Genomic DNA, 144,179 nt, shown 5'->3' with positions numbered 1-144,179 from the left:
TGAACAAGCTCTGTGTTCTGTTCTATGGGCAAAACTTGCGTATGATGGGAAACAAACTTGACTACAACTTAGCATCTCAGTACCTTACAGAGTTTTGGGTGTGCTGTATGTGTGCCAAACCTGGCTAGTGACAGCTCACACGTCTTAGCCCCATTGCTGAGTTATATGATATGCTCTGTCTTGTGCCAATTTCTATCCAAATGAACATCAAGGATGCTTTGTTTTTTAGGAATAACAACCAGTGAAGCCAATGTTGCTTTACCTTCAGAAATCTCAATTGTGCTAAACTCCTTCTCATATACACTTCATATTGTTTTTCTGGAAATAATAAAATTGCTTAAATGTAATGAATGTTTTTCATTTGTTTGTTTCAAAACAGCAGAATCTTACAATTATGAATCAGAATAACTTCTGAATGAGCTTTCCAAATGTGCTAAGAGAGGGGAGTACTGTGACCACTACTGAATGTAGAAGGGCAGACTGTAAAAAAAAACTGAATTTGCATAAGGCGATGTTTTTTAAAAATACCATTCTGACTACTGAAATTCAAAACACTATAAGATGAGATGCTCTGAAAGACTCAATATATGCAATGACAAAAATTAGTATCATGTCTTTCCTAAAGTGTTGTGAGCTATCTCCTAGCACTGGTCCCTTTATAAAATCCCTTTTGACAGAAAAGTCAGACAAAATGAACAGTTAACTGATTTTTAACTTTTTTTTTTTTTTTTAAAGAAACTGGACTACTGTAGCTGGCTGGTTTGAAAAGATCTAGATTCCAAAATAGGCTTGCCCTTCTGCAGCTGGACAGTTTGCATAGCCAGCTGGAACTCTCTCCAGTGAGCTTCAGGCTTGGAGAGTCTGGAGCTCAGCCAGTTTCCTCCATCAGTGCTGGCCACCCTTAGGCAAACCAGCTGTAATCTTCTTCTTCCGGAAAAGTCCCAGGCAAGACTGCCAGCAGCTCTTTGCTGTGCTTTGATTTTGGGGAGCACAAAAAAGTATGAAGAGTGTGATCACTGTCACTACAAAAAAAAAGCCAGTACTTAAAAACAATTACTAGAGTGCCATGGAATGCTGCTGGGTTGTCTGCTTGGCACGTGAGCTAATTGCTGTTGTGGTACATAGGATTTTTTATGCAATGACTCCTATTGTCTGATGCTACTTTTGTCTGTCTAGAACTAATCTGAGGGCCATTTAGAAGTGCTTGGTCAGTGCAATGTTTGGTTCTATTAATTAATGTACGTTACTGATATATTAAAAACAAATATGAAAAGCCAATGAATTTTCATTTCTTGTGTATTCACTTCTCTATAAAATATGTTCTAGACATATTAAGCGTAGTTTCGCTCTGCATTTGCTACCTTTAGAAAAAAAAGAGGTAATCTCATGTACCCAATAAAATGAACATCCAGTCCTAGAACTATCTCCCTTTGTAGACAGAAAACTTCCTTTGCCAATCAGACCAATCTCCTCAATGTTCTTTTAGGAGTTGTAGTTCCTTCATATTGCACAGGTATGTTGAATAAGATAACAGAGCAACTCTTCACATTACTAGTCTCCACTCACATTAATATCATAACTGCTTGCTTTGTGTATGCATCAGATTGTTAGAGAGAGAAACTAAACACACATGAATGTAAAGACCTGTCTCACATAAGTTTGGGTCTGTCCCATTCAGAAAATATTCCACAAGAACTGCAAGCATAAACGAGACTCCTCGTGGACTTACTGATGTTTTCATTGCTCAACATCAGTGTTTCTCAAAATGGGGGTGTAACCTGTCTAGCAGTCGCTGGAATGTTTAGAGTGGGTTGCAAAATGTTGGAAAAAGCAGTGCTACCTGACAGTACCTTAGCCCTAGGACTGTGACATGAGAGCAGACTAGACATACTGGCCATGAATGATAATACCTGTAAGAAACCTGCTAGTTGCCGTCAGAAATTTGTTTTCCCCAGGACAGAGACTAATTTGTACACCTACTGCTTGCAATTACCATCAGTTCCTGCTCCCCTACCGTGAAGAACCAATGCCATTGCCAATTTCAGTCTTAAAAGACATAGACAAATCATAGAAGTCACAACAAGTCTAAGAAACACCTTTCTAAATAATAAAACATTCCAGAAGGGGTGGGAAGAACACATTTCAGAAAAGAATTCACATGGCTGAACAAAAAGCAGTCAAGTTAAGGTACAAAACATCCACATCTCATTTGTATTACAACCATCAAAGTTGTGGGTCTTAAAAAAAAAAAAAAATAGTCAAATGTTCTTACACCTTAAAACTGTGTTCACAAAAGGGTGGTAAAATTCTATTTATTTCATTTGTAATTTAGTTATTTAACAGCCAAAAAACATAAGGTTCAAAAGACTAAGGCTCAAATGTTTCAAACTCTGCTAATTTTAAAATAAAGTACAATAAACATTCTCTCCCTGCACACCCTAGAAGCTATTTCTTTGGTATAGCATACAAATTTAAGAATAGATAGATCCCTGCAAGGTGTTACATTGTTATACGTGCATCTCTGAATCTTGATAATATATATTTTTACCAATTTGATATACTTTTTGTAACCTGACAGTTTGATTTTGAAACCAAAGTCGAGTACTTTAATCATACATATACAGAAACTACAGACAAAGGAATTCTTACATCTTTGCTTAGAAGGATGTTAATGCCTCTATAAACTTAGTGCCTTGGTAAAAATTCTAAATGAGTTTTAACTGTACACACACACACACACCAGCAGGATATATTCATCACCCTCTCAATGACTAAATGGCTGTACCGTTGCCGTATTGGTAACACCTCTGCAATTAATGAATCTAACCATGTAATACTCCAATATACAATAATGACACATTCCAGTAAATAAAATATGGCACTGTTTCTAAACAAAACATACTGCTGCAGTACAGCTGTTCTACACAATTTTGTTATTATGTATAGGAGAGTTAAAAATTAAGTAACTGATTTTAATGCAGACTAATCTAAACAAAGCAACATATCCAATAACGTACTAAACATTTTACTCTTGCCTGTAAGTTTTGAAAAGTTTTCCATTCTACATCATTAATTAATTCACAATCCACTGTGATCACACAACAACCATATTTCAGAAAAAAAGGCCAAGAGTATACAAAGCATTACTTAAAAATTTAAGATATGTTTATAAAATTATCTAAATTAAGGGTTTGTCGCAAAGTTTGACCATGTATGTAAAGATCCATAAAATGAGGTGCTACTGCACAGTACAGAACATGATAAAAAAGAAAGCATTTCCCAAACAAGCTGGGGAAAAACAAACAAACAAACAAACAAAAAAAAACATTAAAAATTGCTATTCAGTCTGTTAAGAAATTCTCTTTCATACTATGGTACCTACCAGTTGAGAACTCTGATTTGACTGTACCACCTTAACCTGAGGAGGCTGCACTGTATTTGATACAGAGACTGTGCAAATGTTGTTTGGTTGCCTTATTCCTATTGTCTGCGTTGTGACAACAGAGGAAATACTTCCAGAGGCAGATTGAGGTATAACTTGTGATAGCTTGGTTTGTTGAAGTGACTGCTGAGACGGCTGTCCTTGCAAAACTGAATGTTGACTATTCAGTAAAGATTGTCTCAATGCAGGTAGACTTTTCTAAAAACAGAAGAAAGGTGATGAAATATCACGTTTACCGGGTTGACAAAAAAAAATCTTCTGTAATTTGCTGTAAACATAATTAAAAGAATGCAGTTTTCTGTCCAATTGTACAATCTGCCTAGTCATCAACAAGAAACAATACTGAACACATTTTATAAGAGCGCAAGTTCAGTTTCCATTTTTAGTAAGCTTTCAATTTGAATTTAGCAACCCTGCAGACTTTGACATGCCTTAATAACATGGTAATGGTAAAATATGTAACACTTCCATCCTCAAGTCTATCTAGAACTTGTAGCTTAGGTATTTGGAAGGGGGAAAGAAAGGGGAGGAAAGATAAGACAGAACAGTAGGAAAAGCCCACTGCCTACTAGAAGAAATAAGCTGCACCAATTTGCTTCTCTTGACATGCCTCCAGTACCTAGAACAAGATGATTTAACTGTCGATGCCCTACAGCGATAGTTGTTTACTGTATTATTACCGATCTAATGTATTCTGACTGCATTAGAAAAGTGTACTATTGTATGCTTCATGTTCAGACCAGTTCAACCAAAAAAATACAGTTCTAAAAGACTATACCGTACCTTCTGAATAAACTTTTTACTTTTTAAGTGGTAGCAGAGTTCTTTTGAAGTGCTCCCCCCCAGGCAGCTATAGAATGTAACAACGTTTAACTCAAGCTACAGTCTTTCTAAATTTCTAATATTTATTTAAAAAGTAATGTCTGTTGCCAAAAAAAGGACTTCAAAGCAAGGAAACAAGTTAAAACTTATCCTCATGCTAAAGCTAAGAGCAGGAATAAGCACAAATAAGGGTTAATGGTAACTTGAAAAAAAAAAAAAAAAAAAAAAAAAAAAAAAAACAGAAGCAAGGGGAGAAAGTTCAGAAGAGTTGAACAGAGAGAAGAAAGAGAGGGAATTTGCCCTAAACTGAGAATTCTTGGACTAGAAGAAAAATGCTTTTAAAACAATAGCTGTGGTTTTGTTGGGGCATAATTAAACATGCTTTATATATATGCATATAATCTTGCATATGGAAACTGTTTTAGGTAAAGTAGAAAAAACAGAACTTATTTTACCCCTACATTTTCTACTTTAGGACCCAACAATCAATAAATCCATTTGGAATCCCTCTTCTATATGAGGAGAGTTCCAGATTACAGGCAGGATCAGCTCACCAATTATTTCAACAGCATTATCTGGTTCCATTTTTCATAATCACCATTACACATGCACTGGAAGTTATCAATGATTCAAATATAAATTACAATAAATATGGAAAAAAGCCTATTTAATTAACTGAAGCGTTCTATAGAACACATAACTTTTCTAAAAGAGTGTTGTACTTTACAAAAAACGGAACACAGAGAAGTAAATGCATTGTAACAGTAAAGTACAATTTTTACTGTACAATTTTTGAAGTTGTGCAGACTTCAGTAGAAACTGGTACCACAAAGTAAAAATTGAATAGTCTCACTTTAGATGGGTGAAGCTAATTCCACTTAAAAAGTGTATTTTAAAACTTGAAATATTGACATTTGCATTGAAATAAACTAATTTGAACAATATTCACATTACCTTAAGGAAAGGTACAAGATATGGCTGGGGAGATGATTTCAGTTCTGATTGCAGGCGGCCTGTAAATTCTTCTGGATCAATCTTCGCATCCTTGGAGGAAAAAGAACAAACCATCAGTAATTCAGTTCAGTTGTTTGTTTGTTTTTCCAGATAATAATGAGAACAAGAGCTCACACGTAAATATGGATGTACATATATACACATGTATTCACACACAAATAAACGTATATATTTATACTGTATATAGGTGTGTGTAGGCTGTTTCAGAAAAGACCATGGTTTGGAGGAAAAGAAACTCAATGTATCCTCAAGTAAAAATCCCATATTTTATTGTATTTTTCAAAACATGAGCACAGTATTATCCATCAAAAAGAGAGTGTTTTTGATGAATGCACACTAAATACTTTGTTGCATTTCCCCTTTCAGAAACTGAGACAACCTACATTAACAGTGTTTTTGAAAATATGTAACAAACAGGATATTTGCATTTTGATGCAGCTCAACTTCTTTCCCTATCATTATACAGAAAATAAAAGCTAAGATCAAAACAATAGATTTCAGCAAATATAAATAACAAGTTTAAAGATAACTGACATTAGTGTGAGGTATTTACCAACAAATCCTGAACCAGAGCTTTCACATTACGGGACGTTTCTGGAGAAGGTGAATTATGAGAAGCAAGTTTTATAAGAGTAGCTAAAAAGTTTTTGCATTTTTTCACATTTTCTTGCATTTCCTAAAAAATAAAAAAAAGAAAACAGATCATACCCATGCTATTTTCCAATTATGATAGGTATATGTTTTAATCACTATAAATAGAGAAAATTATTAAATTTTTCTAATTCAGGCAGGAGATATTTCACATACATCTGCAGCTATTTTGCTACTGCTAGTTACCTGACATTTTCTTCACTTCTGTATGTAACTGAACATCATACCTCATAATGACTAACAAAAGTCAATTAAAAAAATATATTTAATATCTTACAATCTGATTTGATAGAAACAACCATAAACGAGAGAACATAATGTAACAATTTGTTGGAGATGTATTCTCCTTTGAGATACAATGTAGTGTCCCCCAAGCCACTTAATTTGTTTAATTATTGATTCAATATGCCTTTGCACAAAGCAGCTACAGCAGTAAAATCAAATTAGAAATAGTTTTCAAACATTATCATATCTAATGTTTTTGCATCAGCATAACAGCAGATGCTCTTCTTTTTCAAGCTATTATTTTTATGTGCTGTAATTTGCTCTGAGAACCAGAAATGTAACATTTCAATGTAACCACAGTTTTGAGGCCCAGCAATATTATAATAATGATGTCCATAGGCTAAAGGCCTGATTGTTCTGTTTACAGAAATGGAATAGGTCTTTCACTATTGAAACATATGTGGTCAATTTTCCCCATCCTGCCATAAGTGTTCTCTCCTTTCAGAATCTGTATTCCATTTAGTTGAAATGGTTTCTTCTTTGTAAAGTATTTGTTCCATCACAGGGCACTCCCTGTGCACATGCAGGGCACTTGCGTGAATGTTCCATTTCTGAATAGATCTAAGAAGTTCATAAAATATTAATAAAATCAAGTATCTAGTCTTTTAATACTCACCTGTGATACAACTGTAGTTCCAGGTACAGGAGAGCTTGGTATTACTTGGGGCTGTGCTGGTACTTGTGCTGTTGTATGAGGTGGAAGTGGCAGCCGAGGCTGACCCTGCGTCTGTGCTGAAGCTTGAGTTTGTCCACCAGTAATTACTGCAGGTTGTTGAGATGCTGATGTTCCAGTTGCTACCGTGGTCTTGAATACATTTTGAGCACTTGTTGAAACTACTGATACCTATTAATATTTTATATTAAAAAACAGATCATTCTCTAAAGTATTAAACTCAACCATAAAATTCTTAAAAACTTGACCAAAATATCATTTCTTTCACATATGCATGTACTAACAAAATAAAACCATTAACTTTACTAATTAGAACTCCTTTATACCCTTTAACCATACTGAATAGAAGTCATCCTCATTTAAAGTTTGTTTTATTACAAAAATAAATGTACCACTAAAATGAGTTGCAATTATCCAGTTCTTTAAAGTGACCGTGCTGACATGACATCTGGAACTCAACTTTCTGCAAACTCGTGTCTTGATATAAACAAGATAATTGCTGAGGATCTGTTGTCATGTCATCGGGTTTACAATTACCTATACCCCGGTTACAACTCAGATCCAGATTATACTAACACACCAACACAGTTTCCCAACCTAATTTGAGCTCAGCAGCTGTATATATGCTTTCGCACAGTGCAAAGCCCTAGCAAACACAACTGTCTTCGATGTAGCTGGACCAAATGTAAAAACCCTGCTGCACACTTCTCAGCCTAAAGGCTAGAAAGGTTAGAAAGCTCAGGCTGAACAGAGCACCACATACACAATCCAGTTCAGCTCTGACACTTGACTTGACTAAATATGCTACCCTTCCAAGTACCAAGAAGTCTCAAACAGACATGCCAAATGAGACTGCAGAAAGTAGAGAGCTCAGCGAAGCAGCACAACTTGCTGAGCAGAAGCTATCAGGACCTCCTGATCCAACCCACCTACCTGCAGAGCTTTGCTCTGACTTCGGAACAGACACAGAACAAGCTGAGCCAGGTACCTGTACTGTGATGGGTGACACTGTGGATCCTGTGGCACTAGTGACCATGCAGAAGGAAATACTAGAGCTCTTGGCAGGAGACAAACCCAGTCCAGCATGTCCACCACTAAAGCGAGGCTTACAAGCCCAGCTGACTGTTGTTTTTAAAGAAAAATATTATAACTATACTACTAATTTTTGTCTGTTATCTAGAAAAAAACAGAAAATACAATCTAGGCTATCATTCAACACCTGCATAATACAGATGGACTATCCATTCATTATTTACTTCTATGTTTGTGATAAAAGCAAACATAGTAACATTTCTCATTAAAATTCACATTAGGAAAACCATACAACTATAAACATACTCCCCCCTATCTTCTGCTTTTTATATTCTTAGTACTTACTGTGGTATGTGAAAGAATAGAGCCTCCTGGCAGAGTTGCAGCAGACGTAGCACTAACAGGTGTCGCAGTTGATTGAACAACTTTGGCTTGCACGGGAAGTCCTAGGCGGACAGTAGATGTGGCTACAGAAGTTGGTTGCTAATAAAGGAAAAGTAAGAATTTTATTTTTTCCCCTCATTAGTAACTTGAGCTGCAAAGCTTTTTAATAATAGTGACTGCAAGAAGAATCAGTATTTCTTTGTGAATTGTCGGCACGGAATGCACGCTGTAATCAGAAAGCAACTGGAATGTTAAAGGCAGCCGAAGGAAAATAATTGGATTACAGCCTTTTACTCAGTAGCACACTGCAAGTCAAGAACACTACATTTGTTTTAAGCAGCAAACATATGGACTGTCTTTGTAATTTACCATAACTGGTGAGATTAGTATAGAGATTGCTCACCATTATATAGAAGGACTAATTCGACAAGATTTGGGAAGAAAAAATGTCTTCAGAAAAGTTGTAATTTAACTAATACATCACACAGTAAAGTAATTCCAACAAAAGGGATCTGCTTGTTATTAAAACTGCAGACCCCATTGGTCTCAATTCTTATATTCTCTTATAACTGGCATTTACTGAGATTTGCATTGAAATAAATATTTAGAAAAGACAAATTTTCTACGTGTTTAAAGAGATCATAACCAATCTTGTTTCTCGTTAGATAGCAAAATGTGAATAAAGAAAAATTATAAGTTATATGTCACTGTAGTTAGTACTTTTATAAAGAACAGCTTATTTAAAATTCTTACACTATTAAACCTACATAAAATACTTCTTCAAAGAATATCGAGTATACTTATGAGATCTCCAGAAGGAACAGAGGCCCAGGCAGGTATTTAAAGCCCCAAGCACTCCCTATCAATCAGGCCAGCAACATAATCTACTGGATAATAATCTTTTGTATTTGGGGGAAATAAATAAATAAACAAATCTACCTGACATCTGAACAAAGCCTTTTTTTTTTTTTTTTTTTGTCTGGACAGCTTACAAGATTTTTTTTTTTTTTTTTATCTTGAGTTGAGGAGGTAGCCTAGAGGCAATATACAGCATCACTGTGAATAGGCAGAATTGTCTCTCTTTTTGGAAGAACTACTATAAACGCTTTTTCTGTTTTTAAATACCACAATTGCGTCTTCTGTACAATTTCTCAATTATACAGAAGACCAATAGCCTCAATTTCCCTTAAACACTGGTCAAATGAAACTATATGTACCTGATTTGTGCCTACATTTAAAAATATGAATACTGTATATCTTGTTCATTTGCTTATAATCAGTATTTCCAACCTACGAATACAGCATGCCTGTGCTGTCAAGCCTTCTTGTCAATAACTGCTTCCAGAGTTAAGGATGTACAAAGAAGGCAGACAACCAGGCAACCTACAATCAGGCAGCTACTCAGTTCCACAAAAGATGTGTAAATACATACATAGCTCAGGCTGCTAGCTAGGGAATTTGTCTCAACTAATAAATGCCCACAATTCTTCATAGAAATATGCTTGGAAAAAAAAAAAGAACTGCATATAAATAAAATATAAAATGTCAGTATCATAACAGTGTAGAACCCAGCTAAGTATGCAACACCTTCCATACAAAGTATTCCACTGTGACAGACCACAGAAGCAAGCTGTGAAACATGAAGACTAAATTGACCCTGTTTTAAAAGTCACTAGTGACAAATGCTGTTGATACAACTCATTAATAGATTTTGCTGCCATATTGTACATTAAGAAAAAACCTTACTAACACATAACTACAAACAAAATAATGCAATGGTTTATTTATGTCATTCCAAAACTCAACAATGTTTAAAAGGTAAGAATGAAATGAGTGGATGAGAAACAGAAAAATTTTTTGAGGTTAGTTTCTTGTTAAGTATCATGGAAATGATCTTCAAATGACAACTGCAAGTTACCAGAAGACATTATAAAGATTCACAACACAAACACATCAACAAGAACTAGTAGAAAACCATGACTTAGAAGCTAACAGCTGTATTTTCTATGAAGAGAAAGCTGTAAATAGATCTCAAAAGAAATTTATCAAAAAGAAAACAAAAGTGATCAATGTCATAAAAAAAAATTGTAACCCAATGTATCAAGCTCCTTCAGGAACAGTATAAAAGCTTTTATGATATTATTTGAAGAACAACAGCTACAGTTTAGTATGTTAGAGATTAGATTCCAAAATTACTAACCAAAGCTTAGAAAGAAATGTATTTTCCAAATGTAGCTGTATCATTTTTGATTAGATGCATTGCATGTTTTTATGTTTCGTAAAGATATGAAAGTAACATTTAAGGGGCTTTTCCAGGTTACTTGGAACTTAGCAGGCAGGAAACCAGGCCTGAATACTGTACTGAATACAGTACATACTCCACTACAAATCTCCACAGGGACATCTGAGAGCACTTAAGATAGCCTTCTGTATACAAGCTTAAGTTGGGTCTGTCCACACAAAGAGCTTAGATATTCTAAGCAGGGGACAGCACGGTGTTAATGTTGAAATAAAGATTTCAAAACGGTCCAGCTTATGAGCAGCTTGGAGGGTAGATTCCCAAGAATTCATTCTGTTGGCACAAGTCATGCAGAGTGCAAGTTACTCTGGTTTCAGGGTGCAGTAAGTCCCTTCCACAAAGGCAGTCAGTGCACACTATAATCATTCACAGAAGGAGCCAATGTGGAATTACTCTGTGTACTGTAAATTCACTCCTTAAATAGCTCTATCTTAACCTTCCTATTTGGACCTTCTCCCCAGAGCTCTGGAGACATGGGTAGAAAGGCAAAGCTCAAGGCATAAACAGGAGCAAATCGCTTTGTACCTGCTGAGCACAAACCAGGTGCCACTATATTCAAAGTAATATATACAAGGCTGCATTTGAAAAAGCAGGCCACCTGAATATGGAATAAATACACCAAATCATCTGGGATTACTTACCACTGCCAAGGCAGGACTACACAATTGCATTGTGTATTCAGGTTTTTAAAATCAAGAGAACTTAAACAGCCGTTGGTTAGTACTCTGATGTAAGTCAATCCTTAGACACAAGTTAGGTGTATTTTGTACCACAGTACCACCTACTGATGAACACTCAGGGTGCCACTCCATTAAGGAACAAGATCTCTGCATTACAAAGCAAGACATCTTACTTTTGATGTTAAATATATTCTTCATGATCAACCTCATCAATAAACTTGTCCACTACCAACCATGAAAGGAAGCCAAAAAACACACCGGTATGTGCTATGCAAAACTCAATGTTAGTACAACTCAGGCCTTAAGATCAGATTGATTTGCAAAACCTGAAATAAACGTGTCTTTTTGGTGGTGTTGTTTTTTTTTTTTTTTTTAATTGTCAGTCCAAAAGATTCCTTACAAACAAAACAAGCCATGCTGACACTCAAGGTCCTGATGCCTCAAACAATAAAAGATAGTGTTTTAACAAAGAAAAAGTGAAGGAAGGATTGCAGATGCTGGCAGAAACACAGGGTAAAGATCAAATGTGGTAGTTTAGAATAATTTATACAGCTTTTCTTATAGGTATGCCTGGTAGCCCTATTTCTTATTAAGCATCATAACATTCCCCATTACCAAACTCTGTTTTCCTATACTTAAAATTATGTTGAATTTCTCAAGTGTTTGTGAAGAAGCTTTATATGCTTACTGACTGCCTCAGATTGAATTCTTTTGGTTATGGCTCATCTGAAAAATGCACTCAAGCTTTGGATGCAGAGCAATTTGTATGTTAGGGATTTGATTTTTTTTTTTTTTTTTTTTTTTTTTTTTTTACTCTTGTAAAAATATAGCCAAACTGTGCCAAAGGACCCCTGCTTTTAAAACATTTGCACAACACTGCAGCAAATGACTAGCAAGTCAGTCAACATAGGCAGAACCTTCATTACCACCAAAATTCTTAGATGCCACAGCACTGCTGGAGTGAAGCACCAGAATCCAAAGCAGGGAGATGCTGCCGTGTTCCTCATATCTGAGATGTCACTTTTGGGTTCACAAAGTAGGAGAACAGGAAGAAGATTCAGGACATGCAAAACCATGCTAAACACAGGACACAGACCTCATTTGACACTATTGCTGGAATGTATTTAAAGAGAAAAAAAAAAAAAAAAGAAAACACAAGAAAAATGTTGGCAGTGGGGCATGGAGAAAGGGACAGCAAACCAAAGAATACAGTCCTTAAAAAGTAGGTGAATTTGGGCCCTAAAATTAAATTCCACCCCTGCCTCAATAGCATAGTGCTCATTCTACTGCACAAATATTCTACTGCATGCAAATACAGATGATCTACTATAATTAATACTATTATGCCATGTATTTATGAGGGCACAACTTGAAAAGTGGGGTTTGTGTCCAGGATTGGTCATAGTTGCAAGTGAAAACAATGAAATCACACTGAACACAAAAAAAATAACAGTATTTTTAATTGATCACCTAATGTCCCTATTTTCTACTTATAAAAAGAAGCTAATAATCCCCTTGACTGCATTGTTGAGAGAATTATTATATGGATAAGCTTCGCCAAAAAAAAAAAAAAAAAAAAAAAAAACTTCCTTGGTAATTAATTCCCACTTCAGAAAGGGGCTTAGATATGCAGCAAATAAGCCTGAAGCAACCCACTGAATAGAGGAGAAAAAAATATTACTTAAATCTTCATCAGGCTGTTGAACCTACACATTGTAGAACTTAAGAATAATAATAGTGTGAGATCTTGTAGTGTAAAGCCACTACAGGAGAGCCACTATTAGTTTGCTCACGAACCTTCCTTATAGCATTTCCTAATCTTTGCATTCTTAATTTTACAGCCTTACTAATGTTTGGAAGTTTTCTATGGATGATATTCTAAGAAGGTTTAAAAATATATGTTAACACAATTAAAATGTAAATAGTAGAATTTATAAGAAGAACTTAGTACCCACTTACACAGAAAAGATTCAGCCACCACGAGAGAAAGGAAGGAAGGAAAATGGTTTTGTGGTTAAAGCACAGCCAAGACCACACACCTTTTAACTTTTCTGGCCGTTCAATCTACCTGCTCTGCTAACACGAATGTCTTCTCCAGAATACTGCACAAGAGAAACAAGTTGTCTATACAAAAAAAATACTATGGAATAGCTTGTTTGATAATAATGGCAATACAACTAAGGCAAAAACAAAGAGTTCTCAATTTGCTTAAAATTTCTAAGAAATGTAAAATGAGCATTTCTCAGGAAAGCAGGAAGAATGTGAAAAACTGTAAAAAAAAATCAATAAACAAGAAAAAAGATCAAGATTAGAAGAAGACAAAAATGCAAACACAGGCATAGCATATTATCAAAACTATGTCAGATTTGAAAGGCTCAGCTTTAGAAAGAACAGCTTCTGAAATATCAGACAAGTTTAGAACTGCTCTAAACATCACACCTGATGGCAAAGACTAAGCTGCTGTTGCCTGCATCAGACATGCTCCATAGCAAAAAAAAAAAAATAGCCATATCCAGAGCAGGTGATTCAGCACTTTTCACAAATACAATCTCATTTAACAGAACATATGTTAAGGCAAAACTCTATAAAGTGAATGTCAAAATACAGAAAACAAATCAGTAAAATTTATATCTTGATCTTGAAATTCTGAAGAGCAGGAAGTTAGAATAATGCCTAATTAAAGAAAAAATAAAGCTAGAACTATCATTTTCTTAGCAATAAATAAATCAGTATTGGTTCATTGTACTATTTATGCAATGGAAAGAAAATTCAAATGACTGGTAATCTTATTTGTAGCACAAGAATTGTTAAGTAGTCCATTTATATGCCTAAATATTTGTACTGAACTATTAAACATTACACAACTTTACAATACCATTTCTGATTGCTAACATTATATAAAGCAACTTATTACTGGAAAACACATTTTTAATCAAACCTGAAACAAAAACATTAACAAGCTCTACGATTGAATTTATTTCAGTTAAATAATCCAATAAGCAATCTCAGAAGCAAATAAAAATTATTTCACCTGATTTGCAAGTTTCATTAACACGTACTCCAGAATAAAACACTGTAGGCCAGGATTAATATAACATTGGCCTTTTCCATATGCTACTCACTTATATTTTCCTGCTGTCCAGCAGCACCTTAATTTCGTAATCACTGACAAATAATTTCAGTTGAAACTAATTTATAATAAGGAGCTTACTTTTTTCTTTTTGGTTATGAATATAAAACTAACTGGGTATTACAATAGTGAAACCCTTAAAAAAACCTCTAGATCAAAAGCATGAAAAGACGAACTGTACAAATGAAAAATTTAGATAAACAAAAGAAACTCACCAAAGAAAAACTAGATGGCAGCACCTACCTATTTTTCATAATTTCACAAGTACAGACTCCAAAACAAGATATGGAGGCAAAAATAGGCAAAAATTTAATACAGTCTAAATAATAAGTAATTCCAACAGTCTCTAAATCTCATCATCTCTGAAGAATGTAGTTATCCAAGTAAACCCATGCTTATTTGACCTGCTCTTAGAAGAAGAGTCCAGAACAAATTTTTTCTAAGAGTAACTGAAGTTCCATCAAATTATAGCTTGTTCCCTAAAAATCCTGTCCTAAAAATCCTTATCCTATAGCAGGTAAAATTTTGCCAAAGCTGATGACGTTTTAATATTCATATGAAAATAATTTTTATCAAAAAGTAGAAGGAAGCTAAAATAAATATGTAGAAAGGAAATTTTCAATTAAAATTATGCACTGTTAATTCAAACCAATGTTTCCTATAAACATCTTTTATATCTTTATATCTTAGATGTTTAGCTTCGTAGATGCTTATACTATAGCATCTGAAGTTACATATCTTAATATTTCTGAACTTTTACGTTTGACACTGCAATCACAGTACAACACTGAAAACAATTATTTAGCTGAGTAACTTGTGATAATTGACATTGGCCAGAAATTAGGACAACATGGAAGAAAAGCAATCATACCACCTATGAAGGTGGTATTCTCATGTATTCTTTGCAGTATGATACGATCTTCTAGAACGCTCAAAGCAGACTGCAAATTTTCTGTCCATGTAGAAAGTCTGTGCTACCACAGACAAAGCTTTATAGTTCTCTTGGAGCAAAACATAAACTCAGTGAGAAAGTACATCACTAATTTCTACATATGTAAAGCACCCTGCACTTTAAACCAAATCAAGTTATTTTAAAAGAACGGATAAAATGCATAGTAAGAAATTTGATGAGCTCTATGTGTAAAATAACAATCTTTCCATTAACATAATGGAAAGTCACATTTGATGTTCTAGAGTTAAAACTACGTAGCCTGCAATATTTGTCAATCTTGCATAATATCTCACAACTGAAGTAGCAAATGTTTATATTGCCTGTTCTGAGCTAATAGTACACACAGTTTTTCTCTGCTTGAGTTGGTCCAGACTAGGACTCCTGACCACTATACCTTTTAGACATAAAAAAGTATTTTTCACACTTCTAAAATTTCTACTGAAACTTTTAATTGACAGAATTTAGCTTTCTGACACATCATAATTTGATTCTGAAGGAGAAAACAGTTTAATTATCAGCTCACTGGAAGAATTATTTTTCAATACATACAATCTCTGTATTTTAAAACTTCGTCCCTTTTTCTCGGATATTCATAATGACCACTGAAATAACTGACATTGCCAAAAACTTAGCATAATATTTATCACTGGAGTTTTCTTCCAGAAAACTAATGAATAGCCTCTGCTTATAAAACTTCCACTTAACCAAATGGAAGTCTAATATCTAGTTTTGATATGATAAAACCTTTAAAAATAAACTTTTATAATGTGTCTTTAAAATGTTTTCAAGCATTATTTTTAAATTACATTTTAAGTTCAATTATATTCAAAATATGAGCACCGTAAAAGTGAAAGAAGAGTCTACACACTACATGCAGGGTCATGAAGTTCAATGTACGTTTTTGAGGGACATTACTGACCATTTCTTATCTTAATAACAACAAATAAAGAAATGATGCAGTGCAGTTTGGGCAGCTACCACAAATCTCTCTCAAAGCAGATGAATCCTGATTAGCTGCAATATCATTATTCCAATCCTGCCACCCTAAAATATTCAAAATATTGCATCCTGTAACACATTTACCATTCATAAGGCCTTGCTGGTTACCTCTATTCTTAAGCAGTTTATTCGCAAAGTTTAAAGAAATATTTATAATGCTGTGCAGCAGGGTATCCAGCTGGTCAGAATCCTGCAGAAAAACAATAACATCACTCTACTACTACAAGTAGCTCCTTCAGATTTTGAGCATCTCTATAACCACATGAATGTGCAGTATCCTCAGAGATTAATTTCTATAAAGATCCCCTAAGTCATATTACGCTCTTTCCACAATTTTAACTGCTTCATATAAATTGAGAACACCTGCCTAAGGCCAGCATGATCAATTACCAACACCTGTTGTGCACAGATCTCAAGTTGACTTTGGGATAGAAATTCCAATTTTCTAAAAACAGAACACACGTCGCCAAGCGGTCCATCTACATTTTTGTCCTAAGATCCTAGGCTCAATAAAGATGTACTCCTCAAATGTTTTCAAACTACAGACAATTTGTTAATATTTAGTTTGCTATGAATGTTTCCACTTTGAATTTTAATTCTGAATGCTGGACACAGCAACCAAAGTTATGTGAAAACTAACAGTATGAAACAAAACCAATTAAAGCTAACTTATTTTAACAGACTGATGTCATATTCTTGGTACAACCCCACCCTGTGATCTGTTATGCATTTATACTATACTCTCGTCTTGGGATCTGTTTCTAGAACATGTGCTATGTGCTATTTTTTTATTGTAGTCAATAGTATAGAAGTGACGTATTTACAAAAAAAAAAAAAGCAACCAATGACAGACACACAAACTAAATAGAGAAACTTCTCTGGATTTTTGTTGTTGGCAAGCTAGTTAGAAAATCTGGGAATTAGGGTAGGCTTATCTTTGTATTTGTTTTTCCTGAGATACATTTATATTTGAAGGATTTTTACAGGTTTCCTACCCTTCCAGATATCCCAAATTTAAATATTAACCAGCTGCTTTTTCTGCTAAGAGTTCTTTTGCGTATTCTATCCACTACTGCACTTACCTTTTCCCTGAGAGCATTAAGTTCTTTAAGTGCCTCCAGGGTTTTCTTTGTGCTCTTCCTGAGATACATTCCACTGAGTTACATGAGTTACATTCATGATTAAAACTTACATTCTAGTTGGCTACTCTGTGCTTTAGATTACCTCATGTTATTAATTCATTTTCAATTCTCCAATTATATTTTGGCTTCCTTCTCTTCTGATACAGTCGTCATTTCTTTCAGTTTTTACTTGAACAAACTTTGAGACTATAAATACGGTGCAATGCACAAAGCATGTAAGGCGACAGCAATCAAATACTAACCATGAGGAAATACACAATCAGGTAATTTCAAGCAAGCTACAAAAGCTATTCAAAAATTCTAAAGGCATATTCTTCATCTCATTTCATTCAGGATTATTTAGCATTTCTACAAATAAAAAAACTACTGGCAAAACTACCTTTAACTCTGTGTATTATTATTATCATGGCATAGCTGTGCTATACATCCAAATATGTTTGCCCCTACATTTTAAGAGGATAATTCAGCACTAGCCCTAAACTGCATGAAGTTGAACAACATCCCTACAGAATCTTAAACTAAAGCATTTTACAAGGTAATTTACCCTGTTAACTCATACAAAACAAGGAAATTTAGTCAAAACTCAGACAAAACTTGAAGTGTAGACTGATCACACCCAGAGGTGAATCAAATCTTTCTTTTGAATTAAGTATACTATAGAAGTTAACTATTTTAAATTCTTGTATTGAATGTGCTTTGTTTTTTTTTCATTTCTAATTTCTAGTGAAATCTGGCTACCGTGTACATCCATTCACCATGTTGGGATATCACAACAATTCTGATTCAGAAGACACAACAGTCATTTACTAAACTAGCTGTATAAATTCCAAACTAAACTCTGTCTAAGACTGAGCCTTCTAACCCCCAGTGAACTCAGTCTGAACAGGCTCTTGAGAAAACCTATAAAGTAGATTCTTCGAGGAAAAAAAAATCCCAAACCCCAGAAAAAAAACTGCATTTGAATAAGTATTTTCTATTTTCAATACCAAAAAGAAGTGTGTGTTGGGGGGAGAACATTTGTAAAAATCTAAGAACTAATAATGTACAAAACAGAAGAGAACACAATGCACAAAAACAAAGTGAAATCAAGCCAGACATACCTGAGCTGTTGACAGGCGAAAAACTGGGCCACTTGTGGGCACTGAAAGTCTAGGTGAAATGCTGGTAGGACCCTGTCCCTGCGTTTGTACTTGAGCCTGCATTTGAGCCTGTGCTAGAGCCTGCTGAGGCACCATTACAAGTTGTCCAGCATCCGTGCGCACCAAGACCATACCTAATGAGAATAAAGTAACAGTAACTACAGAATAAAGAAAAATTTGATGAATTATAAAGAAGCATCTAACTATGAAACATAGAAAGATACAGGATAAAGAAAAATGTACAGTACTATACGTTATTTAAATTCTTTTTACTCTGGTGTAACATGAGATTTAATTCAAAGAAGAGGAGGAGCCCCGGTTAGCAGACAAAAACTACCCAATTTAGTTTGAAATTCAAACAACTTGTATTATGGTACCAGTGACAAAATAAAAATGATAACTTGAGCATATAGGCATGCAGTAACTTTTAGAGGTGTAGCTACAGTCAGGAGAATAAAATTAGGAAGAAATATTAATTAAAAGTAAGCTATAGCAACAGTCCGTAGCTGAGAACTCAATTCAGTTTAAATACATGTGTATCAGGGACAACTACATGAGAGCTTCACTAAAACAACTGCTTTAGGAAATGTGTGCATGCAAACATTAGGCCAAACACATTTCTAAGTATACAATATTTAAGATTTAGTTAACGTTTTGAGCATTAACACATGAATTTACTTGGCATCCACCATCGCTGTACTGGGAGGCACTACATATGGCTTAGATACCAAGAAAAAACACTGTTATACCCAGAGGACCAACATAATCAGTCTTCAACAGAAAAGAATCAAAGCACAGGTATTTTAGGAAAACACCAAAGGCACTTTTTTTTTTTAAACGAACAGAGTACTTTGACAAACAAATGTTTTCCAACACTTTCTGGGTGTAAACGGGAATGCAATACTTTCAGATTATTTTCTGGTAATGCATTTCAGAAATAGACGTCTTCTACGCAATGCACAGTCAGTGCCATCCAGTCTTGCCCTTAGTGCTACTGTCCCAAAACTTCCACAATCCATGGGTCAGAAAAGGGGACATAATGGCTACCCTGGCCCCTAGATCATCTGGACCCTTACACTTATGCAAGATCACTGCAAATCATATAATGCGCTTCCTCCAGCTCAGTGAGAACTAAGAAGCGATTCTGCAGCCAGATCATTTAAAAAAGAATTTCCAAGTTAGTCCCAGAACACATTCTAATGATCTAACCTAGATGTAAGTAGGATACAATGTAGTATCAAAGAGGAATGGGTCTATAAAAAATAAGGATCTAGAAAATCACTTTTACTCTTGGTAACAGACAGTAGACTGTTTCTGCAACTTATCTCTGCACACAAATTTCTTCATATACATACTTTAAAAAAAAAAAAAACTTTTCAAGGGAAAATAAAGATGGTACAAGCATATTCTTACTTCTCAGGATTAGCTTCAAAATCAGGACATAATTCTATAATAAACACACAAGTGAACTGCAGCATCAATAAAAGCCCTCACTCACCAAGTCTTAGATGCTCCCAGCCAACCTTCACTACTAAAATCACCAACAAAAGACAAATTTCTGCCACTATGAACCAGAGTTGGGGAAATCAAGCTTTAAGGTAAAAGCCCTACAGATCTACGTCAAGGATCATATCCAAAAGACATGATCATAACTCTCTTTCAAAGCCCAAAGAGTAATTTGTAAAATAAGAGTTTAAAATAATAATAATAAAAAAATCTTACAAAAGTAATTTTCTAGGTCCATTAGCCCTTCAAGCACCAAACCTCAGGGGTTATCTTTGTAAAAAAAAAAATCCATAAGCAGAGTATGTATTTGATATATGCCATACTTAAAGCATCTGGCTACACAAATATTAAAACAAATATTAATACATTGCCCAAACTGGCCAGACAGATAACCGTTCTTTGAGTATGCTGTGAACGTTATATAAAAATCCTCGCTGGATTATGCCTACCATGCATTAAAAAATACATATTGTTTGCATCACATTGATTCACAGGTGTTTTGTTAATCATTTTTTCAACTTTGTAAAACCCAATTTGAATTAAAAAATGTAATGGAATAGACAAATTAACTGCAACACATTTAATAGATTTCAAACTATCTGATAATAAAATCAAATTCAAATAACTTTCTACACTATTATTTCCAGAACATTTTTTAAATCTTTGACAATATTGCTTTCAAGGGCTTTGTTTTCCTCTTCCATTTAAAAATCAAGTAGCAGAAGAAAGTTTTCAGGCAATGAACTTTATAAACAGTATGCAAAGTTATGATACACGTTATCTTCAGTATTAACAAAGGGAAATCCCAGATTAACAATGGCAAATCAAAGGCTAACGTCCCTAATACAATCTGAAGAGCAACAATTTCATTTTTTTTAAAAACTAAGCTCTTATCTGCTTCAAGTTAGGTCTTCATGGAACCACTAAGCTTTATCTAGTTGGAGCATTTGAATTTGGAGCTGGAGTTTCATACACTGTGGTCAAACAGACCACTACTAAAAGTCTACTTGAAAGCAAGTTTCTATGCTATCACATTTTTACTCTATTTACCTTGGTTAACAAATATCAACTATTTTAAGAAATGTGGAGAAAGAAATATGTTATTTCAGATATCGGTATCTCCAGGTGTTATCACACTGCTGATATCAATAGCCCAAAAAAAAAGTACTTTAAATGTTAATCCACCTAAAAGAAGATGTAACAAACTTGCCAACTTTTTGCAATGTGAAAATCTAAGTAGAGGAGCACAGACTGCGACCCTTCAAAATTCCACATAAGCAAAACACAGTCAAGAAGGAATCACCATGATGAAGAGATGCTGTGGTGGTTTGTTAGCAACCTGCTGAACTTACATTTTCAATAAAGAAAAATCAAGAAACTAAAAGGTGGACAAACAGAACGTTAAGGGTTACTTCAGAGGTAGAAAGAAAATCCAGTGATGTACAGACTGCCCGTATGCGGCAAGGAATGACGCGATCACACATGCTGAAATGAAAAGTTTTAGATTAGATAATTTAGCCTGTGTTTGGTCACCTGGTTCACATCTGAAGACGCTTCTTGAAAATAGGAAAGAGTTTTCTCACAGAACACAGACATAAAATTATTCCTAGTTAACACATTCCAGACTTTTGTGGTGCACAGCTGGTTATCACAGCATTACTCAGTAACTTACCGTGTCCGTCACTCTCCCTAATAGAAGGAAAGGAGTAACTCACCCAACAGCAGCCACAACTACTCATGACAGGAGCGGCACGTCCCATACCCATCACATCCTCCTTAAGGCCAGCCGCTTGGGTAGGACTTGCCTTCAGACTTGCCTCTTCTCGTGTTCCCGGCACCCCGGGCAGCGGGAAATCGGCAACTTGGAAAAACCTCGGCCAAGAACACGGGTCAGCCAAGAGCCGCGAGCCCGCCGCCGCCCTGCCACTTACCCGGCGGTATCGTGAAGCCCGGCGGCAGCTGGATGGTGGTCTGCTGCGGCGGCCTGACGATCAGCTGGGGGGCCACGATCCTGGGGGCAGCGCCCAGCGCCGGCCTGGGGGACAGCGCCTGGGGGGCGGCGGGGAGCGCAGCGCCCGCCTTGGCGACGCCCGCGGGCTTGGGGCCGCCGCCGGGCGCCACCGCGGCGGAGGGCGGCGGGGCGCAGTTGGCGACCGAGCCTTGTCCCGGCGGGGTGGCAGCGCCGGCGGCGGGCGCGGGGCTGGCGGAGTTGCCGAGTGCGTTTAGTGCGGGGAGCGGGCCGTGTGGGGGCTTGGGCTGCGCCGGGGAGGCGTCGGCGCTGCCGCGGCTCTGATGGTTGCTGACTGGGGGCACCGCCGCCGGCCGGGCACCGCCGCCTTCCCCGTTGGGCGCCGCCTCGCCAGGGAGCACCGAGGAGGGCGTCGAGGAGGCAGCGGCGGCGGTGCCCTCCTCGCTCTCCTCCTCCTCGGCTCCCTGCCGCCCGCCGCCCCCCGCCCCGCTCCCCCCCGCGGCCTCGGCTCCGGCTCGCAGCGGCGGCGGGCAGTCGGCGGCGGGCGGGCTGCCGCCGGGGCCGGGGCTGGCCGCGTCCCGGGCAGCCGCGTGGGGGTGGGTGGTGGTGGTGGTGGTGACAGGCTGGGCAGGGGGGCCGGCGGGCTGCGGCGGGGCAGGGGCGGCGGGGCTGCTGCTGCTGCCGCCGCTGAGGAGAGCGGCTCCATGTGATTGCTGCACACTACTACTGTTTACACTCACTCCCCGCCCTGCCGCCGCCGCCGCCGCCGCCGACACCGCCGCTGCCGCCGGGGGGGACGGGGTCGGGAGCGGCCCCTGGGCAGGGGCTCGGCTCTCCGCGGCTCCGGGGCGCCCCGCCGCCTCCTCTGCCGCCGGGGCCGGGGGAGGAGCGGGGTGCCCTTGCTGCTGCCGGACGGGGCTGCTGCCCCCCGCTAGGCTCCCCTGCTGCTGCTGCTGCTGCTGCTGCGGCTGCTGCTGCTGGGACGGGGCGGAGGTCCTGGGCTGGGGCGCCTCGGCGGAGCCCCGGCCGCCGGCCAGCTGCGATTCCAAGGAGCCCACCAGGTCGCTGACCGCCTTCTCGTCCACCTCCTCGGAGAAGAGCAGCATCTCTTCCAGGGGGTCCGAGGCGCCCGCCGCCATCTTGCGCTGAGCTGGGAGCCGGCGGCGCAGCACGCAGGCGCGCCCGGCCTCTGCCGCGCGCGGGGCAGGCTGGGAGGGGCCGCCCACCCCCGCCGCCGGGGGAGGGGGCGCGGGGGCCCCACGGGCTGACAGGAGGCTGAGGGGGGGGATCCCGCCCGGCCCGGCCCCGCCGCGGCCCTTCCCTTCGGGGCTCGGGGGCTCCCGGTGAGATCCGCAGCCTCCCCGCGGCCCCCTGCCGGCAGGGTGTGGGGAAGGGGCCGGCGGCTCGCCCGGTCTGGGCGGGGCTGTGCGTTTGGCGGGGCTGTGTGAGGGAGCGGCCGCGGGAAGCGTCCCTGGGCAGGTGCTGAGGGGCTGCTGGGGCTCGGGGTGCTGAGCTCGCCCTCTGCAGCGTCCCGCTGCCCCGTTACCTTGTGAGCAGGGCTGCTGTAATACCCTGACAGTAATTCCAGCCTGCACAGGATTTTCCACACGCTTAGGGAGAAACGAGAGCCCGCGCAGGCTGTGAGTGGCTCAGCTGCCTCATACGCTGACTTCTTCAAAGACAGCTTCAAGTGCTACCGGAGCTGTTTGAAGTGCTAAGATACGGGCAGGATACCTGCACCCTGCACTGCAGTGTCTGCTTTAGGTTTAGACACTTATGTCCAAACTACTGCTTTACCACAACTGGAATGGTGACAGTAATACCATTCCTAATGTGGACACTTAACAGAAGACTCGTGAACCAAAACCAACTTCTTTGTATCATCGCAGCAGCTGCCTTGCCACAGCGTTCCTTCACTATCCCCACTGAACATTTGAGGTAGTTTATTCTGTTAATAACACCTTTGCCATTGGTCTTCTATACACTCTTTTCCCCATCAGTGCTTGCCTCATGCATTTAGAAATGCCACATAAAAAGAAAAGTGGCCTTAACCCATGATTTCTTTGGCAAATGACAGGGCAGTTTCTCTGATGGGACCTTCAGAATAAATGGTTTTGCTAGTGTGAGTAACCACTGTTCACAGTTCATCCAAGCTGTTCTTGCACACAATTGGTTAAAAAAACATATATATTTTTGGAGCTGCCAGCAGAAAACAGCTTAGATTCTGCTAGCCTTCAAAAGCATAGATGTCAAACTTGGATGTATTTGAGCTGCTACTCTGTGGCCTAAAATAGTGACTTCTTAGTGATTTCTTCATTTTCCACAAAACAGAAGAACGTGCGTTGGTGAATGACCTACCTTCAGTGCACAATGCACTAATAGAAAAGAGTGAAGAGCTCACAGCACACCCACGCACACAACTGTTCTCCATTCCCAGGCTCTGTCTGTTACGTCATACATTGTATGACTTGGCTTGAGCCAGAAGACTAAACTGTTAGTAAATTAATTGTTACCAGCCATTGGCTTTCAATGCAGTTTACATGTTCAGGGCAGTTTTTCCTGATTGCATGTTTTTTTTTTTCCTTTACAAAACAGGTTTGTGATGAAATAAACCACTTCTAAAATGCATTACACATATACAAACAAGGTTGTGCCAGCTTAATTAGGTAAGTTTAAACATTAAAAAACAAATTAAACTAGTGCATATTTCTTAAAGTGGCCAGTAAAAGAATGAAGGCATGAAAGGGTAGTCGGAATGTATAAATGGGAGATGTGAATGCACAGTAGTACATGTGGAAAAACAGTACAGAACCGTTCTTAGGAGATGTACACATCAAAAATTTGCTTAATAAATGAGCATTGCTTTTATGGAAGGCTAAAAGTGAATAAAATTCTAACAAACATTTCTACCTGGGAATTTGATTCAAAGTAGATAATCGCTTGATTTGCTATTGCACAAAAAGAATATTAATGGAGGTTTGTAAAGTCTATCTAACATTACTTTGTCCTGCATTTAAAGACATCCCATACTTTACAAATTTATTTTTTAAATCAGAAAAGATGTCACAGTTCTTTCACTTACTAGGCCCTGACCTGGAATTTGCATGCTGCTATCTCCACAGTTTTTATAAAAGAATGGAGTTAGACACACAATTCTGCATCTAGTCCTGACTGTGAAAAATGTTTTTATCATACATTTTTCTAACACACTTCGCCATTAAACTTTTGTCTCCATTAAAAACACCCTAAAGGAAATCTTCATTGCTATGCAACTTTAGAAGACAAAAAGTAATCCTGTCACGGGAAAATGGCAAGTCATGATTTATACTACAGCTTTCAAAACTTCAAAAATGACCTGCTTTTAATTACAATGTTAAAGTACACTTGTGGGTGGGTAATCAGTAAAACATGAATTCCTCTTTCTTCCCACTCACCTCTTCTTAATTCAACCTTTTTATATATATAAACACACAGAAGGAAGTATAATAGAATATTTCATTTAATAAAACATACTGATACACAGTAGACTCCTGTCAAGTCAAAAATTGATGACATGATACTGTATATAAATTTGTTGCTGAAACTGGCTTTTGGCTTGCACTTTTTTGAGAGTTGTGAAGTTCAGGATCTCTGTGAACTTCCATATTCGTTTTGTCATAAAAATCTTTCTCAAATAGTCACTTTTTACACAGAAAAGTCACTTTGTCACACACGCTTTTCATCACAGAAAAGTACAGAAGACATTTCTGAATAAATTTGTTGTTCTTCATTTTTAGGAGCTAAATTGTATAGAATAATATTTTCAAAGCAACCATTGTGATGATCTCATGTGACCTCTTCAAATACGATCTTTTCCTGATATTTTTCTAATAGTCATATTTCTAACAAAACAAAACAAAAACTTCCAATCTTATTTTAAAATTGCCTGTAGAAGAAAATCTACCACAAGATTTGTTAGATTGCTATTCAGTAATCAGCCTGAAAAAATTTTAATGTCCTTTCAAGTCAAGTATAGAAACAGCCATATTGTGGTAATATGCTACAATACATTTATACATCGCTGGTTGACAAAATTCTCTAATTCCTCTGGAAAAAATCCAATCCTGAATCCTAAGTATCATTTAGGCAAGATATTTTTCCTTATTTGTCTTAACAGTAGCTTTACTCTGAGCTGTGTTATAGATGCTGATTTTCAACAGTTGTCTCCCATGGACTTGATACAGCCATGTGCATCCAGTCTCTTTCAGTAGCCCACCACATCCTAGAAACATATAGCTGTAATAGCCCCTGGGTACTAAGACCCTCCATGTTTTCACCAAAAGTTTTACATGAGCATGAAACTTCCACAAATCTAGCACAGCTCCTGTTTAGTAACACCCAAGCTCTTCCAGAAAAATCTGGCTTGCTGTTGTGTTTCAAAGTCGTATTTTGAACAAACTCCTTGCTGAACCCTTACAACATATTAGTGTTCAGTTGCTGTAACAAAGTCTATTAAGTACCCTTTTCAGATGTTAGTTTTTATTGCATGTAATTTCCTAGCTTGCAAATCTGAAAAAGGAGCCCTGCGGCAGTATCATGTTTTAACATGCTACGTCTCCAACATGAAGCTTCATTCATGATTTTCACGTAAGGTATACAAGCAAAGTGCAATCTCAAAATCACAAGTTGTTTGCCTGTACTAAAAGGGTATTTTTTCCAGGAGTAATTCCACACTAAAGTCATAGTTTTATCACAACTGCCTCACTTCGTAAGATCTGACTATCAACACCACCACCTGAGCAAAAGGAATTCCCCTTGAAACGGGAGCTGGCTAGTTACTGTCACTTAGACTTCTGCTCTCTAAATGACTGGACAAACCTACCCAAACCTACCCAAACCTACCCACCTGACTGGCACACCGCCCCCACTGCTCCCAGGCTAGGGCAGGGAGCAGGCTACGGGGAGGGGGAGCCCCAGCACCCACACGGCCCCAGAAAAAAGAGCAATAAGGCTAAGCCCAACGATTTGTGCACCCCATAGCCCAGTGGAAAAGCACCGAGCGTCGCTGCACCCCACAACGCAGCGAGAAGGCACCAAGCGCCCCTCAGAGCCCCTGAGGTAAATTCGCGGGCAGCCCAAATGGCGGCCCCCGCCCCTGCTCTCCCCGCCCCCGCACTTCTCGCGAGACCGCCGCCGCTCCCGGCATCCATTTCGCGGCCTGGGCGAAGGGGGGGAGCGGCTGAGGGAAGATGAAGGCGGCCGCCATGTTGGGAGCTTCAGGGCGCTGCGGGAGCGGGCTGTGCTGAGGGAGTCTGCGCGGGGGGAGCCGGCGCTGGGGGATCGGCGGGAGGTCGGCCTCGAAGCGAGAGGAGGAGAGCGCCTGCCGCGGTTCCGAGTCGGGCTCGTTCAGTTGTTTGCGCTCGGCAGGGAAGGAGGGGGGAGTCCCTGACCGAGGAGGCAGCACCATGAGCGGGGGGACGCCCTACATCGGCAGCAAGATCAGCCTCATCTCCAAGGCCGAGATCCGCTATGAGGGGATCCTCTACACCATCGACACCGAAAACTCCACCGTGGCGCTGGCCAAGGGTGAGGAGCTGGCGGAGCCGAGGACCGGGGCCTGGAGGCCCAACCGCGCCTCGGGAGCGGGGCGGGCGGCGGCGGAGCCGTGTGGCGACGAGGGGGCTCCGGGTGCCGAGGGCAGGCCGGGAGGGCCGGGAGCTGAGCGGTTTGGGCCGCAGGCACGGCCTCCCGCCCGGAGCAGCGGGAGTGGAAGCGAGCGAGGGGCCGGGGAGCAGCGCAGAGAGCGCGGCGCGGCCTCTGGTGCCGCCGCCCCCGGGAACCTCCATCCCGGCTGCGGCCGGAGGGGCCGCGAAGGGAGCCTCGTCAGAAGGAGCTGGGAGCGGTGCCCCGATCAGGACGAGGGAAGGAAGGGCTGCTAAAGAGGTCCTGGTGGAGGAAAAGTGCGCAGAGCTCAGCGGTGGGACCGCTTCTGAGTTATGAAAGTAGGAAGTGGGGCAGGCAGAAGGACGACTTTGCATCGTAAGGATTCCGGATCTAAAGGGTCTGGGGCCGCGTACTGCTCAACTCTTTAGCATCCTGCAGTAGGAGACAGCTGAGGTCTGAAGGAGGTACTATGGGTGCTAGATTGTCAACAAAGAGCTCTTCAGAAGCTCATCGTGAACTGTATGTATGGCACTGTATAGATCAAAATTCTGTGCTGGCACGGGCTTGAGAATATATAAGCCAAAGTGCATATGTGCATGTTAGGAGAATGTGCTTACAACGTGAGAATGTCGGACACTGGGGAGCGGGGGAAAGTTTTTAAAAATGGCCACATGAAGGACGTCACTATTCCTTGTGTGTGATAATGTGCGCTCAACACAAGTCTGTTAGCCATCTCAGTCAAAGTACAATATTCAGGTCAAAAAATAAGAGTTTTTAATACCTTTTTAATCTTTTCTTTATTCTGCAAAACCTGGTGGTATTTTAATTTACAATTCTTGACTCTGTAGTGTGGTTAAATAATCTAGATGCATATATGAAAGCAGAGAGTTCATCCAAAAATTGCTCTTTGTGTAAACTAAATTTCTGGCACTGAGAATATTCCAAGCATCTGTTCCTGTTTCATATGGCATACTTAACATTTTAGGTTCATGACAGTCTATAGATTTCTTTATATGATTGGTGTATATATGTAGTTGGTCTGTGGAGTTTATATCGTAGCAGTTTCCTTTCATCTCTCATAGGCATCTGCAGTAATTTTTGTTTGTGTGCCATGTCACTTTAAGGCGGCTCCCACCACCAAGTATATGGACAATTATTATTTAAAAAATACATTGCTTTGTCTTGTGAATTCTTACATGTATGCTTTGAAACGCCTTATAGTAGGTTTGGTTGGGTTGCGTAGTTCATTTGCAGACATTTAGCCTTCATGATGTGATCTTAGTTATTTCTAAAGTTGCCTTCAGGTTGAATTACCTTGCTGGAATTGAATTATGTGTTTTAAAAGGACGGATAGCTTTTTTTAACATGAAAAGATGATGAGCACTGTGATTAAAAAAAAAAGTTTAGAAATTCCAGTTTAATATTATGATTGTTAAGGTTTGTACAAAAGCACTTAGAATCCCATCCTTGAGGAGCTGGTCTTACTGTAAATTAGACAGATTTAGTGCTGACCAAGCCGATCTTGCATGAGTTCTCGGGAGTGATTAAGTCATGTCGTGGCACATCTGCCAAAGTGTAGTTATTTAAGATGGATCAAACTACAGTTACAAATCTAATCTACTCTCTTCCTGTAGCTCTCATCAGAAATGTAAATCTAAACCATTAAATTTGCTTTAATAAAACTTGGCTGAGTTAGCTGAAGAATGTGTGTTTTGTAATGACAGTGCCATGATTCAGAAGAGAATAAACCAGTATTTCTAGGCTACTGGGAACTAAAAATCTCGAGATTAATCTGGAAGCTGATAACAACCATGTTAGACTGCGAAACAACTCACTGTGCTCGTGAACAAAGTGTTCAACTGTATAGAGTATTCAGGCTTCTGAATAAGTGAAGGCTTAGGTCATATGCGTGTGGTATAATAGCATGTATATATAAGGTGACAAGCGTGGTTAACTATGGCTAAGACTGTAAAAGAAAAAAAATGCATCTTCATTCTAAAGTGTCTGTAGCTGTAAAAATGTCAATTGGGTAATATTTATCTGTTTCTGTGGTAAGACCAGAAGTCAAACCAAAACTATTTACTGGGGTCTTTACCACAGATAAAACTTTTTTCTGTCTGGGGAAAAAAAATGTTGCTTCCAGTTTGTTCCACTCTGTAGTTGGTTTCATATGACTGTTACCTGAGTTGAGTGCATGACAGGTTACTATTATTTTTTCCTAACTGAAATAGAAGAAATTGTTTTTGACATGAAGTGCAAAAGCAGGGATAGAATCTGTTCTTGAATGGCTACAGATTTGTCTGGCAGTTGGGCTTAAGTGGTCTAAACTGAAGTCTGAGGTTAAACTGATGGAGGGTGTGTGTGTGGAATGTAATCTGTCTTAAATCTTTTGTGGTTTGGGCAGAAGTATGATTTTTGGGTTGATAAGAGAATACAGACTGTAGTCTTCAGTTACCGAGGGGCAGTGTTTTCTAGTTCTCTAGCCAGAATTTTATTTACAAAGCTGTGATCCTTTCAGTAGTGAAAGTTGTGGCCTTGTGAATTAGAGGCAGATAGCAACGGTTGAAGTATTAAGTATAACATACGGCTGATGATGGAAGGCAATAGATCCTTTCAGAAATTGTGCAAGTTTGTCGTTATTTAAATAAAAACTGCTGTCTAGATGACACTGAATTCCAAATACTAAGCAAGTTAGCTGTTTTTTCTGATGTTTTTGTATATTATTTGGTGCATATGTTTTCTTTGGATTTCCACCTTCTCAGAGCTAGTGATTGGAAACAAAAAACGCCCACTTGTATTCTCAACTTTCAAATTAAATTAGTTTGGAATGTGCCTCCAGTTCCACTTTTTCTTGTTTTTGTTTAAACCATCGTTGAGTCCAACCGGTTTCAGAATAGACTGCAAGCCACAGATAGAAGGCATAAAGACTTCCTCACTGTGGTGCTTGCTGTCTTACCTAGGAGGAGCTGTAAAATAATTGTGGCTGATCGTGGTTGGTCTTGTATGTTGCAGCATTAAAAAGTAGTTGTGATCTTTCAGCCTTATAATACATAATGACTTTCTGTTCCAAGGCACTGACTTAAGGAGAGGGATTTTTAATGTAGGTAGGCCCTGTAAGAACAATCATATTGGTTCAGAAGAGGCTTTGTTCCCTGCCAACCATAGGGAATGTGAGTATAAGAAATTTAGAGAGTCTCTCTGATATAACATATCAGTTTTCACTTAATCAGATGTTGGGGATTCATGGTTGGAGTTGCATTTGGACCATTATAATTAATAGCTATTAATGCAGCTGCATTCATGAACTTGATAAGTAGTTAAAATTCTGACATGTTCAGCCACCTGTTTTCCATTGTCTAATGATGCATGCAGGAGAAAACCTCCCTTTCTTTTAGACTTTTACACAATATTAATCGTGTGAAAGAGTCAGAAATGAAGACAGAATCAAGTTAAATTTGTGTGAAGATCTGAGTATTCCCTATAACGCAAGGGTGGGTACAGAAAAGGAAGGGGTAGTTTTATTAAATTTGTATGATGTTGTTTTTCAGGGTCTGTTAAGTTGCATGCTCCCCCAACATCTTGAGGTTAAAGGCAGGTGTGCCAAACCAGCCCTGTGCATAGTGTGTCACAGCAGAATGGTTCCTCTTGTCAAAGCTCACTCCTGTCTGCTTTCCTCCCTTATCTCCCTGTTAACGTAACACTCCTGTAAGTAAGGAATGAGTTACTGTTTCTGAAGGTGCATGTCCTTCACTTTAGTAATTACCTCAGTGGTGTGCAGGGAAAGGGTTGTGAGGTGTTGAAGAGAGATACAGTGAACTGCTCTGGTAGAGGTGGCCTCAGTTTTGTCACCAAACATCTCGTGGGACCCTTAAGAGTGGGGAAGCACTGGTTTACGCATCTATGTGATACATCCAAAGTAAGGCTGGTGAGACTGTCTTGGAGCTGTGTGCAGAGACTGACTGAACTGCATATTTGCAATAATTCTCATTAAAGGGGAACAGAATCCTCTTTTGCTAGTAGAGTATAAAGTGTGGCTTCTGATTAACGGTATTTTTGTCATCCAACAGATGATTGTTTTTGTTAACTGATAGGGAGAGTTGCGGTGGTTTCCTTGGATACCATACTAGTATAACATAGTAATAGGTATTAAAACAGAGTATGTAGTTGTAACATTGAGGCTGGTCAAAATAAGTTTGCTTTTAATATTATGATGATAGGTTTGCAAGTCAATAAACCAGTTTAGCTTATTAAAAAAAAAAAAAGCAACACAACTTTTAATTGGCAAGGTAAGATTGAATGAGTTTACCATAGTCCTGGTAAATGTTGTAAGATGATGTTATTTTTCATGTGCTTATTTTCATTTCCTCTCGCTCTTCAGTATTTTGCTATATATGAACTACTGCACCTTGTTCTGGAGGAAGGAAGTAGTCTGAGGAAATACCCCAAGAGGGTGAGCTGGATAGAGTTCTAAGACTGCTGCTGCTCCAGTACCTTATCTTTTTGATACTCTGCATCTTAGTATTTCTGATAATGCAAAATTATGGTAAAAGCTATTTATTTTTAATATTCTACTGTATTGATCACCTTTAATGTTAAGATCTTTGCTCTAATGACTTCAGATTCTGTTAAATCCTAATCCAGTCTAGGAAAGAAGAAACTATAAAGACAGATATCCCTTTGGAAGTTCCTAAAACAGAAAACTGTTATGCTAGTATATGAAGAACCTAATTGGGATAGATACATCAAAAACATTGAGTAGCCCATATTGTTCCTTGCTTCCAAGGGAAACCAGACTCAGGGTGTTTACTCTCGTTGCTTTTGGGTGAGAGAGAAAGGTTGAACACGATGTTGGAGGAGATTATTTCTGTTGGGAATGGGTATGCAATCTTTGTTGAGCAACATGGTTTTTGTATTTTGAAACAAGTTGCACTAAAACTGGCTCGATTTGGGGCAGGGAAGAGGTGGAGGAAAAAAAAAAAAGCCCAAACTTTTAATAGCAGCTCTTGATGTGTTTTGTTGCAAAACCATAGATGATGTTAACTGTGTCTTGGTCTAGTTGTATAGACAATTAAATCTGTTACAGATGAATTCTAATTTTTGGTGTTGGAAACAACTTTGAAGTTTACATTATGACGTGAAGAAAGACAAGTCCTTGTTGACAAAAGATAAAATACCTTTTCCTCTCATAACTTGTTAGTGGACGGAAGTTAAGTTGTTCACTTTTTCTTAATTAGTTTAGAATGGAGAAAGGTAATTCCCAGGTATCTTGTGTTGTTGGTATTAATGCTAATATACTTAGGCACATAGCGTAGCTCTGATTTACAAGGGAAGTGCTTTCAAAACAGGCTTCTTCCATAGTTGATCAGATGAGTTCTTCTATATAAAGATTAAATGTGTTCCTCTAGTTTTCTACCCCTTTCTGAGGTATTACTACTGTTTAGTTCCTTCACTTTTGCTAGGAAGTAGAAATACATAGTAACTTACTGATCACAGCCTGGTGGTTTTTGTGCACCTTTGTAGGCAAAATGGCTACTAGACCAACCATCTCAGTGTGGAACAGAGAACCAATGGAAAATCGACTTCTGTTATACTTGCCAAGACTGCAGTTCAAATGATGCAATGAAGAGCCTAGTTAATTAACTAGTTAACTAATTAATAGGGTATATAGGATGGCCAGAAACTGAAGCTGGATCTTCGGTCAAGACTGAAGTTGAAGGGTCTGAATAAAAAGCAGCAGAATGAACTGTGTGCAGTAAAGCACACAACATGATAATGTTGATTTGTTCTGTGTTACTTTTGAATTAACTTCTACCAATTCTTTACCTTCACATAATCTGGTCTTTTTCTGTAGAGAGAGAAGACACTTAACACAATTTTGCCTTTTGACAGCTCTTAAACACTCTCTGTAGTAGCATTCAGAGCAAACTTTCAGATGCATAGAAACAGAGAAGTTGATTACATTCAGCTTAATAGATGATAGTAGATGATACAAGTGTGAATTAAATATTTGTAACAACTTAATTTTATTTTTCATTATAGTGCGGAATAATCTCTGTAACCCTCAGCTATGCTTCTCAAAAAAAATACTTGACTGCTAAGTTCTGTTCATGCCGTACTAGAAGAAAAACAGTGATGGAAGATGGTATAGCTTGAGAAATGACTTGATATTGCTTTGTACAACTGTACAGGAAGCTCTGCTTTTCTTGACTGGAGATTTTATGGCTGTAAATAAGTGCCTAATGATGTCTCCAGATTGTTGATGCATTCAAGCAAAATACAGATGTTTTTGCAGCATGACTTCTATCTTACAGTGCAAACAAAAATTTATTGAAATGGTGAAGCAAAGACAGTTGTGAGGGATTGTTGAAGCTGACACAAGTTGATGTTCAGTAGAATGGTATTAACATTTTATTTTTCTAAATTTCTTTCAATTCATTGTTCAATTTTTGCTCACAAAACTCGAGCTCTCGTAGACACATTTTTTTTTTTTATTGTTCCATTTTATATTCAGCAAGGGTTGGCAATCTTAAGGTGAGGAGAGGCCTTGGAGAGTGCACTGAAAGTAAAGTGATACTATCCATGTATGCAAGTAGTGATTATACATAGGGGAAAGGGAAGAGCATAATAACCATCATTATGCAATCTGAAAATTGTTGGAATTCAACTAAGTACATAAAAATAAATGTAATGTATGTGGCATACTATGTGGGCATGCTTAGGAAGATAATTCTGCCCCAGTGAGTTTACTTAATTTCATGTAAATTGTATGAAACTTACACTAATGAGCAAAATACGTTCTGTTTAGTGAAAACTGTCTACACATATTACAGAGATACTAATTTTCAATTTAAATCTTGATTCAGATTCTTGAATCTATTAAGAAATACTTTGCTTTGGGTCATCTGTAATATCTTAATTTCTAGTAGTATTAGCATAAGATTTTTCCTCACTTGCAAACACATAATATGAAATATGTAAAGTCATGTAGTCCTTGATTTGTAGGACTTAGCAACCTTTGTTGCTACTTGGCATTCCTGAAACTATAACTAATCTCCAGTGAGTGTTAACGTTTAAAAAAAAAAAAAAAATTAAAAAAAAATGCTGCTTGCCCTCATCTTCACAAGACAATTGGAATATTCAACCTGTGACTGGTAGTGGAAGTCATGTCTTAGTAAAGAACTGAAAAGGCATCTTTCAACTTGAATTTTAACTGAGATTTATAAGATAAAATTACTTGTTTCTCTCTGAGCAGTTGATAATGGTAACGAATATACTTTTGTTAGACTGTTTCGCTAAACAAAATGTTGTTCTTACTATTTAGAACTGTTGGTCTTTACAGCATATTGGAAATGTTTTTGTTAAATGAGGGTTGTTTTGTTCTTTTTTTTCCCCTTTCCACTTGTGCAGTTCGTTCCTTTGGTACAGAAGATAGACCAACTGATAGACCTATACCGCCTCGCGATGAAGTCTTTGAGTATATTATATTCCGTGGTAGTGACATTAAAGACCTAACTGTCTGTGAACCACCAAAGCCTCAGTGTTCTTTGCCACAGGACCCTGCTATTGTTCAGGTAAGTCAAAACATATCTTAAGCAATACACATTTAAAATACAACCTAGTAGTTTAAAGTGCTCTTTAACGGAGAGTGCTTAAAAATTAAGAACTTCATTGCTTTTAAATTCACAGTCCAGTGTAAAGGACTATGGAGAGACTTTTTTTTCCTCTTTTGGATCCTATCTGTAACTGAAAATCAAAGTTGAAATCTAACTGTAGTATAACACACTGGACACAAAAGTTTATTCATTTCTGGTGTTTAGCTATTTTATAAGGTAAAAATCTTGAGATTTTTTTGAGGTGTATACTTGTAATCCTCTAAAGTCTTTTTTTGAATTTGATGCAACTGTTTCTGTGTTCTTTGAGATCTGTTGAACTGTGTTACTGCACATCCCAATAGTAGTAATAAGCCCACTCTCCTTCAGTATGCCAGGGCCTTACATTGGTCACGTGGTTTTTAAAACTTTAGGGAAAAGATGTAACATTTTTCAGATTTGCCAACAAAACCTTATAGAGGTATTTGAGAAAAGCAAAGTTCAGTTTCTGAGGTTCCAGAGAAGACTGCAAGTTTTAGGGTACTGTTTTCACAGATTTGTAGCATTGGAAGGCATTTTCTAAACTGTATATGTAGTTGTGAAAATGTTTTTGGCTATTGATTGTTTTTTCATTCAGAATAATCTGCATAATTCACTATTTTTGTTGTCTTTTCTTCTTCACTGAAATGGTTATAGTTTTGATGTTAAAACAAGCTCTTGAATGTTAAGGGTTTCTTTGTATGTATTAGCCATAGTTGTGGTGTTAGGGTAAATTTTAATGAATAGCTTCTGCCTTTCTTGCCTTGCAGAGCTGTTTCCTACTTCTTGTGTTTTTGTCTTTAGTCTTCACTAGGATCTTCAACTACATCTTCATTCCAGTCTGTGGGGTCCTATGGTCCTTTTGGCAGAATGCCTGCGTACAGTCAGTTTAGTCCAAGCCCACTAGTGGGACAGCAGTTTGGCGCTGTTGGAGTTGGTATGTTCATTTTTAACATTATGTGTTTTCCTGCAAGTGAAGTTCCATGTGGGTATGTAGACAGCGATGAGTGTGTGATAGTCCATTGATGTTTTATCCTAATGGCAGATCCAAAGTCTTCAGTCTGTATCAGTCCCACAGTTCAGCTGAAGAATAGTGGGTTTTTCATGCCCTTTGCACCACAGATCAAAACATTCATATGATTGAGAACTAAATGCCCTCAAAGGGATGAGTGGGGAAAGGTTCATGTATTCACAAATTTGTTGTTTGATATATATATATTCATTATCATCATCTTGTATTCTTTCTATTTCGTAAGTGATAGAGGCAGCAACTCTACAAAAGCCTCATAGCTGTGCTGTGGATATCTGGTTTCCTAGACTGACCAAGGTAGCGTGTTCCTTCACCAAGGGTTTGGATTATTCAGCAGTTCATGTGCCAGGATAGTTTTCTAACTATTCATGAGATGTTAGCTTGGCACGAAATCTATTGCTTTAAGTATTTGTGAGTTGCATGTGTTGCTCCTTTCCATTGTAAATTTAATAGTAGATGCACTCTAAGACTTACCAAACAAGTTTCATTTCTCCCTTAAAGTTTCTGAAGTAAAAAGAGAACTCAGTTTATGTTCTCAGCAGTAAAGAACAAAACCAATCCAACACATATGACTGTACAAAGAAACAAAATAGGCATGAAGCTTATCTTGTTCTCATTCAGTGCGCGGAGGCGAAGTAGATGCATCATTGTTTTAAGATGAGAATTTTGGGGCCAGGAAAGAAAGTTGAGGCCTTACGTGCAATACCAATTTAGCAACTAATGTGTGTTGCACTGGTACAAGTGCAGCTGTGATAGAGTATGGTAATGCAATGGGTATTACTTGACTGGTGTCACAGCAATGGCTGAAAATTTTGAAAGTAGTTAAAATACTAAAAACTCTGAATTTTGGTCTTAAGTCTTCAGAATTTACTTCTTTTTTAATCTTCCATTATAATAAAAGTGTGTTTTCCTAGTATAATCAGAAACTTCATTTGTATTTAAGATAAGTTGATCTTTACCACTCTTTCCTACGTTTATTTAGTGAAGTGTTTGTTTAGTGAAATGCAGCTAATAGCTTGCAGTAATCCTGAGGGTGAAAGCCTTCATCTTTGAGAGTGAGATGAGAGAACAGAGGTGCTCCTATGAAGTTTCAGATGTCTTTTTTGTATTCCACCTATTATTTTATCACAAACTTGTGTTTGTGTAACTGTTATGTTGACAACGTTACTGTTTTTAGGGAAAATGCTAGTCATATGAAAGGAAGGCCGAAGAACTGGCCATAACTTGGTACCAGTAAACAAAAGTTGACAGTCATATTTTTGTTTGAAAGATAGGAAGTTGAAATACATCTGAATAGCATTTTGTGCGTTATTCTGTAAGGTGCTATCATGGCCATGCTGTTAGCGCTTGTGATGTTAAAGTTATCAGCGTTATCTTATTTTTTTAATAAAAAGCAGCTAGATAATACAGTTCTACCAACTTGTTAAGAATATGCACATTAAACTTAGTTGGCATTGGGGAGCAAGTGTTCTGTGTATTCAAGAAAGACTGCATAATATGGCTTCACTAATCATTTAGTTTAAATTAACAAATAGAGGAAAGTCTAGAACAGCTTTTACAACTGTGTTATTTCTTTCAAAGCAGGAGGTTCTTTAACGTCTTTTGGAACAGACTCTTCAGCCAGTGCTAGCATGTCCCAAAGCACTGCAGTTGGTTCTGCATTTACAACAGATGCAAGGTCACTAAAAACACAGATGTCTCAAGGTAAATCATTTTGACTATTATTTGTTTTCCAGTTTTAGCTTTTGACCAGTCATTTCCTCAATCCCTGCAATTTAGGTTGTTGCCAGAAATGTTAACCAAACAGCTCAATTCTGTCATGAAAACTTGGGGTATTAAGAGAACACAACACAGAGTGTTTGCTCTTCAAATGTATTTTCCTACGTCTAGGTATGCTGTGTAGGTAACTGTTAGCAATGCGTTATTTTCAAAACATCTGTATTGAGGAGTAAGATTTAATTCAATTGAATAATTTTAGCAAATAGGTACATATGGAAATCTGATACCTAGTTTTATTGATAGTATGACAAAGCTCAAGACAGTTTATGCTTACTGAATTGTGAAGTCTTTCAGCCTATAATTTCTACCTAGAATTTTTACATATTTATTCCTAAAAGTGTTTTTTATTAGTGTGTATTTACATAAATAATATTGACAGCACACCTGAATGCCTGTAGAGATAGTGACATTGAGAGTTAAATCAGCTTAACAGTAATAGAAACTGTACAGTTTCTTCTGTAATACTGCAGAAAGAGAGAAGCAGCAATAAGGATAATTCTTGATGTTTTTGATGTTTTTTTTGAGTGGCAAAGAGGAAAGAAACTAAATGGAAAGCAACTTCACCCTCACTTGTCATGAAAATGTGCTAAGGTTACTCCTTAAAATCCAAAAGGCGTAATTTCCTGCTCTTCCAGTTTTCATTGCTGTGACTACAAGTGTGTGCAAACATACAGTACTGATGCTTATTTTCACGTTTCTGCAGTCATGTTAAAAGGCTTTTTGCTTATAGGAAACACTCTGTTCACAAACTTCAACTAGAATTTAAGAAAAAATAAGGACTGTTTTCAAGGAATAGTTGAGTGGATTACCGAAAATAGATTAGTTTGTTGAATTAATTATGCTAAGCATTTAGTTTCAGGAGGGGAAAAAAAAGTATAGCTTGGTTTTCAGAAGGTGGAATTGAAACCTCTGATTTTTGGATTTAATGTGACATACGCTCCAGATGAGCAAACATTCTGCTACAAAATTTGCAGTGGGGCATCAGCAAGTTTCTTTGTGTGTATTTTCTTTTAAAAATGTTTGCCTTTTCAATCATACATGTGTTGTTCTTTTGGTTTTGTTTTGTTTGTTTTTTTATGGGTTACTTATTCTTTTCATTTAGATCTTGAGACTTGAGTCTTACCACACAGATAGATCTGTTGAGAAATTAGTGTTGTCATAAATTTGCCTGGTCAGATTGGAAGTCTCCATTCTAAACATGCTTCTGGCCCCAGTCACTCACACTGCAAATTAAAATGTATGAAGAGCACTTTGTGGGGAAGCTTTTACAGCTCCTTCATCTGCATTATGCCTGGCACTAGCCGTCACTGTTCATAATCTTGTGGTGAACATACAACATTGTGCTAGATGAAATGAAATTTCAGTGTCATAACAATATTTCTGATTTTGGGAGCAGTCACTCTCCACTTGGCTTTCCAAGGAAGCAGAAAGAGTATTTATCCCTCCAATCAATCAAAGAATTTCATTCCACAGCTAAATGCACATCATGGATGTGTGTTGGTAGGGATTAATTGTCCTACCCATTTTTTTCTTTTAGACTGGGGGAAGGGAATTTGCTAAATATCCTTCATTCTGGATTAGTGGATCTGAGGGTGCAGAAATATTTATTTCTTCTTTGGACACAGCTGTCTTGACTGGTAAGGCAGATAAACCTGTCAGTCTAGATTGGTTGAGACCAGTAACTCGAAATAACTGTGTGAGAAATAACTTTTTTTTTTTTTTATTTTAGGTCGTTCAAGCCCTCAGATGGATCATTTGAGGAGGAGCCCTACCATGGAACAAGCAGTACAAACAGCTTCAGCCCACTTGCCTACTCCAGCACCAGTTGGGAGGAGGAGTCCTGTACCAGCCAGACCTATGGTGTCAGCTAGCCAAAAATCACTAGAGAATCAAGAGCACAGACGAGGTAGCTTTTGATAATTGTCATGTGGGTTCTTTTCTACCGTACACAGCTGAAATGCTTTTTTTAAGGTTAACACGTAGGAATTTTCCTGTTGTCCATTAGTAGTAGACTGGCCAGCAGAGACATGGATTTTATATACTTTTTTTTAAAGTCAAACATGGCGTTATTTCCTTTTTTCTCTAAAACGTTAAACTCATTTTAAATTCATAGGTCTAGATTTTTTGAAAATCTGAACTATATAGCTGTATACATAAGTATGGTAGAAAATACCTAATTGGATAAACAAATCATCTTTTTATTTCCAACTTTAGCTGAAGCACACAAGGTTTCAAGATCAGAAAATGAACTCAGAAATGAAAGCAAACGACAAATTGGTAAATCTTGTTTTGAGAAATAGCTATTGTTCTAGTTTCAGACTTCAATGACTATTTTTTTTAAAAGACTGCAAGAAACAACAATATTACGTATATTTTGATAAGTACGACTGTTTTTAGTATCCAGAAATCTCGGTCCAGAAATCTTGCAGTCCAGAATATAGTAATATAGAACTTAAGTATTTAGAAAGTTTTCACGGAGTTGTTTGTAGTAGGTAACAACAACTTCACATTGGATCAGAGTAAATACAACTACAAAAGGTCAACATTGAAGAAAAAATATCTTGTGGTTGTTCTATATTAAGTGACTTGAATAAAAATTGAGAAGTATTATTTCATGCTGTTATGTTTATAGATTCATGAATAAACATAATAGCATGTAACTTGCTACAAAAATAGTTGACAGGAAAGACGTTATCTCTTCAGAAAGCTTTTTATGACTTCTAAGAAGTCTTTTACTACCCAAGTGTGTTCTGCTTTCTGTATCATTGCCATACTCACTTTGAGTTTACAATTTTTAAGCTGCTCCAACAGGACTTTTAACAACAATAGTGCAGGGTGCATGAAGTCCCAAACTTTTATCTCGGAAGTTTGTTTTTCTTGTGTGTGGTGGTGGTCATTTTGCTTTTTTTTAATTCCAGAATTTTCATTTTTTTTAGTTCCAGGCGCTCCATCAGCACGGAGAGGCCGTGGAGGTCACCGAGGGGGCCGAGGAAGGTTTGGTATTAGGAGGGATGGTCCAATGAAGTTTGAGAAGGATTTCGACTTCGAAAGTGCAAATGCACAATTCAACAAGGAGGAAATTGATAGAGAATTTCATAGTAAACTTAAGCTAAAAGGTAATCCAATTCTTGCGTTAGATTTTAAGCATGGTAAATTAGTCATGTCTTGCTGATCAAAGTTTAAATGCTGCTTTGGAGAATCCATTTTTAAGAGGTATAACCTGCTAAGTCTTGTTTGTGGTCATGGGGAAAAAAATCAGTTGACAAGTAAACTATCATCATCTACTTACTTCATTAAGTATTCGGATTAACATTTTAGTTTGGGTTTTGAAAGAATTTTAACTGGCAAATAATATGGCATGCTTAAACAAGTCAGTCAGTTAAAAATGCAGATTACTTGAGCGGCAGTCCTGATAGTGTTAATGTACTCTGGAGTTCTGGAGAAGATGCAGTAAAGGAAAATCTGTATTTATATTTCCAGTTACTAATACATCAAAAGCAGTAACAAAAACATGAGTTTGGGATCAGAACTTTGCTGGAAAATGCATGAGGGCTTCAATTTCTGAAAGTTTCTGGCATTTCCTTGCTTTTACCCTTTTCCAAAGGAATACAGGAGTAGTTAGAAGTGCTAGCAGTGTGGACCTTGTTTTATTTTCTGACAGGCTTATGCTTTAATTACCTCATTCTCTAGTGACCAGCTTCCTGTAGGTTACATGGCTGCTACTATTTTTTGGACAAAATAGTTACAGGGTAAAATAAAGAGTTCCCTGTTTGGGTAAATGTTTGGCTAACAGGAAGAAATTAATGGTCAAATTTCAGTGTAGAGAAAAATCACCAGTGGAATCCCATGGGATTCGTTCTCTAGTGCTTGCTTGTTCATGATCAGTTTTAGATAATGAGTTGGCATACAAGTCATGAGTTTGCTGTCGAAACTATTTTTTTCAGAATAATAAGAAAGGGAAATCTAATTATAGAGAACCATAGAAACACCTCAGAGACCGAGTGAGTGATAGTGTGTGAGTTGTGAAAGGGCTGAGGGGAATATCTGCAGTTCACACATGACATCATGAGCTTTGAGATGTAAGCATTTAGTAATGAGACTTCAGGATCATAACAGGTTGTTCTGTGGAACCATCAGCTTTTTTCAGTACCAATCAAAACTGCAGTTAGAACTTCAAGTATTATTAGGAAAGGAATATAGCATATAGTCAATTCATGGCATAGCTTGAATGCCCTCTGCCTCAAAAAGAGATGGCAGAGTCAGAAGACAACAGAGAAGGGTAGTGAATATTAGCAAAAAAACATGGACTGGCTTTTGTAGGAGGAATGACTAAGTTTTTAAGTATGGAAAAGAGGTAGGTAGGAGGCTACAAAATAAGTAACTACTAAATGTATTATACTGAAACTTTGTTCTGTGGTGGTTTATTTGTGTTGTTTTTTAATCCACAGAGAATATAGAGGATATTAAACTTAGAGACAGCAGCAGTGAAACTTCCTAACTTGTGTGTCAGATTATTTGACTTTAACATTCTATTTATGAGGGCTTTTCATATTTCTGAACACTCAGTATTGTAAGAGAGTGTGTGTCTTGGTATAAGTCTACATTGCTATTTTGGTTAGTCTGTTGGTCTGGAAGGCTTCTGTTTAATTTTGTTTTCCAGAAGACAAACTGGAGAAACCAGAGAAGCCCATAAATGGGGAAGACAAAGGTGACTCAGGTGTCGACACCCAAAATAGCGAAGGGAATGCAGATGAGGAAGATCCACTTGGACCCAACTGCTACTATGACAAAACCAAATCCTTCTTTGATAACATCTCTTGTGATGACAATAGGTATGGCCTGTAAGAGGAAGCTTGTTAGTCTGCTTCATGCATGCCTGTGTCACAAGGCAGTGGAGGCACTACTCATTACAATGAACTCTGAATCAAAAGTCAGTAAGGGTTACATCCACATGCAATGGACAAAAAAACCACATGAATTTGAAAGCACTTTTTTTTTCCTGTACACAAATGCAATGCATTAATAGCAAGACAATTTTAACCACTGTTTAAGAATCATGCTTCTAGAACTTGAGTGTACATACTATATAATCTCCTTTCCAGATCTGTTGACATTTTTATTTTTTGTGACAGAATTAGCACCTTGGTTAAATCAGTGTTGACTGTGATTTGTTAATGGTTTCTAAGCAGATTACATAACTATCTTGGCCAGTAGGATTGTTTAAATGGGAAGATAGCATTACAGGAAAATAAAAGCTTATCTTTGCTGTTGCCTTATTTATTAGGCAAGATGATGTGGATTGCTAACCTAGTTTGAATTAAAGGGGGGGAGGCTTTGTTATGTTTTAGTGGCAGCTAGATAAGATAAGCACATATAACTACAAACTCTTACTTTCTGTTTGCTGTTTTAAATTGCAGACAGCTCTTAGTTATTTTATTGTATTTTGCTGTGTGCAGACAATACAGGCTTTGTCCTTCTCTATAGGAAACTTAGTGTAATCAGGTTATAACCAACACTGTAACATATCCCTTTTTGCTGAGTTAAATGATTTGCGGCAGACATGCAGATACTTGGAGAAGGCATAATTTGGAAATTTACAATGTGATAATGCATCATTTTTTCGTTTCATTGGCTTTCTGGCAATACTAACAAAGTTAGGCAATCTTCCTTCTGAAAGCGTTTTTAAACAGCTAAACAAATCAATCCTTGTTCCTTTGTGCGTGGCAGGGAGCGGCGACCGACCTGGGCTGAAGAAAGAAGATTGAATGCAGAGACCTTTGGAATACCGCTGCGCCCGAATCGTGGCCGTGGAGGGTTCCGAGGCAGAGGGGGGATTGGCTTCCGTGGTGGAAGAGGGCGAGGAGGTGGAAGAGGTGGCTTCACTGCCCCCCGTGGATTTCGTGGTGGATTCAGAGGAGGTCGTGGAGGCAGGGAGTTTGCTGACTTTGAATATAGGGTAAAATATATTTAATCTTATTATGACCTGTTCAGCTTCTCTGGAAACTGGTGGTAAAACATCTGCTTTTAGTTTTGATGTTGGACTACAAGTTCTTGAATAGTATTTTTGCAGTAATTAATTGAAAATCTGTTAATTTTTGGTACCTAGCGTTACTTCACAATCAACAGCAACCAAAACTAAAAGTTGCCTTTCTTCATGTGCCCTAAATACTTGTTCTGTAGCTGGATTTGAAGAAAAATGTAAAAGGTTTTACAGATCCAATACAAGTATTCAAAATAAGAATTGGAAGCGTTTTTCTAATCAATATGGAAAATGTGAAGGCTGAGAGGGAAATATTTAACTGGCTTACAGTGTGCAAGGAACTTGTTTGACTTCATTGTGAGTTGACACAAAGCTTACATACCTAATATTCTATATAGCCACTAAAATATAGTAGTTGAAGTGTAGAGATGACCTTTTGCAAAAGTCAGGTCAAAAACTACTATTGAGCTATAGTTCAATAGCTGTTGGGAAAGCTACGACACAGTTGACTTTTTTCAGCTACTCATATAGTAAAAAGGAACTGTGGGAGATAAAGCATAAAAAGAGAAAGAGAAGATCCCTGCCCATCCCATAGAAAAGGTGGCTTTTAAAAGATTAAAACTACTACTTTCATTTGAGCTGAATGAGGCATAAAAATTCTTTAAAGCATTATGCACAAACCACCACGTAAGCCTATTAACTGAAGTAACCTGATATGCAAACATGCTTTCATCATGATGCAAACGTAGAAATAGTAGTTTGTTCAGCAAGAGCTATGGCAGCTAAAAAGCATAACTTTGCTTCTACAGTGCACTTGGGCAGTTTGTTGCTTTTGCAAAGCTGTCAAGATGTCCTATTTTTAACTCCTGTTCCTATCAGCCATTCCGAGGAAAAGGACAGAATTAGATGCCACCCTCAGCTAGCAAAGCAATGTATTCTGTGCTAGTGGTATCTTAGATACACTTCCTTTTCATTAGAAACAAACTAAAACTCTGGTGTTTTTTTTTCAGCACTAATTGATCAGACAGGTTATTTAAATCAGGAGAACTGAGTTGCTGGCGAAACTTAAAAAATAAAAAACTAAAATTTTATTTCAGTGCAAGCCATTTTTTTGACATTATCTTAAACTTGAAAGGACAGAAATTATACTGTTCAGAATCAGTAACATACGTAATTAATGAAAATGATGCAGTTAAGTGTAGCCTTTTACATTCTGACTCAGGAACTTTTTCTGGTATCTTACCTTGTGAGTAGCTAGAATTTCTCCAGTGCAAAATCCTGGCTTTCTGGTTGAACAGTTCATTTAAAAAAAATATTAAGTCTTTTTTCATAACAAAAGTTTCTGACTGTCCCTCAGTTATTCCTTTGTTAAATTGCAAGAATTAGTCCTGCAACTTGAAGATACTTTTGGTAGCTGAGCATGGCTTGAAATGAGGAGTTAAAGAACAAAGGTTGGAATTAGCGAATGAAAAATGTTCACAGCTTTCCAGTGAACTAGGAGGTGGTGTAAAGACTGAAGATTTGTGCCACAACTCCAGTCAGTGAGTAGCTGCTTCAGGGTGTGCCAGACTGGGGGTGCTTTGGCCAGATATTACAGAGGCCTCCTTTGTCATTTTGGAGCATGAGAAGTAGTCATCACAGTGCATCTTCTCCCAGTGCTGTTACCCAAATTAATCTGTTGTTTTTGTTATTGCAAAATTAATTGTAACATTCTACTGTTGTTTCCTCTAGAAAGACAACAAAGTTGCTGCATAGTCTACAGGAAAGCTGAAACTGCGTGAACGTCTAGATCTTCATCCAGAGAATTAGTTTCAATCTCTGCAAAGAATGAAGTTAATTTGCTGTATACTTGTCACCAGCACTGGGATTTAACTATTTAATTTCAAAGGGGTGTAATGCAGTTACTTTTTGAAAAATGGCCATCTTTGAAAACAGTGAGCATTAAATATATTTGAGACAGAAGGATAAGTAATTTCTTATGTATAGTTAATTATAAAGCAGTACTTCGATGGAGTTTAAGTATTTTTTCATCACTGAAAGGATTTTTCTTATTACTAAACTGTATTTGATAATTGCTTCAAGTTGTAAGGACAATAATTGTATGCAGAAGGCCGTCGATACTGTGAGTGTTTTGATCCACTGAAGGTTGTTTTTTGGAAATCCTGTAATATCCCTTTTGAGATAGTTGTACTTTATCAACTAGGGTGCTGGACAGTAGAAAACTTGCTTTGTCAGTCAGATATGTACACACAGTAAATACTGTTTCTTAGGCAAAGGAAACTTTTTATATAGTTGTAAAATTCCATTATATCCCATTGCCAAAGAAACATTACAAACTTTGTATAGCTGTATAAAAAGCAACTAATTTTTTAAAGAATAAACATTTTTAAGTCGGCAAACATACTGTGTTATTGCAGAAGTTGATATGCTGAAGAACACTGAATTAGTTGTTTTTTTTTTCTTTAGCAGCTTTTCAGGCTTAAGTGTTTGATTTTATATTTGGAGTATAATGAAGATTTGAAAATGTTCTTCCATTGCATAGAACTGGATACACTCTTGACTTTTCTTGCAAGAAATTGATTTTGTAGCTTCTGGCATATCACAGGATTTGACCAAATTAAGGAGATATTTTCAAATAAGGACAAAAAAATCATATGTCAATTTGCAATTAATTTTACTTAGTGATAAATATTAACTTTTTTTTTCTTAATAATGGACTGGGCACATGAGTTAAAGCGATTCTCCTGGCACGCCTGGGACAAAAAGTATGTCTCCATTTGTCAGTTCTTGAAATGTTAACTTTGATGTAATACCTGTAGACATAAGCAATTTAAAGAATTCTTAGTGTTTGGAGTTGTTTGCATTTTGATAGACCATAGCTTGGAGACAATAAAAACCTGGTTCTAAGACAGTGAATCCGCAAATGACATAGTATGGACTTTTTGCCAATTCTGAACGACTAGTTACAACTTTTTGATATGCTGAAATAGAAACCTGGTCATTTGTGTCTGTATATGTATATGAAGGCCACAGGAATAAAGGGATCCAAAGATTAAAACATTTTGATCTAATTTGATGAATTTTTTTGTTACTTTATCTTCAAAGTACTCAGTGGGGATAAAGATGTGGAAAACTGCACTGTTGGAAAAATTGGAATATTTAAAAGTGGGTGATAGAATCTTAATTTTATAACTTTTGTATAGCACTACAAGGAAGTATTTTGTAATGGGTTCCTTACTGAGGTCACTAGGCGGTAGTTACCCTTGTTTAGTAGCGTTCTGCATGTTAACAGCGCTCCTGCGGGGCCGGCGAGGTGTGGAGGCAGCGTGACGGGCCGGGCGCGTCCCGTGAGCGGCAGAGGGAGGGGGGCCGGGGTTGGTTTTCTTTTTTGTTTTTTCCATTGGAAAGCAGAATAAACTCTTCAACCCCACCCGGCTGCGGGGCTTTACTTGGGGCGGAGGCGCGGGGCGGGGCGGGGCAGCGCTGAGGGGAGCCCCGGGGGAGGCGGGGCCGCGGCGTTCCCGGCAGGCGCTGCGCGGGGCAGTGGCGGCGCCATGTCGGTGGCCTTCGTGCCCGAGCGGCTGCGCGGGAAGGCGGAGGTGAACCAGGAGACGCTGCAGCGGGTGAGGGGGGGAAGCCGCGGGGGGCTCGGGGAGGAGGGGGGGCGGGGTCCGGGGCCGAGCGGGCGCTGACGGCGCTGTGTGTGTGTGTGTGTCTGTGTGTGCCTTAGCTGCTGGAGGAGAACGACCAGCTGGTGCGCTGCATCGTGGAGTACCAGAGCAAGGGCCGGGCGACCGACTGCGTGCAGTGAGTGGGGACGGGGCGAGGGGCTGAGGGGCGGGCACCCGTTGTGGGGGTGGGGGGGGGGTGTGTGCTTCCCTCCCTCCATGTCGGCCAAATCACCAAAGCGCTGCTTAAAGCCCGGGTGACTCACCCGTCAGCAGGCAGTCACGGCCTTCCAGTCCTTCCGCGTAACGTCTCCTCCTCTCGCAGGTACCAGCACATCCTGCACAGAAACCTCATTTACTTAGCCACCATTGCTGACGCTACGCCCCCCGACACGCAGAAGGCTGCAGACTGACGGTGTGCACCTGCACAAACGCGGTGATGGTTTGAAGAAGCTGTAGGAACACTTGTATAGAGCCCCACCTCAAGAGCTGAGAAGGCGTAGTCTCAAGAGCTGAGAAGGCGTAGTCCTGAAAGGCTGGTAAAGAGGCATACTTCTATGTTAAAAATATGAGTGGAGGTCCTTTATGTAGTACTAGAATAGGTGTTTCTCCTGTTATTATAAGTAGAGCTTCAGGGAGGTAACTGTCACCTTTTTTTCTCTACGAAAATTGTAGTATATTTCTGAGAGGAGCATGATGGTGGGGACAGCAGCACCAGTGCTGCTCTTCTAAGACTTGTGTCTTCAGTGAGGCAGCGACTGTTACATGACTTAGGTTGTGTAACAGTAAGGCAAGCCTTGAGTTTCTCTCTAGGTCCTAAGTGACCATGGTGGGTGCTGTCAAATAGGTAAGCAATAGACTGGTTTGTTATATTTTACCATAAATATTATGCTTAAACAAAATGATTTTCTATGTAAAGAAGCGTAGTCTGGATTAATGTGACACATTCACTAAAACTCTGTTAAATAGGAACTTTCATAGGAAAGATGGGGCTGTTGCATAGCAGAAGGCAGTTAAGCACAAGGGCGAATTGTAACCTCTAGTTGAGTGAGCTGGGCTTTTGCTCCACTTGCATCAGGATTTCTCATTCCTGCTTGAAATGTTCTGTGTTATAGACTCTGTGAACAAGTAAATTTTGCAAAATGGATTTGTGTGTGTTGTGGGTGTTTGTCAGCACTTACCTTCAGCAAGGGGACAGCTTACTTGTACACCTGAGCATGCGTTTCTGTGGCACCATTAACATAAATTAAATATACCCCTCCCCCAATTTAAAAAAAACCCAAACCACAAAGAGGTAACTCTGCACTCACTACCACCAAAAATATTTACCTTGCCAGAAACAAGCAACTTGAAGTTTTAGCAATGTTTCTCTGCCCTAGTTCAAAGATAACGCTAAGGCCTTCTTTAAATCATGCACTTCAGCGCAGTCTATGTAAAAGAATAGCTTTAAAGATGGTTCAGATTGTACAGTGCATGAAGTTCTTTTTTTTATGCATCAGTAAGTAGGCAGTTGACAATTTCCAAACTGCTAAATAACCCCATACTAAGGAAGGTAAGATCTTGGTTTACAAACCAAAGTTACAGTTTAAGGTGCTGCTTATTTTCAGTAAGGTGCATATTTTAAACAGGTATGACCTATTAAATGTATATCTTTAATAAAGCAAATAGTTTACTTTTACATAAGCTTTAAAATACAAAATGTACAGTTCCAGTTCAGAAGCATTAGCTATTCACAAGAAGCACTGCAATAAGGGTAAGTTAACTAAGCACCAAACCCTTGCACTTGGCAGTGTAAGTGAAATTTAATGGCAAGACTCATATGCCAAGTGCAACAATTCTTAAAAGTTACCAGTGTTCAGAACAATCGGAAGCAAAGGACATAGTAGCACCTACGTGGTCAAAATGCAGACAAACTTAGTTTCCTCAGTTCACTTCTGTAGGTCCAGAAACCTGCCAGCATTTGTATATATGAATCAGCTGCAAAAATTAGAGCAGTAATTTTTGGCACTTGTTAGGAAAAGTTCAAAATTAAGTGTTTTCAGTAACTTCCATTTTGGTCTTAGTATGAATAACCAGTAAGTACAACCAAATTTAGGATTTAATATTAGATCTAAATGACAAGATTTAGTAAACTCAAAACCATTCATCAAGTTAAATAACCACTAACATTTTCAGCAGAAGGTTTTCAAAATTATAGTAGTACAGACCATTAACAATTTACAGACAAGCCACACTGATTGTGCAAAGCACATTACTGTAAAAAGTCTATGTACAGCAAACAAATCTTTGTAAACATGGTAAGTATGAAGTTTCAGAAAACATGGTGACAATATCATAAATACAGGCAACATTGGCATCCTCAAACAGCACAAAAAGGTAACAATCTGGGCCTGCAAATATAGCCCGTCACCATACAAACAAAAAGGTGGATGGGTCTTAAATACCCACATGTTTAATAGTTTTAGTGTTGTGTATACCTATTTATATATATATATGTATTTATTTTTTGGTATCTTTAGATATAGATGTACTTAGTTTGTAAAAACAAAAACAACAAATGTGCTTTCTCTTCATTGAAAAATTATGTAGTTAGAACTAATAACCCATTTTACTAGTAGTTAACATATTAGAATGATATGACTTAAGAAAAATACAAAAATAAGATTAATACTGTCAAAACTCTTATACCAGAAAATATTGTGGTTTTTAGACTCTTTCAAAGATGAAATATGAAAATTTAAATAAGCTCTAACTATATAAAGAATCTTCTGTAATCTCAGTTAATATACAGTGGGATAGCTATACATATATTTACCATTGTTCTTCACTTTTTAAGCACCAGTCACTCCCAGATCCACTTTGGTTGGAAGATTATTCCCAATTCCACAGGTTCACTTAATGGCACATATTGACTGCAAATAATTACTATATCCTTTTAAAAAAAATAATGTTCTTTTAGCTAACTGCTACCCCACATTTCAGTTCTAGTATCTTCTGAGCCAGCTCACAATTTTTTTTTTTATTTTTTTAATTACTATTTTTTAATCAACTGTAGCATCTGAAATAAGACTTTAAATATATGCAAGTAGTCTTTTAGGCTATAATTTCACACATTTAAGGAGCACTGTGTGGATAAAGCCTTTGGCCAAATGAAACGGTAACAAGTTATCTATGTATTTGAAAACCAGTGTCACGTTATCCACACAGATGCCATCTACTTTAAGCAGCTCAGATTATAGTTGTGACACAAATTTGAGTGGTTCGGTTGATCTATACTTAGAGTAAGGAAACTACCACAAAACTCAATTTCGCAACTGTTTCTGCAACAGTTTCATAATGAACTCACTTGTGTGGCACGTGAAAAGCTGCTGTTGTACTTCATTAAAAAAAAAAAGTTGCCCAAAGGCCATTTATGGAGAATACAAAGGTTTTACAGCTTGTCCATTATAAATTTAAACACAGTGTTGAGCAAAGTGACCACTATATATTTGCTTCAATGTGTTTCAGTAAGATGTTTAACTATAAATCTATATGAAAATAGCTATAAAATACAGTGTTTCTTGTATGGTAGTCCTTCAGCAGTTTTTTAAAAAAAGCTTTTGAAAGTAAAGGCAATATACACATTTTTAAAAGCATTTCTAAATCACAGTTTTGGGCTGTTCCATGTACATCAAACAAACATATTGGCCATATTGCTCAGCACTGCAAATAAGATTCAAGAGTTTGTAGATCCTCCCCCCAACCCCTGGCCCCCAAGCCCTCTCAATTCCATATTTAATGAGATAAACAGGATCTAGCCAATACACAGTTATGAAACAAAGGATATGTAGTTTATGACTGTTTGGCCCTGTGCTGCATTTTCCAATATGAAAAGCATTTAGTACTGATGCAGGTAAGATGGTCTGCGTTCGTGCTTTACTGGAAAAGATTTAAAGCCCTTATTCATCTGTTTGTGCTGGGAAGCCTGTTGCTGCGATTGCTGTTGCTGCGCATAGGCAAAGCTAGAGGAAATTCCTGTTGCTGGAGCGCAGTCGTTGGCTGCTGCCCACACAGGTGACTGGAGGATCTGCATTGTGTCACTCCACTGGCTGACCGGGCTGCTCATGGGATACAAAGACGCACTCTGACTGGGTAGTGTATTCGTGACAGAGGACGCATGCTGCCAGGGTGCCTTTGGAGGCCAGGTTTTGGTTTTATTATCCTGAAAAAAAAATAATTAGTTGTTTTGTGGTTGGTTTTGTTTGACCAAAATGCTTTTGAGACAATACTTAATGTATCTTATTCCCTCTCAACAACATTTCAGAAGATTAATCTTTAAAAATAGAACTGATGCATATATATAACTACTCACTCTTTTACTTGCCTTTTGAGAAACCTTTATTTACTTCAAGCACTTGGCTTTACTAGTAGTAGCCCTGCTGTAAGTCAAAATGTCTAGTAAGACAAGTGATACTGGTGATACTCAGTTTTCTCTGCACAGACAATTTAAGTTGTCTGTGTTACCTCTTTCATAATGTGAAACCTTGTTTTCTCTATCATTACAATTTTTGCTACAAGGGAAACGTTAAATCACTTTCAATTTTAATATTTAAATCTGGCAACTGGTAAAAAAAATAATAATAATCTAGTACTACTTGAGTGGGAATGAATTGAAATTTAGCTGAGGTAAGCAATCTGGAGGTACAAATGCTATTCTGATTGTTTTCCTAGTGAAAATGAGCCCAAAACACACATGCAGGAAAAATGCAAATAACTAAGCAAAGCCCTTTTCTGCTTACCTGATTACGGTCGTCTGCTGCAGAAAGAAGAGGTGGCGATGGTAGCGTACTAGGTTCCTGTTCTCCACTACTATGTTTTCTGCCCCAAAAAAAGAGAGTGACATTTACTGTTTTTTTCCTTAATGAGTCACCTGCATTGATCTGCTACTACCATACACTATTCTGTAGTTTCAGTCTGTCATACTTGACAGCCCAGAATATGTACCGCATGTTTTTCCTCAGTACAGGTAAAAATACAAGCTGTTGCATCAAGAAATTCATTACTGAAAGGGAAAGTGTTAAATACAGTGTTTCAGCCAACAACTGGCTATTTGCACAGATACTTATTTATATGAAGATTTAGCTGCTAACAACTCAGTCTGTGAATTCCTAGCATTAAGATCAGACACATTATACACTGATCCATATCAACAGTGTAGTATGCACACTGACATTCATATGACTTCATCTACTTGGCAGGAGTTAAATCCTTTGTATGGCTACTCAAATTATCAAAACACACGAATCGTATGAAGCGATGTGTATTTCTGGTTATTTTGCTAACCTTCTCTGCTTTACAGCAGCAACAAGGTCTGGCCCTGAGAACATGGAGAACAAGCTGTCTCCATTGGCGGAAGAGGTCTCATCACTTGAGCTGGCGGAATCTCCTTGAGTACCAGACCAGCTGTTTGTCACATCACTGGAAGACAAAAAAGTTGTATTAGTCCTTGTATTTACGGTGCCTGGTCCAGACTGTATGCTCTAGTTAGCTATGCTGAATCTCTGTGACAGATGACAGAACATAGAAATTTATTATTTTTTTTCTTTTGTAAAACACGGAACATGAATACTTCCACATATTTGCTTCTGAATGATCACATTACTGCTTTATCTGTTACAGTCACTTCATATATTCTACTAAAGTCATATAAAGTTGTCACAGTCTCTTCTGGTCAGGAAAGGAAAACAAATGATTACTAGTTTTGCCATCACTAAGCTCTCAGCTCTTCCACTGCAAAACTGAGCTAGAATACATACTTGCTCTACTGGTTTTAAGCTAGCCTTAGACTCACAGCTATCATCACATGGACAAACGGACAGAGGTTCTTGAAACACTTTCTTCATAATAAATTGTTATTACTTGGAAGAGATTAAGTACTACTAACATACTTGCTGTAATGTAATGGATAAAATCTGGAAAGCTGAATTCAGTCAGGTGCTGTAACTTCCATTGCATCACTCCTCATCAAAAATACAATTTAAAGGTTTTCAAAATACTGAAATAGGAACGTTTTCAATCTGTTATAAAGCCCTTATTTCCTCTGTTTGAGTCAAACTCAGTACCCATTCTACTCTGAAGAACATAAACAAATGTCAGCGCTTCAGTATCAACATGGTAAGGGCTCCCGTCTCTCTTGTGACAGTGACCTCCAGCTTTTACAGATGTAGCAGCAATCAGAAAGAAATACCCTGTATTCCCATGTTCTCCCAAGCTTCACTGTAATGCAGATCCAAACACCAAAAAAAAGAAAAGCAGCCTGTCCAATCTCTTACCTTTCTGTGAAATACTCAGGAAAGGGCCAGGTTTTGTGAGGATCATCAGGAAGAGGCCAGTTGCTACGTGTGTTGCTTGGACGACGAACATGCTGTGCTTGCCTTTTTTGTTGCATAGCCTGGTTGACCCCAGCAACATAGCGGGCAAATTCTGGATCAGACCCCACTGAATAAAACACATGAAGAAGTCAGTTGCTGACATTCAGCTATTTCTACTGCACTTACTCCCTTCATTTAATCCTCTAGACTTGACCATCCCCCAAGAGAAAGTAAGCACCTTCACTGATAGTAAGTGCCAGACAATTGATGCCTCTTGATGGAGCAGTGAGGAACACTAACAGGACAGGTTTTAATAAAAGTAGAGAAGTACCACTGTACATGGTAGATAATAATTCTTGGGTGGAAATACACCTGCCCCTTGCCAATACTTCAGGGATGAGTATTCGCGACTAAGATCATGTCCATACACTGAACGGTCCAACATCCAACCAACAAACACTGACAGAATTAAAAGCTGTACGTCTATCCAGTCTCAGAGAAAAAACATTTGAATTACTACCGTTGATTTGGGATTGCAACATGATTTCCAGCTATGCTGTGATTCTGCTTGCTTCTCAAGAAATCAGAAGCTCAGACTGATCTCATCAGAACACAGAGACCAGAAGCTACTTCCTACAAAGACTACACAACCATTTTGAAAACATCCTCATCCTGGACTACATGGTATTTCAGAACACAGCTGATATTTACCAAAAAAAGCAGTAATCCTTAAAATAATAGTAATAAAAAATCTTCAAGTCTTAAAATGCTTTACATTTCCCAAATACCTAATCAGCAGTATGCACTACCTTGCACAGACACAGCAAAAGCCTTAATGCAAAAGTGTTTTAAATGCCCAATAAATCAAAACAAATTATGCATGCGTTAAAAAATACTCTTAGGAGACAGTGTAATTGAATTTCCAAGGCTTTACAGTTGGACTGAATTTACGGAAAATTTCTCAGCTACATGCGTAATAGTCACAACACGAAGCACACAGCTGCTGGCTTGCTTGTCTCAGTTTTAAAGAGCAAAGAACATCCAAGTGTGCACAGCTTGGAAAACAGAAATCAAGATGTCTTTCACGTGATTGCTTCCCTATGTTCAGTTCAGCATTTGAAGAAAAGCTTCTTCATTTTCATTTAGCACACTTAGAAAAGAACTCTGCAATGTTTTGTTGCATACAAATTAAAACTATAACAAAGATAACTTTGTTTCTACACATCCTTCATCATGTAAGCACGGGACAGAGCTACCTGACATCTGTGCAGAAACAAAACATTCTCACTAATACTTGTTTTCTTTGATAAATACTTATGTCAATTTAAGTTGAGATTTGAAGCTAGACATCCTCAGATCTAGGGATTGGTTCTGAAGGGCATGCAGATTTTTTTTTCTGTGGATAGCATTAGGTATTCAATTACTCTTATATTCAAAAATAGCAACTTGTGTTGATTTTTACCTCTGTAAAAACATATCAGATAAACAGCTTTTTATGAGATAGATTCACCTGTGAAGATAATTTTAAAAAAACACAGATGTATCAACTTTCCTTCTACTAATAAAGCATTAAGTTCTTCGAGATTATAAAAGTATGGCATAATACATTTTTAGTAGGTACTTAAGTCTTTGACCATGAAAAATCATCAATTTTATCAATTCTTCATTAGCAGCTTTTCATCTGAATAGTCATCTTTTTCAGACTAAAAATATTTATCAAGTATATCTATTTGTTTCAAATGACAAAAATCCTAAGAAAGTTTGAAAGTGAAAGTGCGTGTGTGTCTTTTAAAGCTTTCTAGCTAGAGCTTAGATTGAAACCTCCTACATCACAGCTTAACCTGGCATGTTATATGAAGAGAGGTTATCTTTCTAATCTATTTGATTGGAATTTTTTTTTTTAATCACACATATACACAGATGACAGCAGAAGGATTTGTGGTTTGATGAAAGGTTTTCCTGTTAGTTCTAGTGCTGCCTCCCTCCAACCACTTTTAATAAATGCATACTACAGAGTTCCTGTAGCTATGTTCCATGCCAACAGAAATTATATTTATGAGAGAATAGATTGGCCTGTTGATCTTACTAGTATGAGAACAATTCATTGATCTCCTCTTCGATACAGACTCTACAATCAATTCCATAGCCTTCAGGCTACATGCTTATGGATATAAAATGTTATCTCACTTCCTCTTTGACAATAATCCCCATAAATTTACAATTTATCGGTGGTTCAAATACATATGGCAAACCACATGGCACTTGCTCTTTAGTCTCTAATCCTTCAACATCAGAGCATTTCACTGCAGTAACAGCTGGAGAGCAGAAACCAATATGATTTCTATGAAACTGCATAGTAATGAAGTTGAAATGCAGGGGTATGGAAAAGATGCAATCCAAGTGTATCTCCAGAGTTCAAGACTGGTAAAGAGCAGGAAAAATAATTTGGGGGGGAGGCAAAATACGTACATGCATAAGTTAACAATGCTTTTAAACAACTTCAAAAATAACAATAGGAAGAACATTATCTCTAAGTAACTGTTTCAACACTTAGATGTGATCCATATAGGAAAGGTCAGAACTTGTCATCTTAAGCACCTTATCATCTGGTAAATAGCACCAGGATATAATTATTGCTAGCAATACCTAACAGTACTCTTTTCTTTGTAAAAGGATCCTTATAAAAGTAATAAAGAAAAGACACACACCTGCAGGGTCAAAAGGTAGAATTTCTCCCAGCATCCCAAACACTCCATCAGTTTGGTCACGATTTGGCCACGTATTGTTTCTAGGTCCTTGTGGTTTCTGTCCTAACATCTCTGACATCATATTGTCCATATAGCTGCTCACAAGACCCAAACTGTATAAATCAGAGCTTAAATCTGAAAAACCAGGATTGTTCCACTGGTTCATATGAGACAATCCAGCTCCAACAGCTTGGGCTGGCTGCTGTGAAGAATTAGTCAGCCATTTGGTAGGTGCACGTTGTTGTGGTCCAATAGGTTGAAGCAAATGTTGGTAATACTGCATTTGCTGCTGCTGCTTTTGTGACTGCTGTTGCTGTGACAAGCCTTGCTGAGAAGGATGCAGTGGTGTGTGTGAGAGAGACTGTGGCTGCTGTTGTACTGTTCCTGATTTTTGCTCTGTTCCTGTAGAGGATGCAACAGAGTTCCTTCTTTTCACCATCGGAGAAGCTTGCTGGGATTTGCCCATGTTAAAACCAGACAAAAAATCTATAACATCCTGCATTTCTTGGTCAGTTGGTAAATTCATACCTTTGTCATCCTTTCCTTCATCTGGTTTGAAGAAGTTGTCCCGTCTTTCAACTAGAAACCCATTCACTATTTGATTATTTGTGCTCTGAATTGACTGTAATGAATCTGTGGTCCTAGGAAAGTTACCGATGTTTAAAATGCTTTGTAACCGTGCATCTATGTTAGTGGGCATTTTAGTCTTCTCCTCTGAGTTCGAACTTATGAAGATATTTTTGGAAGGTGTATTGGGAATTGAATAACTTCCACTATTACTTGTACTGGTGCAGGAAGTTTTTTTTGTAAACCGTGAAGTCAGTTTTGAGAACGTCTTCTGTAGACCACCTGAAGATTTGCTTCCATTTCCAGATGGCATGTCAACTTGATTCCCAAAGTCTGAGATTTCACGCTGTAACTGGATCTGAATACAAGGCAAAGCTTGCTCCCTGCATCAACAAAAACATCTATCAAACCACTTAAAAAAATTAATTTATCCTAACATCCCATTGGTTGTCTAAAGAAATTTAACTGAGTTTGTATTTTGGAGAAAAATGTGCATTTGGGTAATAGAAAGTGGAAGAAATAGAAGCAAAGGTCTCTCTCAGATTGCTAAATTCATCAGCTTCTTACTATGGTAAGAATTTGAACTATTACTAACATTTGCAATAGCATTTATTACTCTCCTTTCCTTAAGAAACGTTAATTGTGCTTCAAAACCTAAACGGAGGTATTTATTTTAAAATATGTTATATATATGTATTTTAACGCAAGAGAAACATACCTCCGTACACATGGATAAGCTGCTGTTTAAAAGAAAACCTCTGTATGTTAAACAGGTACAAGGTACCTATACAGAGTCCCAGTTTCTTGCATGGAAGTTTGACTACTGATTTCCCTTTCTGATGAAGTAGTGCTATCCGAACTCTACAGTACAGCCTTTTCAATGATGATGGCTTCGTTTAAACTGGAAAAAGCGAAACATGAGGCTCAAGAAGAGATGTACCTTCCCTCCTTCCACCTGTGTATGTCAAACACAGCAGTATAGAGCACGTCTACTAGACCCAAAGTCTTCTCTGGATCCAGACTCCTCTGTAGCAAAGACATTGTTGCTGGATCTTCCTTCAAACACCTGTAATCATCAAGATTAACATTTAAAAATAAAATCTTTGAATTTCACATTAAACAATTTTACCGTGCTAGTCAGATAATAAAAGGCTAATTTATACACTACTGCTGCTCCTATAAAGGTACAACTAGTAGGGCAGTATAATGCATGAACACCCAAGGGCTCCTAAGGACAGCACCTGCAGTCCCAGTTTCTCTTTTTAATTGTTGAATATACAGCTAATCCAATTTTAAGCTCATTTTAAAATCAGGATTATCTCTTTAGCTGAGCAGGCATAATTCAAGCACAGAGGTAAGTAAAAACAAATACACAAAAACCCATTTTTAAGAAAGTAGCAAGAGTGCTCAGCAAACTTAACAAAAATGCTAGTGCATGACACTTGCATCTTGAGTGCAATCTAGGAGTTCAATGCTAAGAAACACCCAGCCTGACACAGTCAGAATGAAAAATGATTCAGCATATCCAATAGGCTGTAGAACATGCTACTGAGCTGTGAAGGTGGAGAAATACTGAATTTTTTTCATTGATGGCACAGAATTAAGGTGAAATCAGAGTAACTTAAATCTATGTATTGACACATTTATCAAGTATTTAACGAGCCCTCCAGCACAGAAGAGTAAACAGGCGCTGTTGCTGTGTGTCAGTAGGCGGAGCTCTTCCAGAGCACACAAACCCTGGCTCAGAGCACTCTGCAGTTTTTTCGCTCTTTCACAATAGAGCACTTTATATAAAGAGAACAGAAGTGCCAGTTTCTACTCAGCAGAGGAATTAAAGATGAATTTGGATAAACAGACTATGGGCTGACTTGTACTTCTGGACATGCCAGTGGTACCATTAGTGACAGGCTATCTCACTAAGGATTCACATGAATGATTTCTGTTGCACCAAAACCCGTAACACTGAGTATACTGAAGAAAGAGAGGAAGTGTTCTAATTCCAAATTATTGTTTCAAAAGAGAAGTCCTCGCCTGAGAATGAGGACTAGTTCTAATATGCTTTCCTGGGCAGTTAATTAAGCCACTAGGGATGGCATCTCTCGAAACACAGTTCTGCGGTTCACAACAGCGCTTAAAGAAAGCTCAGTTAAGAGGGCCAAAGCTCTTGTCTTCGTCTCATCTGATGCCTGACCTTCCTGTGGTAACAGCTGTGGGGACCTGCCAGGGAGGAGCATAACAGGAATATTTCTGGATTTATATTTAACGTCCTCTTTCATCATCCAGCTTTTACATTCTTCTCTTCAGAGGAATGTTGCAGTGCACCAGCCTTGCCTCCCTTCCACTGCCTCCAACAGAGGGAGCACCAGTACAAAGACTGTTGAAAGTCTTTGAAAGTACAGCTGTTGGTCAATCTTTGAGAAGTGGTGGTATTCAATCAGCACAAGGCAAAGGAATTTAAGGTAGATCATAGTATTCCCCGATCCATTTATACTGCATTGTATTTCTTCCCATATACTTCAACAGCCATACCTACTAGTATGATCTACAATACAGTATTTTTATTTACCAAGTTGATGGAACTTGCACCACAATTCTGGATCCTTCTAAACTTATCTGAGGAGCGTAGGCTTCTTTATTTTCAATCTGTGCTGTGTCCACAACCACCTAGCAAATAAAAAGGGAAACGATTGTCAGAATTAGTTCTATTTTATCACCCCTGTATTACAGATGCAATCGTCTCACCTCCCTGCCATGCTACAGGTGCAGAAAGAACCACATAAAAACAAATGAAGTCACAAAATCATTATAAGTTGATTTCTATTTTAATATCTTGGGGGCGGGGGAAAAGAAAGCATACCAAATTATTAGTTTAATACATTAGCCTACATTTCAAGGACTTAATTCCTCCCAATTACATACTATAGTTACATATCAAACATGTACTTACCAGCTGCTTTAGGTAGCAGCTGGTAGTTATCAATGGCTTTGTGTAACAGCCCTTACATTTGAGAAGTCTGAGCTCTATTAAGGTAGTAATTGTGCCAAACACCTATTAAAATACTGTAAATAACCTAACTGCAGTGCACAACATGCTACAGACAAATAGTATTTAGTCAAACTCTTCTCATAGCTTGTAATTTTTAACAAACATACCCTCCACCCACCCACACTCATGGTTACAAAATTTTATACCAGTATTTCTTTACTTAATGGAACTATTTATAACAGGGAATTAATAGTAGTGAAGAGAAGAAAAGTGATTGTTCAATTTGTTGAATTCTCAGCTTTCTGTAAGATATCATGAATTTATATGGAAGATGAAAGTCTTGAAAATTAATCTGCTGTCATGAAACTCTTTTTATGGAAACTGAGAAGGAATGGATTCACTTCAGCTTCATTTAAACTTCAGTACCAGTGATAGTAAGTTCCATATTTGGTTTCTGCTTTCTGTTGTTGTCCAGTCTGCATGGGCTGGCCTTTTTGATCATTTCCATAATTTCCTATTTTGGTCATGCTGAACCAGCAGCTTTTTGGCAGCACTCAGCAGTTCTTGCTCCAGTGACTAGCAGATTAGCTGTACCATTTATCCTTGAAATGGCAAAAAGTCCTTCTGTATAAAAAGCCTCAAGGGGCATTACTGGCTTTTTTGCAATCATCCTACACTGGTTCTACTTCTACCTCATTGTCTTTTACTAGTTATGAAATGTGAAATATAAATAGTGCTGAGATTTTGTCTCTCCTGCATTAGCAAAATAATTCAATGATAGTTCAACAACTTTTTCCCATCATTTCAATATTTTAGCATAGGGACTTAGTTTTCCTCCAGCTGTCTCTGAACACTTGCTCAAGTTTATTCCAACTTGTAAAAAACGTGTCTAAGCACAGTTATACGAGGCACCATGCTATTATCTGTTCATGAAAATACTTCTCAATTAATAACAGTGCAACCACATAACATTTTTCTTCATGGTTTATACCACGTTAATTTTATTTAATTTGGTATAGATTTAGCTATATTGCTAAATATAATCAGTTTAAGGAGAGGCTACGATTACTAATACATAGTTATTTTCTCAGGAGCTGGGGGAAAAAGAAAAATTACTATCTGCATCTGAGACCCTTAAGTCAAAAAGCAAAATTGTCATTTGTGCAGATCTAGATCAGTTCCTGGAAGTGATGCACCATAGCAGTTATGGTCTTGGACTTTTTTTTCCAGGGTCAAGAGCCTGCGTAATATTGTCTCACAATTCATTTATCTGAGTTGTACACAAAATAAACTTAAAATAAACACATTTGTCACTCCCTGCCTGGTGGGTGCTTAGAGGATAGCTTCCTGTGCATCAGACATCTATTGTTCTTGTTTTACAGGTGTTTCCTCCCTCATCTCCACCCAAAGAATGCTTTAACGAAATAAATTACAGTTTCTCATCATTGCATGAGACTACATACAAGCATAATTAATCTTATAAAAAAATTATGGTATACAGATTACAAAGAAGGACTCAACTCTCACACCCTTTCAAATTGTTAACAAATCAAAAGTGAGAACGAACCAAGAGAAAAGGCTTGCAAGTATTTTACTAAGTGTATAGCTCATTATCATGTCTTTGAAGACAGAAACCTGCTATTTTCAGAACCAGAGATTCAGGCAAAAATCTTTGGAGACATTCTTGCTTCTACTCAGGTAATATTCCTTACACCAGCATTACCATTTGGGAGAATGTCTAAGTAAGTTTTATGCTGACAGCTCTCCCTGCGTTATGATAAACCTGTAGGATATCAGCACTTTAATTACCAGCAGGTCTAACTAGTTATGTCTAGACTGGGGGACACCAGATTTTAAGACTCCTGAGTCAAAATGTGCCTCAGGCCACTCCCAAAATTTCATCAGGGCAAGAATGAAATCCCTACACCTTTGTTTCACTGAAAAGGAAGTGGTGGGGGGTTGCAGCATCCTCCAAGGCATTCCTCATCTAGATGTTCAGGAGCCAAGTCAGGAATTACAGCACACTCCCACAGGGCTACTGAGAAACAGTTTTTTTCTTGGCCTCATTTCCCATACCCTGCTGTTCTCTGCATCCTACCCACCCTAAACTATGAGAGCTGAAGACAATCTCACTTAACCATGGCCCTTTTTCTAGTTGATTTACATTTATTAATATTTAACACACATTTTCAATTGTATAGAAATTTGATCAATCCTACTATTCCACTGCTGCTCTCCATCCCTACAAAGATACCACATCTTATGCCTTCCTAAAAGTGCTTAACTCACTACCATTTCCTATCCTCAAATCACCATACTGGAGTGAAGTAAGGACTGATGGCCCGTATGTTGTTGTTATAATACTGATGGTCTGTCCCTTGTTTATACAAGTCACTTGAATTCAGCTACGATTTGAACCTACTTCTCCAGCATATTTAACATTAAGTGGATATCTAATACCTAATACAAAAGGAATATTGAAATAGAAGTATCTGACATTCATTGTTATTGGAGAATGTATTAACAATACCAAAAATGTATGGTTTAATCAATTAATAAGTTAATTTAAGTTTACTCAGAATTCTTGATAGAAAATCATCATCAGTTACGGTGTATCTCTATGCATGCATATCCTTCTTATCCTACTGCACTCTTGCCCCCATTTTATTTGCCCAGGAAAGTGAGAACTCACAGTTCACTCATAACAAATACGTCTTTTTGAACACTTCATTAAAAGAAGAGATGGCACTAATTAGTTATTGAAGTACTTTTAGCAGTACTTAGCTACTCTAAAATGTCTGGGTTTTTGTTTGTTTGTAACGAACACGTCTACACAAAATCATTTAATAGCTTTGTCTTGTGTTGGAGGTGTCAGGTGCCAGGTGCAGAGGACTTCCTGGCTTCTGTTGAGCAGGAAGCCTGTTTCCATTCAAATCAGAGAGGAAATGGAAAAATGGCAGTTTTCAAAGTGCAGCTAAGAGAAGAGGCAGCGTTAACATGGTCATCTATAGCAAAATAGAAAGATTTTCAAATCTATCTGTTGAACTTAATTTCTTATGTCCCCCCTAATCCATAGAGAATATGAAGTACACAGTATGTTCTCCTGTTCCTATCAACTACAAATAATATCTCCAAAGAACTTGCATTCCATGAGGATACATTGTGTTCATAACTTGAATTAGCTACAGTGCTAAAAACTGACGAAGAGGAAGACATAGGAAATTAATTTCCAAACACCTCAAAATATCTATTTTTTGGTCAGGATGTTTAAATCTTTTTCTTTTGCTAAGTCTATCTATAGTTACTTACCAGTCCAGCTTGGCCAAATAACAATTGTACAGCAGTTTTGCAGGCTCCTCGCCAAGTCGAAGGGCAAACCTGATTTAGTACTTCAGTAACAGGAGAGTCATCTCGTGGTGTAAGTCCATTATGGCATCCAGCTTCTTTAATTAACTGCAGCATCGTGTGCTGAAAAAAAAAAAAAACAAAAATTTTGTCACACAAAGCACGTTTCAGCAATGTTAATACCAATGCCTCCATATGTATTTACCATTGGTTCTATAAATCTTCAAAACTTCTTCAACCAACTACAATGTCTATTACCTCTAAACAGTCTCGTGAAACTGTAAGAGCTCAACTGCAGAATAGAAATATGGGAGACAGTCTCTATTTGAAAGAGTCAAACACGATAAGCACTATTTAGCTTTTGCTCTTGCAAAACAGTTAATGAAAACTACAAAAAAAAAACAAAAACAGTGCAAAGACAACAGAAAAACATTTTAAGCTGTGAGTTGTTTCAACTCTTTCAGGAACAGGGAACTAGCTTTATCTGAAACAGTGAAAATGCTTATTAAAATTGCCCAAATTACTTCTGAATGGTTACCTTTTCTTTATATTGAAAATTTGATCAACTTTTCCACAACTTTTAAAAATACATTTTAAATGTATTTTGAAAGATTGCTTAAAGTTTGTAAGAAGAAAGGAAAAAGCATTTTGCAATCAAATTCCTTTTAAAGCATGCCCCTCAGCACTAGAATGGCATGGGCCTGACTGATTCTGGAACCTAAGAAGATAAAAGCTCTGAAGTACATCACTTGCTTGGGGCAACTCTAAGGGCTCACTTTGCTCTGCAGATTTTGATACCTAACCACCTAATTTCAGTATTCATAGCCTCCTAGCTTCATTACCTCCTAGACTTTTGTGTTTCTCTTAGATTGGACTGAATTTGCCCAGGTGGTTAAAATGTTATCAGAGAAAGGCATGGACCTACAATGTTATCACATCTTGTTTCCACAGGAAGTCAGACTAAAAATATGCACTTTTAAGTACAAGTCTGGCACTGAACTCCTTAAAACTCAGAGAACAACTGCAGTAGGAGTTCTACTGATTTTTATTTTTAACTACTGCGGTTGGATGCAGGGCTATTACCGTTTTCAGTTTCAGGTTTTCTGCTGCAGACTCATTAAAGGATATCCCTTTCAGAAAATGTGATCCTATCTGAACAGGTACAGTGGGCAGTTCACACTGAATTGGCTGCGGTGGAGTCTGTCTCCTTCCTGTTTGCTGGGCTTCAGCTTCACTGCAACAGCCCTGAAGTATAAGAGAATATATCAATTAGAAAGAAATGAAGACATTAAAAAAGAACCTTGCTGTCATTTTTTTTTTAAAGCAGTTACTTTCAAGGTGAGGAGGGATGAAAGAGAACAGGTTTAGCAGATCATACCTGAAGACTTGCTTCAATAGCTTTTGGGTTCAAGTGGAAGCCAGCTTTCATTGCATATTCACAATGGCCTAGGCTCTCCAAAGCCACTTTGTAAGCCTGAAATTAAAGAAGAAGTTGAAATGGAACAGCCACATCAGCAAAGAAGTTGGCAGTCATTGCATCTGGATACACATGTAGAAATTATTAAGTAAGCAAACCTGTACAGCACGTATGCGTTTATCATATAAGACCTCGACTCTGGTAATTCTCAGATACCTCATGGCTGCCCATGGTCTATATTTCTGCAATAATATATTCCTTCCCTATTTCATTCATTGACCCCCTGACTGTACTAGACACACATAAAAGCAACAGACTTTAAAAGCTCACCTGCAAAGCACTATCAATTTTCATGTTTAGCTCTTTGAGCTGATGTTCAGGGATTGCCACACTCTGTGAGCAGAAAAGTTGTTGAACTTCAATTCCTGCCAAACATCCATCACAGCCTCTTTCTCGCAATCGAGATGTTGCCTGTAATGTATGGAAAAAAAAATACTGGGTAAAGAGATTCAACAATAAACTAGATCACAATTAAAAAAGAAACAAAAACAACAAAAAAAAACACACAAAGTTTAAGCATCATAAAGGAGGTGAGAAGAAGCACTTGGTGGAAAGGATCTGGAGCTGGTTATATATTAGAACTGATTTAATTTCTACTGTTACTTTGAAAGTACAGATCTCACATAATTTGTATGGCATACAGGTGCTGGCTAGCAACTCAAGTCAGTATTGGTTGCTCTATTTCAATTCTTTTTCTTAACTAAGGATCCCGGTTACATAGGCAACATAATGAACACGGTTTGCTGAGGAGAGACTTATGTACATTAAGGTATGCTTTATAAAATTAAGGGTGGTTACTGCGGTGCAATTTGAGAAGAACCACACAAGACTGTAAAATCAACTGAGTACAGCAAGGGCGCAGCAGCTTTATGTAATATGATTTTAAAAAATGAAAAATATGAAAAGACAAATATCTGTTCGTAACAGTACAATAAAAATAGCACACTACTGAGCAAAGCAAAACAAATAGAAACCTATTCCCAACCACATTTAAGACCTCAGACACTTAGTTTTTCAGTCTAAGGAGTCGTACTCTAGAACATAACGCCCAAATTGGGGATTTTTGCTACTGCAGCCAATGAACAGACGCATCAATTACTTCCACAACACGTGTAAAGTTACACCATTTTCCAACTGAAATTCTTAAAAAGGAAAAGTAATTTTGAACTACACGCAAACCATCATAAACATTGTTCTGAAACAGTACATAGTCTACTGCCAAGCAGGCTGGTTTTATATGGAAATAACGGATTGCCCTCCACTCTCCCATGTAAAAATTCAGAAAGACTTCCGTATTCCATGTCTCCCTTCTATCAAGATGAAATAGATACGACATATAATTGGTGTATCTTCAAGACAAGAGAGAAAGATTATTTACTTAGAGATTTGTTTTAGAGCTTTTTACTTTACTATCCTAAAATCCAACATAAACCTGCTTCTTCCCATGTATGGATGTTTAATACAGGATTGAATTAATTGTATTAAACTCAATTTTGAAATATAGGTGATATCAACAGAAATAGCTGAAGTAGACTGTTCTTATGCAAAAGATGTAATATTATACCAGGATTAGTACTGTTACGATTCTACAGAATACACCTAAAGCATTCTGAAATCCTTATTTCGTCCAATGAAAGAAATCTATGCTGCCGTAGAAATTACCAATAATTCATCTGCGTTCCAAGTTTTAAGGGAAATTTGTTTGCTTGCATACACCTTGCAGATGTTAGTTGATAAATGGAAACCCTGACAAGATTTCCAGTCAAGATGATTAACATGCCCATGCACATTGCCAAATTAGACTTCAAAAGCACAATGCTCTAGGTTACTTTAAATTTAAAGAAACCATGTGCTCAATGTCTGAAGCCATTTCAATCTGTCAGTCTGTAGACTTCAATAGTGTACAGGGAAAGCAGAAAAGCTCATAAAACTATTTTTCCTTGTACTTTTTTTTTTTTTGGCAGGAAAAGTAAGGATTCCACAGATGGCAAGTGTTAGCTAAAACCCAAGTCAAGAGTGGTGTATTTAAGTAATATGATTAACATTCCAAATGGAATCAAACAACATCAAGCCTAACAGATAACTCTCCTTCAGTATGAAGACAAAAAATGTTAAAAGATACCATAAAAAATTTGAAATATAAAATTGAGTTCATGCTCACAATTTAAGAGGTATAGATGTTATCTAAGTTATTTTTCATCTAAAATTTTACTCTGCATCTGCAAAGACTTTCCACTCAACCACATTTGAACATTGTTAATTCCTTTCTAATAACAAACAGCTGTTTCCACTGTTTGTACACTCCTTATATACACAATTGATCATGAATAAAAACTTTTTACAGAGCAGAGATAGTATAAACACCATGTAGGTAAAACAGATTTTAGCATCTGAAACTAATTGCACCGCATTCCCTCCTTCAAATGTAGGATTTTTTTAAAATCAAAGGTTTTTTTCTTCCCTTATCAGGGCACCCAGGCTTTGATTTTGGTTTCATCAAGTATAAAGCAACTTCACTATAGCAAGTCCTCCATACCTCTGCTGCTCCTCTCCATGATCTTATTGCATCTTCCAGCTCATTTGTGGGGCTTAAATTTGAGGCTCCGGCCCCACTAACACTCTTTCTTTCCTGGCCTACAGCTTCAGCAAAGCAAGAGTGTGCCACTGGCTGGACCTTCTGCAAAGCTTGTGACAGGAACTGAAAGTGGACCTGCATCACTGTCAAGAAACATCGCCCAAGCACCTGTAGGAGGAAAAAAAACCAACGATTTCAAGTAAATAGATTTTATAGAAATAGTTCTTCCTTTTTGTTCAATGCTTGTGTAAGCCGTTAAGTAAACTCAGATCTTTAATTAAAAATATAATAATGAATTAGACCTAAAGTGACACATGACATTTAACCATTTACCAAAGCTAAACAGTGAGGAACAGTTTCTGTGACTTAAGGAGAAATCAGAGTGACATGGTTGATGCAAGCTTTGTGCCGTCTTTCCTTTCTGAGATCAAGTTAAGATTATTTGAAGAATGAAAAGCTTTAAGTTACTTCACAATATCAAGCACATGAAACAATAAAAAAGTAGCATATTATCACAAGCAGAGTCAACAGCATAACCCATTCGCACACAGACCTAGCTGAATTTGTGCTAAAAAAAAAGTTAACTATTTTAAGATATGATCACAAAATTAGAAGTTTAATCCAGAAGTTTATCTTCCAAACAGAGCGACAATCAGTAATACGCATGAAAAACCTTTTGCCACATAATACGGAGAGGCACCATGGTACCATTTTTAGAATATAACAGTCACTGCAGAAAACACGCACAAAATTGCAGCTCTGTCACTTGCATTGTTTGACAGGAACTGCTAACACTGGCACAAATCTTCTCGTCAGAATATCTCACCGAAATGGGTCACGTAATACCACTCATCTGGAAAGCAGGAGGAAGAGTAGGGAAGAGCGAGCACAGGAGAAGCTGCTGGTCCATCCCCACAGCCGAGGGGGCTGGGGGTGGCACCAACAGCACCCCAAATCCTGTGGGTGCCACAACCAGCTCCATGTCCTGGACACGTATAGTAATGCAGTAATGGCCTCTGCACCCCATGCATTCCCAGTCCATTTTATCTCCCTCTCTCGTGCTAATGCTGCTCCTGAGAATTATGACCAGAGACAGACATATGCTTCAGTTACTACAAGCAAAACAAAAATCTCCAAAACCGAGCATTACGCCGCAGCCACCGTGTGTGAACAGACTGGTGCAGTACAACCATGTGAAAGGGCAACCTGGAGGACAGGACAGCACGAACACAAGCGCTCTGCCTGCTTGCAAGGCCACTCCTTCCTGAGTGGACAAAAGCTTACAACAAAGCACAACTAGGGTGCAGGAGAGGAGCAAGTACTTTCCAAATTGCCATAAAAGCATTTAATAACTATTCAAAATGTTTTCTTTCTTTTATGGAGTTTGTCACACAAAGTGGTTTGAAATGTATATTTGGCTTTCATTTATTAAGAGACTAGACTTGAATTCCATTTTAGGAATAATTCATAAAATACACAGATAATGTACAAAGCCATTGTGCCTTGGAGCAAGTCAGTCATCTGGCTTATTTTCAGCTACATTCTTCTGGAATAAAAATATTCAGACAATGATCTTATTGGCAAGATGCTGTAGTCACACAAACAGTTATATGCATTAGCTATCTACTTTAAAAGACTCCGTGGTGGCAATTCTTTTTTCCATTGCATCCGGTCTCCTTTTGACATTCCATTCTGGTTCAATCACTTCCTTTCTTTGTACAAGGCATAAAATTAAACATTTTTGGTACTTTGACTGACCCCTGAAAGTGTAGTTTGCACTATTAAAAAAACACTCGGTGAATGATCAAATGAATAAAATTCCAACTTTCCTGACTACAAAATTAGAGAGGTTTATAAGAAAACTGCAGGGAAAGACTGGCAATCTGAATATTTCTGAGTATGAAGAATGCAGTTCTCAGGGGAAGGAAGAAGAAACCAGGACTCATTAGGAATGTCAAGCTGATTAAGTTTCAAAGAATATTTAAGGTACAGAGGTTGAAGTTTGCCCTGCCTGGGAATAATGCTCAAAATAAACAAATGATTTAGTTTTTAAGTGGCACCACACAACATTCCTAATGTAATTTATAATGTTAAACAGTAAAGACAAATAGGAACATCTGCTTTACTGAACTTCTATTTTGTTTGAAAAATAATCTATTTCAGTCTTCCTCAGAAAACAGTAAGAGTGGTTTTAACTGCTTAAATAAAATCCAATCGGTGGAAGATTTTTGCTCGCTCCAGATGACAAAGTCGCTTTGCTTCAAAATTCACTTCTTGAGGATTTTCTTCCAAAGAGCTCAGTCTCTGTCTTCACAGTGGGAAAGAAGTACGACCACCACCAGTTTAACAAATACAGCCGAGGTCAGCCAGCGGTTACCGAAGTGCGTAAAGCAATACTCTAGATCTCTGTTGCAATATCTGCAGAGCAACATTAACATATGGATTTGGTGTTTTCACTATTAGAAATACCACCATCTATTTCCAGTTTATTTTTCCTCACTTTGTCGTGCAGAAGTGTTCAGTTCTTCTTAGACCATAATAAGAATTTAAAACTAGAGACCTTTTAATAATCAAGGACGAACTGGAACTGTTGCAGTTGTCAAACAGTAGGTTCCTCTTGATGGTGGTATTTTCTTAAACTATTTCTTAGACTCATTTCCATTGCATATACCATGACGTTTTCTGGCTTGCAAACTTTCCATCCCAAGAAATACACCTTTAGCACTTTGACTTTCCTAACCCTTTACCAGGTAGGACAATGATCTATCTAGGAATGACCTTACCTAAAAGCAATCTGGCATCATAGTTAGGCAGTTGAAAACAATAAGACTTTTGGGGAGGTGTTGCGTCAGACTTCATCTCAGAAGCAGGTGATGAGTTTAATCGAACTGGTTACATACAAACCCAAGCATCAGATGGGGATGCAGTGGTAGGTTACATTTTTATTTTTTTCCCCAAACAACAACAAAAACATCACAACACAATTATCCAATGGTTTCCTACTACCTTCATTTCCCTTATCACAGCTCTTTATGGCTTTGCTGACAACAAACCCTATGCACGACCTGCCTACCCACCAAGGAACCAGATTAAAATAGCAACATAATTAAGTTAACAATGAGCCATTACTCCAACTGGTGTACCAGATTATAAGATAACCACCTTTCCCACATATTACTGGAAGTGAACAGAATATTACTTTTTTTTTTTTTTTTTACTACATAGCAACGCCCTGCAGTTCGGAAGAGTGATCTCATACAACCAATCCTGCTCACTAACAAAGAGTCACCTGCAAGATAAACTAGATTCCAGTGTAAGTTGTACCTCTGCATTTGCAGTATTCGGAGAGAGGAGCAACTTAACAGACTTGCCCAAATAAAAGGTTCCTGAGTACCTCTTCAGACAATACTGCTGAGCTACCACTCAAGACACTGAGTGTCACCTAGTAAAGATGCTGGAAAGGGAACTTCAGATATTACCATATTCCCTGCTCAGTCCAGTGAAAAATTATCCTGAATCTCACACTCCTTTTTCCCCGGTCAGTGAACACTCATGAAGTCACATGCAAGCATTCCACTTTCTCTGCCTTCATTATGCAGATTCAGAAGTTTTTTAATCCTGCCTCTAGTTTTATGAAGATGTTAATGTTTCAGAAATCAGGAGAAATAAGAATTTGTTAAAGTTTTCACATAAATAGTTCTGTATTCAAACCACAGAGAAGCAGATTAGGAGAGGATCCCCAAAGTTCATCCTACTGTCCCAAGGAAGGGGTAATTTCACTGAGTCAGTTCTGCTAGACACAGGTTTAACCTGTTCTGTAAGGTCTCCATGAAGGAGGCTCCCTACCCTTCGTAGCAATCCACTTCAGTGCTTCTCTGACATTACGAAGTATTTCCACAACATCCCATATGAATGTTCTCTTCTGAAATTCAATTTCATTACTTCTTGCTCAGTCTTACGTGGACATGAAGGACAGAACATTGCCACGTTGTTCTGGCTGCTTCTCACATACCTGCAGGCTTCTGGTTTTCCTTCTCAGTCTTTCCTTCTGTACAGTCAGTCCTTCCAGTTTGTCCTCTGAAGTCCTATTTTCTGGATGCCTGATTACTCCTGCTATTCTCCTCTGATGTTTGGGCCCCTCGCTACAAGAAGGACATCGAGGTGCTTGAGCGGGTCCAAAGAAGGGCGATGAAGCTGGTGAGGGGCCTGGAGAACATGTCCTACAAGGAGCGGCTGAGGGAGCTGGGCTTGTTCAGCCTGGAGAAGAGGAGGCTCAGGGGCGACCTTATCGCTCTCTACAGATACCTTAAAGGAGGCTGTAGTGAGGTGGGGGTTGGCCTGTTCTCCCACGTGCCTGGTGACAGGACGAGGGGGAACGGGCTAAAGTTGCGCCAGGGGAGTTTTAGGTTAGATGTTAGGAAGAGCTTCTTTACTGAAAGGGTTGTTAGGCACTGGAACAGGCTGCCCAGGGAGGTGGTGGAGTCACCATCCCTGGAAGTCTTCAAAAGACGTTTAGATGTAGAGCTTAGGGATATGGTTTAGTGGGGACTGTTCGTGTTAGGTTAGAGGTTGGACTCGATGATCTTGAGGTCTCTTCCAACCTAGAAATTCTGTGATTCTGTGATGTCCCTTCCAGTTGCTCACTACATTAAGTGTAAGAGCAGCAGTGCCTGGATGCGGTGTTGTATTTAAGGCCACAATAGTCAAGCGAAGAGTTTAATACTGATTCCATGGTTCGTGCAGGTTATAGTTACATTAAACACATGACAACTGTCTCTTTGCAATAGCACCAATAATGATTTACGCTTTGCAACAGCACAATACGGACTTCTATTCAGCACAGGACTGCCATAAGCCCTAGGATTGTTCTGCAACACTACTGCCCATGGGCATTGCCCACACCAACTGTGAGGATAATTTCTATTTACATTCTATAACATTCAGTTTTCCCCTCTAAGTTCCACCACAACTGGAAATCTTAAACTGAAAAGTAGTTTATTTTCAGTTCTGTAGGTCTTCCAGAACACTTGGCCCACGTACTTTCTGATCACTTACAAACTTAAATATATTCTCTATCCTGACCTCTAGCAAGGTCAATTTTGACAGTGAGCAACTAGTAACTGCTTCCTGGGTTACACCGATCCAGTCAGGTTGTCATCTACTTACATCACCCACACTACGATCTCTGTGTGATCTGTGTCAGTTTCAAACAATTTCTGCTGGTTCTTATACAAAAGTAGAATGTAATACTCCTCTCATTTTCCAGAAGTTCCCATAAATTCTGCACGCTGACTTTTTATAAAGTATGTGCAAGATACAGCTTTCATTAATAAGAGATGCAAGAACTGTACAGAGACAAGTGAGTAATTACCACAAAGTACACTTAAAAAGAAACCAAGAAGCCAAGCTGTTTTGCCTGCATTCTCTTTGTATTTATTCCTACCATAGATAGAGGTACCTGGTGAAAAGAGCACTGAAGGTACACACAGAGCTTAGGAGCAAGCTTCAGGTCATCACAGGCATTGTGACTGTCTTTAATCACATGAACGTGCAGTGATTTTTAATTAATGGACACTTTTCCTACAGCCCTAGAGAAACAGTGATGCTATTAGATGGTTTTCAAAAACAAAGATCTAGAGCAAATACCTATAGCAAATATACATACTATAAAATCTATAGACACAAATTCTTTGCATACTAGGTATACAACATGAGAAAACACTGATCATACTTCTCACTACAATTATGTAGTACAAATAGCATTCTGCTTAACTACTTCATCCGTAAGTTGTACAGCTACAGAGAGCAGATCACGCTTGATAAGCAAGTGAGTATAACATTCAGGTAACTTTGTAAGGATGAAATCTGAACCAGAAATAGGAACTGAAGAACAAGTTTTCTTCTCAGGATGGAATTCTGTAGGAAGAACTTTGCAAAGGCTGCTACAAAAATCAAGAAATACATCAAAATATGAAGAACTACTTAAAACAGCAGGGATTCATACATGAAAACATTTAGCATTATGCCTTACATGATTAAGAAGTTTACTACAGGAAAACATACAGCCAGACAGGACTGCAGTTGTAGATGCTATCCTAAACTTCAAAATCTCAGAATTTTGACTGCTGGGCACATGCTGCCAGCATATGGAAATTAAAGCAAAGTTGTGACAAATTTTTACAGTACAAGTATTTCATGTTCATGTGGTATTTTCTTTTTAGGCTTAACAGCTCACAAAGTAAACAAATAGTCTGAAGAGTGATAAAATGTTGTTTTTGGATCATTTGTCAATTGATACGCAGTTTTACACAAGCACTGATGGCTTATATCCCTCTCTTCAGTGTTCAGATTTTCACCCAGAATTGATAACACTAAGGAAAATATGGTTTAATATAGAATATGATGGCCCAATATTATTAGAAGTTAGCTAACACAGAACAGGAAATCACAGCGCATCCGGTGCTGGAAGGGACCTGCAAGGATCCTTGAGCCCAACTCCTGGCTCCACAGAGGACTACATAAAAAAATCAAACAAAGGTTTACAACTTTCATTTACTTACTTAGGCTTGTTAGTTTGGGGCAGTGGGGTGCTGGGTTTGTTTGCTTTGCTTTAATTATTGTAGGGGGGTTTTATTTATTTGTTTTACACTAGGCATGTTTTCCCAAGTACGAAAGAGGTTACTGGATTTCTCGTTTTAAGTTTAAATCATACAGAAAAATAGCTTTTAGAATTAGGTAGATAATACAACAATCTTATTTCATAAAAACTTTAAATTTAGTGCAAGTCCTTACACAGAAATACCCACTAAACATCTCACTCAACGTAGTTTGAAACTCACCACTGGAAGTCATTTAATTCTGAGAACAAAAATGAAAATGCTTCTCCTTTTATCAGTGCTGCCCACAAATACAAAAGCAAGGCAAAAAGAACTTTCAGCGTAGCACTGATTTTAAGTAAAAGTCCAATTACGAAGGAATGATATAAATTCACATGCAAAACAGAATCCCCCAAAGTAACTTACCTCAATGTCTTGTAGGCTGAATTCTTTTTGATCTTTAAAGTTCGCAGCGCCTGCACTCAGTTCCATCAGCATTTTTGCTATTTCTGGTTTTATTGCTGCTGTGAGTCGACTCGCTGCTTCCATGACATGTTCCTGCACGTCTTTCAGTTGCATAGCTGCCTTAGAATAGTGAGAGTTCCTAAATACACTGCTGAAAAGGTCTGTAAGGAAAGTGCTCGTACGGCAAAACACGTTGAGTGCATCCAGATATTTGGAGATTCCCTGCTGGATGTCTGCAATCGGAGTAGTATGGGATACAGGGTGGTTGCAGCTGCCCGCAGCAGCTGAGGAGACCAAAGGGGATGCTGGGGTTGTAGATGCCAGCGGTGCGCTCAGGGTCCTGCCTAGCTCAGGCATTTGATACTGCTGGTGTTGCTGCACTTTTTGCTTGGACCCGCCAAGCAAAAAGCGCCGCTTATAGTCCATTTTGCTTTCTTGTGCACTACAGCAATACATAAGTGAGTGCTTGTCCGAAGATCTCTTGAATTAACAATCACTTGTCAAACTCCTTCCCCAAATATATAGTTATGTACAGTAACAGTGGAGGACTGTGTACATAGGTTTCACAAAAGGCATTTCAAAAAGGCAAGTGTCTGTATAATCTGTATCAGCAGTGAGAAAGGCAGCAGACTTGCTGACTTAGTATTTTCAGTGTTCAGTGCAGCCCTGCTGCAGTTACAAACTGTACTCAGAAAGCAAGCCGACGTATCTTAATAATGCTCTGTCTCCTTCAGTATTCCACTCTGCACACAAAAAAGCAACACTGGAGCAGAGAAGTTATCACCTACAATTTCTTCATGAGCATATTATTGTCACTTGCTGTTAAAGTTTACAAAAGTTATTTTTGTCAACGCAAATAATAATTTTAGAAGCAATGCTTTAATACATTTTTCCAATTAGTAATATCAGGAAAAGTGGAGCAAACCACCGATCAACAGCGATTATAAAAGCAGTGCAGAGGCTTCTTCCTTAAAAAAGCAAATCCTTATGTCAGCAGATCAAATATCTTCAAATGTCTTGACAGATCCAGTCTGCCAAATCAGTTTACTTGTAGTGTCTCTTCTTAATACTGGAGGGAAAAAAGATCTGGACTCTGTTTACAGAAGACCTTGCAAGTATAAGCTACTAAAAATTAGAGTGTTTATTATTGCAAGCCTTCTTCCCCTTTCCTTGTTTGTTGAGGTAGTTGTTTCCGTTGTAACATTAAGAAGTGGTGCTTCCAGACTGCATTTGCCCTCAATTGTAGACTCAGAACAAAAATGTACAAATGTATTTGTAAGGCCTCTAGGTCATTTCCTGTGAAGGAAGAAAAAAAAGTTTAAAATGTTATGGAACAATGAACAGTTTTTAAAATCTTAATTCCTGCAGCGTCCTGGTATACTTCTCCAGGCATACGTTGTCAATGACACATAGACCGAAAGGAAGGGAGAGCTGCACGGGCTGTTCAAAAGGCAGCTACAAACTGGTATCATCATGTCACTGAACTCAACACCACTGAGTGTTTTCTTATTAATTCTCCCAACCTAGACTCAAACTTGAGTAGCAGTTAATCCCCACTGCAGCCCTTACACAGCTAAGAACAGAAGAGTCTATTAGTGCAGACCTTAGGGGGAGTTAATCACATTTTCTAACCTTATCCTTTTCAAATAATTCAAAAATTAAGTCAATGAAACCTTTTTTCACATATCATAATTCACTGCAGAAATATGAGACTTCCATTCTTTCTAGTAATTTACTAAATCAACATCCAGTTTTTTTTTTGTTTTTTTTTCTGTACAACGGCAGAAAACAGCAGAAAAACCTGTCTATATCCTAACTGAGACCCTGTTTCAGGACAACGGCATGCATCTATCATACTGGCAAGATCTTATACAAGACAGAACTGCCTAACAGATTGGCCTGAACAGCAACCCCACCAGACACAAAAGTAAGGGGGAAGTAGAGCCACTAGTATCGCCCTACTCCTACTGGCAAACTGAGGTGCAGCTGGACAGCCAAAAGCACTTTCTGGAAGGCATTCGTAGGGAGGTGAAGAGAGCCTGAGCAGTGAGAAGGGGTCAGTTTGCAGCAGGTGACGTTCAAGGCCAGAGCTGGAACTTCTGAAAAAAGGCACGAAGATCTTTAAGTCCCTGCTCTCAGCCAAACATAGCTCCTAACTGGACAGGGTCTGGCATCTCAGGACCACGTATACAAGTTAAAGTTGTATCTATACAATGATCACACTTACTCATAAGCAAAAAAAAACAAAAACAACAACCCTCTGCTTTACCATGTCAAGACACTATCAGAAGGGACATATAACATACAGATATACAACGTTTTCTATCTGTTCCTAGGCATCAGTCACACTAAGCCACTCTCTCTTTCTCCTACACATGTATGTAAGTTGATTTATGTAAGTTGATTTCATCAAACGAGGACATTCTTTTTCTTACTGCATCAATTACATTTTACAATGTTAGTATCAAATAGTAACATCCCCCCCCCGGTACTTTAAAGAATAATCTAGATTTAATAGGAAGGAACTCTTTAATTCAACAATTTATTTCTTTTGCTATTACATTTAAGATATGAAACCTATTCTAATATTGTCAAAACAGCTGGGGAATAGAGATTGTAACTTCAGACAAAATTTCTTCAGACTGGTAGAAAAAAAAACATCAATTCGTTCATATAATGTGTTTTGACAGACGAATGAAACAAAACCTCAGAAAAAAGCAGGCAAGACACAGCAGGACAGAACAACATGAAGGGAGTGGGATAGTCTCACACCCACTAAAACAACAGACACGAGTTTTTCAGGAAGTTGTTGCTGCAGATGGTTCTGCTTCTGAGATCTAGAGCAAATATTCTTCCACATTCCCACTTTTTAAAACATGAGGAACAGATAAAACATGGCAGACGTTCCCATACGCATTTCGACATCCCTTATTAAAATATTTTAGGCTGATTACTTTATTTCCTAATAACTAACTTTACACTTCTCTCAATATTCACATTGAGTGCACTGAAGTGCAGTAAGTCTGTTAAAATGGATTCTTACTTTGAACGAGTCAGTGCCTTACAGTAGAAAAATCATTTCTCTTGATTGCATAAAAATGTAGACAGAACAAAAGAGTTAATCTATACGCATTGTGTAAGTAAACTGGTGATTATTTTCCCTAAGTAGACATAAATTCCACAGTGCAGAAGAAATTAAGGAATGATCATGAAACATTGAAGTGTTAATGCCAAAAGTAGGAAAAACTAATTAAGGAGGAGTTTGAGCTACACAGCCCTGAATTAGGCATTAGAGATGCACTATGCTTTGGTTCTTCATATTGAGCCTTTCAGGATCAAACTGAGGTACTGAATTGGTAACAGTCCAATATTTAACTCATACAAAAACCTGCTACACCCTAAAAACATAAGTGAAATGAATAGAAAAGGTGGTGTTTTCACATTTCTTACAGCCATGAACAAAGACGATTGATCACTGTTTTACTAACAGACACTTTCACAGACAAATCTATAAGAACATATTCAACTCTTCAACGTCTCATAGGCTTCAAAAATCACTTGTAATAAAACCAACACAGAAGCTTACAGCAGACAGCTTATGTCCCTAGCATCTAAGAAGATACACGTTTCTTTAAAGAGAGAACAGTGACAGGTCTTGTCCAGACACTAGGCATGTGGGTAACACTACAAGTATTACACATTCTATAATGAGACTCCAACATGCTATGTATAAAGTAAACACTCTTCCTTTTGTATCTTTTCCTGAAAAAGTGAAGAGACGACCGTTCCCACGCTCCCCCCTCCCTCCCCAGTGCTGCGGCTCCACCGCTGCTCTTGGCTCACGGACTGAGTGGAGACTCCACGTTTTAACAATTTGAACTTTGCATCAATCCAGATCATGCTGTATCAGAAAAAAAATTCAAAGGATTTCATTCTGGCAATACAAGAGTAGCATGTTATCTGTCCAAAATGCAACTGCGAAGTTTGTGTTTCATTTTGCAGAAAACAGATACTCAGAAATCAAGTACAGAAGTTTCAAAGAGTTAGCATACCACAACTCAGAAAGTTGTATGCCTTCCTTTATGTAATCAAGGTCAAAATGTTGTTCATATACAGTTAGAAGTATATATCGGTATAGAAAGCTTACCCATTGTAACTGGGAGTTGATTCATTTTAAACTATCCCAAACTAAAGATAGATTACGTCCACAGCAACAGAGCATATTTAGCATCTACAAAACAGATCCACTTAAAAGCACTAGAAATTGAAATCCACATGCCAGAGAAAAACAAGTAATAACAGAATTCATTAACAAATTTCATAAGCTGAGAAATTCAATTCTGCCTTCAACTTCACTCTCAATTAATATGCTACATCTATTTAAAGTTGCCATATCAATGACAATGAGAATATGCAGAAGTTTCTCAACAACTGTATAACATTCGATCCATCCATAAAAAGAAACAGCACAGAATTAAGCTACATTACAGGGATTGTCATGCAATTGAAAACATAAGTTAAAAACAAAAGTCCACATATTGCCGGAAAATTCTAAATTATATGTTTTTTGAAGAAATCTTACATAAACATAGCAATAACAATTCTGTGATACAAAAACCATAGAATTAGCTTGCGGAACCTGATAAACATAGTAACAAGTTACCACAACAAGAAGCTACTTCTCATATACTAGTAGTTATATATGAAAGGTATATGAAAGGTGACAAAAATCCTTTTCATATTATATACATTTTAATCTAACCTTCCTGGTAGGAATGCAGCATTTTTCATAAGGTCATTTACAGTTGCTCAAGATTTCAAACAACTATTTCACTTTCTCAGCTGAGGAAATGTGGTTTTGGTGGTTTTGTTGTTATTGTTTTGTTTTGAGGCTTTATTTATTTATTTATTTATTAAAAATCAAGCAATAACAACTTTCACACTTTCTTAGTAAGAGAGAAGCTAACCTGGTTTAGATGCAGTTTTGATCAGAGCTAACACATTCTGATTATTCCTACAACGCTACTGAATCCCTTCAGCCTCCAGCAGCAGTGGGACAGACTGACCTGCTGGACACTTCTGCATGCCACCATGTCCACACACAGGGAGGTTTAACAGAAACGGCAAGCTTCTCTTCATATTATCTTCTCACACTGCCTTTATTTCTGATCTGCAAAGCCCATAGCTGCTCCTATTCACCAAGGGTGAACATTGGAGACCATCTGCAGGTAAGCACATCCCCATCCCCACCTCAGCCCAGTTCCTGAGGTTCAGTCACAAGGACCATTTTCAGTGGAGCCAGCAAGCTGCTTCGATGTGCTGCATTATTGTAGGATCTCCAAAAACCAACAAAAGAAAAGGGCGTGATTTTATATTGGCACAAACCAATCACAGAAATACCCCTCAAAAATCATCTTTTGAGGATGTTGAGGAAACACAGCACAGTGTGTTTTGGGAAGACAGAGAAGGTATCAGCTTTATCAGGACTAGCCAGCACTTGATTAATAGCATAGCTAATACTTCTGGAAGAAATTCATAAGAGTGTTCTTTGTGGGTTGTTTTTGTTCTGGTTTGTTTTTTTAAACTTTTCAGGATAATTTAAGAGCTAGAAATATGTTCCGAAAATTAAACAAGAATAGCAATCTCCAAATAATGCCGACTGGTGGAAAATACCCATTAATCTGTCTGACATCAACACACTTATTCTGCACCTGTAATTTCTTACCAACACATCATAAATACTGAAAGCATGCAAATGCTTTTACAAGGGTTGACAAGCATCATCATCTTCACCATTGGGGCAAATGGGGCTCACAGTTTCTAAGGGCCTTGCTCCAGGCAGCTGCCAGGCCACAGCCACCAGAGAAGCCCATGGCCCCCCAGCAGGGAGAGGATGCCTGCACTGGTAGTTCAGTATTTAGGCTACAAAGCCAATAAGGAAAACCAACCTCTCTTTTCAAGGCTGACAGCTTTTTTTTAATGGGGTGGACTGCTGTGGCACCTCTTGAATTTTTAAGTCTCCTGTTTGAGGAGAAAGGGGAAGACAGACATCGATAGACTATTAAACCAATATCATCTTAGTTCTGTTAGCTCAAATTGCTTGTTGGGATTCCTTCTTGGCTGCTTGCCCAGAACAGTTGGAGGGGGAAAAAAAAAAAAAAAAAAAAACAACACAAAAATAACAAGAAGTAGGCATGCCAATCCTTAGTGAACCCATAAAGCTCCTGTCGGAAACATCCTCCTTGTAGGGTCTACCTTTCCTAAAACCAGCTCACCAGATGCTCTGACCCACTCTCCCCCCACACCAGTTGGGGATGGTAAATCACAGCACACACTCCACAGGGATTAAGTAGTTTGCCTCAGTTTAACCAGACTGTAACTGAGCATTCTGCTTAGTTTCATATAAATCTAAACAGACCAATTTTTTTATTACAGTAACCAGTTTTCTAATTTAGTGGTGAAGCTATTACAAACAGAAGCATGGAGATTTGTTAGATTTAACTGGGAGGCTCCATCAACTTCACTTTATTAGTTCATCAAAGACAAATTTCATCCATCAAGCATCCACCTAATATTCATAGGCAGGTCTCAACTGATTTATTACATCTTGTCTAGGCCTTCTTTCCTTTTCAAGATGACCCTCCTTAAAACAAGTCTATTAGCTTATTGGTGCCAACTGGTAGGTTTTGCCCTTGTACTGGAAAATCCTCTAGAAGCAAAAGTATGCTATACATCCTGAATGACAAGCAAAGACAGATACAGCCCCATCCCCTGTACCGAAGAAACAAATCACCAAAGACTTTGTCATAAAAATCACTCAGAAACAAAAAGAACAAGAGAAAGCTGAAGAAAAACAAGTTTTCAGAGCTAGTTAAGGACTGAGAGTCTTGACTGCTCAGCACCACACCACCTCACTTCCAACAATCCTCCAGAAAAGGATCCATAGTCCTGAGGCATATAGCTACACTCCCTTTGAAATATATGTGCAAGGTGATATCTCTAAACCAAATTCAGAGCTATCAGTATCCTGATTGGATTTTTCCAGGGCAGAGCCTAGACTGTGTCAGGCAGCTTCTTACATTTTGTTTGAAGTAAAACACTTACCACAGAATGGCACTAACTCCAATCTCAGCGGTAAGATATGACAGCAAAAGGAAAATCTGGTGAAAGGAATGTGTTAAACCAAACCTTCTTTCAGACTTCGGTGCCTCCCTGAATGTCAAAAATAGACGCCTCTGTCAGATCAGGATCACTGTTTCAATCCTCCCTTGGCAATAGGCGCTTACCTTATCTGTTTTGAAAACAGGACCAGTTCTCTTTTTAAAAACAACTGTTCATACAGAAGAGAAGGAAAAGAAGATAATGTCCATTCTTGATAAGGTAGCTTAACAAAGCATTTGCACAAAGCATAAGAAATTCACGTCCAACGTGATTGCCACCAGAGACTCAAAACCCATTTCTCTCTTCTCCCAAAAAGGTGCACATCTGCCACAAGCATTTGTGCTCTTGCTGAGCTGTTTAACACGTTAAGACAAAAACAAACAAAAAGATTCATGGGACCATGAAAAAAAAAAATCAGAGCTCTGCCTCTCAGAATGTGTTGTCTACAAAGTTCTTGCTACTACCTACAGGAGTGCTTGCGAAGAGAAGCCTGCTCTCTCTGAAAGCAAGCCACTTGCAACCCGTCATCTGAATAAATACGCTCTTCTTCAAACTGGAGTGAAGTACCGAATGCTGTAGTTTCAAGGAAGAGAAGGGAAGTAGACAATTTCTAGACAACTCTGAGAATAAGCTAATGTCTATTCCTATACATGACATATTTCAGCCACAGACTTCCCCTCCCGCTGAAGGGAAAGCAGGAAGAAAGGGCTGAACTTGAGAAAATTTCATTCAGTTAAACAACATGTGAACAGCACTATGAGTTGGCGAGGCCTGTGTGTCCTGGCCCAGTTATGGCCATTTCAGATAACTTGCCCCTGCCCTCTGCAAAGGTCTTTCCTCCTAAACCCACCCAGCATGTCGCACTCCTGTAGACGCACTTAAAGCCTTTCTGAACTACACAAAAGCCATTTATGTATTTCTTAGTCAAAATGTGACAGTACAAACGAGTATTAAGAAAACGGAATATAATTGGTTTTTAGTTCTCCGGTAAGTACAAAATCAAGGTTTCCCATGCTTCTGCAGAAGGCCAGCTTTTACTTAGAGGAGGGAACACAACGAAGAACAGCGGAAACATGCACAATCCTGCTGTCTCGTCATAGACATTTCAAACCTGGAAGCAGTTTAATCTTTGGGCTCAATTCAGCAATGGACTACAGCATATGATTAGTTGCAGTAAAGTCAGCGGTATCTCTCACATACTCAAGTACCTTGTTAAATCATGAATTACAGTTTTCCTGTATAAACAAATGCCAGATGTATTTTTCAGTATCATCAAATGGGAAGAGAAGCTTTTAGTACATGTTGTTAAATGTATGCTAAAAATTTCAACTAAATTTTTTCCTTGCCTAAATCTCTGAGATCTCTAACAATTATTTTTTTTTTTTTGCAAATTGCTTTGAAAAGCTTAGCTACTGCTGAGTCAGCGAAGATCAAGCAATTGAAGAGGGCTCAGTGTAGAGCTTTATTTCTGCTGTTTTAAAACGATTTGATCATGGTTCCAAATACTTCATAAAAAGATTATGCACCCATAAAAATAGCAATGACTCCCACCCTTTGGCAAAGCGCTTACAGAAATAATGGAAAGGCACTCTATAAATGCTACCTTCCACGGCTCTTCTTTCAAAATCAGATTCCTCTCGGGAAGTTTTCATTGCCCCCAACAAGTTATATCTTAAACAAGACTTGAAAAGACGAGTGGAAGTAAGAGCCCAACTACAGTGTTAAAGCATGACATACTACATACACTACTAAATATATACACAAAGAATGGCAGAACTTTACAGGAGCGAGGGACTAAAATAAGAGATGAGATTGACTATGGATAAATTTATCAACTTGTACGTGAGAAAAACATTCCTAGCCTCACACAGAAAGTGACAGGCTCTAGCCTGATCTCAGTGTTAAAACTGTTTTTGCTAAAAAGTCAGCCTGATGCAGAATATAAGAGTCAAAAGATTAAGTCTTACATTGCAAGTTATTAGCAAAGGAGTGTGTGTGTGTGCTGGGAAAGCTGGAAAACAGTTATAACCCTACAAATTCACATTTTACCCACACTTCAAATTTAACATGCCGTTCTGGTTTCTGGATCCTTCCTGCTTTCCTCTGGCTTAGTAACAGACAACTGCAGGTTCAAGGAACCCTGGATGCAGCAAATCACTGAAGACAGTTTTAAATGGGTATAGGCCACAAGTTTACCCTGTTCTTACCTTTCCCTAAGTATCCATTTATAACCACCATGGGGGTTAAACAAGGCTGAATTAGATCAATTCTCAAGTCTGAATCAATGTGGCCGTTTTTGTACTTCTTACTTGCTACAACCTAGTGATCATCAAAAGCATCATATCACAATGACATCCTGCATAAACTGCTCTGAAACAGCTGATTTCGCAATCAGAAAATACTTCTGTTAATTTTTAGACAAGGCTTCCAGCCAAAACAGATACTATACATCATAAATGCCACAGCACTCACACTCAGCAGCATACACATTTGATTTTTTTCACTGAAATAAATATTCCTAAACCAAAATTCAAGGCTGTTTTAACTGAGTTTTTGATGCTATGCGACTTTAAACAGAAAACCCAAACTCAGAACACAGTATGATTTTAGTAGTGTTAGACAAAAGCAATGTTTCCAGGCAATGAAAATTATAAATTGTCTATAAAAAAAATAAAGCTCTATCTTAAAGCTCTTTCACAAGCAACACATTTGTGAGTACTGGAAGCATGAGACAGATTATGTACAGAAAATCCTGTGAAGCCTTTAAGATTTCTGATTTTTTTTTCTGTGCCTGTTTGTAGCGAGCATGATGAAACCTTTCAAAACATTTGGAGTAACTCAACACCAACCATCTTTCCTTTCCCAAATTATTGTGCTGCTTCTAAATTCTCAATGCTTGCTACAGAATGTAGCTACAACATTTTCTTGATGCTAGACTACATCAAGAAAAAGAAAAAAAACTGCAAATGTGTTTTCATTAAATATACTGATCCTCATCCACTTAACAAATGCAATGGCTACTATGAGCAACTGTTTGCACATGCAAACTTCTCTTTTTCATATTAAGAAGTATATTACCATACTATTTCCTTGTGACTGATACTTAAGACTAATACAACATTTACTTATATTTGTTCTCTTCAGCACACATTAGAGGCTTTATCTATTTTAATGTTTGCTTTCCTCCTCACCCAACTCATTCATTGAAATTTCCTACTTGAAAGTCATTAAGCATTCTGAAATACGAATTGCATCTCCAGAAATAGAAAACAGGAGTACATCATATCAGAAACACTGACATCAGCACATACACTTACTGTCTCATGACAGTTGCAACCATGAGCATTTTTGTCATGAAGCTAACAGAGATTCATGTCTCTGTACTACAGCTCCTGTGCTCTGACTTTCCAAATGCTTTATAAGCTTACTGTATTTGAGTAGCAGCAGATTCATCAGTGAACAGCTGGAGTTTTGCCCAGGAAAACAAACTGTAGTCTATACTGAAGAGAGGGACACGATGATTAGGCCTTTCAGATCCCTCTCATGTTGAAAATTATGGAATTATCAGAAAACTGTAATCATGAAAATGTTAAACTAAGGAGAATGTATTTTTATAGCAAATGAACATAATTATGTTTACCATATTTGGGCCCGAAGTTGGCTGGCAATTCAGTCTGTATATAGACAGCAATATCTGATTCACTGTCACAGGATATGAATAAACCAGAGCAATCCAGTGTGCATAGCAGCCTCTCTCCTAAAACAAAACCAAACATCAGTGTGTACATAATACTCCAAATGCATCAAATAATAATACTGTAAATCACGTAGTAGCTTAATAGTTTCAACTTCAATTCTAAAATCATTCTTGAACTAGATCTTTGCAACAGGAGACTTTTGGAAGCTGTCAGAATGATTTGTTCCTAGGAAATTTACATTTTTATACATTAAATTATGTAGAAGTAATTTCTGCAGCTGATGAAGGAACAGTGGTGACAAGTAATTTGAGATCATAAAGATTAGAAAACTCAAAACGGCAGCATGCATACTTCATAACCTTTCTTCAAAAAAAATTGCTTAAATGTCTTCAGCACAGCTTTCTCCTTCTCATTAAGACCAGAATTTATAAGTCTTAATTAAAAATAGATGAGACTTAAAATAGCACTAACTCATCCTGCATAGTTGGGGTCAAAACACAATTAGTTACAAGATGAACTGCAGGAGCACCCTCCAGTTTCTAAATCTCTAATAGAAACCAAACGGGAAAAATACAGCTACATCTTGGCTTAGCACTTAGCTAGTTCTGCCTGCTTTACAGCAGACAACTTAAAAAAACGTTCCCTGAATTGCTCAATCTTCTGCAAGTCTTCTTAACACTGGTTCAAACAGAAGTTAAGCACCAGCGACAAAAGGATTCTCCTCCTGCCCTTCTTAAGCAAGCCTGTGGTTCCAGCAGGTACCACCCCATGTTTATTACAATGGCAACAGATTAAATCTTTTCAGACCGCAGCATCTAGTGCCATCTATTAGCTGCTTCAGTAATCCTGCTTTCCATTTCAGTTCATGGTATAATATGTTGCCTTTTATACACACAAGGTAAATGTCAAAACAGGCCACAGGTCAAATTAAAAATCGAAAAGCTGTGGACTGAAGGCTGAGGACTGTTAGTGTAGTCTTAGGTCTCCATCCCCTCCTTATACTGATAAAGCTGTGAGAAATTTCTGGTTTCTTAGGCACTTAGATGTTTGGGTTTTGCATTTACGTTCCCAGGAAGACTACCTTGATTACATCTACTTTCTTTGTATTAAAAACAAAACAAAAGTTAATATTTTAGCAAACTACTGTTCTGCTTCTTTAAAACAGTTTACGCTCAACAATGAGGTTTATTTATTTCTATCAACAGAAATAAATTTACACATTTGGAAAATAAATCTCACTTTCTAAACTTAGTGTAGATGCTACTAAAGAATATAAATAACTTAACACAACAGCAATTTGCTAACAAACGCATACATGGAATTCCACCGGCACGTCTCAGCAGCACACGCAGCTCTGCCTGCTTCCAGCTTTAAGCTACTACATCAAGGGTATGGCAGGGAAAGGCACACAACAGACACACTGACGTTCAGATACATTCTGCTGTGATTTGATGCAATGCCATTTTCTCTTTAAAAAAAAAATCCATTGTTCTTGGGTTAAAATTACTCCCCAAACAACCCTCCAAATTAAGTTATCAATTGTTAAATAATTATCTGACCTAATTTACAACATATAAAGCACCGTCAGACCAGCTTAGCATGTCCTGAAAGTAGAAGTACTGACAGTTTTACACAAACAGCTAAGCTCCCATCCATCTGCATAATTTGTCACCGGGTTACTATGTGCCAAAATTTCTGCACTGAGTTGTGCAAGAAATCTCTCCCGGCAGAGGGTACAATGGGAGATTTATGCTGGTGTAATACATCTTGGAAGAAAAGTATGTGTAATGTTTTAACCCATAAAACAAATGAATGTGATCTATTGACTAGAAACCAGAGCAACATCCATAAGCAAACCTGAACACTTCAACTTTATTAGATCCTTCTGAAAACTGATGTGTCCTGTTCCCTCTGAAGCTCCTAGTACCACTGGTGCAGCAAACCCCCCCCTCACACAGCAGTGGAAGATCCTAACCTCACTAACCAAGCACATCTACCGCTGGATTTCAATATTCACTAACAAAGCTGATTGTTGTTCACAAATGAAGACTGGAAAGAAACATTGAAAATTTCACCTATCTACTGCTGCGCCAACAATATTTAAAAATAATGATCAAACGCGAAACGAGGCTCACAAATTTAGATGAGTTTAGCCAACTAACGCTCCTCCCCAGTAGCTTACGTTGGCAAAGGGCTTTCTGCTGCAGAAATTGCGACACAGCCACGCTCTGCCAGCCATAACACATGGCAAAGATGCCAAACACATTCAAGCAGTGTTTCAATATGAGCTGGTGCATCTATTACTGCTCCAGCCAGACCCCTTTCAAACACATTTCCCAAGTATTACGTTTAGAAAAAGCAACCTCTTCGCCACTGGGGCTGTTTGTGCAGAGGGCGTGCAGGAGGCCCAGGCAGAGCCACCCCAGTGGCACCACGAGCTGCCCGTGCCTGATGGAGCAGGAGCAAGTGATGGTAAGGAGAAAGTCACCATGCACAGCACCAAGCACCCAGGAGATACGTGGCAAGTTTTACGTAATCTATTACAACAACTCCCCCAGGCACCCTTTTTAGCCCTGCTGGATTTCCTGCCTTCTCCCCACCCCCCAAGCAGGCTCCAAACCTTGAAGTAACCTTGTTCTGCTCCCCCCCCCAGAGACGGCTCCATGCCTGAAACATAACCTCTAATCTTATTTTCTATTTCTAGCATACAATTCCCGACCCTTATCCCAATTTTTTAAATTAAATATCCTCTGCGTTGCAGACTGTTTCCTATAGCCATGATAGCGCACAGACTACGTCAGAACCTACAACCATATGCTTCTGGTCAGGACAATTTTACATCATTTTTAAGGGCATTAGAATTAGAAACACACAGTATTTTTGTATTATAGGTTTAAGAGTCTCCTCTGAAAAAGAAGTTTTCAATGCCACTGCCAGTACTGCAGTGCAATGAAACAGCTTTATTTGTTGGAAGGTTTAGATAAAGACCTTAAAATACAACAGAAATGCATTTCAGAGCAGTCTGCAAAGTGAAGCATAAACTTACAGCAATTACAGCGACTTAGAGAATATTTGCAGGCGCTAAGTCTTAAAAACTGCAGGGTTTTATTAGAAAGGTAGTTTTCTCATCTAACACCATCTACTTATAAGATGAATTTTGCTTAAACCTGCAATTTTATTTTATTTTTATTTTTGGATAACAACAAAATGTAAGAGTTTACCATTGATTCTTCAACATTTCCTACACAAAATATATTAAAATCAGAAGAGCCTACTGGATCAAATGTCTATCCAGACCACAATGATTAGGGTCTAAATTTGTACTTCTAATTAGTTAGCACTATTCATAACTCCCTTCCATACTTTTATCAATATTTAATTTAACAGTTGCTAGGGTGAAACATCCCGCCATGTACAAATTCTCCTACAGAAGCACTTTGATACAGAACAACTCCCTGAAGAATGAAAAAATATTTTTGTCTCCAAAGTGCCAAAAAGAAGTTGCCAGGAAGCATCCCAAGCCCGGAGGTTGCAGTCTGACAAGGTCAGGCCCTCAACAGAGCTGCACAGTTACAAATACGTGTCTGCATTTTCATCGGCCACGTGCTAACGCTCTTCCACCTACCCCAAAATAATCTGTTTCAGTCCTAGAAAACACATCTCAGAAAGCAGCGGGAATGCCTATCACTGCTCAGTTGGCTGCGCTTACTCCGCAGAGAAGGCCAGCTTTGGTCACTAGGCAAGAGTGATTTTTCTTCCACAAAGTGGAAGAAAAAAAGAAATGGTAAATTCCAACGAACCACATAGCAAAATATTGATAATGCTTACAGAAAGCTAACAGATAGCCTTTCAAAACAAGACTAACTATATTGGTATCATTTTCCTTTGTTTAATTAGAAGATTAGTCAGCCTAGAATTATAAGAGCAAACAAATTGTCATTAGAAGCTCAAAATTTTTTTTTCTGAATTATATTTTGGACATAATCAGTTGTTCAGACAACTTGGCTACATAAGCAAAATTAGGAAAGAAGGAACAATCTTTGGACTAAGACATAAGCACAACAAGCTTTGTTAAATTTATATATTCTATCAGCATGTTTTACAATAAATACAGTTTATTTTGCATTAGTCTGCACAGGCAGTTCTAATAAATGCCATTAGTATGTTCTACTTTCTCTCTCCCACTCCTCCTTCAGCCTCCATCCTATTCTCAGCAGGGCATCATTTGAATTTATTGGTAGTTCCACAGAAACTGAACTGTGCAAGTGGGAGGACAGCCTCTAGCAATTAAGAATAAAAGCAGATAAGTGAACATAAATTAGACTAAAGAAAAACAAGTGCAAGAATCTCTTAGGGCAGCAGAGCTAGATTTTTAAACTGACTTAAATATTTTATATTTATTGTTTTCCAGTCAGTCATCTCATCAATATACTTATCAGTTTATACCATGAAGTTAGCACGTCAACAGGAGCAGCACAATCCAAAGCAGCCCAAAGTGAAATTCATTCCTAGGTGGCAACTGGAGAAAAACAACAATACTATCTGTACTAAAAATAAAGAAATTCTCATTTATGTTGACGATGTTACAAGTCAAGACTGCCCTTCCCTTCGCAAAAAACAATGTTTTAAGAAGATATTTCTGACAGTAATTTCACTGAGTCTTAAGGTTCAGTGATAGAAAGCTTATCCTCTCTCCCCCATCCTAAAATGAGGGTTAAAAACCTCTCAAAAAAAAAAAAAAAACTCACTGAAATTCTCATGTCAATGAATGATGGCCACAAAAATTCATCATACCACTAGGAAACTATTTGCCAGTATGTTTTCAAAAAGGATACTGTTATTCAAATGGAAAAAGAGTATCACACTATGACTACCCAACAATCCAAATAACTGTTTCAAAATCTTAAATTCATTAAATGTTTTATTACTGTGGTCTCCATAAAATACAAAATTAAAGAACTAATATAATTTGCTTGTCAGATGTAAATATTTTATAAATGGTTTCCCTGCAGTCTCTGCTTTCAGTAATAAGAATTACAGAAATAATTCCAAAATCCTCATTGAGTCTACTATTAAGAAAGTCTTTACTTTTTCTTAAGTGTTTCTACCCCCACCTTTCTTAAACTTTCATGAACATAGCATAGGTGGTTTTTGTCACGTAAGAGTATTCTTTGTCATAAAGCATGCCACCTACCACAAACTGTGTTGTGAAAATGTTTGATTCACATCTGATTCAGTGCACAGAGAGCTTCCCCACCAGGTGAGCCTGCAGCCTGCTTGAAACCCACCTTCCTGCAAGCAGCTAGACACCATGCTGCAATCAACACCGCTCAGGAATCACAGCCAGGGATTTTGTATTTCAACACGGATCTCATCTAAGACATATTCTTTATTTTCAAGTTCTTCCAACCACAGTGGAACATTGACACAGTAGCTACATACAGCTCAGCCAGGCTGACTTTGGACACCACTCATCATCCCATTACTAGTCCATCATCAACATTATGCACCATGGCAGTTCCCATCTCCCCACACCATGCAAACTCATCGTGGTGCTTTCAGGAAGCACGGGACACAGATGTCCTTTATCTTGCTCTCAGAAATGTATACCAAGATGCTCTTAGATCAGCTCTAAGCCCTGAAGAAGGTTGCTTTGAGGCACTGCAGATCTTTTACAAAGCGTTGTATTTATATTTCCGCAAAATGCAGAAAAACTGTTAAAAAGCAGAGCCAACAGGCTACGCAAAGACTAAGTAAGCCCGTGAAAAAAACAACTTCTGCCTATTCCAAAAGGTAAGCATTCCTCTATTATTCAGTAATCGAGACCGGGCCAAACAGTTCATTAAAGTATTTCCCTTCCAACTTTTCCTCAACAAATTTAATTTCGTAGCTAAAAACTAATGAATTCTTGAATACTTAGATGGTGTCCATTCTGTGAGAAATGGGAAATTATTTCCAACTACAACCCATGCAATTCTTACAGTTCCTAAATCTAGTCTTGTACATACCCTGCTTTCTTTTCCCTGCCCCTAAATACATTTTTTGTTTAACATGTTTAAATATTTAACCTTCGCTTTCCTAACACAGGGAGATGGGCTTTCGGTAGAAGAAAAAAGGCAAACATGGTCTGCTAGAGTAGTCACTTCTGCCCAAGTTCTTCCATTGCTAAAGGACCTCTCCCTTCTGTCTAACCTGCAACAGAGTTAAGAGATAAAAATAAAAATAATGACTCCTTCCACACATGTCCCAGGAGAAGATGAGTGGAATTATTACTTGGGTAAAAAGTTCACCTTATATCTGCTTTAAGATAAACAGCACAGTAATAGTCCCCCATGGAACAATTAGTTGTTTGGAAAGAAGCTGGTAGAGCTAACAACTAAATAAGGCTTATGTTTTCTCTATTTTACTTAACTATGTTCTCCATTTACAGATAAAATATCTTCCACATTTTTCCCCTTTTTGCAAACTGACAGAAAACCGAACTTGTGTATAGCCTGCTCCAGAGTTACTGACGGTAGAAGAAAGTGTAAATTGCTCCTCACAATCAAACAGAACAGCTAACACATTTCTGTGGGAAGGATTTCTATCCATTCCTGTCTCCAAAGCATCATATGGAGAAAAACAAAACAAAATTGTGTTACTACTGCTACCAATATGCCTTCCTTCCAAGGCTCTCTGAAAGGATCTTGCTCTATTTCTAGAGTTATTCTATCAGGCAATTACAATTCTGTATTCTGCATAAGCTTACAACATGTATCTGTAGCAATCTCCCAGAGAACACTATGATAAACAAATGCAGGCATACTAGATGGATTTTTTTCCATCTTTTCCTAAGAAACTGCTTTTCCCTGTCTACTGTATTACAAAGGCTGTAGTTACCTGTCAATTTTAAACACTAAAAATCTTATTTTTGCTCAAAAGTCAACAGCATTGGTCCTATTTTTAATTTCTTTTTCCTACGTGAAGATTTAAAAAACACAGTATTAGAAAGGTATTCGTACTGCTCATCAAGGTATTAATATTTCCTTTTATTCACAAGTTCTTATTCACAACAAATACATCCTGCTTACACCTAACAATACATCATGTAATAGGCACATACCAGCTATGTGCTCTTTTACTAAAAAACAATTTCCAAAAATCATTTTCTCGAAATTTCCATTTTAAAAATAAGGAAAATGACCTTTCTTCATAGTGTCCCGTAACATTACGTGGCTGGGGCGGGCTGTACCACTTTTTGCCTTTATCAACTATTTTATTAGGAATACTCTACACTGAAGTCAGAACTAGGACTAGCTTCAAAGTAATATTTTATACATCAAGGCATTTTTACCTTTAACTACTACTCGTATTTCTGTGCAGCAGGGGAGTTTAAGCCAAACCGAGTTAAGAACAACAGGAATCTTTCACATTTTCAACACGGCAGACTTCTCTCTGCCTCCTTCAGCTAGCATTCCAATCCTCACTGGGCAATGCATACAAACAGGAGCATTTTCAATGGGAATTAAAGTAGAAAACGGGAAAAATAACTACAAAATGAAAAAATCACCAGGAGAAAAAGTATAGTGACTGGGTTCAGTGGCATTAGAAAATGAGATGATTGCAGGCTCGGCAGTGAAACTGATGGTCTTCTTTACAGTGTATGAATACGATGATCAAAATTAGCTTCAACTATTTATGGCGTCTCAAATGCTATTAGCAAGGCATTCTGCTGCTTGAGTTCTTATATGCATACCATAATTTCAAACAGCACAGCCACTTACAAAATGCATTTGTATCTCCCCTTACAGCCAACATATTGTTCTCTGTCTGGAACAGAAAATGCTTCCATCGACTGTTTTTCATCTTTCAGATTATTCTACTGGCATTTCTTTGCCTCTGAAATTGAAACGTATAGACTCCACTTATGTAGACTTCTGTCCCTATTTTGGGCAAGACATTCTCAGAACGCTGTCTTTGGGGCAGAATGAGATTTGCCTATGACAGTGTAAGGTAAACGAAGGCAGTGAATTACAGGTCTTAAGTCAACGGTGTGATGCAAAAGGAAAAGAAAAAAATGCCACTCCCTAACAACACAAACCTTTAGAGACAGCTACGCAGGGGATAGGAAGTTCACTAAGTAAACAGTGCTTTAAGGCACAACCAGGTTTTTTCACCAAGCATTATAACCAGTATTCACACATACCTAGTTGCACAATATTCACTCTAAGTCCACTGTTGCAAATCCTGCCAGTTTAACTTTGCTCACTTAGGATTCCTTTTAGAGAAACACGTTTAACAAAGGAAGGTAAAGCACACACGATGCCCCACATTCACGTATGTTACTCTTCAATATACTGTATAAGTGGATCAAAATACAGCATACCTTCCTGTCTCTGCTTGTCATGCTGAGGACTGTATCACTTACAAAATCTTAAGTTAAAAGAGAAGGGACCACAATTAGATAGTGAAGAATATTTCTTAAACTACACTTACCTTGCTTTTCCTGATATACAATTTAATGTGCAATGAAAAACAACCAACACAGTAGAGACAAACAACTTGTGCTCCTGAACAGAATACATCAAATAGCATACGCAAAGAAGAGAATGTATTCCTTCCCTGAAGCAACAAAAATGTTTTGAAAAAGAAACTGCTTCATCTGTGCTAAAAATTCTGGAACAAAAGACAAATTCAAGTTTTAAGCAGAAAGTGACTAAATGAAATACATCATTTTCTTCTGCTTCAGGAAGCAACACACTACATCAGACAGAGAAGAGCTGAACTGCAAGCTTAAGAAATTGTCAGTAAGAATTGTTAAGTATCTCACAAAAAAAAACACAACTTAATGTGAAGTAAAATTTTATCAGTCATATTATCAGTAAGCGTATATAAATGTCATAAAGCACAAAAAATTGAGGGACACTAAGACCTTTCAGGAGGAACATGGAGCAAAAGATATGAAACACAAGGGAAGGCAGTCTAGGCAGACATTTTCCATCAGTAATCCTGCAAAGTGCAAAGGATGGGGAAACACACTTTAAAACACAAAATAAGTAAGAGAGTAAGGACAGACAATCTTAGATAGACCAACAGCTAATTACATACACTCCCTTAGAAACTGACTTGAGAAATTTAGTTTAAAAACACTCTAAATTGTCAAAAAAAATCAATGCATTGGATAGGTAATAATCTCTGTACAGGTGTTTAAGAACCATTTAAACTTACTACATCGTACTTTATAACCAGAGTAGCTATTCAACCCTGAACTCTGGTGCGTGCAAGCCTGCCCATCCACACACCAAGTGTTCAGTCCAAGGGCATGTCTGGTTAAAGCATGCTCTTCTGAAAAGCATTCAGAATCAAAGACACCATGAAAGGTTTTAATGTAGTAACTCTGACATCTGATCAGCACCAACCTAAAAAGCGTTAGAGATTCAGTGATAAGAACATCTCCTGATGCTTTAAAGACAGCAACTGATTCAGAAGAGATCGCTGCAGCCCTCAACTAAAACCAGGGTCACTGCAATACGGTGAAAGAAGGCAAGAGAAGGTAAGAGTAGAAGAGATGCTCAAGTCTTTCAGCACACGTTCAGGGGAAACACAATTAAGGGGCAAATCAGTTTGTTTTCATTTGCCTGACTATCAGACAATTCTAATCAAACATCACAATAACTTAACTGTTCCAGAAACTAAAATGGAAAAAGAAAAGATGCTTCCTGATGTGTCTTCAAAGGAAGAAAATGCACTTTTCCCCAAAACATCTCACTTAATCTTGTGCGTCAACTACGGATTTATTCTATCATACCAATCCATCACCACAAAAATGTAACATTCCTATATAAAAACAAAACGTGTATCATTAGTGGTTTTCAAGAGATCTCACATCCAGCAACATCTGCAGAGCAATAGATTTCTCTTAACCAGAGCAGAATCTTTTCTAACCACAAAAGCAAGCATCGGATTAATTTCAAAATAGCACAGGTCAGCTGCACCACGTTTCCACGTGGATAAACCAAGAAGTGCACTTGGCTGAAGACTGCCAAACTACCTCACATTCTGTCCCATGACCTCAGTCTTAAGACCAAATATTATATGAAAGATAAATGTATTTTAAATTAGAGTTGATAACTGCACAAAGCACTTGCTAAGAAGAACTTCAACAAACCCACATTAAATTCATGGTCAAATAATTGCAATTTTATATCAAGTCTGATAACCGCTTAGCTTATTTTGCAATAACTTGTCTCAAACTTTACGACATTCATTCCTCTTTGGTCTTGAAGTGAGGTCAAAGTGCTGAATTTGACATCACAATCTGTCCTGTAGCTTGTTGCAACATTTAGAGAAAAAAGGTTTATTATGAGATTTAATGGGACTGCTAATGAGAAAGGGTTTCATTTTCTCTTCCGGAAAGCAACACAAGACATACACAAAAATTGGAAGCTCTCTGGGCAAGGAATCTTTCTACAGTTTAATACAGAACCAAGCACATTCCCAATAATGGTATGTGTGTTCTTTTTCCAGCATTTTGTCCTAATAACTGGCATTTCCTCCCAGCACCTCATGCAATTTTTATTAGCATGGAAGTCTCTTAAGAAAAAGAAGCCATAGAAATAAAAGTCTGCTTTTACTTGCATTATTTCAGGAAATTTTATTTTTAGCTAATGTGGCCCTGCTTTTCTATATAAAAACTTCAGTAGCTTGTCTTCAAAAGTAGTTAAACAGAAGTACAGGTTATTATACTACCAAAATTTTAACTTGGCTTGTATCATAACTTGTGTATCTATACCAGTTGCTGCCCAGCACAGTTTATTTGTATTCCACTGTGAGTTAGCAAAGTACGTCAGTTTGCTCTCTGTAGGTGAAGAATGTACGAGTATCTACGCAAACCTCTACTTTCCTGCCAACAACAGCGGCAACCTGGCAGGCTTGATCATTTCATTTGCACTGCTCAGAACTGGGCTCAGGAAAGCAAAATTCTTATCACTATACATTTTCTTAATTGTTTAGTCTTAATCAAATTAAAGTTTTTAGCTTTTCTAAATGACACACACGTATTTAGCTTTAGATCTATTTTTGGCACCACGTTAAAGCTCTCCGCTACATCATCTGCTTGTAAATGGTCATTTCATGTTGGAAAAAGCGTAGAACTTATTACCTTGTTATGCAAATATTTGCAAACTGTGTCGTTCAGCCAAATGAATATAAATACCTAACTATATCCTTAGTAAGAGGCTAAATACAGTTTTTCCAGAGCTGTGAAACATGCACTGATGAAGTTGGATTCTGTACAACATATTTGCACAGGTTTAGTTAACGCTGTTCTATACTATCTGGCCTTAACTCCTGCTTGGACAAAGAACTGCAGACCACTCAACAATAGGCAATAAATACAGCTGTGCTTTGCTCCAAATAAATAAATCAATATATTCCTGTCTCAAAATCCTTACTGTTTTGTTTTTTTTTTTAATTAATCACAAGTGCTTTCAGCAAAAGACAAAAAGCTGAATTCGTTTTTATGTTCATGTGACATACATAGTTTCATCTGAACTTTTGGAGGTGATGAAACCATTCCACGTTGAAGTTACCTGATGAGATGCATGCAGAAAAATACAGACTACCTAAAAATTTCATTCTTCCAGTTCTATAGTCTCTTCCTCCTTGTATTCTTCCTCCTTCTACAAAATACCATCTGGTGCAAGACTTGCAAATAGCATTCTGAGAAAAATTTTGAAATACTTAACAGAAAGATCACATTCCTTGATTCTTTCGGCACAGAATTGCATTTACCCATGGTAATATTTCCCCCGTGATCTTCAGGCTTCTTCACGAGTTTTGAGGGTGCAGAGACAATGAAAATCTTTTGACAACAACAGGAGTTGCTTTTGTGTCTGTCCCTCCTGGTCACTACAGCTTCCATTGTTTTTCAGCATTTCTGTTATATGGCTAGGCTACAGAAGAAGAATTTCTAGCATCTTCAGGATGAGATTAAAAGCTTCAAGTATTTTTAAGGAACATTTTAAAATATTACCTTGTACTTACACTCTTTGGAAGAAACACTTAAAAAGATCTCCAGATTTTTCTGGAATGTAAGCTGTAGACGTTCAGGTGCTTTATCTTTCTCTAGGGAAGCTCTTGTGCTTGAACTCAAATTGTTCTTCTAAAGCATAATCAGCCAAGTTCTATAATCTTTACAGAAGAGCAGAAAGTTCAACTTTCATAAACAGGGAAAATACCTAGAACATTGCTTCAAACATCTTGGTATCAAACAGAGCACGCAGACATGCTTGAAAGGGTGTAATTTCACCCCAGTAAATCCTGAGGAATTCCTAATACTATCCAGAAACTTGCAAACACACCAAGTTATCACAGTGAGGTCATCTACTTGAGAAACTAAAACCAGTCAGTTCTGAAAGAATTAAAGATAAATTTCATTGCTAGATTACTCTCCCATAGTAACAAAAGCATCAATCACACATTAGGGATGGCTTTGGTGAAACAAGGGGTCCGTAACATTCCCACCTTTCTGCTCTTCTCCCACACTCTCCTCTACAACACACTCCATACGGTGCTTTCAAAAGTCCCCAAAAGCATGTCGGAATAAAGCATTAAAGGGTCAAAGGTAAATATTATTTCTAACAAGGGAAACAAACTTCCCCTAACATTCAGAAATTGTTGACGTTCAGGACTTTTGTTCCATCCCCAGATTGCACCAGCATATGTCGCACAGAAGCCTATGAGGAATTTTCTGTAATCAGACGACTCCATTTAAATGTCAGCTTTGAGTGCACAACTAAACAGGAATCACACCTTCAATACTGTTATTAAACAATCAGTTAACATGTTCCCCTCTAACTTCCTAGCCAATGCATAAGTCAGGAAAGAACAAAAGCCTGCGATGAGGTGGCTGACGGGGTAGTAGAGGAATTTTCCTGTTGAAATTTTCCAAATAATCTGTCTTTTGCAATGCTATTGTACAGAAATGCCTACCAATAAACATTAACTTCTGACAAGTACCCCACTGAAAGACAACCAGATAGAACATTAAAAAATCATATTTACTAAAAAAGCCTAACCACTTGAGAAAGCAGAAAACTAATAGAAAAGCAAGAAACACAAGACCACAAAGAAGGAATACAGCAATCTTGCAAGACAATGAAAAGAGAGCTAGCCTAAAACAGAAAATATGTTCAGTCATCCCAAGGAGAGAATTTTACTGAAAACCATAATTGGAAAGTAGTCACAATTTAAGGAGGCATTTTAAAGATGTTTCCTAAGGAATTACTTTCTCTGATGTAAGCCTACCAGTGAAAACACACAAGATAACTTTTAATTTAAAAAACGGGGGGCAGCTACTTTACAGCAAGAAGCTGTTTTATATTTTAGAAGTACAAAAAATATTTACTGGTGTTATCATGTTCTCTTATAATGGCTTTCCTTCAAAGGGAGCGTATTTATTTCCTTTGTGAAAATGGTTCTTCAAAGAAAAGGCCTGGAATACCCCGCTTAAAACTTTCATTGTTTTAATAAAATTTGTAATAGGTGCTTGCGCCAATAAGCTCTTGTATGTTATCATTAGCCTGAAGCCAATGGACCACCAACAGCAGGCAATACCACAGACAGAATGTCTGACTTGCTAAAAACTCCCGAACATGCTCCACCAGCCCCAGCTACTCCCACCTCATGCACACCCTACTGATCTTTACTCACAGCCACCCCAACATTCCCTCAGCACCACCTGGAATACCTCACGTTCCCCTTTTCAGCCCTTTTTCATTCTTCTAAGCTAAACCTGCATTTCTAGAATCTCTGCTCTGCTGTTTCCCCTCACACCCGCTCTTCCCCTCGTACTCTAAGGCTGCTCTAACTCAGGTTGCTGGAAGTCGGTTTGCCTCGTGCAAAGTTGATGAGCTTAATAGAACCATGCAGAGTAAGCTCCCTACATTTATTTTTAAGAAAACAATATACTAATCCTCACCAATTACAGCTGACTAAGGCATGATTGGTATTTCAAGACCACCAAAGTTCCCAAAATAATTCTTGTCTTGTAACATTAGTGAAACATCTCACCAATGTTGTGTTTTTGGCAAAATTCAAGGATTTGACCAAAACGATACATTCACAGAACACTGGGATCATATCAGACAAATTCAGCAATTAAAGTGCAAAGTAGTATTAGTAATATTAATGCCTCTTGCTCCACTCTCCCACAACTTAATATGAAAAAGAAACCTAATAGCTTCTTTGGGGGCAGAAGGGACTAAATCCCTCCCTACTATAAAATTATCCTTTATGTACACCAACACAGAAGACAAGAAACCCACACAAAGTCAAAAAGGCACGACAAAACATTAATACTAGCATCTCAGTGAGTTTGGAACACATCTTTAACAAATTCCACTTAGCTTTCAAAACATTTTTTCATCCTACCAGGCTTCAGATTCTGCAGATACCGAGAGACAGTACCTTCTGTGGTTTAGATCTGTGGTCCCCAAATAAGCTTCCAGAGTTGCTTTCAGCCACAAGATGTACAAAATCTAAATGTCCCAGAATACAATTTTGCCTGGAGAGCACAAGATTGCCTACAGCATGTTACTAATAAATTGTTGTTACCCAAAGGCCAATGAAGGTCAAAAAACACTAATTGAGACATATCACCAAGCTCTAGGAGGACTGGTGCGATTATAATGTAGATTTTGTCGAGCCTCGCAGAATCAGCTGCCCTGTGAACCAGCCTCAGCACACTGTTTTTGTGATGAGGTTACCCATGCTGCTGGAAATGTCATCTTTCATGTATGATATAAAACCCTTTCTATAGCTACAAACAATACCCTGGCATTGTTCGTAACATGTAGGGTGTTGCTCTGGCTAGCATCCAATTCCAGTAATAATATTCTATCTACCTACAGTAACCACAAGAAGATATTCTTCATTTTCAGCCCCAAGTGTTTTGTCAGCACAGCAGCAAGCTGTTGAAGAATTGCCACACTTCACTTTAAGTTCTGCATTTCACTGGGCATTTATTCGCCTGCACAGATCAGGCATTTCTCTAGAACTCTAGAAACACCTTGAGATTAGTGGGAATAAAGGAGTTCTTTTCATACGGTACAATTAGTCATATCAACAGTGATAGCTATTTTGAGCAGCACCTATTAATCACTATCATTAGCAGGATCTCTGGTGTACCAGCATTCACTGTACCAAGAACAAGTCTTTTCCTATTACAGCACTACTATATAAACAAAAGCAGCAGCACAATTTCTCTTCACACAACCCTGTTTTGAGTAATAAGAGGCAAGCAGCAGCACTTAAAACTACACTCAATACAGGATATAAAAGGAAGCTTACTTATACTTCACAGGACAGTAAAAATACAGTTGTTTTCCTGCAAAGAAAGCCTGGCAATCATTTGTATGCAGGGGAAGAGGAGGTCATGAAAAATAATACATTGTGGGAAGAAGTGGGGGGAAATGTGCTCTCAGTTTGGAGGCAGAAGGAAAAAACACAGCAAAAAAGATTCAAGTGATCAAATACAAGTGTACCTAAGAGGTGGAAGAAACTCAGACTATTCTTTTAAAGATTTTCAGAAGATTATTTTCATTCTGTTTTATATGAAGGATCAATTGTTAACCACATTTCAGAGTCTCAGAAGAGACTTTTGTCTCAAAAATATTCCCCGTATGCAGTATTTCTAGTTTCCTAACACCTCTGAGTAACTCCTGATTCAGAATGAAAAACGCTAACAGCAGGATTTATGCCTTACGCTGACCTAAGAAGCAACACCACAAGACGCACATGAAGGAGCAGCTCCGCGTTGCTTCCAGCCCAGTTCCTCACACCTCAAAGGTGACATGAAGCAGCAGAAATGCCTATGTTGACCCAAAACACACCTTCTTCACGACTTTAATAGTTAAAAGAGAAAGGCCTTCCTTCTACGAGAGAAAGAAAAAGAAGCAAAAACCTTGTGCAAGTTCTAGATTTCGAAGAATAGCAATTGTCTCCAGAATAAGGGTCTTCTATAGAAACACTGCCTAGGAAAAGGCTCCAGCCAAGTGCAAAATCATGTTGATGTACAAGATACACAAATAGCACCTGAGTGCATGCCACGATCGGCCAGCGCTCCTGATCCCATGAGCTGCATACCGAAACCTTCATGCGGCTGGGAGCTCCACGACACATGCCACATACCTCAGAGAGATGAGGGAAGGGGAGCGGATTGCAGGAGCTTCAGTTGTCTGTCACCCACGTAAAGCAGCAACAGCACCTCAACAGCACCCCAAGATGGTGTTGGGCTGAGCATACAAGCAACAGCCTTAAAACCAGTGCTGACCTTTTCCCCGGCCTCTGGATTTGAGATTATCCAACAGCCACGCTGGCTGTTACAAGGCTCAGTGCCATTTTGGGAACCAAACCCGCACCTCCTGCCAGCTACACGTGCCTCTGAAGCCCCAAGCTGACCGGCTGTGAGGAGCCGGGCACTTATTGCCACTACAGAGGGCTGATGTACGCCGCCCTCTTCACCATGACACCCAGACATCTGTTCCTCTGGAGAACTAATAATAATGGCTGACTCGTACCTGTAACTAGGCTTGCAATTCCACCTGAAACAAAATCAGAAGAGGTCTCTCAAAATCTTTCAAATTACTGAGGTAACATACCTCCACCTGACAATTTATACCTGCTCCTCGTCACTCAGGGATAAAACCTCGCAGGCCCCGTCTCCAGCAGGGCAAAGCAAAGGTATATCAGCAAAGTTTCCAGCTACACCCCAAAATGAGAGTTTCCCTCCTCAGCCCGCAGTATGGACACGAGGGACTAAAAATAACACTGAATAGCGCTGGAAGCAGGCGTCAGGTGAAAGCCAAGCGCGGGCGGCAGCACGGAGACACCGCTGCGGGCCGGGGGCTTGGGGAGCCCAGCGCCAGGCTCCTGTGGGGGCACCTCCCGGGGGCTGCCCCCGGAGCCCGGCCGGGCCCTGAGGCGGGAGGCGGCCGGGCAGAGCCGCGCCGCCCTGAGGCGAGGTCCCCGCCGCGGGGTCTCCGTCGCTCGCCGCGGGGCCGGAGCAGGCCGGAGGGAGCGGCGGGCGGCCACAGCTCGCCACCAAGGGGCGCAGCAACGCCCGCAAGGACCAGGCCCGGCCGGGCTGCCCGCACTCGGGTCACGGCGGAGGGAAGGGGAGAAGGGGACGCGGCCGCAGCCTCGCCACCGCCCCGTGCCGAGCCGTGCCGAGCCTGCCCCCGCCGCCACAGCCGGGCCGGGCCGGCGCTGCCGAGGGTGCGCGGCGACAGCCCCCGGGCCGCGCCTCGGGGCACCGCCGCCCTCCCGCCGAGCCGCCGGGGGCTCCTCCCGGCCCCAGAGCGCCCGCTGCCCGCCTCGGCACCCGGGAGAGCCGAGGAGAGCGGCGGTACCGCCGGCCACGCCAGCCCGGTGCCTCGCACCGCCAGGGCCCCGCGGGCTGCGGAGCCGCGGGCGGGCTGAGGCAGGGCGGCGGGGATCGGGGGCATGGCGGCGGCGCTCGCTCACTCACCTGCCCGCGACAGCCGCCGCCGCCGCCCGGCCAGCGCCGCTCTGTGTACTCCGGAAACGGCGGCTCCTCCGCCGGCCGCCGGGGGAGGGAAGGAGGCGGGCAGGGACCGGCCGGGGGCGGGCGGAGCCGCGACTGACAGCGGGAAGGGGAAGGCGGGAGCGGGGCGGGCGGCTGAGGGCTGAGGGGGGGGGGCGCGGCGCCTCAGGGAGCTGAGGAGGGGTGAGCGGGGAGGTGCGGGGCCGGGGCCTTGTCCCGGCAGGGCGATGCTGAGGGGCTCGCCCTCGGTCCTTCCACACGAGCACACGCACCCCGAGCTCCCCCGAGGTGTGGGGCAGGCCCCGGCTGCCTCCTGTCGTGTGAGGGGACCCGGCCCCGGCTGCTGGGGTGTAAATGGGGAGGGTGAGGGACGAGCAGGCCGTTATTTCAGAGCGGAGGACGAGGGGCGAGGGGAAATAATAAAAATCAGTCCATATTTTATATTAACCTCAAGTAACGAGGTTTCCCGTCCTGTCGTTTCATGGTCAGGTGCAGCACGTCCTTCCATGAGGGAATGATCAGTGACAGAGATCGCCAGCAGCACCTGCAAAGTACTGTATTCCTCTTCTGTCTAAAGTCACTAGCCAGGGAAACTATGGGGTTCACCACTGTTAAACCTTTATTTGGGGATTGAGTAAAATGCTCACAAAGTTATCTGAAATTAGTCCCCTTGGGCATAATTATCATGGTGCTGCCAGCCTTACAAATTGCCCCAACCAAAACAGGCCTGGTACGTGATGGCTTTGCTGTGTGAATTTGAACCAGTTTATTATTATTCCTCACTCTTAATGAAGACTGTATACAGAAAAGGTTTGCTGTGCAATTCAATGTATTTTCAAATCCTATTTCCAAAGAAAAATCCTGTTAATCCTGTTGTTCTTAGAAGAAGGTAGTTATTGTTTATTTCTAAGGTTTATTTAGAACCTTACATTTGAAATGGAACAATAAGTTAATAACATACAGAAATAGTTGGTAGAAGTTAGAAAATAAGGTCATATGTAATAGTGAGAAAATAGTTAAAAGTTCTTGGAATATAAAGAAGCAAAAACTTTGTTTACACGACTGAGCCTCTGATCTCTATGTTGAAAAAAAAAAGCAACAAAACATTAGAATATGATACTGATAAAGTGAAAATAAATAACTTCTTTCATTTTTTGTGCTGCTAATCAGAAAACTCTGTGGCAAGAAGTAAAATTGACAATTTATTGGACACCTTCTAGCCACAAGCTAGGAATAGTCCTCAAACAGTGTCTGTGGGAAGCTGCCTAGGAGCAATCTGTGGCTTTGTTTCCTTCTCTGTAACAGATGGTTACTGGCAGACTGGGCTTCTCATCAATGTGTTGCCCCCGAACTTTTCTGATTCTTGCATGTCTACTAAGCTTGTCTCTTCCTGGTAAATTTAGTCCTCAAATTAAGAGATACCTGGGAAATACTTGGAAAGCAAGCAAGGCAACAGAAGGCTGTCATATTGTTGGCTCCTTCAACAGAGACGGGTGCTGGAGCATTCTTTTTATTCTGAGAGTGCAATAAGGGGCTGGAAAAGGTACCTTTTCCCGCTTTTAACTAGCTAAATGGTAAGTGAACATTGATTTGAAAAAAAAAAAAAGAGATAAAGACTCAGATGGGGTTTGAACAAGTTTTTGACTGGAACAAAGTATTAATAACTGAAAAGGAAGGGAAAGAGAAAAAATACTGCAATGTATTTTCCTTCCTCCCAGGCCAGAATCTGTGGCTGCATCTTAAAATAATCCAAAGAAAGACCAAAAATACCTCCTGTTTTTTGGTTTTGTTTTGTTTATTAAAAGAAAGAAGGGAGAGACACAGACAAGCACACATGTTTTTAGGTATACCTGTATTTTCTATCATTGAGAAGCAGAGTGGCCATTCTGGAGCCTTTTAGCTGCAAGCAGCTCTCCAGGAGCTCAAGTGTTGCTCTTGCACTGAGGTTGCGCCACGTAGCCAAAACAGAGCAGCCTTGGAGACTCTTGTAGGAAAAAGAAAACCAGCAGGAGTTATTGAGGCAAACATTACCACTCGTTCTTGACTTTTCTTGCTCATCCAGTCCAGGCGTGTCCAAAAAGAAATCTGTAATCCCTGTTGAGCTATTGATGTTTCCCACCTATAAACTGTTCTGGGAATTTTCTTTCCCTTCTGATATCGAAGCCACGTACCTTGCAGTTTTTGGTCATGTGAAGATTGTAATACGGTGCTCACAGGATCACAACAGTCCTGCCCTGATGAATAGCTGGCAAGCGATGGAATACAAAATATTCCAAATATTGGAATAAAAATACTGTGCTCAGTGATGCCTATCCACCAGTCCTTTTTACTAAGTAGTGCTGTAGATACAGTTTGACAAACAGATCCCCAAACTACACAAGCTCTGCTGACGAAAACATACTGTATTCACAAGCAGAAATTTATTCTGCAGACCTTACGGTTCAATACAATGCTCAAATGTTCTTTTATACCAGCAGTAGGTGTCCAAATCTGCTCTGTATTTTGTTACCCTAGTGAATTAATTGTATTCAGTGGCTCTGCACAGAATTTGATTTTGTCAGTGGTGTTGAAACAATTTTTAATAAGCATATTTTTAATTTTAATTCACAGGATTTATTTACATGTTATTATCTTTTTTTTTTTTACAATGGTATTTAGCAACTTTTAACACTTAACCATCTTTAAAGGTCAGACATTTCATTTGAAAACTATTACAGATGAAGTTTATAGATTAAGAGCATAAATGCACAGAAGACTGATAAGAATCCTAGCCTTAAAGCTAATATTTCTTAACCAGATGGTAGGAATTTAAGGCAGACTGAGAAATAAATACAAAGTTCACACTTCTTCATATTAATAGAGTATGAAAACATTCAATTCAGTAGAAGTACATAACCAATGCAAAAGAAAGAGGAAACTCCTAAGGACTAAGAAATACATAGTGTGACATGATGATTAATTTGTTTTCCTAAATGCCTGCTATGCTATATTTATACTGAATATTCTAATTTTTGATTCTGTGAATTCTAATTGTTTTGAAAGATGATAGTATGATTAACTATTTAGTAAAGTCCTATCTAGATCTGCACACAATAGATGTATTCAATTATATTTGTGATTTTCCTATCAATGTTACATATGTATATACAAAATATGTGCTTTCCAAGACCTCCACTGAATAGGAAGGGAAGGAAACCGGTGCACTGCATAAACAAAAAACGTAACAATGCTATTTGGTGAGAGAGGAAACCAGCTTTGAAATGTATTATGAGTGCAACCTGATCTCAGGGGCCGTAGAGGAAGAAATCATTAGCTCAGAAAAAAAGCAACACTGGCACAATAGCCAGTGTGCAAATGTTAATAAGGATATGCGTATCAGCAAGGTGTGGGATAAGATTAGGAGGATGAATGTTAGTAATAGAATCCCTCAGGAGTGGGTTGTCTTGTTAAGGGTAGAAGCTAATTTACAAGGGATTGTTGTTTCTGTTAATCAGATAGAGATATGTATAGGAAAAGGAAATGTGGGGAAAACCAGGGTGATTTTGGAAAGCAGGCTTGATCACTAATGTTCTATTGTGTCAACAGTGATTTTCCCTTTGTGGTTACTAACTACTGTGAAAGTTGTGATTGTACATCAAAGTATAGGAAGAACAGCAATGGTGTTGCATCAATATTTGGACCGTATATTTGCAATTGGAGGATGAGAAGTAATGAAAATGCACTTTTAGACCTAAATATATTATACAGTTTGTACAGTATGTTACAGTTCTCACAGCTCAGAGCCTGACTTGCTCTTGCTGTCTGAGTGTTTGACAATGCAGGCATACACGTAGGCAAATAAGACTTCTAAAAATACATTTCACAAATCATCCATTCCAGCTGTCAGGGTGAGAACAGTCCTTTTGTCCTGCAGCCCTGGACAACTAAAATCCTATTTCAGACAAATGAAATTTAGTTATTTGCTGCCTAACAGGAAAGCTGCTGACCTATGCTTTATACTCCTCAGTACATTGACCAACCATTGTGTCCAACCTGAGGCTTAAAATGAGAATTGGCCTCTTGCCCAGCTTCTTTGTAAACACTACCAAATGGCAAAAGGAATCTGTGGTTAGAGCCCCCAGGCTGTTGTCTGGAAAAATTCTTGCCTGTTACTTCCACAGGGCAAGTCCCACTTTGGAAAGAGTGAACATGACTGACTATATATGGCTACCTAAAAATAAAAATAGGGACAATCACCTTTTCTTCTCAGATAAATAAAAGATCCAGGTCACCTTAAAAAATCCTAGGCTGCAAGCCAATGACACTGGCTACAGGGAAAATAAATATATATACAAAAGAATCTCTTATTTTACATGTATCAGTCTAGTTCTGATTGAACTGAATGGAAGCCATTGACTTCAATTGATGTTGGACATATCCCATGACCTTCTAGTTTATATATTTAGACACCCCATACTAATCTTCTCTTCTGCAGGTCTGATGTCATCACCATTATTATAAGCAGAACTTGTCACTTGATTGACAGCAAATAACCTTTCCAAAAAGTAGCCAACAAATAAGAATGTTTTTAAGTGACACATGATCATGAGGGCCAGCAGTCCCTTTTTGTTTACAGGCACTGGAAGAATTTCAGATATTTTTAAGGTCACTGTCCCTAATCCTGAGATGAAGGAGAAGATGTGTTTGTTTTTAAGTTGCTGTTCTGCTTAAAAAAAACTGTCTTCCAGTTGTGCTGAAATGGAGGACGAGACCCTGAGATAAATTCTTTGTCTGTTGCAATAAGCTAGATGGGTACAGGAATGGAGCACTCCCAACTACGTGCACAAAATAGTCATTGGCATTTCACATTTTTGCTTCAGGAAGTCAACTACTTAAACATGTATAATTTTTTTGAAGTCTGATGATTCAGATGTCTGGGATCTCATTTTGCTTGTTTTCTTGAAAACTTTCACAAAAAGGAGTCAGCTTGCAAAACCACAAAAATGTACTTCTCAACCAGCTGTGGTAAAATAGTTTGCATGACCATCTAAATACCGTAGAAGTTTTGTATTTTAAATAAATTTATTCTGATGAGTATCAAATGATTATGAATTAATTAGCCGTTAGCAGTTGGCTCAGAACTTTGCAAAGTATTCCACAAGTATGGAGACGCTGAGAGACTGTGAGGTACAAAGAACTGTTGTTGACAACATTTCATAATACTAGATCTTAGAAGACTGTTAGAAAACAGATATGGTCTAAATGTGTGATGAGAATTAGACTGTCTTTTTTACCAAGAAATTAATTTGTCATCCAAGTATATTCTATGGTAAGATTGTGAGCAGGAATAAAATGTAATTGTGTGTGACTGGCCCAATTTATTAATAGGGTATTTAGGGTTCCTAATGTAATTGAGTCTAAGCACGATTTAAAAGGAGTAAAACAAAATTTAGAATGAATTCTGGAGCAACATTTATAAACAGGTATAGAAAAATAGAATCCCTTCTATTAAATGTTTGAAATCAGTGACTAGCTGCAAAATTATGTTTTCTTTTCTTGACCTTGTGTAACTGATTTTAGTAAGGTGTTATGTATGTCTTGGATAACAGAACTTGACTTTTTTAGAAAGTGTTTTATATTGGATATAATTCTTATTTTAATGGTCTATATGAAACATATTACCAGATGAATGGTGAATCTTGGATGATTTATTTAAAATTATTTTTATATAAATACGCAAAATGTTTTATATATGTTTATAAATATTTATAAATGTTTGAAGTGGTCTGGAAGGAAGCCTAAGTGGTAGTATTGAAGAATTTCCATATGGTAGTTCCTGCAGCAGAGGGGACTGAAAGCTTTAGTTAGCACATTGCCTTAATGTCTGTCAGGGTACTGTAACAAAGGCAACTTAATTTCAACTGCCTTAGTGGTACTGCTGCCACCTTTTGCCTATACAGATTACGTTGTGTTGTGGAAAACTGCCAAATAAGGAGTTATTTCGTAATGTAGAACATGGAATTATGAAAGTAGGTTGAACAGAAAAATAACAGAGGAACTTGCAAACCAGTATCTCATGGTCGAAACTTTGCTAAATTACTTGCTAACACAGGGAAACTTGTAGTTGATAAAAGCTGTGTTCTGATGCAGGCACGACACTTGAATTGATTAGTCTTTTCTCTAGAGTTTCTTCATTAATGGCAGAAATACCCAAAAGCCCTGCGTGGGATTGTGCTGTAGGTAATCCACTTAAAGGACGGCATTTCTCAGGAGCAATGAAATACGAGACTATCAAAGCTTTCTTTGTAAATGATTATTGATAAACCCCTCAATACAGAGCCTCTTTTAGGTGTCCTGTCCAGAGCAGTCCAGGTTTCCTGGTGACATCATGAAACGTGAGATACCTATGAGGTAGTCTTTGGCCACCTGTCTGTCCTGTGCTTGAGAAGATGTTGACAGAGTAGAGCGGGACTTATTTACTAAAACTTGGCAACCCAGTCTTGTCTGCGTTCCACGGGGCCAGTGAGTTAGCAATGCCTGGTTGGCTCAGTACCACTTTCCTCTGGCTCCAACAGGAAAGCCAGTGTAGCTGACCTCCGCGGCAGGTTTCAGGTTCTTGATTTATTTAGTCAGCTTCTAGCGCTTTCACACTTTCTCTGTAACAGCAGCCAAGAGTGTATTTGGTTTGTTTTCATTGTGGTCCACCACCTGGATCTGGTTCTCCTTGGTAAACTTGACATCAGGCTTGAGGAGTTCACTCTGCTTATCACTAAGATGAAGCTAGCAATACAGCGCCCAGTGGTTTTTTACTTATGTTTGTTTTCTAAACTTTCTTAGCCAAAAGGGCGCACAGCTGGCTATGTTATTAGATGCAAATATCCTGCGCTGCTGGACACATGCCAGGCACCCAGGAGCAGGTCTCACAGTGTTTATGGTTCACTCTACTGCTGTCTTTTTCACAGCCAAGAAACATCTTGTTTGGGTATTCATATGCTTGAAGTTTAAGGGCTACCAGAAGTTATTTCTCTGGCATCCTTCAGTACTTTTAGATCCTTCATCATCTTCAAAGATCCTTCATCATCTTCAAAGATCTTCATCATCTAAGGCAGATCGATGCCCTTTATGTCTGAGTGGTCTATTTAAAGGTGCTCTCTGCATCCCCTATCTCAACTTCTAGGTCGAGGCATGTACAAACCTCTCTCCTGTGATTTGGATCCAAAGGTCCTGATTCATCTGTCATTAGTATAAATTGTGTGTATTGTTTTGAAATTGGTAGCTGTGGTTCTCTGCTCTTTGCATGACATCTCATCAATTGCAGTACTGTAAAAGATGATGTAAAAAGTTGCCATGTAAAGCTAGCATACCAGCTAAAAAGCTAGACTATCAGATCACAGTTGTTGCTGGTCTAAGAGGCAGGAAACAAAACCTCAGTCTCACAGGAACTGCACATATGCAACTCTTGTTTAAGTCATATGTGTCGGCATGAGGCACCATGAGACAACAGCCCTGTGGCAGCAACTGCCTGCTGAGGTTTGAGGGGAAGAAACATTTCAGCCTTGTGTGAGCACTGCTGAATATTTCAAAGCAGCAGATAAACAGTACCTACAGGTGCACTTTTTGTGAATTTCACACTGACAAATCAAGATACTATAACCCAAATACATATACATCATATACTTTTAGGCACAGAACTTCAAAACAATGGTTATTGAAAGATAGCAGAGTAGTAAAATGATGTGTAGGCCATGCACATACTATATATCAGTTGTTTTCTGTTGTTGGATTTTGCATATGTTAGTTTTCTTCTGGAATTCCAGGAGTGAGAGTGGGGAACTGCTATTATATAGATCTTTCAAAACTAGACTTTGATACTGGTATTGACTGTCAACACAAAGGTCTCAAGGACCTTTTTAATTCCAGGAGTTGGAAGACAAGTAGGAAATAATAGGATACAGAGAATACTGCATGGTGATGTAGTTGACAGATACTCAGTTTAGATTTAAAGGAAAAGAAAAGAGATTGTACTGCACAGCCATATAGGAAATAAAACTAATTAGTGGGGGAACCTGTCGTGAATTTATCACAACAAAGTAGCTTAGGCTTAGCTTTCTCTATGTAAGGTAAATACATGCTGTCTTGATATGAAATAAGGATATCGGAATGATAAGCCTATAATATTTTGTATTTCACTAACGTTAGCTGTAATCAGTTTTTGTCCAGCTCAGACACCATTAAAATATAGCATGAAATGCATACGTACATGAATAAATACACACACTTTGTCTAGCTTCAGTTGTCACCACAGATACTGCAAGAAATAAATAAATTACATGCTTTTATAAAGATTGATGTGATAAAAATACAGAGACTTGTAATTTGTTTTTCACCATACCAATGCTAAAAATAGAAGAAGGTGGTAAATAAACTGCAGTAGCATTGGGGCTTGTAAACAGCATTATGAGTTGGGGAAGCAATGCAGATCTAAATGTTTTCTTTTCTCTAGGCCTTTGGAGACAATTCTGTCTTGTCGTAGAGACTGTATCAGATAGTAATCATAAAAGTAATTAAAAATTTATGTTACTGTGTTCTTAAATTAAAATGTACAGTGTGTATGTACATCTACCTCCCTTTCCCCCCATTCTGTTGAGTATTGCTTTTAGAGAACACATTATCTGTATAGTTTTTGAGGTAATATGATTTGCTATTTCCTGGAATAATTGCCCACAAACACGTGAACTTCACTGACCACTCTGCCAACAAGCAAACTCTTTACTGTGTACACAGGGTGACACCAGTGATGGTTTCAGAAGAGTAGGATTTGGGGATTAAATGAATTTGTCCCTGACAGGAGTTTTTCTGTTTTTCTCTTCAAATGGAGCAAATGATACATTGACAGACTTCAGAGTTGCTAATTTTGGACTTCTGATTGCAAGTTGCATGCAGCTGATGGTTTTTAGTCTCCAAATTTTAGGAATGGTGGTTTCCTAAGAAAATCAAACTCGTAATACTTTGTGATGTTCTCTCATGGTTTTTGTACATGCAGGACTGGCAAAACAGCATAGTACATAATAAGAATGAAGTTCAATCTGTAGTGGTTTTATACCCTATGTTTTTTAGAGTGTGTAATCATTTTTCTGAAAATACATAAACAGAAATCTTTGTAAAGCTCAGTTCTCCAGCTGCACAATGGTATACATGTAATTTTGGGGTTTCTGGGCATAAACATAGTAGCAATAACAGAAGATGTCTAAAGCACGTTAGCCTTTGTCATGTTTTTAATTAATGATTTTAAAAATCATGGAGCTGATCTTGCTGTGAGATCCATTTATTGATCTCTTTAAAGGCCTGGGACCTGCAGTTAATGTGATTCCATTAGGCATTTAATTCTCCTCCTGTTTTACAATAACATGAATGTTGGCATTTGTTTCAAGGCCAAAGAATTATGAATAAAGAATTAAGAACTGTAAATATCCTTAGAATCTTATTCAATAGGGATGTGATTTCTTTTATGTTTTCCTCTGCAAAATTGTAAAGTAGCTTGAAAGATGAGGTACAAAGTTGTATCTGTAGTTGGAGAGCCTGAAAATACTTGCATCAGTTACTTGTGCACTCCGTGTGACCATAGCCTTTTAAATTAAAGGAATCTCATATACACAAAGGGAAGAAAAAAAAAAAAAAAGGTATTTCAAATGAAATCAGTAGAAAGAACAACATCAGCCTGTAGACTGGTTTTGAAAAAGTCAGTCTACAGAACTGAGATTTTAAAGAGAGATGCTGGCAAAACAACTGAGCTCTTCTGATATGCACAGGAAAAAATGTCACTTGATGGGTAGGCATTTTATGAAACAAACTCTACATTACCAGAGAACTTCCTTGAACTGAAACAAGCTGCAAGATGGGCTAATTTATTAAAATATTAATATTAGTAATTTTAAACAAAATTTTTATGAGATGCTTGTTTATGATTTCATTGATGTGATTATTCATTAAATTGCAATAATAATAAATCTCAAGAGATTAAGCTTATAAATGAATATCAAAGAATTGGGGGGTTTTCTTTTTTTTTTTTTTTTTTTTTTTTTTTTTTTTTTTTTTTTTTAAGATCCTGAGATTTGTTTGGCATGCAGCTGAACAATCATTTATCTTTGCTGACAGTCTGGTTTACATTACTGGAACGTTTACTGCTGTACACCAAATGGCATTGTCCAATTGGGTTTTATTTTTAGGCCGCTTTGTAGCAGACGCAGGCTGGCACATCACTGCTTACTCCAGTGCTGTATGTTACATTCCCGACAGGAGTCCCACTGAGAGGGGAGGAAGGAAACTAGTAGCAGAAATGATAGTGCAAAGCACAAGTCTCAAAACTGCTTTAGTGGGTCAGCTGCCAAGAATTACTACATGTGAATGGTACTTTAAAGTTGTCTGCACTTCCCATTAGGGACTCTCTTGGCAATCTAAAAATCCTACACAGGGAATTTGCTAGAACTTTGAATTAATAGGCACATAACCGAGATAGTGTAACTGAAAGCCACCTCCTGTTTGATACTGCAAAAGCCTTAATCCTCCGATGTGTATGCTATTCAGTGCAGCAACAGTGAACAGTTAAGAGTAGTAAGCCTATTTGAAAGAAATATTCTAAGAGCATGGTTCTGTTGCTTTTAAGATGAGCGATCTTTGTGTTAAACTTAATGGGACTGAGATCAGACCCCATGACTGTAGGAAATGTATTTTGCTAGAAACCTAAGTAACTTAAATGACTGTATTAAACCATTTCTGTTGTGAAAAGTACTTTTTACCTGGCAGTAACTAGCATTTTCTCCACATACTTCATCTTAAGACATTTCCTCTCTATAGTATATGTGCAAAATAAGTACACTATGTAAAATGTATATAATTACACATAATTATAATAATACGAAATTAATGCAAATATAACATAGCACAAATATAACAATTACCTGAAAAAGTTATGGGAGCCAACGTAATCTCACTACCATCAAAATGAATTTCCCATTGTTCTCAGTGGAGCGATATTTGACCTAACTGATTGGCTCACATTATGAAAACAGGAGACAAAGATGGCTGGATCACAGCCCCATGTCCAGGCTTTCACAATGATTTCCTGTCTGAACTAGGCAAGTGCTTTTACCGTGAATATAGACAGAAATATAGACAAAATATACATAATTTATCATGCAGTTACTTTATGTATTTAATTTAATTTACCATCCTTCCACATGAGAAAAAGTCTTTTTTTTTTTTTTCTACTACCTAGTCTCATTAGTGTTACACCACTAATGCAGTTAAGAAAGAGTAAGCTTCCTGGTCATTGCATCATTAGCAGAATTATTAATTGTGCTTCCTGAATTTCTTTTCATTTTCATATTCAAGTCAGCCATAATAACCTTTTATAGTAAGTGGGCAAGGCTGATGACTAGTAAATAAATAGATCTTTACAGAAATTTTAAACAGAATGTAATATAAAAATCAGAGCAGGCACCATTGCTGTTCTTCCAGTCACTTTCAGAGTAAAAATCTTATTTCAGCTTCTTTGCTGGTAAAGGGAAAGAAACACTGAATTGCAAGATACCGGGTGAAATTTTTATTTAATGTCTAAAAATACATCAGAAGGAATTTACCCGTCAGTATTGATTACACAAAAAAAGCAGGAGAAGCTTTCTGCATAAAGTTAGCTTCCCAGAATAAGCCATAAGAATACAGGCTCTCAGAGCTACTTTTGTGTAGTCACTGGAACCTGTGTTATTGGAGGCCATCATTATGCAATCTTTCTGATCCAGGAGAAATTTTTGGCTGCTTCTGAAAGGGGCAGTCCCACCACACCCACTGCCTCAGACCTTGCTGTTGCCTGCGTTGTATATGCAGTGATGTTCTTGATGCTGTGTGCTGAGCCAGATGAAAAGGCTTGAATAACAAACTTCTGATGTTGAAATATGTGTTACCTTTTGGAAAAGAGGAGGATTTCTGTATGGACACTAAATTGGTGTCCCAGTAAGCAGTCTGATGCTCCATAGTGTCATCTGCAGCTTGAAAATGCCACTGCATGGCATCTGATTTTATTGCCATTGGCATCTTGGCATTTTCAGTTGTGTTCCTATATTAATGTTTATGGCACAGTTGTGAGCTGACTCTGAAATTTTAGCCTCAAGTCACACATGCACATCTGAGGTGATGCTGTATTATCCAAATAAGTATTCCTGACCACCATCAAAAGCTCTGATTTCTATAGCAGTGGACATTACTGAGTAGTTTTCATCCTTCACTCATTATTCAAAATAATACCCTTGCCTTCTGTAGTATTTGACGTAACATGATGGCAGATTATAAATTATTTTCCTGTCTTCTTAATCTCCAAATGCCTATAGAAGAATTGTATCAAAGATGAATGTATTCCTCTGCTACCAAAAAGGTGTAAATTTGGTAACCAATAATGACTTTATATAACTAAAAATAATAGTCTTAGCCATTCTAGAGACACCATGACTTGGTAGCTTGAGCAAAACTATAGTTAACTGAAGAGGAGAACATTTTCTGTGCAAATAGAAGTAATACGGATCACGGTTTGTAAATTCAGGAAACGTACCTTCTAAAAATAACTCTTAAAACAATTATAAACCTCTCTCAAGTGTAGAATTCTACTATTGGGTCTGGTATTCCTGATTATATAAATAGTAGTGCCTGTGCTCCTCTCAAAAGAAATATGTAGTTGAACTGTCCATGCATCGTAGTAGAGACAAAAGATCCAAATGTGACAAGAATGAAAATTACTCTCATCTTAACAGAGTTTGATTAAAGCTTTAGGCATAGGACTTTTTAAATGACAAATGCTCAATGAAATAATATTATGTCTTTATACTCCAGAGCACTATTAATCTAGGGTTTCAGGACTTTAAGAAATGTTAATTAACTAGTTACCATTCATGTACAGTGTTAGCATTACAGTCATTTTGTGAGTTGATAACTGAAGCATGGAAAGGTTAAGCTCTTCAGAAAGGATGAGACAGGGATTCTTTCCCATATGTGTTCCCTAGTAGGTGTTGACAGAGATGTTTACTACTTCAGTGGCATTCATCGCCATGGATCTTCCACCAGGTTAGCCCAAAAGGGTCAGGAACAGTAGTGGGAGAGCCTATGAACAGCTTCAGTCGCACCCAAAGCAGGATGTCAGCCACAGCTAAACATGACCTCAGTCTGTTTTCTAAGCTGATACAATATTTTAGAAAGCTGTGAAGCACATAACTGCTCTTCTTCCCTCCCATAGCATAATACTTTGTAGTTACCAACTACAGTTTTGCTTGCTATCAGACTGCCCATGTGATGGTGTCTGTATAGGCCTTTTGAAATTCTCTGTAAATAATGAAATAATTTAACCAAAAATAAATACGAATAATTAAAAATATTTTATAATTACAATTATTATAAAAAATAAATAGATAATATAAAAATAAAATAATTTAAGCAAATTGCTAGATAAAAGGAAAACCCTACTGGTTTCTAATTTTCCTTCTTACCATACTCTTTATATGACATTCACTGTTCTCCAAGTCTCTAGTACAGTGTCCACTTTTAATAGGAGAGCATGTTTAATACAATTTGTGTGTATGCATGCATGTATATACAGATGTATGTGTACATACTAACACATATGTTCTTACTATGCAGCTGCTTAATCTCTTTCAAAATGGAACCTTTCCTGACTTAATACTGTTTTACCAAATTACTGCCTGTAATATAGTCCATTAATATATAGGGGTGATAAAACAGTGGAACTAACTAAAGAAACTGTGGTTATTATCAGCAATCCATTTTAACACTCAGTAGGCCCTGCTTCCCTGTGAACAAAACTCATTTTTCTTCAAAATATTACCATTCCTAGTATAAAAGAATCTCTCATTTTAACAATTTTTGTATTTCTGAGAAAACAAGCCCACTTCCTACCTGTGTTTTCACCTCTTTTGCTGTCACCTCATTTAAAATGCCAAGAAATTCAAATGTGGTGGCTTAATGCTCATTTATATTCTGGCTCCCTTTCTGGTAGATGAAAGTTATCTGTAACAATAAGAAACTTTTAGAAAAGACTTCTGTTACAGACCATGTCTCTAACAGCACTGGAAGATTTTTCCCAACATAGTACAACTGATGTTCTTAGGACGCCTATGTTACTGGGGTTTTGGCCCACATGAGATGTATTCTAATACCGAACTGTATTCAGATGCCGAATAACCAGTGCCGTACTGCCATCTGTTGGTAGCTGGTTAGCAAAGCTGTAGAACCACTGTAGAACCTTGAATGGTTCTCTGCAGAGCTGCTGTGCTTTATTACTGTTTTCTTCTTCCGACTGGCTGCGTTTCCCTCGCAGGGCATTTGCCCTGTCCTGCTGCATTGCCGGGGGTGACAGGGGGCTGCAGCCGGCCCAGCTTTTCAATCCCTCTTCCATGTCTGAAGTTACTCCCTGGGGCATAGCCGTTGAAGACCAGGCAGGGCTGTAGCTGGAATAGCAAAGAATTCTGCACACATGCGCCAGCGCCTCTGAGGGGGAAGAGAAGGGACAGCAACTTGCAAAAATTCTCTGCATGTGTTTTAAAACCTGTTAAACCTAAAACAGATTTGAAGAATATTAAAAATGCAGTTTCATTTTATAGCCAAGTGCTTGCATATCATGACTACGATCAATGGCAACTCTTTTTAGTACAGAAGATATGGTGCAGGTTGTGGAATTAGGAGTGTGAGTTAGTCCCAGTGACTCATTAGGAAATCCTCAGAAAACCATGGAGGTTCACTCTTTTAGCAATGTCAAGCTGGGTTTCAGAAGTGCCAAACACCTGCACAGTGGATTCAAGATCTGACAGCTCTGCACAAGAGCCATTAATGTTTCCTCAACATGCACATTCCAAAACTGTGTGTGTTATCCAATGAACCAAAAGTCCTTATGAAGGTTATATGAAGGGTACAATCACTTACTGCTGGAATTATGCTGGAATTAATTCCCATAGTCAGGTAATAAGGCAGAAAGAGTTAGCAGCAGGAGTTTTAAACAAAGTAATCACCACCTGTGATCGTTGTCCTGAGCATCAAGAAAGATTTAAAAAGTATTCTGAAAAGACAAGATAAATAAAAGTGTCAGAGCAGAAATATATATATTTGGTTATAATGGAGACATTGATTTTACAATACATGGAAGCTTTCCACATATGTACTGCCTCATGGCCCAAAGGAAATGTGTAACTGCGCTTCTCTGTTCTACGACCTGTATTATTTCTCACTTTGCCAGTTTCTTCTATTGTCACAGATGCTGGTAGCCTTCTATCCCTCAAAATGTTTGACTGGTTAACCTAGCAATGTTAAACTCAGAGCAATTTCTTCATGTCTGTCCTTAGCATTAAGTTAGCTCTTGCTGTGCCAAACATGAAAAAGAGTTGCATCTGATTACCACAGTCTGAGCTAAAAAGATTACCTCTCCCTGGAAAACCTACCATTCTTAAAAACTCAGGGCACTTAAAGTTAGTAGAAGTACTTAAAAGTGTAGATGTAGATGATCAGCTCAAATATTTCAGAGTTAGCACATTAACCTCAGATTGCTATGTTTTGTTTTGTTTTTTTCCTGAAACTTGCTCCAATCTCAGCATCCTCGGAAGAATCTACTACTTTCTCTGCCACTGCAGAAATATTTTGTTTCCTTAGCAGAAAACAAAAGCTGGATTCAAGATTGTAGTTTTGTTTGCTTTCATTTAATCAAGTGAGTTAGTACGATGGATTTAACTGGAAGTGGATTTATATCTGAAAAATTTCTATCATGACGGAAAATTTCAATTAGGGGAAATTAGCCACTTGGTTCTTTCTGATAAATTAATCATAGAGATTATCTATTAAACGTGCCACTTAACCTTTCTGGCATAAGTGCCTGAGGCAGTAGTATTTAGGCTCTACACATTCATTTGGAAATATTAATTTCTATGCAGCTGTCTTGCAAAATGGAATTTTCACTTGTCTTTTTTTCTAAGTAGGTCATTGTGCAGCTGTTCTTAATGGAGGCTGGCATTTGTAAAATGGTAAATCCACCATTGTACCCCATAGGTCAGAAAATTGATCTCCATCAATTACAGAATATCCTTTACTAAAATGCCCTTTCTCAACCCTGAAGGGTGTCATCCCTCGCTATGATAGCCTTTGGCCTCTCTGGAATGGGAATATGTTTCAGCTGGATACTTTGCAAAAGAAGAAGCATCACCGTGTTCACCCTATCTGTCTTCCATTAGTCTAAGGCTTTGTCTTTGTTCTGCATCATGGCTTCTATCTACATTAGAGCTGCCTTAAAATTAATCTTAAGGGAAATTGGTATGACAGCTAGCAGCTGTCAAAGAAACAGCTGTCTCAGCTGCTGAACCTCCCAGGTCCAAATTCTCCTTCTACTTCCTACAATGAAATGATCTTTTCAATGTAGACAAGGCCTCACTGTCCCTGTAGTGTTCAGCTGTTGCACAGCTTCGGGAGAGAAGCAACTCCTGAAAGAGCTACAAACCTTATCCTGTAGACTTGAGAGATTAAAATTAGGACCTTGACCTGGATATCTTTTTTGTATGTCATAAAATTTGCATAGCTTTCTGCAGGAGTAGTTTGAACTCCAGAACTTTCTAAGGACTGTATATCCTGTAGCCTAGCAAAAGATGATAGGAAGTAAGAAGGTACTGGCAGCAGAGAAGGATGTGCAAGAAAGTATAAATGGCAGATAATTAAAAATTGTAACAAAATTAGCATTTTAGGGAGTGGAATTGGCAGCAAGACAGTGATGTTGTGGTCCATACTGTGAACCAGAATTAGTATGTCCTTATTGATTACCTGAGCCTATACATTCTTGCACGGATAAAATTAAGCATGAGGAGAATGCTTGCAGATTTGGGATGCGAAGCAAACAAAATCCTTCTGACTTTGGGTTTGGGTCAGATGAACTTGCAGATCTTGAAGATTTAAAATCTCAAGGATTTGGAGACAATTCAAATTATGCAAGGAACATAATAAAAAAGACGGAGAAGGGGAAACAAAATTGAATAGAGCTGTGTTGAATAATGGACTGAGGTACAGTTGGGCAGTTGTGCTGTGTAAGGACGTGGGATTCAAATTTCATATGAAAAAGAAAAGAACAATGATGCAATTCAAGATTGTTACATGATCAGAGCAGTAGGAAGCTACAGAGCTGTGCTGTGGTTGGGTAGGTTGCAAAGGAGGTGGAACAGTGAGGTGACAAAAAAAAGAGAGCTACAGTAATGAGTGAAAAATTAATAAAGGAAACAGAGGAAGACATTTTAGCTGGTCAAATATCAAGATGCAATGAAATTCTGAATTTCAAGAAGAGGATTGCAACTTAGATATTGCCAGAGTTCTACAGTGAAAGGCAGGATAGGGGAATTGCCAAATGGGAAATGATAAGAGGAAAAGTAGAAGCAAAATTGAGACGTCACCTGTGTTTAAGAAAACAACAGGATAGCTGGGAGGACCTGCAAGAGAAGTGAATGTAAATTTGTACAAGTGGCAGACCTTCACTTTGCGACTAATCAGTAAAAAAAGACATGAAGGGTGCTCTGAGAACAATGAAAGTGGGGTAACCACTGTTGATAGCAGAAGAGAAACTGAGGAAAACGTATGTATGTAAGGGATCACTGGATTTGGTGGGGATGTGGTGAGACTAATGAAATCGCATTAGCCCTGATTTGTGAAAAATCATACAGGTGAGTCAGGAATTTTTAATAACTGACTATGAAACTCCATCAGTAAAGCTAACATATTTAAATGTACTTATTCTCTCCCCATGACAAATAGAAGGTATTTGTTAGGCCAAAGAACTTTATATCCTGGGTTATAGCCTGACTATGAATGGGAGTCTAGTTTTGCTGAGGTTTTTATCCTAAAGACCTTGAAAAGGAAGGAAAATTTATAAAGTTAGCGTGGCAATCTGCATGATGATCAAAGTGGCTTCTTAAACACTTACTGGCCACTTGTGTGCTTCTTCATGGAATCACCTTCACAGTCCAATTGTTTTATTTTTTCTTCCTTACATGAAAGCATGCAGGAGTCACTGATGGATGGTTAGGCAGCACGGCTGAACCCACGTTGCCTTGGAGAAGTTACACAAACCTGTGACAGGCAGGGGTAAGTGACTACCAAAACTGCCAAAGAAGTGAAAATTTTTTAAGTGTTTAAGATTTATTATGCTGAAGAAAAAAATTCTTCAGCTTGTTAAACACTTACTTTGTTTGAAAAACAAACAAACCTTAGAGTGCTGTGAGGTAAGGAAGGATGTTTGTTGTACAGTTTATTGTCACTGAAGTATGAATTTGGTAACATAACTAGGTTCAATTAGGAATGTTCGGGGATTTTCAGTAAGGAAAATGATGTAGATTCTGTTGCTTAGGGCTTGGCTGTGATTTTAGTGATCTGAGTCAAATTCACGTTCTGTGGCTGATTTAGGCCCAGATCCATAAAGGGGCTTAGCTGCTTAAAATATGACTTCACTGGGATTTATCCACCTAAGCCTCAAGCGCATAATCCCCAGAAGCCGACACACGCCCCTGTTTCGGCAGGGTTTGCTCTGTGCCCAGAACAGCCCGTTTTTTTCCTTGAAGAACCGAGCAGCTGCTCGCCGCCTGCCCCGGCCTGCCTTGAGAAGGAGGCGGCCGCGCCCCAGAGCCAGGCGGGCACCCAGGGCCCAGCCGCCGAGCTCCTTATGTAAGGGCCTGGGGGAGGCCAAGGCTGCCGGAGCCAAAGCCCCAGCACCCAGCACAGCGTGCAGGGGCCGTCCGAGGCAGCGGGCTGGAGATGCTGCGCTCAGCTCCTCGGGGATTTCCACGCCCAAGGCCGTTTTCGGGGCTGGCGCCGAGCCCCCGGTGCGAGCAGCGCCGCCGAGGCCCCCACACCCCTCAGTGGGGCTGGGGGGACCGGGCTGGAAACGGCCCTTGGCGGCGGCAGCCTGGAAGCCGGAGCATTTCCAGCCCGGTCCCTTCCCAGCACACCGGCCCCGAGCCCACCGGCCCCCGCTGCCTCACGCAGGTGCCCCGGGGCGGAGGCAGCGCGTTGCGCAGCGTCTTGGGGGGCTCGTAACGGGGGTCCCCGCGGCCCCCACATGCTGCCACCCCTAAGCGAGCGCCTCTCCCGGCCGTGAGAAATCTCATCCCGCCGAAGGGCAGGAGGCTGGTGGCGGGGCGGAGCCGCGGGCAGGAGGCCGAGCTTCGCTGCTATAAAACCGGGGGCGGCCGCCCCATCCCCGCTCGCCCTGCCCGCTTCCGCGCCCCAGCGTGAGCCGCTTCAGCACTGCCTGGCCGCTAACATGGCGCTGTCCGCCGACCCCCATTTCAAGAAGCTGCTCGAGTGGCACAAGGCGAACGCCTCCAAGCTCGTCCTGCGGCAGCTCTTCGAGGGCGACAAGGAGCGTTTCCAGAAGTTCAGGTGAGGCTGGGGAGCCTCGGGGCTGGCAGAGGGCCCGCCGGCAGGAGGCACCCCCATACACCCCCACACGCCTGCCGCTGCTCGCCTCGCCTCCAGCGACCCGGGGAAGGCGGCCGAGGCCGAGCCTCAACGCTCGGGGCCTCTCGGTGGTGCCGGGCGGGCAGGACGGCGAGCAGCGGCCCCCCCGGGCAGGGGGGAGCCCCCCCGGCAGCCCCGGGCACGGCGGCCCCGCGTGTGCTCGTCCTTGACTCCTCCTTGCGGCTGGGACGTGCCGGGCGGCACAGCGCCGGGCTGCGGCGGCACAGCGGCATTCTGGGGCCTGCCGCCTGCTTAGTCATGAGGAGCTGACTCTCCCCGCGATAAGATGCCTGGCCCCGCGATAAGAGCAGCGCCGAGCATCGCCCCCGGCCGCCCCTGTGCCCCCACCTGTCGGCCCCTGCCCCGCAGTGGCGTGTGTGGGCGTTCAGCCCTCCCCTGCTACACGTACTGCAGCAGACACGTTGCAAGGGCTTTTTTCTAGAGAAGGAAGTAAGACGTGGAAGCAGCGTGATAATGTGCAATGTTCTCATCCCATAAAACAGGGCTGCTGTCTCCTGTGCTCAGGAGACTGCTGAGAAGTCACGTGTGGTTATGCTGCTGGGTGCCACCAGCAATCTGGAAAGTCCATTAGCGTGTAGGTACATCACTGATTGGAGTTTTAAAGTGAGCCTGGGTAATATACACATGGCCAACTTCTTCAAGAAAGATCTATCTTTCCTGTTGCATGTGTCAAAGTTCTCACTGGTAAAGTGACTTTTCTCCTGTTGAACTCATTTGATACTACTTGAATGGTAATGCAACATCACATACGAAGTTCTGTATACCAGCATACAACAGCTAGCTTCATTTTGCATTGATGTGAGAGGTATGCTCGGTTTTTGAAGCATTAACTTCATCTGGCTCTTCAAGCAGAACCTTTAACTGTAAAAACTGTATTACTATCTCTAAGCTAAATCTCCTGTCTCTAGCAGAAAAAAGGTTCTGGTTGCAAGCTTCCTTATCTCCAGTACATTTCAAAAGACTGAATTTGTTAACATCCTTGTAACAAAGGAAAGTTGAAGCAGACTGAGTAAATCCAAAAGTGTAACTGAGATGCTTCGTACAAGATTCTTCCTGAATGGCTTGAGCAAGTGCTACTATTGAGAATAGCACTGAATATTAGTCTTAGTGGCTGTCACTTTATTATGCAAGCTACTTTAACTGTAAAATGTGAGCTCAGTTTCAAATAGTTTGTATTTAAGTTCTTGTGAATATGTAATAGACTAAGGGAGTTACACTGACCGTTGCTGTGCACCGTTAAATGAGGATAAGGTATTTGGCAACTCATGTTTCAAGCACATATACTCATGTGTGGCGTGTTTTCTCTGTGCTGGAAGCTGTAAGTGTGTCTCCCAGAAAGTGTTTATCTAATTGGTATTTTTCTTGTGGAATGCTCTTTACTGAGGGTACCCACTTCAAGTAGCTGCTTGTCTTAATGTTCTCTTGTGCAAACTGTAAGGACAGGAAATGGTTGAGTTGTTCAAGATTCATTAATCTGTATTAATGACATTTCTCTTCATGATTTTTGTCCTGTTTCCTGATAAACCAACATTATTGACTACCCCAAGAATTCTGTCATACCCAAATATGCAAAACTGACAGCCAGGTTTAATTTGATAAATCAGCTTGTGTACTCCTCAGTGATTACCACTTCACCACCATCCGGCGGCTCTGGCTTGTAGTTAACGTGTTGAAAGCCAGTCCCAGAGGTTCCTGCTTATCTTGCACCTCTTCCCTCATGTGAAAATCCTCTTCATGAAGATGCTTCAGATTTCTTGGGTGTGATCATAAAATCATTGATTCTCTTCTAAGGAAAAAAATACACTGAACTAAAAGTGCTTTGTGACACTTGTGCTGTAGAAATTTTAGAATCAGTTTTTAATCTGAATACCTCAGAGACTAAGTATCTATTAAATCTTACTGTAAGAAGCTTTTGCTCACTGGCTGTGGCTTACTGAGTATGGATAGAAGACTTTTCTCCTGTCTTGTGTCCATTGACGAAAACTTGCATCACCTCTTTTCCTGGTTTGGAGCAGGGTCAAGTATGTACAGCATGTTTTTGAATTTCTCTGCTGCCCAAATATACGGTCTGGTAGGAACAGTGGGCCTTTCACTTCACAGTGGAAGGCTGCATCACTTAAGTGTGGATGTGGCTTACGTGACAAGTGCTCTGTTCCACCTGGGTAGTGCTACTGCTGGATGCCGCATTGCAGAATGGGTACTGTAGCAGAATGCAATTGAGCTGCACGTTCCTGTGCTTCTGTTTAAAGAAGAGGTGGAACCCTTGGAGTAAGGGTTCAGGATGGGGTTAGGCTCTATGCTTGTGTTGTACCTCACGTGTGGGAAATGAGAAATCTGATCTTTTGTATTCACTGTTAGCCATTGCTCTTTTCTTATGGTGTCTTGCAATGCCATCTTCCTGCAGTTTCTTCAACTCAGTGGTGATTTGAATCCAGCCAGAAATTCATGGGGTATATCTAAGTCTAGTGAGGTTGGATTTTTATTTACATAAGTAAAAATCAAAAAAGTAAAAATAAAATCTTCTCTTTATGTCATATTTTAAGGATTTTATCTTCATGAAGAACACTAAGGCTATCTTTCTATGATAAAGCTGTAGTACTGAAGAATCATCATTATCATGAGATATATATATATAGAGAGAGAGATCTCATCATAATGGTCTTGCAGTGCCCTTAATGAAGTGTTGAAAACCTAGTCCTGTCTGTAAACATACCACATTTAATTTTAAATAGACTTGCATGATTTGTTCCTTTTCTGTACTCTATCAATAAAGAGCAAGTTTGGTAGGTGAGAGGTAAGTCTTTTTCTTAGGTAGTTATGTTCCAGGTATTCTTACACTATGTGGTTGGGGTTTCAGGATTGCTTCTTGCACCTTCCTGAAGAAAAGGATGATTAACAGTATTAATACTGTTTTCCCTTACTTGCCTTGTTTTTTGATAAATGTTATCTTTAGCCTATACTTGAAGTTACACATCTTTCCTTATTTAGTTGCTTCTGTTTTAAAACCAGTTTTCTGGTCTTGAACTGTCTTTTTTTCCCAAAAATTGAAACCACCAAAGTGTCTAGACCTTGCTGGTCATTACTGTTGTGGCAGGTTCAGTCCCATTCTTCCAGTTTTGCATTCTCTGTAATGTTATATCTGTTTAGGATAGCAACAATGCTATGTTTCATCCCTGCCAAGTCCATAGTATATCTTTGCAGTAAAAACAAGTGATAATATTTGTGGCCAAATATTGAGAAACTAGAGGCAAGGCAGATAATGAACAACACGGAAACACTGAATTTAGATGCATGCAATTTCCTGTGGCTTGAGCATGTGGAGCAAACATGACAGTAACTCATAACGAAGGCACTGTACAGTAGACTTAATAAAGTCTCCTGAAAGACTTACAGGACTGACTCTTGAATTTAAAGTAAATGTGTATGTTAGGTTGTTAATTAGTGCAAAGGAGAAATGAGTATAAAACTGCTGTATAAGACAATAGAGCAACTGTAGAAATTCTCATTTTGATACAAGGCTAGTAAATACAACAAGACTTACTTGATAGACTATTTTCATGTTTTACCTCAGTTCTAAACAAAGTCTTTGTCTTTTAAATGTTAGGCTATAGTTCTCTGGGAGGGATTAGCAAAATCATTTGTAGAGCTCTGAGTCAGTAAGCAAAGTGAGACTATGCAGTGCACAAATAGGAAGTAATTCTGCATCTTACTTGACAGTATTTCTGTACATGAAGTTGTATAGACTTGTAAATGAGTTTTGTTTGGTCTGCCATATTAAAAAAAGGCTAAATTTGGTAAAAATGAACTGTAGGAAGACAGTATAACTTTCTTCGCTGCAAAAAGATGGTCATAGCTTTGTACCTATGATTTAATAGGAAAAAATAGTTGCTAGAGACTGCTAGTGGCTCAGTTGAAAGTGGAATGTGATCATGTGGCTGTGCATTAAATATACTTGTATTTGTATTTGGACTTTCACAAGCAGAAAATGAACACTGCAATTGAGCTTATTGAAAACCATAGTCAAGTTTTAAAATGGTATACTACCTAGTAAATCGTTTTATAAAATTTGTGGAGGCCCATTAGTCCCTCAGGTCATCTGTATTAACTTAGCCTAACTAGGTTTCTAATTACTTACTATTTGTAGAGTTGTCATTGTCTTGCTTAAAACTCTTTCTAAGAAGGTTTAATTAAGCAACTTATTTGTTTTGGCAGCTTGACTCTGAATACTGATCATGGGGATATCTTACTGGATTATTCGAAGAACCTTGTTACAGAAGAAGTAATGAAAATGCTGGTGGAACTGGTAACTAAAGAAAACTTTTTTTTATTTGTTCAGTGTTATAAAAGTTAACTTTAAACTGTAACTCATTCTATCATTATACACATTTAACTCTCAATTCAAGAGATGATCAAAGTTCAAGGTCACATGGTTTTAAGCCTAGTAAGGCATTGTTGTAAGTCTTGCATTTTCCTTTGGCCACAAGGAGCAGAGCCACTTTCAATTCCCAGATCTCTCTTGAGCTCTGATTTGTCTGTCAAAACATGTCTGTGACAAACCAGCTGGCATATGGGACCATTACTGAGATTTGCAGTAAAATAAGAGATGAATACCAAGGTGTAAGAGAAGCTGATATTTTATAAACCTCAAATGGAAATACATGGTTTCATGTCACGTAGTCTTAATTTTGAGATTCATTTGCAGTTGAATGTATTTTAAGAAGCTTGTGTCATTAACTTCAGTTTAGCGTGGTGTCCATAATTACAACCCTTTCTTAACTATTGGTTCATCCAAAGGCTAAGATGGAATAGATTTTTTTAAAGTTTCCAAAAACAGCTGAATTGAAACTACTTTTTGCTGCTGTTCTGTTTAAAAACAAACAAACAAAAAAAACTAAGCTGTTGCAAAGAAATATAAATTATTTCTTTAGCAGTCTGTCAAGATGAAACTGAGTAATAAGACTACTCACTACATCTTGATCTTTTAGTACATGGTACCATGTAGCATTTTTTAAGGGAATAAAAATAATTCCTATAAAATAAGCATGAACTCCTATACATTTTAAAATTAGTTTATGGTGTGTTTTTAATCTAATTTTTAGTTTGCTCTCTTGTGCTAACTGCGTACTCTACTTAGTGTAGCTGGACCTTTTGTAGTACATGTTGACTTACTATTTTTAAGAGAAATCTATTTTTACATTTCTCAGGCAAAGTCAAGGGGTGTGGAAAGTGCCAGAGAGCGAATGTTCAGTGGAGAGAAGATCAACTTCACTGAGGTAAGGCTATTTCTGTATATAGTTCTTACCTTTCAGTTGTGCTTATATTATGGATGTTAATGCATCTCTGTAAGAGAAGTTTTGAAAAACTCAAATCGTTACTCTGAAATGCTGAAAGTGGTTTTAACTCGTTTCATTCCTTACATGAGAAATTCTAAGCTCTCTTGCAAAGAAGAAAATGTGAATAAAGCTATTCAGTCTTGTCTCCATCAAAAATTGTTTTTAGATGAGTTGGTGGTGTATTTTTTCCTTTCTCTTCTGCACTCTTCTGTAGAGAAGAAGATAAGTCTTGAAAAGGGCATAGAGCAGAGTATTTCATTCCATGTATGCCTTAGCAGCTTTTGCCTAACGAGTGTTCATAAAGCTTAGTAATCTGCATATAATGTGTTAGCAAGGGCTGTGTAAGACTTTCTGCTTTGGATTGTTGATGCTACTTATCTTTGGGCACTTCTAGTAGTAGAGAGTATAAGCCATCTTGAAAAACCAGCCATGTATTTTGGTAGGACTGAGTATATTCTTCTCCGTAGATTTGAGGGTTGTAATGATAGTTAAATCTTCTCTAGAACATACAAAGGAACCAGTTGCACCTTATTTTTTTTAAATTTAAAGTAGGTTGAAAACTGGAAAATCAGTGTAACATGATTTACTGGTCTACCTTAAATATTTAAGTACATTTGAGGTAAATTTGCAGAAATCAATATTTGCTCTGATTTGGTTAACTGATTTAGTTCTTGCATAAGCAGTTTACTTAAAAATCACTCAGTGGCTGAATGTTGTGTTGCTTGTAAATACTGCATGTTTGTAGGAATGAACAGACTAAACCAGGAAGCTTCACTGGAGAATCATCTCTCTTCCTCTTATATTAATGCCTTCAATACACAGTTTTAGACAGTGAGGGGGGGAAAAAAGGGAGCAGGGGGAAATGTGGGTGAGTTTAACATCTGTCTGGTTCTGGTTTTCAGATACTGCTTTTCAATAGCATCTTGTAACACAGATTATTACAAGGTTACCCTATATCTGACCATATGTTATGGAGTTATTCTTCATTTTTTTTTAACCTAAGATCAAATATAATGGTTGAAGTCCTTTTAAAGGAATATACTCTTCCTTGATAGCACTTGAACACAATATTAAACTGTCTGGTGTGTTTGGCTTCTGCTGCTAGCTCCCAACTTCCATATAGTCTCAACATGGCAACTTTATTTAGCAGTTACCTTCATGATGACTAATCTTTCATTATCAGCCTGCTTCTCATTTACAGTAAGAAGACCTGGAATGAGATTTGGTTTAATTCATTTTCTATTAATGCGAGATAGAAAATGAAGTTGAATGGACTCTGGAGCATGTGGACAATATGAAATGGACATGAGATGTTAAACAGAATGCTGTCAAACAGTGTTAATAGAATAAATGTAGAGCAGTAAGACAGAAGGAAGCTGCTTAATAGCAAGAACTGACTTGTCTACTACTCTTGTTCAGATTTGGAAAACTTCAGCCATGTCCTAAATATTTAAGACTTGTCTGTGTTTGATGCTGCAGGCATTGACTGCTCAGTTTGTTCTTAGGTGGAAATTATTTGTAGTTCACCCAAGCATGATACTGCCAGGTGTTTGTCCTGATGAGTTAGAACTTGTAGGCTAATATGGTGCAAAGACAGTGTATAAAGTAGCACATATCTGACCACTCGTTATGGGGGCAGTCTTTACTGTCTACCAAAATTTAGAAAATATTTTTGTTTAACAGCAGACAGCAGTTGAAAGCAGTTCCAGTTAATCTGAAGGATTATTAACAGCTTTTAAGATTGTACTACTTTCTGGGTGAAGTGCAAGTCACAAATAACTCATGTTTTTCCTTCTTCCTCTTGTTTTAGAACCGAGCTGTGCTTCATATCGCTCTGAGAAATCGTTCCAATGTGCCAATACTTGTGGATGGGAAAGATGTTGTTCCAGAAGTAAACAAAGTGTTGGACAAAATGAAACACTTCTGCCAGGTATAGTATATCACTATAACCTTTCATGTTTGTATTATAGTCAACCAGGTTCTCTAACAGGCATGTTGTGAAGCACTGATTATAGACTGGTTCACACAAGCTATTCTCCACTTGTTAGGTTAGGTTTATAACAGTACTGGCTCAAGCATGGAGTTAGAGCTGTTTTAAGCGTGACTTTCTTGCATGTCAGTTTGCAGGTGGGCTTTTCTTTAATGGGCTCTCCAGATCTTACTCCTTTAGTAGTATTTATTTCAGAAGTTTGAAGTCTTGTAAAACATGAGGTACCCCATTCAAATATGGCTTTATTTCTTCTTAACGTCTTTCTTACTACTTGACTCTCACATAGAAACTGCCTCTTAAAATTCTTGTAAAATCAGAAGGAGAGAGGGAAGAAGCTCCCAGCTCACTTTTAATTTGATTGTGGTCTGCTTAAGTAGTTTTTTAAAGATCCACTGTCTTTAGGTCAGATACATTTATGATTCTACTGTTTCAGCAACACAAAGCTTTTTGTTCCCTAGTTAAATACAGTAATCTTCAAATATCATTAATGTTTATTGGTTCTGTACATCTTTAATGTAGGCATCTGTTTAAATGTCTTGTGCAAATAATTGAATGCCTAAGATTCTTTCATGTCTAGCTTGACTTCTATTGTCCTTAAGTTCACCTGTTGTAAATGCTTTAGCAGTCCACATGTAAGAAGACTAGACTGATCTTTGCAGTTTGTTTTAAATATGTGCATTAAATTTCTAACACTTAAAGAAGTAAGCATTAATGAAGTGTCTACCCAGCAAAGTAGTTTTGAGTATTGGCTGTAAGGTCTAGAAACTTTAATTATTTTTTTTTGGACGTGCTGTGCAGTAGTGCTTGAAAATACAGCCTGCTTCCAGGGTTAGAGTTGTTAACTTCAGCATATACATAGCATAAAATACTTGGTTTCTTTTCCTGCCAGAGAGTCCGTGGTGGTGAATGGAAAGGTTACACTGGGAAGACAATCACTGATGTGGTCAATATCGGGATTGGTGGCTCTGACTTGGTAAGCAGTTGACTTCTGTACATTTTACATCTGTGTGTACATGTCTGCAATGAAGATAAAACCTAACTGTTGGTTTTCTTCAGGGGCCTCTGATGGTAACTGAAGCCCTGAAACCATATTCCAAGGGAGGCCCACGTGTTTGGTTTGTGTCTAACATTGATGGTACTCATATAGCCAAAACACTGGCTGAGCTTAAACCGGACACTACACTCTTCATCATTGCATCAAAGGTATGTCTACTAAGGTCACTGGTGTGACATACTTCAAGTGGTCAGAGATTCAGTCAAGACTTCAGTCCACAGGAAGTTCTAGATTAAGAACTTCTAGTGTACACTAGTTCAAAAAACAAACAGAAAATCTGTTCTGATTAATCCTAAACTTGCAATACAAGTGTATATTGCTACTGAAATGTTTAAGGATCTAGAAGTCAGGCACAGAAAATGACTTATTCTTGAGAAGTAATACACAAGAGCAATTTGATGTTGTTTTAGACGTTTCTTAGCCAACACAAATTTAAATTATTAACAAGTTTTGTTACTATACTTTGTGGGGTGGAATGCGTGATCCCATTTTTCTATTTCTTAGAAATTCAAAAACTCATCTCATTCCTTACTTTTACTTCTGGTCTTTTTATATTGTTTATGAAGGACAGTGTTGTCAATAGTGGTTTTTTTTTTTTTTTTTGCATTGATGTTTCATGTCAGTGTAGTTTGGAAATCTTCATTCTGTTTGAGGGTAGTAGCAAAAGCTCATTCTCTAACTTGAAGGCTGAGTGCCTTGAGCATTATAAATATTAAGCTTCTGTACTTACGCTACCAGCAGCCTGCCTTCACCTATTTTTAAGACAGCACTTTATTTCTGAATATGGACTTAATAGCTACCTTTGTAAATCTCACCTTGTTAGCAAGCTTATTTTATAACTTCATAAACTTAATTGCCAGTAGCCAAATTCCTCTGAGGTACGCTGACTAGAACATACTGGCTTCTGCCTTATCAGAGGAAACTGAAGACAGAATTCATCATTACATAATGTGGATTGCCTTCATTTGTAAAGCACAGTAGGACCTTTTTACTGTTGACGACAGAATCTGCAATAAATGAACATGTGTGTAATGCTGACCATGCTCTACTGTGGTGCTCATTATCTTATTTTGGCAATACTGTAGCTGAGCAACTTCTGGAATAATAAGTAAGCTTTGCAAAGTAACACTAATGGTCATTTTGAATAATTGAGTTCAAGCATCATGGTTCAAAGGCTCAGAAGACTGCAAGATTGAAAGAGTAACACTTCAGTTTCTATTTGCCAAGCTGTAGTTAGATAATTGGATTTATTTGGAAGAAGATGAATGGTATTTTTTTGTTTTCCCTAACAGGCTTGTTTCATAATGAAATACTTCTGGAGATGGATGAGAATAGGTTGAATGTAGTGTTCCCCCTTAAAGCAGAATTTTGATGGTTGAGTAAATCAGAATGGTTGTAGATCTTTGCAGAACTGCATGACTGAACTTCTTTGCACACTTCATGAAGCAGGAAGATATTTTCTCTAATCAGCAAAATAGTTTTTGCAGAATCTTAGCAAAAATGAGTGGTGTTGCATGGAAAAGAAGGAATAAAAGAACAAGAGGACAGTCCAGCTGGGTTGTCCTGTTTTGAAGTTCAATTAGCTACTTCCTAATTGAGTGATATAACTTCATACTTAGTAGAAGTACAGGGGAAAAAAACTTAAGTCTCAAGGTTTTGTGTAACAGTTTGGAGGTTGGAAGGAAATAGGGAGTAACTACTCCAATTCCAGCAAACTGCTGACTTGGATTGGTAAGCTTGCTAGTTTTTTTTTTTTTCTGAAATTTGGTAGCAGCTGTCTTATGAACCTCTAGAACTACTCTGATCTGGTTATCTGAAAAAATGTTTTAGCAGCCTGAACTTGTTTCAATTTGAAGTACAGCGTCTTATACTTCCGTTTTCTGATGTACAGACTTTCACCACCCAAGAAACGATCACCAATGCAGAAACGGCCAAAGAGTGGTTCCTACATGCTGCTAATGATGTAAGTCTAATGTGCTTAGATTACGTAACAGAATGCAACAGATTTTCATTGTGCAGTTTCTCCCCAGTCACTTTAAGCATGCTTTGGATCGGGGCCAGTAGCTGCCCAAGCATAAGCTGTGTAGCATAGCAAATGCTGTGCACAACACTGAAGTGCATCATGATTAGTGACAGGATGCTATGTCTGAACAAAGTAACAAAACAAGTTTTCCATTACAGACAGTGGTTATGGTTGGTTTTCCCTCAAATCCTGCCTCTAAAGTAATACACAGTTGCATCTGCCTTAGAGCTAGCTAATGGTTTGGTGGAACCACTGACACAGAAAGAATATAGTCTCTACATGTCATTACCTTTCAGTTCTTGGAAAGTCTTTCTAAACTAGCAATGAAGTTATGGTTGAAGCAGTAAAATAAGATAAAAGCAGTAAAATAAGACTTCTGTAGCAGATGGTTGTGCTATGAACAGAACCCTTGTTTTTGGCTTATTCTGTCCAATTTCTAGTAAGAAAAGCAATACTGCCTGCTCAGGTGGTTAATGTAGTCTTTAACATGTTCCAGTGAGGGTAACTGTACTTAATTTGAGAGCAGGGCATTGAAGTCTCCCATTATATTAGTTAAAGACAATTCATCTTTGCCTGAACACTTAACAAAAGACCCAAGTCTAAATCTGTAGCTTTAGATTTATCAGTAGTTGCAGTTGTCCTGATCTTGCAACTGTAGCAGGAAGGGCAACATTTGCACAAGAAACTCCATCTGCCCAAAAGTAGTATTAGTGATATACCAAACTGGTAACATACTCTTAAGGAAACTGAGTGCTGCTCAAAGTAGTGACTACCTCCAGAGGGAGGCCTTCATGAAAATATTGTCAGAACATTATCTTCAGATAGGCATTCTGCCAAATCTTACACTGTATGTGATTAAGTTGATTTCAAGTTGATAAACATGCAAATAACTAATGATAGTCAAGAATATTTTGTTTAAAACTGATTTGCTATCATTTATAACAAAAACAATTAGAATTCTAGATCTAACACTCTTCATTTTTTATTAAGCCTTCAGCTGTGGCCAAGCACTTTGTTGCCTTGTCTACCAATGGTGTAAGTATAAGAACTTTAGATTTTCTGCTATGTACTTTTAAGATGGTCTTGCTGTACCTTCCTGTAAGGAAGCCTTTAAGATGCCATTATTCGTATACTAATAATTTGCTTTCCTATTGAAAGGATGCATATATGTTCTACAGAACATAAATTGAATCCTTCCAAAGCACCATTATAGATGTGTTTTCTGTTGGAGCTTTATAAATCTGAAATCAAGATGTTGTGCTTGTAATACCTATCCTGTTACTAATGAAGGGTACCTGTTATTAAGTGTGTGTGAATGCAATTCTATAAATAAATGTTACTCAAAATACTAAGATAAGTGCTGAAGTGATGCAAATAGTTTATGTGAATAATTTCTTGCATACGATAAGCGTAATGTACCTTGATGTGGTATTTCACCCGAAATAGAAGGAGGGGGGAGCTGCAGCAATTAAAAAAGGCCCAGCAATAGAAGACCCAGCAACAATTGAGGCTGCCAGGTAAACTGGTGTGAAGCTCCATTGTAATATTCTGGGCATGTTGAATGTAAACATTATCAGTTCAACTCCTAACTATATTGCCACTCTGATAGAATGAGTTATGTCATTGAATTCAAGACTGCTGAATGGCAATAGTGATACTTGGAAATAAAAGTATAGTGTATTTTCTGATGGATGCTGTGTATTTTTAAAATAGGTATAATTGGGCAATTGTGTATTTAATAGGCATAAAACCTGTGCTTTTTATTTGCTAGACATCAAGGTTTTTAACAATGTTTGTCTTCTCTTCCATGTTTTTTTTATTCTAGCCTAAAGTTAAAGACTTTGGAATTGACCCTGAGAACATGTTTGAATTTTGGGATGTAAGTAAACATCTAATGTTGTGCAGTAGATGCTAACCATTAGAATTTATTTCATAAAGTGTTAATTAGATGCCAGCAAATTAAATAATAACCAAAACAAAACTAAAAAAATAGTAGCTGTATTCTCAGTACGGAAATGTTTGAAAAATTATGCCTAAAAGTAAACTGAGTGTGATAGGCAAGTAAAGCAGTCTTGTATCTTGGCCATTCAATTCAAATCCTGCTGTAGATGAAGGTCTGAAGAAGAGCCTTCTGTATTCTTGGCTGACTAATCATCTGCAGGGTAATAGGAGATAGAAGTCTTAGCTTATTCCTCTATGTAAGTAGTTATTATAAGCTGTGACATTTGACTGTTGGGGTCTACTGTATATAACCTACGTCTGTAAAGGTCAAACATCAGAAACAGGAGTCGAACTTGATGTTTTATAGCAGATGCATATTTTAAGTAGTGCATTTAGCCTTGGCCTTTCTACTTACCTGCTTAAAATCAGAAACAGGCTGGTTTCTGTCACATTGACTGCCTGACAAACTACACTTTAAAGCTACTATTTAGAACTTAACTAGAGCGTTACCTTTTCCTACGTAATGTCATGATCTCGCTGACTCAGGCTTCTCTTACAGATCAGTACTAGGAAAGCAATTAACACAAGGTGTGAATGTAGTATTTGAGAATGAACTGCAGTCATTATCAAGAGAGCTATTTCAACAGATGTTATATAAATCATAGCCTCTAGACCAGTTGGAAAACTTCAACTCCTTAAAGAAATGCATACTTAAGGATTTATTGGGGTTACTGTAAGGTACAGGTCCCCTTGGCCATGCCATGTGATTTGTAGTGGATTGCCCCCAAAAAGAATCTTTTGCTGAAAATAGTCTAAACACATGCTGCTATTTCCTAATAGTTTAGATAAGCTTCAATTTAAAACCTTTACACTTCTATTGTCTAAACTAATCTTTTTTTCAGTGGGTTGGTGGTCGCTATTCTCTGTGGTCAGCCATTGGTCTCTCCATTGCCCTGCATATTGGTATGTATTCCCGTGATACATTAATAAGAACCTATCTTGGGAGTATATCTGTGGAATATTTTCACAATACTGGATTGTGGATCAGTTTTGGGACAAATAGTGTTTTACCCAATTTCTTCTCTGAGCTTCTGCTAAAATCAAATGCGATGGAAATGTCAAAGCTTCAGTACTATAAATGTAGTTTGCAAAGTTACTCATGTAGGTACAAGTAGTCAAATTACATATATTTGATTGCATAGCCAAAAGTGCTTGGCTTATGTAAAGTCACATCAGTCTTGAAAACTAGATTTTTTTTACAGCTGACATGCATAAACTACTTAAGAGAAGAGTATTGAGTTATGTAACTTCTGTGTGTCAAATCCTGTCTCCAATTCTGCATGAGTTTTTTAGCATAAAAAAATCCCTTCTATCACGTCATAAGCACCAGTACTTATTCTCCTAGATTATGAAGCCTGATGGCATACGAGTGCTGTTTCTATTTGTAATTCTTCGTGGAATAAAGATAAAGACCCTCTAAATTAATCCCCACCTATCTGTACTGCTACAGGGGCACCACTGGCATCTCTGCAGGTCTCAAATGCATGTGGAGAGCACACAGTGGATGTGAAAGAGCTCTAGGAACTGTTTCTTGGTGAACATGCTGTTCAGCAGTCTTGCATTTGTTCCCTCATCAATCATTTCTAATAGTTAGTCTTGAACCATAAAGTTACATATTTTCTAAATAAAAGATAGAATTACTGTAGACTGATGTTAGAAGAAAAACATTGGTTATGGTGTTCTTAGAATGATATGAATAGCAGTTGTGTGGAAAAACCAATTTGAACAGCAAAATAAACTTCAGTCAGACACTGTTTCGTCTGCAGTAAACCGTCTAACTCTGCTGTTAGATTTTGTGTTGGCTATCTCCACTGCTTGTCCTTAGATCCTTTATCTACCAGAGCTGGCTTCTACCAGCCAGCTCTGGTAGATAAAGGTAGGTAGGTAGAGCTTCTGCTTTGACTGCCAGATACTTCACTGCAATCTCCTGTTTTTCTGTATGACAATTGGGATTTATGGTTTTGTGCAAAAGGATGGCATTAGTTAAAATACTCAATGAAAATAAATGATGATTAAATCCCCTATTAATAGAGCAAACAAAATCAGGTGAATTTTCTAGGAGAACAGGGAAGGGAGGAGAACCTTTCAAAACAACCTTTACTACAGTTTATCCTTAGACCAATGCAGAAATTCCTGCTTTAGTAGCCTTGTCCTGATTTTTGGGGAAGCTTTTCCCACTGTGGCTAATAAGCAAGAAAATTGCATAGCCTTTAATAATACCAATTCTGGCTTTAATGTCTTTGTTTTCCTTCCAGTTGCTCATTTTGCCTGAATGGGGAGTTTAGGCAAAAGTTTTGAAGTATGTTCCATGAAATTGGGCTTGCTCTGAAGTCTAAGCTTTAATCATAACTAATATCTGTTCTATGGGATGTAAACTCCGGGAGAAGTTAAAGTGCAATTTTAAACTCAATTAGTGGTTGGGAGCCTTTCTGCGTAAAGGAAAATTCTCTACCAGAAAAATCAAGTTTAAGTTACAATAGTAAATGTAAATCGACTTTTTTCATTGTTAGGTTTTGACAACTTTGAGAGTCTGCTTGCTGGAGCCCACTGGATGGTGAGTGTGGGATGCCTATTTCAGATTTGCTTCTCTTAAGTTGATAAGTGAAGGCAGACTGGTTTCTAAAGTTCATCTCCCGATGCTTTCTCAGTGCTTCTAAAACGACCCTCTGGGGGAGGTCTCTAGGTTAAAACAGCAGTTTAAAAAAACAAAAAACACAAAACACAAAAACACTTAGGATTTGAGAGGGATGACAAATAATTTCAGAAGTGTAATTTTTTCATTTGTTAAAAAGGATAACCACTTCCATACGGCTCCACTGGAGAAGAATGTGCCTGTTCTGTTGGCAATGCTGGGGGTCTGGTATATAAACTGCTTCGGATGTGAAACCCATGCACTTCTGCCCTACGACCAATACATGCACCGCTTTGCTGCCTACTTCCAGCAGGTAAGACCTAACCAGAGTAGAAGATTTCAAGAAGCAAGGATGTAACTGTGCTTTTGTCCTGGATCTAGAACCTGATAATATGTTTTTAGGTTATAACTGTAATCATGTAAATTGATGTAATCAAGAACAAAAAACGGTGCTAAGATTGATCTTGTCTTACTTGTTTGATTAATCTAGAGATTTGATCTTTATTCCCTCAGATCTCAGTTAAGTTTGCGCCCATAAATTAAGCAGCTGTAACCCTGGTATTTACAGAATTTCTATAAAAAAAAAAAAAAAAAAAGCAGCACTTAATAGAGTTTAAGTATATATGGAACTTTGTACTGATAGTGATGGTTCTACAAGAAAAATGATAACTACTCTTCCCTTTTAGGGTGACATGGAGTCTAATGGCAAGTACATTACCAAGAAAGGTTCTCGTGTGGACTACAGTACTGGCCCTATTGTGTGGGGAGAGCCAGGCACCAATGGGCAGCATGCTTTTTACCAGCTCATTCATCAAGGTAAACTAGGACTTTACCTTTTATTTTGGAATTAAATTCTGACCATAAAGCTGCAGGGGTGCAGAGCTGACACTGAGTTAGAGGCTGGGCTCCAGGCTAGGCTAGTGTGACATGACTGTAGTGCCCTTAATTCATGGCTTTACAAGGTTGCAGATGCAGGTCTCGCGTCTACAATAAGAAGCGTCAACTAGAACAAACTGAACTGTATGGTCACTTCCCCTAGTTCATATAAAATTTTTAAAATTGTTAAAGTGGCTAAGTCTTCCAATAACTCAAAGTGGGATGAGAATAAGTTTTTTTTGTTGTTGTTGTTTGTTTGTTTTTTAAACTTTAATGTTGTAAGGCTATTAACGTGACTCTTCTTGCAGGGACTCGCATGATTCCTTGTGACTTTCTGATCCCAGTCCAGACTCAGCATCCAGTCAGAAACGGTTTGCATCACAAGGTAATGAGTTGTTTATCAGGACACCCATATTTTCTTGTTGGATTGTGTACCAGCAATTTTCTGTCGGACAAGTGTGGTCTTTAAAAAATGATAGTGCAGGAGAGACCATTTTATGGTTTGTAGGGAGCATAAATGTTTATCTTCAGTATAACTAGTAGGATAAAAAATACCCATCAACTTGCATGTTAATATTAGGCAAGGAATAGGAAACTAAACTTCTGTATTGGTAGGGATCGCTATGTGGTGTACTGCGAGAACTTTCATTGATAGAGTACATATTGTCCAACTTTGACTATTCTTGGTGGAAAAGCAGCTGGCATTCAATGTTAATAATACGGTGTGGAATAGACACTGGTTGAAAGGGACACGAAATCCCAGCTCCTTTGATCTTACTAGGTTTGTCAGTTCTAATGGGCAAGATTTCTCAGAGCAATCCTGTATGTTTTTGGATGCATGCACTATTAAGTAGTAATCAAGTGTCTCGCCACTCCAAGGTAAAAAGCAACAGCAGGCATTATACACAAAGGTATAGCATAATTTGTTGCCATATTCAGTGCTAAAAATAAGACTTCTCAGTCTGCTTTCAGGCACTGAGTATTTGTTTTTGAGATAATGAAATAGTTGTTTGTCTTCTACCTGCTAGATCCTTTTGGCCAACTTCCTTGCTCAGACTGAGGCCTTGATGAAAGGAAAGACTGCTGATGAAGCTCGTAAGGAACTGCAAGCAGCAGGACTGAGTGGGGATGCTCTGGAGAAGCTTCTTCCCCACAAGGTAATCAGGCTCTGTAATTTGCTGGTTTTCATCTGATTAGTAGTATTGCTGTTGTGAGGGCGCTGCCTTGGTATGCTGCTTGATGGCTCTTGTTAATGGCAGCAGTGCCCTCCAGTGGCTATTAAGTGCTATTGTCTTGACAACAGTGAGAGTCATATTTATTAAAGGCTCTACCTTGCCAGGTACAGTAGAGCAGTCTGTAAATGGCACTACCATTAAGTATAATGATCTGAAGGTTTTTGAGGCATTTCAGTTAGAGTTGTGTGTTCATTGCCGCAGCTTTGTTTCACAACTTCACGTGGCCATGGTGGGAGTAGCAGTGCTTGGAGATAATGTTTTGCCATTGTTTGTAATAGGCTACAAAAATAATACAGAACATGAGAATTATATGGTTGAAACTGTTACCCTTTAAAGCTTTCAGGATTACCGTTTTGCTGCTAATACAAATAATCAAATGTGGGCTGTCAGGAAAATGTGCAACTTGCATCAGAAACCTGTTAGTATGCACTATACTACAATGTACCTCTTGTTTTTCAAAGGTCTTTGAAGGCAATCGCCCAACCAACTCCATCATGTTTACAAAACTCAACCCGTTCACTTTGGGAGCAATCATCGGTAAGTAAAAGACCTTTCAACTGTGAATGCTTACTAAGACTTTCTGATGAAGCTTATTGATAAATAATTTATTTTCCTGTTTTAGCCATGTATGAACACAAGATATTTGTTCAGGGAGTTGTCTGGGATATTAACAGCTATGACCAGTGGGGGTAAGTCTCCTTGATCTGTTTCTGGTATACTTACCAACTGTGGTTTACCTTAATGTGTCATGATTTAGAGAAGACAATAAAAAATAGTGGAATACTTAAATGATTATAGGATAGTTTTAATTAGGAACCAGATTCTGAGAATAAACCACCATGTATCCTATCCACCATGTATCTTCAGTCATGCATAGTGGCCCTACATACAACTCCAGCTAGGGGACCTTTGCTTTTTCAGTATAAAAACCAACAAACTGAATGCAGAAAAGATACCTGAGCAGGCTCAACACTGTAATAATGAGAATATAGTCAAGCAGGCTGAATGCGTGCTTTGACAAGTATAAGGGGAGAATTTACCTTGTAATTGGGGGGGGGGGGGGGTGGTGAAAGCATCTCCAGAAACACGTGGTAGGCAGCTGAGTGGTACCTGCTAGTTAAGACTAACCACCTGAATTTTTCTTGTGCTGGAGCTACATGAAGGCATCTGCCAATCTTGCATAGGAGTCCCTAGCCTAATGCAGGCTGCACCTCTGCCTACACTTGTGGTAGAGCTCCATGTATAAAGCAGCTGCTTAAAAAGGAGTTTGTTACTTTGGTTTCTTTAAAAATATAAGACTTTGTCAGGAGATAATTATTATCTTTAATCTGTAGTGATTAACTGTAGAACATATTGTGTGGAAAACTTTCCCAAGAAAGAGCTGGGAAAAGGGTAACTTTTTTTTAGGTGAAACCTGCCTGTGTCACAGCAGGGGTTATTTCAAAGACCATGTTTTCTATGAAGGCTTAGAATACTAATTTACACTGAGCTCCCTTCATAAAAACTGAATGAGAGATCTTCTGAATATATTCTTAGAGCTATGTGACCACAGCAGTTTTTTACCTAAAACAGTGAAGCAGAAACTGGAAATGGAAGACTGTCTGCTATAAAATCTGAAAAACGAGTGGGATACAAATACAGCTCTTTCTGTAGCACATGAAAATCTAGAATGGAATCCAAACCTAAATATGGAATGTGGGGAGGGCAAGCAGAATATTCTGTAGAACCGGTTTAGTTTCTTGCAGCTGTTGGAATATATCTCTTGGTGGTTTGTGTCTGGATAGCCCTCTGTAGTGCTGAAGAAAGCTTTCAGTCCCAGAGCTTGGCTGTTTTTATTTATTGTCGTGGTGCTGCAAGTCAGTATTTTGATTGATACTGTATTTAATGGTGAATCAGGAGCACGCTGAATGCCCTCTGCTCTGCAGCAGGCTGCATAACATAAATGAGTACTGAAAGGGAGTTACAGTGCAGAAAGAGTACATAAAACAAAGCTTTCTCGTTAGAGATCTTGTGTAATTTGAGCTGTTTGTTCAGCTAGGCAGTTGTACTTGTGAGAATCCCAGTTTGTGAATGGCACTACAATAACTAATTTGGTCAGCCATAATGTTAACTGTCATGTTACTTTTTACTGGCACCTATTCTTAACATACCTTAAATTAGTACTAATACTGCTTTTTTTGTTCTCATACTTCTTTAAATGCAGAGTTGAGCTTGGAAAACAACTTGCCAAGAAAATTGAGCCTGAACTGGAGTCAGATGCTCCAGTGACATCTCATGATAGCTCAACAAATGGGCTCATCAATTTCATCAAAAAACACAGAGCCTGAAGTGAAAGATTCTGAGGACATCGACAATCTAACGACCGAATACTTAAGTCTGTTGTAGTTGTGCTTTTTTAGCCACTTTTAACAAAAATAGCACTTTACCGACGTAGCTTCTTCACTTGTTGCAGTTAATCCTGTTGCGTCAAGTGTTACCAATGAAAACTAGTTGTGAAACCCAGAGATTGTATAGTTGCTTTCTATTTTTGTGGTTGTTGATCTGTAAAGTGCAGCTGGTATGTTCCTCACTTCTTATCCGTTAACTTCCTTAAAGATGATCACATGATATTAGGAAATAAAAGATATGATGGATGAGTAAAACTTCTTCACTTTTCTGTATCTTTAAAACACAGACCCAGTAACACTTTTCTTACTGTGTGTAAGGTTCTCTAAAGTCAAGTGCACCAGCTTGTTGAACATGTCATTGCCTTGGACTGGGTCTGCTATAAGCTAGAAGTATGTTCAAAGAATAGAGTAATCCATGGCTATAAATTTTTCAGGTTTTATGTTAATGTGTCTGAGCAAGATGCAGATGTTTTAATACTATTATGTAAACTTTGCCACTTCTGGTAGGTCTGTATTGATTTTGTCCAGAAGCCATGAAAGCTCTGCACAGACAGCTGTTCAAAAAGCAGGAATATTCCTGGACTGACAGTGATGTATTGAGCTCTGGAAAGTTTGGAAAACTATGTGAAGCTGAAGATTGGCATTACTTGCAGCACTGTATTTTTGGTACCTTCAAGTGATGGCTTATTTCAGTCTTAACTCTATTTCAGTCTTAAACCTCCATCACTCTAACAGAAGTCTGACTAGAGAACAACGTGACTGCTTGTGAATGAGTTGCTTATCCTCTAATTCTCTACCCCTCTTACTCCTCTCTGTTAGTAGAGTAGTAGCATGCTGTGGCTGTTGTTCCAAACACCTCTAATAAAGGTAAGACACAACCATGGAAGGGAAAAATAAGATAATAACTGTTGTTCTCATACAGTGACAAGGAAGTCTGAGCATGCAACTCCTACTGTGCATGTTTGCTGCCAGTCAATGAATTGGCAGCAGCAGCAGCCTTGTTATTACTGATACGACACACCAAGAACTCCTTCGTGAGGTTACCAGTATCTGCTTAGATTGGAATTTTACATTCATACTGTGAACAGTACAGTGGTGCTATGTTCTTGATCACCATTACAAAGCACTGCCACAAATAGCCCACCAGAGGGAGTTAAAATATTTTCACAAAAGGTTTTAAAACTTTCCTTTAGCTCTGTAACAGTTCCTGCATATCGGCTCCTCACAGTTTGTTTAGAGGTAACGTGTGAAGTGACATCCTGCATGATCCTGGTGGTATTGCTGGGTAGCTCATGTTGTTATCTGTTACTCCTGTAGACTACTACCCCCAGAAATTTTACCTCATAACACAAAGCAGAAGAGCAAAAAGACTGTGGTACTGTTTGTGTGTAATAAAACAATACTCCAGCAGTGGTGACTTCAGGCTTGTGAAACAGCTCTTTATTGTGGGAGGACGTGAAGATGGCTGCAGAAACAGCACCACCACAGGCCCTGAGGTAGCAGACAGGACTCAGATCATTTGCAGAAAAAGGGGCGCGTGCAAGGCGGGCGCGTGCAAGGCGGGCGCGTGCAAGGCGGGCGCGTGCAAGGCGGGCGCGTGCAAGGCGGGCGCGTGCAAGGCGGGCGCGTGCAAGGCGGGCGCGTGCAAGGCGGGCGCGTGCAAGGCGGGCTCGCGGCGCCACCTGGCGGCGGGCGCTCCTGTGAGGAAATGGCGAGCCCTGAGGGCCCGGCTGGGCGGGCTCTCCTCTCTGCGCTA

At 38.7% G+C, this 144,179-nt stretch overlaps 5 protein-coding genes and 1 long non-coding RNA gene across 10 annotated transcripts in view; 4 read left to right on the top strand and 2 right to left on the bottom strand.

The window, feature by feature from the left end:
• Positions 1-23,321, bottom strand: part of LOC137862137 (transcription initiation factor TFIID subunit 4-like) — a 142,520-nt gene extending 119,199 nt beyond the window's left edge. The window contains exons 1-7 of one of the 2 annotated variants that reach the window (XM_068693835.1): positions 22,082-23,321; positions 18,606-18,778; positions 8,265-8,402; positions 6,831-7,058; positions 5,832-5,954; positions 5,219-5,308; positions 3,383-3,640 (exon numbers count right to left, since the gene is read on the bottom strand). In XM_068693835.1, the coding sequence (XP_068549936.1) occupies positions 3,383-3,640; positions 5,219-5,308; positions 5,832-5,954; positions 6,831-7,058; positions 8,265-8,402; positions 18,606-18,778; positions 22,082-23,258 (2,187 nt within the window). In that variant the 5' untranslated portion in view covers positions 23,259-23,321. The remainder of the gene's footprint in view (positions 1-3,382; positions 3,641-5,218; positions 5,309-5,831; positions 5,955-6,830; positions 7,059-8,264; positions 8,403-18,605; positions 18,779-22,081) is intronic. The other variant, XM_068693834.1, reaches the window with a different exon arrangement.
• A 3,991-nt stretch (positions 23,322-27,312) lies between these two features.
• LSM14A (LSM14A mRNA processing body assembly factor) lies at positions 27,313-47,239 on the top strand. Of its 3 annotated transcripts, none has more exons than XM_068693107.1 (10): positions 27,313-27,684; positions 35,170-35,333; positions 36,195-36,327; positions 38,005-38,124; positions 39,929-40,105; positions 40,414-40,476; positions 41,136-41,315; positions 42,860-43,031; positions 43,927-44,155; positions 45,911-47,239. In XM_068693107.1, exons 1-10 carry the CDS (start codon positions 27,564-27,566, stop codon positions 45,932-45,934), a joined length of 1,383 nt encoding a protein of 460 aa, XP_068549208.1. In that variant the 5' UTR covers positions 27,313-27,563; the 3' UTR covers positions 45,935-47,239. The 3 variants fall into 3 exon arrangements, with proteins under 3 accessions (XP_068549208.1, XP_068549207.1, XP_068549209.1); XM_068693106.1 differs by having other exon boundaries at positions 27,314-27,684; positions 38,002-38,124; XM_068693108.1 differs by lacking the exon at positions 40,414-40,476 and having other exon boundaries at positions 27,314-27,684; positions 38,002-38,124.
• Positions 47,240-47,644: 405 nt separating this feature from the next.
• Positions 47,645-48,344, top strand: SS18L2 (SS18 like 2). The gene is made up of 3 exons (XM_068693110.1): positions 47,645-47,802; positions 47,910-47,986; positions 48,173-48,344. The coding sequence occupies exons 1-3, from the start codon at positions 47,734-47,736 to the stop codon at positions 48,258-48,260; spliced, it is 234 nt and encodes a 77-aa protein (XP_068549211.1). The 5' UTR covers positions 47,645-47,733; the 3' UTR covers positions 48,261-48,344.
• Positions 48,345-48,763: 419 nt separating this feature from the next.
• Positions 48,764-103,472, bottom strand: GARRE1 (granule associated Rac and RHOG effector 1). Of its 2 annotated transcripts, XM_068693097.1 has the most exons (15): positions 103,324-103,440; positions 85,757-85,873; positions 74,917-76,251; positions 67,856-68,062; positions 65,590-65,730; positions 65,221-65,316; positions 64,926-65,087; positions 63,807-63,965; positions 60,078-60,175; positions 58,452-58,577; positions 56,906-57,894; positions 54,159-54,324; positions 53,170-53,304; positions 52,626-52,704; positions 48,764-52,048 (listed from the first exon to the last, which is right to left on the bottom strand). In XM_068693097.1, the coding sequence occupies exons 3-15, from the start codon at positions 75,409-75,411 to the stop codon at positions 51,725-51,727; spliced, it is 3,177 nt and encodes a 1,058-aa protein (XP_068549198.1). In that variant the 5' UTR covers positions 75,412-76,251; positions 85,757-85,873; positions 103,324-103,440; the 3' UTR covers positions 48,764-51,724. The 2 variants fall into 2 exon arrangements, with proteins under 2 accessions (XP_068549198.1, XP_068549197.1); XM_068693096.1 differs by lacking the exon at positions 85,757-85,873 and having other exon boundaries at positions 103,324-103,472.
• LOC137861714 (uncharacterized) lies at positions 102,422-121,648 on the top strand. The gene is made up of 3 exons (XR_011099794.1): positions 102,422-103,070; positions 103,849-103,910; positions 121,414-121,648. It is a non-coding gene; the product is annotated as an uncharacterized lncRNA (long non-coding RNA).
• Positions 121,649-122,601: 953 nt separating this feature from the next.
• GPI (glucose-6-phosphate isomerase) lies at positions 122,602-143,845 on the top strand. Its single transcript, XM_068693105.1, has 18 exons — positions 122,602-122,793; positions 127,105-127,195; positions 128,097-128,165; positions 130,036-130,155; positions 131,105-131,188; positions 131,272-131,418; positions 133,161-133,232; positions 134,283-134,327; positions 135,118-135,171; positions 136,136-136,196; positions 137,804-137,847; positions 138,086-138,238; positions 138,612-138,741; positions 139,110-139,186; positions 139,830-139,958; positions 140,498-140,573; positions 140,659-140,725; positions 142,240-143,845. The coding sequence occupies exons 1-18, from the start codon at positions 122,675-122,677 to the stop codon at positions 142,361-142,363; spliced, it is 1,662 nt and encodes a 553-aa protein (XP_068549206.1). The 5' UTR covers positions 122,602-122,674; the 3' UTR covers positions 142,364-143,845.
• Positions 143,846-144,179: the final 334 nt, after the last annotated feature.

This window comes from Anas acuta, chromosome 10 (assembly GCF_963932015.1).
Source record: "Anas acuta chromosome 10, bAnaAcu1.1, whole genome shotgun sequence".
Lineage (NCBI taxonomy): Eukaryota > Metazoa > Chordata > Aves > Anseriformes > Anatidae > Anas > Anas acuta.
This window is presented reverse-complemented; position numbering and strand designations above follow the sequence as displayed.

What these genes read in the sequence shown, in the direction of transcription:
- SS18L2 (XM_068693110.1), top strand. Translation starts at nt 47,734, where the DNA reads ATGTCGGTGGCCTTCGTGCCCGAGCGGCTGCGCGGGAAGGCGGAGGTG. An exon ending in ACCAGGAGACGCTGCAGCGG is followed by an intron (nt 47,803 to 47,909) that starts GTGAGGGGGGGA and finishes TGTGTGCCTTAG; the next exon opens with CTGCTGGAGGAGAACGACCA. An exon ending in CGGGCGACCGACTGCGTGCA is followed by an intron (nt 47,987 to 48,172) that starts GTGAGTGGGGAC and finishes CTCCTCTCGCAG; the next exon opens with GTACCAGCACATCCTGCACA.
- GPI (XM_068693105.1), top strand. Translation starts at nt 122,675, where the DNA reads ATGGCGCTGTCCGCCGACCCCCATTTCAAGAAGCTGCTCGAGTGGCAC. An exon ending in ACATGTTTGAATTTTGGGAT is followed by an intron (nt 135,172 to 136,135) that starts GTAAGTAAACAT and finishes TCTTTTTTTCAG; the next exon opens with TGGGTTGGTGGTCGCTATTC. An exon ending in TTACCAGCTCATTCATCAAG is followed by an intron (nt 138,742 to 139,109) that starts GTAAACTAGGAC and finishes CTCTTCTTGCAG; the next exon opens with GGACTCGCATGATTCCTTGT.
- LSM14A (XM_068693106.1), top strand. Translation starts at nt 27,564, where the DNA reads ATGAGCGGGGGGACGCCCTACATCGGCAGCAAGATCAGCCTCATCTCC. An exon ending in GAATCAAGAGCACAGACGAG is followed by an intron (nt 40,106 to 40,413) that starts GTAGCTTTTGAT and finishes TTCCAACTTTAG; the next exon opens with CTGAAGCACACAAGGTTTCA. An exon ending in TTGCTGACTTTGAATATAGG is followed by an intron (nt 44,156 to 45,910) that starts GTAAAATATATT and finishes TGTTTCCTCTAG; the next exon opens with AAAGACAACAAAGTTGCTGC.
- GARRE1 (XM_068693096.1), bottom strand. Translation starts at nt 75,411, where the DNA reads ATGTATTGCTGTAGTGCACAAGAAAGCAAAATGGACTATAAGCGGCGC. An exon ending in CATGGAGAGGAGCAGCAGAG is followed by an intron (nt 65,731 to 67,855) that starts GTATGGAGGACT and finishes CATACATTACAG; the next exon opens with GCAACATCTCGATTGCGAGA. An exon ending in CACAGGTGGAAGGAGGGAAG is followed by an intron (nt 57,895 to 58,451) that starts GTACATCTCTTC and finishes TTGTTGATGCAG; the next exon opens with GGAGCAAGCTTTGCCTTGTA.